Source organism: Strigops habroptila, chromosome 5, assembly GCF_004027225.2.
Source record: "Strigops habroptila isolate Jane chromosome 5, bStrHab1.2.pri, whole genome shotgun sequence".
Classification (NCBI taxonomy): domain Eukaryota; kingdom Metazoa; phylum Chordata; class Aves; order Psittaciformes; family Psittacidae; genus Strigops; species Strigops habroptila.
In genome coordinates, this window is record NC_044281.2 from 72,561,530 (window position 1) to 72,705,708 (window position 144,179).

Genomic DNA, 144,179 nt, shown 5'->3' on the forward strand with positions numbered 1-144,179 from the left:
ATTCTGAGAGAATAAGAGAATGTGGGACAGCAAGAACTTCCCATGACATTCCTGGCACATGTTTTGCACATTAACAGTTTGATTCATTGCCTTTATTAAAAGACATATCCAAGAGAATGTTTTCTTCCAGGAACACTGATGTACCACCCTAACAGGAGGATCTGAAAGACTTAATGCTGGATGGTAATTCACATTGCAAGCTTTACCCAAAACCTATTTCCTACAAAGATGCACTTTGCTGAGGCTCAGAACTACCCCAACGAATCTTGGTATAAAAACTCTTACTGGAATATTTTTATTTTTTTTTTCCCCAGGGGACAGCCTAGGGAACCCTTGAGTCACTGCAGGTTTTAGTCACTATTTTGGAACCATGCAGAGAGTCAGGCAGTAATTTAACAAGAAAATGCTTACATTAAGCAGATGATGACCACCACCTGGAGAAAAACAGATTTTAGTTACAGAATGTCTTCTATATTAAGAAACAAACAACACACACTGCTTGAAAGCTTTGCTACATCTACCTTTAAGCCTTGCCTAGAGCTCTGTTACAGGCAACACCCCCTATGAGGAAGGATTAGCCTCCAGTATGTGCAATCCAGTGCAAGTGCGGCTCCAAAACAGGTACTACAGCCAGTTGGTTAGGACAGCTTCTGTAGAAATGACTGCTTTAATAAAGGAAGAACTATATCTCTTATATTCAGCAGGTTAGAAAGTACACATGCATGTGTGGAGTTCTGCCAATTATTCTTTTAGCACCAGATAAGAGCTCCCAAGCCAACCCTTTAAAGGAATTCCATAGCAAGATCTAGTATCTAATCTTCCTCAGGACTAATTATGAGTTAGCTGTAGTTTGCCTAACCAAGGCATATATTGACATATATGCCATTTGGCAATAGTGAACAGATTATGCATGTCTCCAGAAATTCATAGCTACTAAGAATATTCAAAGTTGCAACATGCTTAAGTACCTAAACTGCAGCCACATACCACTTTTAGTCAACATCATACTTATCCCTCCCCCAGAGGGCCCTGTAAAGCACTTACCATTAACCAGACCGAGCACAATGTACACTTTCTTCCCTCAAAGACCCATAAAAACCAGAAGTAATTCTTTCACAACCCAAAGCTCAGTCTCTTCCTTCAGATTTTATCTTCTTCTATGTGCTGGCTCATTAAGCTAAGAACTCAGCTTCACCTGGAGCAGAAGGCCAGGTCTCATTTTGCAGGTGAGAGCAATGAGGTAATCTGGGAGACCAAGCTGCACAAACAATGGGAAGTACATAATGTAACATTGATGAAATAGGAGTCTTTTTACTGAACTAAGGATAAAGTGCATTGGAAGGTGACCTTAGGAGAAAAGGACTGGGTCAGCCAGTGTTAATACTTGTAGCACTTAAGATGTATGAGTTATAGATATGCCCTTTGTAAGAGGTGTAGTATTGAACTAAAGGGAAAGAAGTTCCCAGACCAGCTGAACTCTCAAAAACTGACACAAAAAAGCTTTGTATTTTTTTTCATTGTAGGAAAGATATTCTTTGGGTGAAGTTAGCAGCTAAATCAGAGCAATATGACAATACTGGCTGATCATCTGGAATTTATGGGCTCGATAAGGATAGCCAGATGGCAGACGTCAGGTTAAGTGATCTGATGATACTTTTGTCCTTAAGGCCCATGTCCCCTTAGGCATGAGAGAGAGGCGACAAAGCAGTGAGTTCACTGTGATTCACCTGTGTAAGTCTTTATTCTCCAGGTTAGCTGCATGCTTTCTTTCTAGGTGCCTTGAATGTGTTTTGTAGAAGAAATATTTTGCGTGTTCTTCCGAGTCTACTACAGACCACACAAACACTTCAATAGACTTCACTGAGCCTTAGTCCTAAATAAATCATGAGGATTTCCAAGCTGTCTTTTACTTTACCTCTCCTGGGAACCAAAACCCCTCTGAAAATGATTCAGAGTTTTTCTAGGACCCTGCAATCTCGATGAGCTCAATGCAACAATAGGACCTGAGATTAAGGTTGAAGTTCTCCACCTGTGAGAGTGACTTTTTCTTAGTATTCACCAAGATGTTTTCTTTCTTACTTATGAGTTTGTCTATAAGGTAAAGAATAACTTAAGCATTTTCATATCAGTCTGAACTTGGTTTTGGTTAAGACTGATCTCCATATGCATGGAAGATCTTACCATAACAATGGAACCCTAAACCTCCCCTAAAACATCACAACAAATCTTTAGGCTCAACCCATCCGACTCTCTTTTTCATTTACATTTCCTTTTAAGTTTTCCTTGTGCTTACAGAGAAACTTTCCCCTATCTCTTTCCCTCAGCTTCATGTGCCTTTCTATTATGATTATCTAATAAAGTAGTTAAATATTTCATCTTTGTCTCTTAGCCAGAATTAACTGTTTTATGTTCCACACAGAGTATTTTCTTTGATTAATTAAAACACATGCACAGGAAGCTATACAGTAATTTTATTGCTGTTTTCTACTAAGTAGCATTTTGCATTCTGGATATTATCTGGCAAATGTGCAGTTCAATTAAGAACTACAGAACAGAATTTAAAATTAATATAAACTAGTTAATGTTGTAGCAAAGCTAATACCAGTGCCATCAGTTACGGGGAAAAGTCATTATACACTATGCATTACTCAAGGAATTTGGCTTTTTTTAGCTGCAGAATTAAAATACTGTACACTGGTTTGATGACATAATAGCAATTCATCAGGTTGACTACATGTTGCCTGAGTTGACTTAGATAATTTAATATTCAATCAATAAATTTAAATTCTGTGTGCATTATTATTCTAGGTACAGCAGGTCAAACCATAAATAACAGACCTCAGTGTACCTAAGTCTTGCAGCATTTGAAATACAGCTGAAGACTAAAATCTTTCAGGCTGACTGCTTCCAGGAAAGAAATTATAGAGCATAGGCTGTCATATTTCACATGCTGGTGATTATGAACACTTTGTTCTACATGGGCAAATAAATATCATTTTCCTGTTGGATGTAGATAGGCCACACACTCATCACCTTTAAACTTGACAACTGCAGTGCCCTCAGCTGTAAATATTACAGCTTACAGGAGGCGTTTTAAACACGCCTAACAAACCTCTGCGCTCCAGTAGCAGCTTATGCTTCCTTTCCCATGCTTCTGTGCCTTGGAAAGGAACTAGTTTCAACAAATGTATGATTAATCCTCTGCCTAGTCTTGATCGCTCCAAGTCTGCATGGAGTCACCTCAGCTTGTGGCTTTACAGACCAGCTTTCTAGAACCAGCTTTCCTCCAGAGCTGTTAGTTCTGATCACTGCCACTCTGCTATGCCTTGAAACTCACCTCTGGAGAAGGAAAATTGAAGAATTTATACAACAAAACCAGTCACAAGAGCCTGATTTTGCCTGTAAGGTCTGTACACCTTTCAAACTCAAAGTCTAGCCCCCAGAATGAAGCAAAAGCAACTCTTAAGACAAGACCAATGTCAGCCAGAGACCCAGATATCAAAAGATGTATGGCTGTGCTAACTCAGACTGCATGCAGAGATACAGAGCTAACTTATTCCAAAAGTACTAAATAAGCATATGTTAAATCATCAAAGTTAAAGGTTTTGAGGTTTTTTTACTCTTTCCGTGGTATTTGCCACTGCTGCTATTAAAACAGCACTAAGATCAATCTGATGCTTTAAATACCATGCACATTTCTCCAGTCACCATTCCTGTCCACACTATTTTCTAAATGGTATGTAAAACAATTTCTTTTTTATTTTCCCAGAAAAGTGTAAAATTGTTTTCAAAAGTAATTAGCACATTATACAGCAAGTAGGAATTAGTATAGCAGTTGTCATCGCAAAACCCCTAGCAGTCCATAAAAGAATGGGTTTTGAAACAAATCATCTAAACCTTGATAAGCTCTTGAGCCTAAAGAGGCATAGAAAATTACCACAGAGATTTAATGTGAGTCCCTATTGAAGTATTAAATCATGTGGGAATATACTGTAATTATATTAAAGAAAGAAAGATTATCTTTCTTTGCTGTGAAATTACAATAAATGGCCTGTAGTGACAAAGATGCAGGGTTTAACTCTCCTGTACCTGTGATCTTCCTCTTCTTGGAAAATAAGAGAAAGCTCAAAGATACTTCCAATAGCTGCAGGCAAACAATAAGCAAATTTGTGTTTCTCCACCCTGCTAATACAGGGGCCATCAGCTGGGTTTGGACCAAAGTGAAGCTCTTCAACATCTCAGGAAAACCATGCATGCAACTGTCTGGTGCTACGCAAACAGACACATTGTTAGATGTGTTTCAGCATTAATTATACCATGGAAGAAAAAGCTGCATTTTTGCTGTGCAGTGTTTCGCTAACAATTAAATGAAGTTTCAGTGTGAAAAAAAAAAAAAACCCTAACAACAACTCACGAACTGTTTCCCTTCCTCTCATTCTTCTTAAAGTTATTTCATTTTGTCCCAGCTTCTAGACACATCACCCTTTTTTTTGTGTGTGTGGAAATGTCACTCTGTAATTAACTTGCTGCTTTTCTGAAGCTCCTGAGTGAAATGCTTATTTGATTATTTGCTTCTCTTTCCTTGAGATATTTTTAACATTTCCTATTCCTTGCAGGTACTACAGGTATCTTCAATAAGGAAGCCTTCCAGTCACTAATTGAGGAGACCTCTGTTGACACAAATTAGCTCCCCAAAGCCTAGCTGAAAGTTCAAGTACTACATAACATTTTGTAAAATCCCAACCAGAAGTGGCTTCATTAAAGCACCCACCATTCACCTCAAAGGGAGAACATGAATAACCTCGTCTGGGCAGTTCCTTGCTGCAGGGTGTCGGGATGTCCCCCAAGGGGTGCAAGAAGCAGCCAGAAGGTCCCCTTCACCCAACAGCTGTGCTTTGCAGACCTCAGCTTCATGGGTCATTCCCATCACCTGAGTCTCTGCTGCAAACTGGCTAGAATTGTTCAGCAACCAATTTATGGCCCCAGAGCTTGGAAACTCTGATAACACTCTTTCTACCCCCTCCTTAAGCCTGGTCTGCACCTGAGCCATTGTTTCCCATCCCAAGTGACCTTATTTTCTGTCTGTAACAAACCTATAGAGAGCTCTGAGTGCTGGATGTGGCATTTCCTTCCAGAGCACTTAGGAGCACCAGCTCCTCAGTATTTTAGCCCAAAAAGGGAAAACCAGACAGAAGCAGATGACCATCCAAGAAAGCACTGGAGGTGGAGTTTAGAGGACTTCTCCTACATCTAGGATATGGCAGCAGTGGCCATTTCAGAAAGACAGGACTGGAGACAAACCTATAGATATTCCAGTGGGGGTCAGTCCAGGAGAGAGGCTGCCTACAGGGCAGGTCCTGGTCCACCCAGGAGGCAGGGCCCCAGTCAGGCACATCTACAGACAGGGACTGATGGGTCCCGGCTGAGCTGAAATGTGTCTCAGCCATGGGCAGGGGTGGCTCCAGAGGAGGCTGGGCAGGGACATCAGTGCCCTCAGGGACCTGACAGTGTGACGCTTCCCCTTCATTTGGAAGATTACATTTGCAAATGTTAATGCCACTGTAAAAGCCAACAACAAATTAATTTCAATTTTATGATCTCAGCAGTTCTCTGAGATCTCTGAGATCCCCTTGAATTGTACCAACACTTTCTGGGATTAAATATTTTCACACTTTTTTCATATATAGGTAGACGATTACCTTCAGTACCAGATTAGATGATCCAGCTAATAGCTTACAAATGTAAGGAGTCTTCCTTGCTCATCAATAGCACTTTGTAGTTTGCTAGGTGACTGAATTATTGCTTGTAAGTACTTTTGGATTGATTAGCTCTTGCAGGGTATTTGGAGCTGTTTGAATCAATGTACATTAATTTCTGGATCTTAAATTGTAAGACATCGGAGAATTGGCTCACAGAAATGCTTTATTCTATCATATTTTATTCTTTTCGCATCTTTTACATGGCTGCTTCTGACCCCTAGCTGGAGTGAAACACATATTCCAAAGTATCAGTGTCCTGGTAAGTAAGGTACAATTAGATCACTGACACCTACAAAGTTTTCTCTTAAAACTGGACTATCAATGTAGATTCTCTTTTCCCTTGTTTCACATCAGTTTTTTTTAACCAAAAACTTATTTCTTTTAGATTTATAAAGCTGGGAGAGGTTCCCTTTGATTTGTACAAGATAATCTATGCTTGAGAATGAAAAGCCTTTAGTGAATTAACATGTAAACATAAAATCTTCATTTGCCAGGTGTAGACTTTGTGAGAAGGGTAATATACACTGCGGTTTCTAGACAATATCAGGCATATAGAAATATCTCCATTTAATCCTGACAGACCTGTATAGGTCTGGGGTTAGAAGCTGCAGTAACTGGTTTCCATTCTCTGCCTCTGACTTTCCAGGCATCCTCAAGCCTCTCTCATGCCTCTGAATTCATTGACTTCATTTACCATTGCCTATCACACAAGAATAAAAATATTTATCAACATTGTGGGATAATTACTGAATCTGATTTGAAAATTAAACTTATATCTAAAAATGTAGCATTGCTCACACATAAAGGAAAAACGGACTTTCAGGGTAAGATGCAGCTGCACGTGGTATGCCAGGAATTCACTCCACAGCGGTTCCCGTGGCAACATTGCTTGACGGAGGATGGAGCAGAGTGGAGATTCTGTGGCCAAACTCTGTCCCAACACCAGCAGAAATGGGAACTAGGTGGTACTTAAAACTGATAAGCTGCATACTTGCTGCCCTGAGCCAACGGCCTGTCATTTTTTGACAAAATGCTGTCCTTTGTGTGAACTTTGCTTCATTATAATGCATTTTAATACGAAAACACACCTCCATCTCCAATGCTACCCGCCTCCAAAGTGAGACCACCCCTCTTTGAGCATGCTCTTTGAACTTTTTGTGGCATATACCTTTAAAAGCGAAGCGAGGAAAATTTACACCAATAACAATAAAGGTATGTATGACTAGAGTCACTCAAGCTCCACCTTGAAAGTGAAAAATACTATAAAAATGACCCAAAAAGTGGGGGGCTTTAGAGAAGACATCATCGTGGACGAGCTGAGGAAAACCCCATCAGCTGACTACTCTTGACTCCTGGGACTGGTCAATGGGCTGGACCTTTCTTCCCCCCCATAGGGACGCCTTTGGGTAAGACTTGCACTGTATCCAGTGCTTCCCCGGGAAAATTAGGAATCTCTATATAGAGTTACTTTTTACTTTTATACTTTAAAGCCAGGCTGTATTATTCATAACTTTATCGCGCGGTTGTATACTTTATTATTTGCATGTGCTTTTGCAGACAGTGTATTTATCACCGGCAATCCACAAGAACCTGTATCTGTTGCTTTAATAAACTGCACTGTTTAAGTAGCTAATCGTAAATCTCTCACTGAACGCGACCAGCTCCCTCAGTGTGGCCGTGCTAGTTCGTGAGCACGATTAGACTGAAGGTGCAGTGCACAATTAGTCCATCCGGAATCGTGATTATTCAATATATTGAATGCGACCGGACTGATAGTGGCAAATTGGGCATCACTCAGAATCTAAGCCTAGCCGCACCCAGCCCCTCTAATATCTGAGGACCAGCTGGAAAGCAAGGGGGTTTATTTTCTACCAAATTATTTTACCCTTTCACACAACAAACATATTACAAGGATGTGGCAATCTTATAGAACATTTTTCAAACCAAGCATAAAAGAAATAACGAATATTATTATTCAAGTCTAATTCTCCTATTCTCCCGCAGAATGCAAAGTTATTAGCTATTGGGCTGATTGTGTACAGTTCATCACAGTGTGCTTGCTTCTTTCAAATTGTTCATCAGTATGTTGATGGAGAAAAATCATGTCTAACATCGTGGGATTAACACTGTAAGATTTCCTGAGAGCTGCACCAAGGAATATGCTCTCTGGTATCAGGAGACAGATTTGCATTGATCAAACAACTCACTGTTTTACAAAGTCCTATTTAGACCACACCATTGGTAGCATGATCCATCCAAGACTGCATTTTTGTGCTCCTGGATTTTCTGGAAGTAGCAAATTTGGATTTTCTAGAAGTATCAAAAAGAAAAAGTTCTAGTTTTAAAACCTCAAATGACAGAAGATCAATACAATCTGCCACAATACAATCTTTCATAGTGATAATACAAGCCTTTTTCAAAAAGGAGTTCAAAGTACACCTCTCAGACCAGCTATTAAAATAAATACATTTCAGCTTGGAGATGAAAGTCCATGACTTTTGTTGAGTGTTTCCAGGACTTTTTCTTCTACAATAAGTGGTTCTGAACATCATCTCTCCTATTGCAGGAGCCTCCAGCAGTGGAAACTGGACAAGACACAGTCTGTTAAGTCACATCATCAAAACAGGCATCACAATGAATATGCCATACTGCCACTTCACCTGGAACAAGCTAGAATGGTCAATATTAACCAGTAGTGTGGGAATTTAGGTATATTTCACAAAACCTAGTAGAAGATTGCCAATTGGCACCTAAATATTCCCAGTCTGAGTTCTCATTCCAAAGTTTACTTGAAATGTGGCATTAATAATTGCCCCATGTTTCTTATTGCAGTAGTGCCCACTGATTCCCCCAGCTGGGACTAGACCTTGCTGGGACTAGACCACAGTTACTACCATGAACACCACTTTATGCTTCTTGTGGGCACTGTCTGCAGTGCAGACAGGGTGGTCTTGGGGTGAAGGTGGTCTCTAAGCCCTGCCAAAATTAAAAATAGAAGCTTTGGTCCTCGAACAAAGTCACACAGCTGACAACCAAAGGGATGCCTGTAACCCAGAGCAGTTGATGGGTGGGAAAAGTGCCATTGAAAGATCATTGCCTAATTAATCAAAGAATTCAGTAGTATATGAACATATGAAATTGAAGGCTTGCAAGTGCCACTGAAGATTTGCAACTGTTGTGCCTTTGCAGCTATGAATGTGAAGCATTCATATACATACGAAGGAGCACATCTTCCTTCTTGCTGGCTGCTGGTATTCTCAACACCCAGGAGGTCCTGCCAGTGCTCACTCCTGGGGGTTTGCAAAGAACTTCAGCAGTTTAAATATTAGTCAAGCAGGATACTCAAAGCTCCATAAGGGATTTACAGGCCCAAATTCCATTAATTTTAGAAGGAATTGAATGCTCCAAAACCATAGGGACATCAAGCATTTTATCCTCATTTCCATGCCTAAGATTTCCTTTCAAGGAAAGCTTTTGGTAAGAAATGCCATGGGGAAAAGCACTGATTTACAGCTATTGCTGTGGAAAGCTGATTACTACAGGCAATGAGTGCACAAGTTTTCTTTGTAGTTTCTTGTTAGTCCTGTGTCCTGTTTGTAGAGGTGATTTGTGTATCACTTCTGAAATATCCGTTCCAGGTGACAGCTGTAAGGTGGAGTGAAGAAGGATGATGTGCAAAATGTGCTGGCAGAAGCTAAGAAATAAAAGTCTTAAATCACTTGCCTATGACAAGCAGAAGGACTCTGTGGCTAAGGTTCACTGACTCACCTGCACAGCAGTTTATCACTTTTGGCCATTCTCTCTCTCGTCTTGCTTCCACCAGGTAAAGTGTTACTAGAAATGAAGCAAATGACAGCATAATATCACAAATATATTTTATTGCCTGTGCACCCAAGGCACTACCATAACCTTCAGATATTTATCCTGATGATTAAAGGAGCATAAGTGTCCAAAGCTCAGGTTTTATTTCAGCTTGTTCTAAAAATGGAGATTAGCCAGGTCAGCGTCATATGAGCTGCCAGATCAGTCAGGAGAGATTTTACAGGAATTTACTAGGACTGTGGTACTTTTGTCAATCCCATTGCAGATGCAGAGATGACTCCTTCATAATGCAGGTCTTTCTGAAGTGCTGTGAAGTCTGGCACACTAAAGAGACTCACCGAGGGGCTCCTGCACTACATACAGCTCTGCACAAACAAGTCCAAAGCCCAACCCTGTGGTCCCTTTCCAGGGTAATCTTACCTCTGCTCTCACCTTACTGGTGCCAGCAATCACAATCACCTTGCTAGAGAACACAGTTTTCACATGGTTCAATTAGGTGGTTTTAATAGTCTACAGAAGTGCAAAGGTGGGATGTGGTTTGAAGCAGCCACTAAACTTAGCAGACAGGTATAAAGTCCTGGTGGCTGGAACCTCACCTCATGCACTCTTACTCACGTGACAAGAAATTTGCTCCCACGTCCCTCTCAGGGTCATTTCACTTGCTGCTTTCATATGCTTCCCTACATGAACAATATTGAAAGAAAAATATTATAATACCACTTTCTTCATAAAACATCTAAACAGGGATTTATTACAAAACAAATAGTAATAAAAAAACTCTGTCTTTCTGCCACACAAACTCTTTTGCAGGAAAAAGGGTTCAAGGTACCTCCAATGTCCTGGATGGTTTACAGAGTTCTCTGCATGGACAATTACAGTCATTGAGCATGTCAGTTCAGTGGCCAAAGCAGGAAGGTAACTGTGCTTAACTCCTGAAAAAGTGGGGAGAAAAAAACCTTTTAGGCATTTAGGACAGTATTACAATCAGCAGGAGAGATGCACTCACAGCATACCATCTGACAGTGCTGTGGCCTGACACCAGGCAGAGACCTGACCCAGTGACCCATGCTCATGGTCTGCTGTTGGAAAGAAGTACAGGGACTGCTGCAGTCTGTTAGAGCAATGAAACACTACTGAGGGGGTTCTGAGGGGAGTAAAATGATGAGAGATCAGCATATTTCAGAATTCAAACTTTGATTTTTGAAACAAGCCCTAATTCCTTCTTAAATCTGGCAGCAAGAAATAATACTGCTTTATGAAGTAAAAGTGTAGCATCACCCAGGTTTATGGGGTCACAGTCTAGCCTGCTGAAGAGGCATTAGGAGGGACCTGCACACACAAAGCTGTCACGTGCAGGGCACATCCACGCTGCCCAAATCTCGTCACTGAGGAAAGCTGATTCCTACGATGCTTCCTTTGACTAAGTCTTACTTCCTATCATTACTTAAATCCTTCTCTATTGCAGAAGTAAAGGATATTACTGGCATTTGCAGAAAAATATTCCTGCAGCAATCCAAGACAGTGTGTGATCCTGTGTCCCCTAAGTCTGCAGCCTGTGAAAAGACTTGACTATCAGAAACAATAAACAATAAACTTCACATCTACATAGACATCAAAAAGCCTATTCCATGTTAAGTATCTCTTTATCCGATAGGCACCCAAGCATCTAATCAAAAGGATCAGCTGCAGAGCAGGAACAGCAGTTAAATGGAAGGGCAGATACAATAGTAAAATAGGTAAAATATCTCCTGCACATATCCTTATGAAAGGAAGGAGATCATCTAGTTAATGTGAATTGAGAATCCCTTGCAAGCTAGTCAAAGGAAATGCATGCCAGTTTGTCCAAGGAGGAGTAATTCATGCAAACACTAACGAGCCTTTGAAACTCATTGCATCATTTGGTGCCACAGCGCTGGGGGATACAGACCACACAATAAAAGCTATCCTGCATTTCAGCCTGTGTTCTCAGCCTTAAACTTGGAGACATGTGAAGAAACTTCCCCTTTGGGTGGGGTATTTAACTGTGGGGTCTCTTGGACTTGTGTCAGCACATGCCCCCAGCAACTGTCAGAGGCAGGATGACACAGACCCGGTTTTCTTCCAGCAGGACAAATCCTCCATTTCTATACATCACTAAAGAGTCATGTTAACAGTTGTGTTTATTAACTCCACAATACCATAGATAACTCGCTTTGTTTCAGCTCTTCTGAGCAGATGAAAATACTGAGTTCTTGCCCTTCTTCTGGAAACCTGATTCCGGAAGAACCACTTCAACGACTTCAGAGAGGTACTCTGCAGAATTAAAATCCCCCCTGGGGAGATTCTATAGGTACACTAACACTGTCTAAAGATCCCTGCCAGCTAGCTCGTGTCATCCAAAAACCTTCCGGAAATATTTGAAACAAGCAGACTAGAGAGGTTTAAGTAAGGGAAATGTGAGAGTTGTGCAAGTATATAAGTATATACAAGTATGCAGTAGCCTTTCTGAAAGTCTTAAGAATCAAGCATTATCCGAGCCAAGAATCAATTTCTGAAGCAGCAGAAACAGCAAGCGTTCTTTTTAATTTGCGATAAGCAGAAACGAAGCTATGAAGAAACTCCAATAACAAAATTATAATATACTCTATAAGAAATTCACTAATAAGAGCATACTAAAACCATATCATAGAATCATAGAATGGTGTAAATTGGAAATGACCTTAAAGCTCATCCAGTTTCAAGCCGCTGCCACAGGCAGGCACACCTTCCACCAGACCAGGTTGCTCTAAGCCCCGTCCAACCTGGCCTTGAACGCTGCCAGGGCTTTTCTGGGCAACCTGTGCCAATGCCTCAGCACCCTCACCGGGAAGAACTTCTGCCGAATATCTAATCTAAGTTTACCCTGTTTCAGTTTAAAACCATTAGATTTAGTCTTTTAGTATATTTAGTAAAGTTTTGTGGTGGAGATTCAACAGGTTGAATCCAAGGGCTGGAGCAGAATCTAACATATTTTTATGAATTCATAAAATGTTTTACAGGATCTCATGACCAAGACCCTAGAAACCAAATTTGAAGCCTGAAGCAAATTTTTTTATAGTTCATCTATAAAAACAGGACCAGAGGGGTTTAATGGCAATGCTGACACATAGTTAACTATAAGGGGAACTGGTAATAATAAAACAAAACGGGGAAAGTAATGAAGAGAAAAATTCACTGGGTACTGTGACTGCATATATGTTTCCTGTTATTTTACCTGGAAGCAAAAGCATTAATTAAAACAAAAACAAATGGTGAAATCACTGCTGAAATCCTCCTTCATGTCACTGGAAACTAATAGTGCCCTTCAAAAACTCCTTTGGGTGAGGACAAAATCACAACCTCACTGAGGTGCTCTCAGCACTGTGTTTTACCGTGAGTGTCATTTGTTTCTTTGCCATGTACTTCCATACACCTTTTTTTCCTGACTGGAAAGGTAAGAGATTGGTGTTCATTTGATGCTAGTTATGTAGTACTGCTAAACACACACAAAAGCAATAAAAAACTTTCCCAAGGTATACAGATCCTACAGAAGATGAAAACAGAGAAATCTACCTAATAATTTCATTTTCACTTACTTAGCCAAGTATCATTATTTTTCCTGTATAAAAAATACTGTGTGTAGGAAAAAAACTGCTGTAAAATGAAATGCATTAAAACAGTGTCAATCGTTTTATTTCACGGAGCCAATCATTGATTGGGTTATCGTGCCAAGAACACAGAGAATTCATTGAACTGGGACCATTTAAATAAAAATAAATTCTCTTTTACCTCCTTTTTCCTTCATCAACCTTCACGTAGTATGCTTTGCATGAGCTAATAACAGATTCATTGCAGCCATGCTGTAACTGATTGCTATAACTTTGCATATTTTACCAGGTATATTAAGAGGTAGTACCGAGACTCTCAGGATTAACAGATCTATGCTTTGAATTACCTTTCATTTCCACTCAAAGTCCATGAATTTCTTTACAAGGGCTCTTCAAAAGAAGTGCTGCGGGAAAGAAAGCCAGAAAATTCACAGCAGATTACAACTCAGCAGGGGTGAATTCATATGTGGTGAAGGAAGGAATTAAAATAAGAAAACCAGTTCCACTTTTTGTTCAAAGAAGCAGAACAATCATGACCTTACAATGATCGTAATTCTTACAGCAACACAAACCTTAGTGTCTCAAAGGGTGTTCATGTCTATTAATTTGTCTAAGTAGGGCCTAGAGCACTGAAAAATAAAGATTCCACAGGTCGGCTCCAGTTCCCAATGGGAACAAAATAATGGACTAATGTAGGTTGGGAAGAACCCCTGGAAGCCAGGGGGTGCAATACCACCCCATCCTGCCTTGAAGAAGGACAGGTTGCTCGGCAGCTTTTCCAGTCTGGTGTTGGACGCGTCCAAGGATAGAGGCTTACCAGCCCCTTTAAGCCCTTGTTGCAGGGTTTCACTGCCCTAGCTGTGAAATTTTCCCTGGTATCTGATAGGAATTTCCTTTGTTGCAGCTTGTGTCTGATGCCTCTTGAGAGCAGGATAGAGCAAGCCTTTATTATGGGGATTGAGGCGGGGAGAAGGATTTGGGACATTATTCCAGATGCAGCCTTTTAAGTGTTCAGTAGAGGGGAAGAAGCACCTAGGTTCTAGCTAACGCAGTTTACAATGAAGTTGACCTTTACAGCCTGGACAAGCATTGTTGGTGCATGAGCAGCTTGATGCCCACCAGGCCAGGCAGGCCCTTTTCCATAACTAATTTCTGTATAAGAGATCAGTTAGTGGCACTGAGAAATAATTAACATCTCTATCATGTCTTCTGTACTCACTGAAATTTTAGAACATTCCAAGAGCGCCTTGGTGTATCTGGTGTACAAAAAAAAAACCAAAACCGAATCCCTGAATTTTCCAACACAATTTCTTTCTCCGCACTTCTGTTTTATCCTGGTCTGTTGTCATCTTACTAGAAATCATTAGAAATCATCCGTCAAAAGTGCGTTAGAAGACACATCTAGAGAAGTCCAGCTGGAGCCTGGAGAAACAATTAATCCAGTGTCTTTCTTGGGCTTTTGAAAGAGAAAATGAGAATATTTTCAGTTGGAGATGAGAAATTTCAGTAAATAACTAATGCCTCCCTGCATTCATTAAATGCCAGTCCCTACTTCAAGTTAAACTTTTTAATGAGCTGGAGACCAAACCCAAATTCTTCAGCTGGGTGTGGTAAGTAATTAATCTAACACCTGATATGTAATTAGCTCATCTCTTTGGGTGAGCCCCTGTGATCCTAATGAATGGGAATAATCATGAAATTCCTTCCCAAACAAGCAGCATCCCTGCATTCCAGTACTTCCCTGACAGCCCTTTAAATGACTCTCTAGTGCTGTCTAATGAGGTTTCTGTCTTGTGCTTAGCTTCACCATCCTCCTCCCAGCTTCATACTTCTCCATGGAGTTCCCTTAACCACTGTGCTCTATGGCACCTCCATCCTTCTGGTCAAGCCCTCTCTTCCAGCAGTTTCCAGTTCACATTTGCCAGCCATCAACAACGGACTGGGAGAGAGGGTGAGGATTTTATGAGCGTTTCCCTTTAGGTTGCCTCCTTTCTGAAACCCTAATCTTAGATCAAGTTTACCCAGGGAGACAAGATTTTCCCATAAAGCAAAAGGAGAGACAGAAGGAGGGTATGGGAAGAGAGGCCGTTACGTAGCCCTTCATGATCCAATGCTACTTTTTTACAAGGGTGAAAAGATATAGTCCAGTTGCTTAGTTTTTTCTTCTGCTCAGAAGTTTCAAGTGGGTGTTGTGTTCTCATTCACTGAGCTGGTGTCATTTAATGCTGCCTCAGATTGCAGCTTCTGGATTCTCTCTTCTGATGGATGAGGCAATTCTGTCCTCACATAATTCAGAGGAGCCACATGAGACTTAATTAATTTGTATAAAGCATTCAGGATGCTCAGTTGAAAAGGGTGGTGATATAAAAGCCCTACAAAAACACTCACAATTTTTCAAATTCTCTGATGTTGCAGGTCAAATTAAAGACTCATTTTTCCCCTTCATTTTCCTACATCAATTCTGTCCCCTATGGGTGGTGTGGAAACAGTCAATGCCCAGAAGCCGGTAATACAAGGAATTTAAAAAGACGATATACTTGCCAAGGGTGGTGTTCCATGAATAGCAAAACCAATTAAAGTTATTTCCTGTGGATTTGTTCCTGTCTCCTCTAACTACCACCTTGTCGTACATCTTCCCGCAGTCCTTACATCTCCCATGGGGCACACAATGGTACAAGCAGTAGCTGATCTGAAATGGCCAAGGAGCCTGTCAGCTGGTGTATGCTGTTCAGCCATGCAACTGCTGCATGTTGAAACAGTGAAGGAGTTGAACAGCATAGTGATGATGATATACCTTGTTATTACATCTGCAGTCACTCTAACTTCTTAGAGTTATTTGTAATTGTCTGGAAAAGCAGACAGACATCCCGGCTGTCTGAAGAACCTCTTTTCTTAAACTGGACAAGCACAGCTCCAAGCAGAGCAGACAGGACTGAGGCTCTCAAGGCCTCTCGATCATATCTAGTTTCTACCTATGCCTTATGCTTGGGAACAGCTGGTGGTGCCAGCAAAGAAATAAAAACTTGCTTAACTGAGGCTGGAGCAGAGTGGAAACCATCCCGCACTGCTGCAGGGCAGTACCAGAGATGCAATAGGGATCACAGTGACAACAGCAAAAGCACCGGACTGGAAGGGATGCGTTACAGCTGGCAAACAAAAGCACCAGTTAGAGGAACATCATAGCCCATAGGGAAACATGTGTGCTCATTTTTCAGGTCTCATCTGCCACGCAGAGGAAAATTATAGAGAAAGAGAGTGTTTGTGTGTGTTTGTATCTCCACTCAACAGTGCTGGGAAAGGGAAATCATCCAGAGCACAGATTTGTCTAATGTGGAATGATTTAATGGCATATAGTGTAATTCTGTGAGTAACCTGAGGCAATCTCCCACAGCAGCCCAGCAGTGCAGTACTGTCATCCCCCCACCCCAGAGGCAGGGCTCCTCAGGGGTGCCACCTCTCCCCAGCCGCCTTTTCCTTGATGTAAATGCTGCTCCCACCCCTCGTGGGAAGCTGAGGGGTGGTGCAGCAGCTGTTCCTAAGACAAAGAGTGGGAAGTTATTTTATTTCTTCGCATGCAATGCCTGCAGCTGCTTCCCGGAGACGTTCAGCTGATCATGTCCTTGCTCTGTATCAAATCAAGGGATCGTTGGGACCGAGCTTCTGAACTGTGGTGCTGAAGCACCATGCTCCAATCGAACTGCTAGCACTCACGGGCCCATCTTGCCTTCCCTTTCCTGCCCTAGTGCCAACTCCATCACACTTCTAGTTCAATGCTGGGCTATTTCAGCACTGGGAGTTGGCAGAGAAGTCTCCTGTTTTGTTTTGCTGAGCTTGTTTTCGCATGCCATCAAGCCCATTCTCTTGTCCTCTTCTGTGTGCCTCCCAGAACACTCCTTCTCTGAAGTGCCTGGAAAGCAGGCTGTCCATCAGCTGAGACCCCTGCTTGCCCCACCACCAGTATCACCCCACTGTTGGTTATTGGTCTCATCAGCCAGCCCTCTCTGTTGACAGTGGCTCTGCCACAGTTCAACATCCCCTGCTAGGCTCGATCATGCCTCACTGATCTTCACCACAGCATGCATGATGTCTGTGTCCCTCTTTTCACTGCCGGGACACATTCAGGCCCCTGAGAAGAAGTTTTGGAGCTGTAAAAGGCATTTCATCCTGAATACCCAAATTGCCTGTCATGCTTAATGCCCTGTCAATTTACAGAACAAGTACCTCTAGCAAGGGCAGCAGGGAGACTCAGTGCACAGACTAACCAGGCAGGTGCTTAAGGATGCCAGAAGAGTTGTTTGTACAAGCTGGTGTTACCAGTAGCATCAGTAGATGAGGGCCTCAGTGGTATGGTTTAGTGGTGGTCTTGGCAATCCTGAGGTAATGGTAATGGTTGGACTTGATGATCTTAAAGGTCTTTTTCAACCTAGTTGATTCTATGATTCCATGACTGGCAAGTGAGCAGAGGGAGCTGCCACCCTGGATGCTTGAAGAGGTGCTGGATTTGAGAATAATGAAGTGAGAAGAAAAGGAATGTAGTAAAGTAAAAGGGAAATGTTTGCTGCAACAAGATAAGCCTGAAGTGAATCTTTTAGGGACAAATTATCTGATATGAGAGCAGATGTGAGTTTCATATCTGCCCTCCAGTGGCTGCATTAGTATCCATAAATCTCCTCCAGGATTGATTAGTTAATATTTCAGATGTGGAAGAAATCCCTTTAGATTTTTACTTGAGCCAGAGTGACCACTTCTCTCGCAAGCAGTTTAAGACAGAGGAATTGATTCCTTGTCATTTTGACTAAGAGAACCAAATTCTGATCCCAAACAGTTTAGTGACTGAATAATAACAATAGCATTGCTACTAAAACCGCCAGCAGGCCAGCCCGCAGAGGATGGGCACAGGGAGTTACATGCAGCCCCTTCCAGCTCGAAGCACACCTTTGGATTTATGATTTCTGGGTTGGCAGTCAGAACCATGCTCCTTCTCACTTTTAAACCACCCCTAAGGCAATTGCTTTCTTCTCTCAGATCCAGGCCTAGGTGTGAGCTCTGCCCTGCACATCATCCGGGAGGACTGAACGGACCAAAGGATAGTGTCATTGCTTCATTCTCCACACCTTGCTTTTGGGGCTGGCTGGAAATTGCTTGAACTGCCACAGAAACTTAGAGCCTTAAGGGTAAGAGACTCAGAAATACTCATGTAAGGTATTCCTGCCCTCTTTTCAACCTTTCTCCATCATTTGTTCATGTCACCAGCTTGGCTCCCTCCGCTGTGCTGACAGTGGCCAGTGGTGCTTTGCAAGAAGCTGGACTGGGACTTCGATCAGCCTGAAAAATAATTCAGAAGAGGGGATGGAAGGGGAGGAAGCTGCAGAATTTCATTCACCAAAGCCTCAAAGCAGCTGCCTGGGAACAGGGGACACAGACAACGGGGAGGAACTGAGCAGGGAAGGGAAAGGACAGGATTTGTCACCATCAATACTGGTGTCAAGGAATGCACATCTCCCGGGCTTCACAAAGGCATCTGGTTACAGGGACAGAGGTGTTTAGCAGGGCACTGACTATCTCCTTTTCCAGACCCCACATTTACGTCCTGTACAGCAGAGTGAACTGTGCTGCCCTCCCTACCCTGAAGAATTTGTTAAAGTCAGGGGACTCCTCAGATTTTATTTCAGGCAGATTCAAATCTGCTTTGCACTGGTGGGTGCATGAGGAGGTTTTTGAGTAAAAAAACGCTCTGTGTTGATGAATTAGGCTGTTCACTGGTGTTTTAATGACTCTTCTTCCTAGGGCATTTGAGTTCAAGAAGGTTATCTTCACAAGGAAAAGCCTGCAGAATATTTTAAAACTAAATTAATGCTTCACCTTGTAGCCATATTCAGCCAAAGTCTTGGAGTTGCTCTCTAGCGTCAGAGGAAGGTTTACATCTAAAGAGGGATAAGCTCAGCTGGCAGCGCTGCCAGGCTCTCCAAAGTACCCCAATGGCACAGCCTCTTCTTTCCCCCTACCTTGCAGAAGATCCAGTTCTCTGCCTTCCACAGCTGTGGAGGGGAATCAGATTGCATGGGGTGGGAGAGTGGGGCGGATCTGATATGGGTCTGCAACCCTGAAGACTATTCTTGCATCTGGGCCAATTCCAAACTTGAGGCATGCTCAGGTCTGGACTTGGATTGGCTTCGTCTCTTTAAAATGCTCATCAGGACTAGAGGCTGCAGAAGGAAGAGGAGGTGGAGAGCCTCTCTCCTAATGCAAATTTTCTCTTGAACATGGTAAGCACCACTCCACGGCCACAGGCTTTAAAGATGGTCTTTGTGTTTGTTTGAGGTGCCAAACACAGCCTGGCTCCTGCAACTATAAAAATCAATCACAGCAACAGATGAAAATCAGCTCCAAATGAAGTGCTTTCCATGTTAAGCACATATTGCATCTGACTGCCAAGGAAATGATGTTTTGTTTCTAAGGGACAGCCTGAGGGCTGAGGTATGGGAATAGTGGTGTATAGGCCCCCAGCCGGAATCACAGCTGTAGATGAAACTCCACCACCATCTACTGGACACACTGGAGATGGAGCTGGGCTCATCCGTATTTGTCTATTACCAAAATTACAAAAATCCTCTAAGGAAAAAAAGTTAAAAACGCCAGGACCAAAGCCCTTACCCCCCTGTTTTCCAGCCATCCAGAATTTTCTACCCACAGACTTAAGTCACAACTACGTATCTCCTTTGGAAAGTCTGTTTTCGTTTCATTTTATTGTAGCTGTGATAGATCTGAGATGTAATTCTTACTTCACGAAGCGCAGTCGGAATGCAAAAGCAGAAGAACAGTGGGGAAAGAGTGTTTTCTTAGGCAATTTAAACAGAAAACCCTTATGTGGTTTACACAGCAGGGAGCAGACTCAAGGTTAACTCCCTGTATGAGAATAAGTTAGGAGAAAGAAAACACTGTACCAGAGCCCACGCAGACAGTGGAAATCGCTGTACTCACATAGCAATAACAGGGGGAATTGAATTTTTTGTATTACAGAAGAGAATCACCCTGAGCCAGTTGGACCAAGAGTCTCACTGTGCCTCCCCCCGTCATTTATTCTTACCTGCTGCACTGCTGCTGGGTGGCCAGGACCTGTGCAGGTTATCAGCCCTCCGTGCATGCCACATGCTCCATCCCTGCTGTGCAGTGGCTGAACACGTGCCGCCTGTCCTGCTCAGGGGCAGGGATGGGGAAGAGATGCCCAGTGCCAAGACAATTCGGATTGCTGGTACACTAGTGCATAGCACTGTGCGTGTTAATAGCAATAGAACTAGAGAGGCATCAGTCCGTCCTCCAGCCACGCTCCATGGGTACCACAGGGCATCACGCCATTACCTCCTGGGCACTGCAGCATTTTCTAACAAACTGCTGTGGTTTAAGATCTCCAGCTCCTCTCTTCTTCACATGGCTGACAGTAATCATAGAATAGTTAGGGTTGGAAAGAACCTTAAGATCACCTAGTTCCAACCCCCAAGGAAGTGACCATGCTTATCCCACATACCTAAACCTCCCTGCACCAAACCCACCTTCCAGCTTATGCTCAGCCTGCAGCAGGGCACGACACACTAGGCTATTGCAACAGCAATGTCTTTAGCCTGCTGCATCATTTAGATCTGATTCTTTATTAAACGAAGAAGTGAGGCTTTAATAAGAGATCAGGGAGCCTCAGACTGCCTTGCTCAGACTAATCTTCTAATGGTGGAAAATGATAGACAAGCTGCTTCAAATTTTTATCTAGCATTTTGTCTTGAATTATTAATAACCAATTTGTACTTAATTTACTTAGTTTAGAAAATTAACTACATGTGTCACTGGTTTCAACACTTTTCATTTTTACTGCCTTCTGCATCAGCAAAGGGATAACTTCATATAAACCAATTAAAAGACAAAAACACACACACATGACCTCCTGCCCTGATTTGCTCTCCTAACTCTCTGGAGTACATCCAAAGCATCAGCTTCTAATATTCCTACACTTCTTTACTTCAGACTTCCTTAAACTACAACTTGGGTTAATGATTACAGCTGGAAAATGGATGGGATTCTCCTAGTATCTGAACCAGTTTTCCAAGACTCCTGGACAAAAAGAAACATTTTGGAGTAAAAAGGACAGAACCTGCAGTTTTGAAGGAAGAACAGAGTTCTAAAACCTAGCACTAGAATCAATTCACATTATATCTAAGTACTATGAAAATGTAAACTCAAGACATGTCTAAACTTCCTCATCTCCTAGAGACAGGGAACATCCACTTTATTACATGTCATGATTTCTTTTCAGGATATAGGAAAGTATTTTTCAAGGAATGTGCCCCGTGGTATGGTTTCCTTGAAACATCATTTCTTTGCAATGGAATCTATTATCCTGCAGTATAGCATTAATCTCATTGAGTCAGGCTGATCATTATAAAAAATGACAAATAACATTTATTCAGGAAAACAAGTATTACTGGATTAATCAAGCTAGCCTCCAAGAACACGAGGAGACATTTCAATGACAGCTGAATGAAACATCACAAACATTGCAAATCCAATTGTTTTGGTGAAAGTTTTTATGGAAAACTTTTGAGGCAAATGTTTGTTCTACCTTCACTTTCAAACCCCCAAAACTGACCAAAGCCACTACTTCAATGCAAAGTCCTTCTTCACAAACACCTTGCCAAAAGAAGGAAGCACAGGGAGAAACATACCTGCTTTTTAACACATTAATTATAAGGAAATAGGATTTTCTGAGAGAAAACAATAATAATTCATTTTAATTACCATGTCTGGGTTTTAAAGAAGCTTATTTTTGTATTTTGGGGTCTCTGAATGAGAAAGCTGAGTCACCCAACCAAAGAGCTGCTGTTAAGAAGGACAATCGGAAGCACCTGGGAACAGGAGCAGTTACAAGGACGATGAGTCTCTAAACCTGTAGCGCACAGAAAGAAGAAACTGGGGAGACTGGAGGCTATAAGTGGCCAGAGACACAAAGGGAGAGATTTGAAGGTGCTGATTTATTATAATTAAGTTTAATGGAAGGGACATATCAACACTGAAAATGGGCTTTTACAGCTTTCTGATAATTAGTAGTTTAATTGGCCTTCTCCATCCTGCAGAGACAAAAGGAAGGCTGATTCAAACAGATGTCTAGCACCACTGCTAAAATTAGGCTTCATCTAGATTTAGAGAACATCTATATTAACATAGCCACAAGGTGAGCCTGTAAAACTTTCCACAGATGTGCAAAATGTTTAACAGGGGAACAAACCCGATCCATCAGCCCTTCCTTAGCCTCATAGGAAGGAGGACAACAAATCAAAGGTGAGATATTGGTTTTATAGTCATACTCCTGCTAGCTGTTAACAAGCCATCTTGGGTACCAATTACACAGCAGCCATCACACAGTACGGAGCTCACTTAAAGAGGTTGGCTAAATATTTTTGGGGGGATCCTGAGAAGTCTTCAAAAGAAATTCTGTAGCATCTATAAATGTTGTTTTCTTTGAGTAGATACAATTGCTGGAGCCTGAACTCCTGAGATAAGGCAATAGCCAAGGCAGACGTAAACCCAAAACTCAGGAAATATCCCTTGGCTTTCAGCATTTCCAACAGAGGGCCAGAGTTAAAATGTAATCTGCTAACAGATTACAGGGTTAATTTGTAATTTGTTAATGTAATCTGACAGGAACAGTCTGGAAGATGATAATGCCAGGGGCAGGATTCCTCACCCATTTTCCAGTCAGCAGGGATTTTACTACTGGCAGAGGTAGAAGGCTCGTACACACCTCTTCAGACACAGTGCAGAGCCATGGTGATGCTACCCAGTTTCTTTTCTACTCCTTTCCTGGCCACTGCTGGCATTCCATGTGCTTTTTCACCATCAGAGACACTAAGCAAACATTTCTACAGAACCAGTTTAATAAAGCCCCCATATTTTATTCCTGAACAGTTATAGGAATAAGAAGTATAATCTATATTAGAACTGCTCCCGATCTTGGAACTGAGGGATAAAAAGCCAGCCAGACCACCAAGCAGTCTGGCCAAGCTGTCTCTGCATAAACCCATTTCTATTTTCATAGAGTCCTAGAATGGTTTGGGTTAGAAGGGACCTTAAAATCACACAGTTCCAACCCCCTGCCACGGGCAGGGACACCTTCCACTAGACCAGGTTGCTCAAAGCCCCATCCGACCTGGCCTTAAAAAGATGCCTAAACCTACAAAGCAGAGATTCACCTCACATCCGTTCCGTTCAACATGGCACAACCAGCTGGGACAGGGACGCAATACCCAGAACAAGGGAAATATCAACACCCCCACCCCACGTGATCTATCTCAGTGCTTCTCTTCGCTTTCCAAAAAAGATTTTACATTATCTAACCTGATTCTTTTCGCTGCAACTGAAGACTAAATTCACTACTGTTATCCAACTGGGTTGTCCCGGGAATAATCCAGATTCTTCTCTTCTCCACAAGGTGAGAGAAAAAGCTTTTTTTCCCTTCCATATTGTCCATACCATCCTTCAAACAGAGCTCTTCAAACAGAACGTGGTATGCCAGCTGACACCTTATCAATCTGAATGGACTGTTAAATTTTGCCATGTTTGTCATTATGTGCAGGCACAAGGCGTCACTTTGTATGACGTCTGTCCTTTTCATAACAGAATGCCACTTCTGACTCATGTCCTGCTTGTGATATGCCAGTAAATTGGAGTTTTCTCCAAAGAATTGCTACACAGCCAGTTTATTTCCTCTTCTGCGCCTGCGCATTTAGTTTTAATTCTCTCAGCTGCAGTACCTGCTGCTTCCCTGGTTGAACTGCATTCTTCTTTTTGCCTTCTTTCTAAAATGTATCATTACCCCTGGGATCACAACAACCTGGCTCTTCCAGATCTTGTTATCTACAAATGTAAAGAGCAAACTCTCTTCTATTCCCCAGGTCACTAATAAAGATACTGAATAGATGAGACTCAGAACAGATGCTACTGGAATTGTGTTCACTACTAATAGTAATTATTCCACTCTGTAATTCTTCCATTCTGACTGTGAATGGTGTTTTAAGGAGAAAAAAAAAAAAAAAATCCACTTAGTACTTGTACACATTCAGCTTTCCTCAAATTACCAACACTTGCCAATGAAAATACAAGACAGCATCAGAAGTGACATGTAAATTAGGAGCAAAAGAATAGACTCGTAGGTGTCACTGAATCCATGCATAGCATTAGACACATTATCTGCTCTCCATGTCTCAGTCTCCTCATCTGTCAGAGACTGTCACTCTGTCACTTACATTTGAGACCAAGAGACTGCAAATACTATCAGTTTAAGAACCAACAGTGCTACTATGCTGGAGAACACCCTTTTAATGCAGATTACCCATAGCAATCGGGTATGGGTAATCTGCAAATGGGTACCCAAAAGATATCATGCATCTTTTATTGAAATTTTGCATTGCATAACTACATACACATGTATTTGTATAACTAATAGCTATACAACAATCAAATAGCTTTTGTTTCTGTAACTGTCAGTGCTTTATAACACATGAATTCTAAAAGTCTCTTTGGGGTTTATGGTCTCTCAGATCTGAACTCCAGTGCAACACACAGCAATGAACACTTCCTACATGTTTCTTCCCCAAAGCCAGAAAGTTCCTTATTCTAATGACAGCATCAGCGATGATACTTCTTTGATAACTAATTAACAGGTGCACCAACTTACAGACGAATTAACAAGGATGATACTTCTCACCCAGCAAATGCGAAGTGCAATGAACATCTATAAAAGACTAAAATGTTTCAAGCAGCAATTCAGATCAATGTGGAACTTACCTTGAAAATACAGGCCTGCTGAAAACTTGGGTGTACCATAAGTGAGAACAAAGGAGAGAGCTCAAATCAAGTGGCCCTTCTAAACAAGCCTGACAAGCTTTTATTACAAGATAACTGAATTAAGCAAAAACTGGGATACGTGCTTTATCTGACATTTGGGATTTTAGAAGACTGAGGAATAGGAAGACATTTACAGAAAGAATAACATGTAAGGTCATCACCAATAAGAATTGGGTTTTATTCAAGCTATTGACAATAATTGAATTTCATCTTCCTGCCTCAGCCTAGAGTTGTCAATTAATCGAGCCTTGCTTGCATGTGAACATTGCTAGAGGCCTCTTAAAGAATCAGTTGATTACAATTTCTTGGGGTTTTTTTCCTGAAGAGTGAAACAGCATCCCTCCTTCTCAATTTAAGTGATGATCATCTATGCAGGTTTTATTGTATTAAAGCCTCACTTCAATTGATTCACATTTGCCAGATGCTGCCAGAATTGCTGACAGGTGCTTATTGCACTCCAGGTCAGCTTGAAATCTCCATGAGAAGGGATAGTCTGTAGCACCAGAGTCATCCCAGACTCCTGAATGACACCACCACCCCCCCACAAGGTGAAAGGAAGTTTAAAAGAGGAAGCCACATACAAGAGCCTTGCAGGGATGGGAAAAGAGAGAAGCAAAATGGCACCTCTGCTTCACAATAAAACAGACAGTGACATGGGAGTCAGGATGTCACCTCAATCTGCTTTTCAAATGGTTCTGCTCCAGCACATACACTGCTAGAGATTTATTTACAATGAAAGCTTTTAATTGTTTAATTTAAGAAACTACCTGGAAAGGGACAAAGTTGCTGAATGAATTATCTCAGCAGGGTATTTAAAAAAAAAAACAACCAAACCCAAAAACCCCTCAAACCAGCCACACACACAAAAAAAAAACAAAAACAAAAACAAAAAACCACCAAACCCAAAAAAACACTAGAAAAACTTGTTAAATGTCATATTAGCAAACAGTTTAATTTATTAAAATGACTCCAGTACACCTCTGTGCTTCTACAACAGACACGGCATTACACATAACGGGTAAAACATGGTAATGTTCTCAAGGAAGCAGTATCAGGCTCATTAGCACAGAAACATAAGAGCAACAGTATCTTACATCACCTCCCAGCTCAACTTTCTTCTACATGGTGGTTCTGATATTTCTCTGTGGAGCAAGCAGTCAGCTGAACGCAAGTGTGTGGATATGCTTCCAAATCAAAGCTAGGCGAATAAAGCCCTATACTGTCCAAGAGAAAGCAGGTATGCCTCCAGTGTCAGTGTGAGTTGGAAGTAAATGTATTAACAAATTTATGATCCCGGGGGCCTGGGTAGCTGTGGCAGCACAGGCAGGGGAATTCTACATTTTCATCACTCTACAAATGTGATACTTACAGGATGCATGTGGGAAGATTAAGTTTCTCGTATCTTGAAAGATCCTGGCCCCAAAAGACTTGCACACCTGAGTAATATGCTCATAAGAATGACAAGACTTGTACAAGTCTTTGTAAGAGGAGAGTCTTAAAATACATCAGTGGTAATTCAGGGCCAGTCCTTTCTTCTTTACTGGTTATCAAAATTAAATCAACATGGCATTCTATCAACAAAAGAAACATGAGAGATTAATAAGAATCAGAAGACACTGAAGGTGTAAATACAGTGCAAAAGTGTTGGTTTCAGTTTTTAACTGTTACAGCCTGATAATTTTACATTCTGTGCTTTATTTTGAGGGAAAAGCATAGTTCTTGTGTGTCATAATATACACACTTGCATATATATGAGTACATACAATCTTGCTGCAGAATGCAAAGGCTTCCAGTGGCATATGATTTATAGTACTGACTTCTCACATGCAGGGGTTTTTTTTCCCCACACAAAACAAACCAGTTTTAGAGGTGCCCCTTCCCTCTGCATACTGAATGTACGCATTAATGTGTATTCACATGCATTATTGCCCTACCCACTCACTGATTTGTATTAACCAGATTTATTTATTTGTGAGTCATAATTTATCTTTAACACCTAGCCAGAACACTCCAGTGACCACAGTACTCCTGGGTTTTACAGTAACTAATACATCAGTTGGCAGAACATTCTTCATAAAATGACTCAAGTTTTGTTTATTTCATATTGCTTCACTTTTAAAAATCTGTTTAACATACAATTTTCACTGTTAGTACACTTCAGATTTACTGAAATGCAGTAAACTATGAAAGCTCATTATTCAGAAGCACCTAGTCTTTTTTTTTTTGACAATAAATGGAAGCCATCAGCAACAACTGTTGTATGGAGCACTCATCAGGTTAACAGTGCACAGCAGCTAGTATGAGATGAAACTGTTTTCTAAATAGCTAGAAAGACTTCACAAAACAAATTATGTGCGATGTAGTCACTATCCTGCTAAGACAGCGGAGGGATGTATGAACAAAAGCGACACTAGGGTCAGTTCTATCTGTATTATATGTAGCTTTGGTTCAGAAATTCTTTAAGTGTTGTAGAGCACCTGGTTTAGTGACAGAACACATGCGTTTCACAGTGCTAACAGTAGAATGCTAATAAACTATAAACTGCCCATTTAAAATATTAATAGCATTTAATAAAAAAATTTACAGAAACATTCCTGTTGATATATGTGCAGTATAAATGCAAGATCCTTGGCCACAAACTCAAATTGTCTGCATCAGTTTTGTGCTGGCATAACAGCGAAAGTGCTGGGATTCAAGTATGCTTTTCCATATTTATGTTAAGCAACAGAGACTATGTGATGAAGTTTGGGGGATTTTCTGTTCACAAGGCCAGGACGTGAGAATGAAGTGAAACACTGCAGTAACCAAAATGTTTGATTTCCCTCAAATAGAAGGCAATCTAAATGAGGAAAATCACATTTAACAAGCAAAGCAAACCAGCTTCACATACCATCAAGTTATTGCTTCAGCTAGATCAGCTGTACTAAAATACAGGACTACAGGTTGCAATCTGATCTCCACTCACATGAAAAGAAGACGAAATCTACAGTGCAAGTCCTCCACGCGAAAAGATCAAATCGCAAGACCAGAGTCCTGTTTCAGAGGACAGAATTTATTCATCACAAATTGGTCTACGATTTCTTTTGTCTGTAAGTCAGTTTTGACTCTGCAGGTCAGAGTCAAAAGTACATTGTTTCTGATATTTCTGTTCCTAGAGGTTACTACTTCATGCCAATTTAGACCTGCTCAACAACAGAGTACAATATGAACACTTGTTTCTGAAGAACTGCGAAAGTTATTGCTGAAATTTTTAGGGCCAGAATTATTTCACCAAATCAAGTCTTCACTTTTAAAAAACAAATCTGACATCCTATTAATTAAAAACAAAACAAAACCAAACTTAATAGCTTTTTTTCAATTAAATAATCTAAGATTTTACAAGATATTCACATTCAGGCAACTGTCTCCTGACTTTCATCTGGCTGAATGACAGAGGCCATAATAAAAACAAGAACACTACTCTCACATTCTTCATGACAGCAGTGATTAGTGCAGTTTACCACTGCTCTAACAGTGCAAGGTCTGCCTGCTGACAATGTTTCTCACAATCATCTGCTACATGATCATTATTCTCAGATGTCTGTAACTGTTATTCTCATTAGATTTTGGCATTTATGTTAACATTTATGAAAAACTATGGCTTTATCCATGAAGTATTTATCCTGCCTAAGCAATTTTTTTAACCATTTATTTAAAACAGTAGAACTGAATTAGAATTAATTTGTTTATGCCATAAGCTGTGTTGCCACTAAACTCGAGATCTCAGGGTTAGCTACAGATCATCAACATGTGCATTTGTGCATCTGTTACAGTCTTTAAAAGTATAATTAAAACATAACACTGATAAAACTTTATTCTTCATTTTAAGTCTAATTCTAATAATTTATCTTATTTTTTGCAATGTGTTTAATTACCTGTATCCAAAGTGTCATGTGAGTATCACTGTATTACAACAGGTTTGGGACTGTAAGAAACCCATAAATGCATACATAAGAAGGCACTTGTCTTCTAGTAGTTCAAGTCAGAGAAGGCCTTACCCAGACAGTGGCACCTTACGCTTTGAAGGATTAGCAAATGTCCCCAGGCTTTAACAGGGTCTCAAACCCTGTCTTCATGTCCCTGGACAAAGGTGCTATAGGTGGTCTATAATACCATGAAGCTCATGATGAATTCCAGTAGCTTTTGCCTGTTGCGCTGAGGTAGGAACGTAGTGCTTAGTTCCAAAATGGTGTCTCTTCTTTGTGTAGTCTGACTGAAAACCTAAAGCACAGCATGAATACATGTAAGTATCACCATGTTCAAGGGATCTCCTTTCTTTTGTGATGAAAATTTTATGGTCTATAATAAATTTGCCCTCGTTTACAAGACTTTTTTTTTCTTTCTTGAAGGCTTAGATGGCAATGCCTTTAGATATTCATAGAATCATAGAATGGTTTGGGTTGGAAAGGACCTTAAGATCATCTAGTTCCAACCCCTGTACCATGGGGGGGTTATTATACTATTAGAATTCACTCAATGTTGAAGTCCTTCAAGGGGTATGGAAGAAAAGAATCTGAGAAATAAATATAATAAACAGCCAACTATTAACAGCAGGGGATAAAACAAGCATTTAAAAGGCATCTGAATTCAAGATGTAAGCACTTTGATAACAAGAATTCAGATGCTATGCCCTTAATAGATGCTCAGCAGATGCTATCTAGTTCCCCTTTTCCAACAGCAGAATGAATTAAAATATGATCAATTTGATATGTGCTTTCTTTACAGCTCTTACAGGAAGACAACTTTACTATAGGCTTTACTATAGTCTAACTATTGTTAGATTACTTACTACATTAGAATTAAAGACAAATACTTCGAAACCCTTCTCTAGAAATACTCTGTCTAAATGCTGATGCTTCCAAAATTAAAATGCTAAATCCCATCTGGCATTCAGGAAGCTGTATTATTTAGTTGAAAGAAAACTCCTTCATTTGCAAAGTCTAGTTAGGGGATTTAAAATTCAAAATGCTAGTAGTAAAGTGCAAAACTGATCCTTTATTTTAAAGAACACCTGTATCCTCATGGTGGACACTGTGGGCCTATTAGGATGGTTCCCCTGGAGTACCAATCACTGCTAAGTCAAAATTCAGCAATTAATACTTTTTGAAGATATAAGTAGTCCTCCAAAATTAAATGTAGGTGTTACTAAGCACAGAGCATGCTCGCAGCCTTCCAACGTAGTCACTAATGTCCAGTAAGGACATGGAGCAGAGCACAGGAATTTCATTTGCTGTGAACAAAAATGTCTAGTCACTCATCTCTCATCTAGACAGGTTTTCTCAGGGCCAAGAAGTGCCCTGTTCTGCAATGTGTGCTCTTCTCCTACAGCCCTAAGCTTTAAGGAAAGTAAAATGCTCAAACCCCACAATACATTTGCACAGATACATTCACAGATTTTGAACTGACATTAAACAGGTTCCTCGAATTGTCAAAATTGTTCTCACTATTAAAATGAAACTTAGTCTCCAGCTTTGATCACCGCACACTTACCCCAATTTCCTTAAAGACTTTCAATGCGTTTTTCACATGACTGTAGGTAGCACTCTCAGCTGCAAGAAAGAAAACTCAGATATAAACAAACTGCAGTTGGATCTGGGCTACGTTGTGCTAGGAAGAACAGTATAAATCAAATCCAGTTCCAAAACAGTTTAACATACCATATACAGCAACATTCTTCTCCGTCCTGCTTATTAAGTGCCTGTGTAACTTTTGAAGGTATTCAGACTCTGAAACAGGACCACTAAAATTGTGCACAAAGATGACAGCAGAGCTATATGCCTCCAGTAACGGACCCAACAACCTCTGCAGGAAAGTAATGTACTGCTGATGCTCCTGAGACTGGCTCACCTAAGAAAGGGCAACAAGAGCTTAAGTGAGAGAGACCAGTGGAAACAAGTAACGACCTGCAACACAGTACAGAGCAAAGCAGCAGACAAAATAATTCTTAATACAAAAAAAGAGGCACAATACAGAACATTATGAAAGCACAGCAGAAAAGCAGTTTACCACAAGGGACAAAACAGGCACTACACATCACAGATCAATGCTACTTTTTTTCTTCATCAGGGTATTGATAACAAGCTTCCTAAGATAAAATTAAAGACATCGCGCTGTTCTGCAGCCAGCAGAAGGGTTGCCATACATTCACAGAGATGGACGTAAGTTTCTAAATATTAACAAGATATCCTCAAGATATCCTCAATATTACCAAGATATCCTCAGCTCTGTGAGAAAACTTGTATTATGACTAAAATCAACACAATCAATCTATGAAGTGAAATTTAGACTGAAAATAAATACCAGCCAGATGTGCCCCTTTTAGAGCACATGGTGTCAATAAGGAATAAAACATTCAGACACTAAGATACTTAAGCCTTTTTCAGTTTTCATGATAGTAACCATTGTCCTTCCACCTCCTATAAGATTATTTGATGTTTCTTCAGCTGTTTTCCTCATGGGGAGGAGCAAAAGGTGTTTTATTGACTGTAGCAAAATACAACAGACCAACACTGCAACCAATAATAAAAAATAAAAAATTATCATTGCCTCTCCTGCACTAGTGAAGTAGTTTGTATCTCTTGCAACAGGCTTCAATGTTATTAGCCTTAGGATCATATTACCTTCAGGTAGCAATCTCTCTGCTCTTCTCCAAAATCACTGTCTTCATCTTCCTCATCACTTCTCCAAGATAATGGCTCAGGGAGTTTTTTATTCCATTGGTGTTCTGTAAGACTGGGGCTAACGTCCTCCTGATCATCCTGCTTAAATTTGAAAGGCAAAGTGGTAAATAAATAAAGAACTCAAACCCAGGCAAACAATCAATTTTATAATCTCATCTGACTTTACCCATTCGTTAACCAGAATTTAATGAAAGCAGGTGAGACCCAATTATAGGCAGGGTTGAGACAAGCAGGAAGAAATGAAACGTTTGGTGAGAAAGACTGTTGTTCTTTAGTTTGCCCATCACATAAAAATGAAAAAGTGTAGCTGAATCTTCCCACCAGAGGCCATATAGTAGCACTTGCCAAGAAAGTGTTTTCAGTTGCATTAGGGAAGCATTAATATCAATCATTCACCATTACTTGTTCTGCTCAAAGTAGTAGAACAGAAAGATTTTTCCAAAGGTCACCAATGCTAAGTCACTGAAGAAAGACCCCACACAGTTATTGAATTTAGAAATGTGAATCAGGCAAGATTAAAACCAAATGGATAACAGACACCTCATACATGTGATTAGTCAAAATACTCATGACAACAAAAAAAGGCCTCTGCAGCAAAGGAAGAATAACGTCCTTCCAATCTTACATTTTGAATGAAGCAAAGGGCACAAAATCAGTTTAAAAAAAATACCAGAGATGACTAGGTGTTAGGAATATCTCTTAGTTTTTGAAGCAGACACTACAATCACAGGAAAAGAGTTAAAAAAAATAGCAAGGCTCAATGAAGCTCAATTTAATGGGAAATTTATCTATGTGTTAATGTCAGCAGTAAACTGCAATCATTGGAAGGGGCAGAAGCTAGTGACCTTTCCTAGAGAACAGGTTGTAAAACCCCCACAAACATTTCCAGCCTGTTTGAACTCATGAAACAACCACTGCTTACAGTGTTTGCACTGATTATGCAAATTCTTAACATTTTAAAGAGTAAGCAGGTACGGAGATTTTCCAAGTATAAGAAATGTACTGATGGAATATATGTCCTTTTTAAGCATTCAAATGTTGCACTGATGTATATTAGACAACACAGACAAATACTTATATGCTGCCTGATAGCTATCTATATCCCAGCTATAAACAGCAAAGCACCAGACTCCGCAACCAAAACTTACAGAAGAACCCTCAAGACAGGTTTCATGCTTGAGTAGACAGAGGTGCATATCTACTGCAGTCCACACCTATTTTTCTCATCTGGCCCTAGGCATGGAACATACAGGTTTCTTTCTAATTCTCTGATTAGCATTTATTTTTGGATTTATCTTATAATGATTACAATCTAGTGCCTCACAACATGCCAGTAGTTCAGATAAAAAGCAAGCACTAGTAACTCCAAAGGAGAATGTTTAATATCCAGTTGTATTAAGTAAATAGTACCTATGGTTACATACATTAAAAACGGAAGCATGTATCAAAAGGTAAGCAGTAAGATTAGAGTGAAGCAGTGGCCACTGACGAACACACCAGAAGCAGCTCTAGCTTCTGAAACTGGAGAGCTGCAAGAGGAAAGCAGCCAAATGCGTAACTTCTTTTCTACATGCTCTGTAAATTTTGTTACTTCCTCCTGGACATCAAGGTTTGTTTACTGTGCACAAAAAAAGCTGGGGAAGCAAAGGTATGACAAGTCAGCTGCCCCCTGGTCCCCAGGTTTTCTTTACACTGTACACCTATGGCAGATTGTACCATACAGCAACTCCAGTACAACCCTGCAACTGCAAACTGTCCTAGTAGAAGAGGTGTACAATAATTTTGACATTAATGCAAAAGAATCGAAGAAGGACAAAAGATCTGGACTACTGACTGCTGTAGAGTAGAAAGTAAATGTCCATGTAACTATGCTACAGCTTGAAAAGGCTCCAATAATAAAATAAATCCCCATTTTACAAGACCGTATAAAACATGTGTCTTCCTTGGTAGGTTTAATGGTACAATGAAATTACAGAGTCATTAATAGCATCACATGATGACTATACCCAATGATGCTTATAGTGTAGGAACAAACAGTATCAGTCCTGAACTGTTAAGTTAGTACAAGCTTTCAGTAGCAGCACGTACTTAGAACAAGACTCAGAATTAAGAAACACAACTATAGCTAAAGTCAAGTACATAAAACAAAGCTCGGTTAATATCTCTATCACTTTACCTCGGCCACCAGAAGAATGCCGTATTGTATCAGCCTTTCCACGGATTCATGGCAAACTTGATATATCAACTGGCAAGGCTGTACAACATAAAAGAAATACACTGAAAAAATCAGATTCATTATAACCATTATAGCAACACCAGCTCCCTGGTCTGTATGAATGTTTTAGATACAGCACTTATTATTCCTTTTAAACCAGTTATTGAACATTTACCAGCATAATCCCAATGCACCACTCTTATGTTTATCCTGGCAGACATTAAAAAAATTACAGTGAAATAGGATATCTGAAATTTGTCCAATGTTTTCTTAAGAAATGCATTACTACGCTAGTAAAAAAAGGTATCAAATATTCTCCCCTTTTAATCACCTCTAGCCAAATTTTAGTCAAACAATTCCGGAATAAAATCATCGTAAAACTAAAATCATTGAGGCTCATACCAGTGATTTATTTAGAAAAGGAAAGTACACATTTAAGAAATTCCCTTACGTATTTTGAAACTTTGAATAAAAACAAAAAAACCAACCAACCAAACAGAACAACAAAATGCACAACCTCTTTTACATTGTTCACAATCATGTAGGAAATACTTTTTAGGTTAAAATTACTAACTGAAAGCAGAAGGATAAGATCGCCGAAGAGGCCCACCATATGAGCTACATTATTGCAGAGACAAAAATACTAAATTTGGCTTATGCTTCCTTTATAAAGGCAAAAGTCAGAAATATGTGTACAAGTTTAAGAACTAATACAAGAATCCCCAGAATTGTAAGTAATTCTACACATAAAAAAAAAAAAAAAACCACCAACTAGCTTTTAAAATTGCAAGTCTACAGAGTGTAAGTATACTGAGTGTCTTGAGAACTGAGACAGAATCAGCTTTCTTCAGTGTTTTGTAACAAACCAAAAACCAAATTCAGGCCATGTTTAAAGCTGCCACTAAGTACTAGGCGCGGCACACTGACTATTGCGTTCTTATGCAAATTAAGAGTATCTTCAGAATCTGAAGCCTTAGTTCCCAGCATTACTTCAATCATCTATGCAAACCCGTATGAGTTGGCTACTCTTAGAGACTTGTTTTTGTTTAAGTAAAATATTCAAATAGTTTAGACAGAATGCAGATATAGTTATGATGGTCTAATGACACAAGCAACACAAAATCGATTAGAAGGCATTAAGAAGCCCAACATCAAGTTGTGGGAAGCTGACAGAGAGTGAGCAGCTTTTCTTTCTCAGGAAAGTCCTAAAACCAGCACAGCAGAAATGCCACAGGCTCACCCCAGCATCACCCACTTCAGCACTTGCATGGGCAGCAGGCGTGCACTCAGTATGTATCCCTGAAACAGGATCAAACGATGTTGTCACACCTTACCAAGGAAACTAGGTAGTGACAGGAGTTTGGCAAGTTAATTCATGTGTTATCTCAGGCCAGACATCTTTTAGATGAACTCTTCTGACGAACCACATTCATTCAAAAGTTCAGTGATTTCCTTAAAGCAAATGGAACAACGCTATCTTACTTTGTCAAATTATATTCAGCCTCTCGATACCCACTACCATCAGACTGTCCTTACAGTGAACATATCAGAACTGTGACACTTGAAAAAAGCATCAATCAATTTTAAAGTAACATATGCTGTTACAAGCAGAACAAAAATTTAAAACGTAGGCAATTAATGCAATTACTTACCAAAGATACAGTAAATTCATTAGAAAGCAAGTAACACAAGCTGGCAGCTTTTCGGACCAGGTGTTCTTGACTAATCAAACTGGGAGAAGCACCATTAGTACCATTTCTGTACCTCCTACTCTGAACCGCATGAAGACTGCAGGCTACAGCAGAAACAAACATACGCAAAGTTTATTTTTCCAAAGAGCTTTATAGCAAAGGAAACTTAAAACTTATGGTTTGTCTATTTCTAGGCCTAAAAGCAGTCAAACATTACACATGCAACTGAAGAATGAAGGCAGAATTCACCGCTACATTGTTTGTGTCACCAAAGCACAGGTTTTGTTGTGTTCACTCAAACTCTGATAGTGCCTTGCCTATGGTGGTGAGCAATGCACAAATACTTCCAAGGAAGATCAAGGATGATAGCAAAAATGAGTGGAAACATTCCACAAACCAAACACATGGGTTGAAGGGGAGAGGGAAGAAATAAATAAAAGTAAATAACATGCAAAACCGATGAGGTTTTTTTGTGCAGATACTTTGACTTCATGGGTTACAAGAAAACCTTTCCTTGGTAAACCCCAAAACATACCAATAATGGCCTCTTTAATGAATACATGAAGTACTCCATTGCTGTAGAAGTTGAGTTCAAAGACAGCAGGTATTGTTGTGCTGGGAGTGATGAAGAACTCATTGTTTCGGCTTGTGTTCGTGATATTTACACAGTTCCCCAGCAACTGGATGGCATGCATGACAACATCATCTGAGTTCCCTGAAAATCCCAAGTCAAAGTCACGGGCTAAGACCTCCTCCTTCATGGAGAAGAAATCTTCTACCAACCTGGAAAGATCTGTTCCCTAGAAAGAAAAACAGAATCACACAGTGAAACAATTTTTCTGCACAGGAGTTTATCTGTAAACCACAGAACCACATATATAGCAAACACAAACAATACACTAACTATCAATAATCCAAAGCACAACAGTCATATGAGCAAAAATTTTCATGGAGATTTTACACATAGTCCACAGGTTTTGAATTACATACAATTATTTTAAACCCATGCAGCTATATAGGAATGCAAGGGTTTTTTGTTTGCATCTTGGTTTATTTCACAACCTCCAGAGACCTGAGTTGTTGTTCAAGAACTTGTTACAGATAACATATTTACATTACCTATGATAAAAAAATGCACGATCAATTATCTAGCAATATTGTAATTAAAAGAACTGTTCAACTGGCTGGGGACACAAGGAAAAGCTTTTTGTCAAGATGGCTTCAGATCACATTGTAAAATGCTCCATTATTTCAGGAAACTGGAAAGACTAGACTACGGGAATGGTGACACTGTCCTCGACAAGCAAGATTACACATCTGACCACTATTTTTCAATTCGTTCTCAATTTCGGTGCATTAAAAGGTTGAGATTAGAGGGAGAAGGAATTTCAGAAAAAAATGCAAAACAATTGTAGGAGACAAAAATATTTATCCAAGCCCCATGCACAAGGCTTGAGTTAAACACTAGTATCCTTCTGCCACTGTGATATAATATTCTAGTACTGAGGAACAGTAAAACTAACTTCAAAATTAACAGAAGAGGTTCTACCATATTCAATGGTGAATGTGTTTGAGATGTAAAATACGATCTTAATACAATGAACTAAACCCATGAATTCTTCAAAAAAAAGCATAAATACACTTTGAATTATGAAATCTATTTCCACATGAGTGTTTGCACTCTGTCAATAATGGCTTATCTTCACGCATCCACTACTAACTAAAATATTAGCACTCAGACTACCTGAAATCCACTTTAATTTAAATGCATCTTTCTTCTTAGTATTATGCAATAGTAAAATACATGCTGTTTTTTTAATTAACAAGGCCAAAGTAATGTCTGGCTATTTAAGCATGGTAGCCTTACCTGCCTGTGTCTGTACAGCAGCAAACAGGCAACAATGTGGGTAGACATCACAGCACAAGACTTGTTAGCAGCTAGAGGCAAGCAAGATAATTTGTTAAGCACCTATGAAGCTTAGAATATCGTAACAAGAGCACTCATTTAAAAATAAATAAAAATAATAGCAATATTGGCACAGAACTGTACTTTCTGAATTAAATATAAAGTGTATGACGTCTATATGTTAACAATAGTAATCAAATTAATTTGAACTAAGAAGGCTGAGTAAAGCTTAAAGGTTTACTAAGCTAAGTACTGCTTTATGTATGCATGTCTCATACCACAAATCACAGATCTGACTGAAAAACACACCACATAACCTATAAAATCTGGCAACATTGGTCCATGCAGCTAGATGAGTTCATCTTAAATAATGCCATTAAGACACCACAATAACTTCTTAAATGAAGTGATAAGAAATCACATTGTCAATATGACAATGAAACACTTCAGAGTACAGCGAGTTCAGTATACTAGTCCAAGGAATATAAAAGTTAACAAAACAGAATAAAAACGTTGTACTTAATCAGAGAGCTTATTAAATTGTGAAGAGGGAAGGAGGCAGAGAAAGGATAGAAAATTGTCAAGAGAGCATTTGAAGGCATGAAATGATCACCTGAATGGAGAGACTTGGGAAGTACAACATTACAAAACAGCAAGTTAGTTCATGCAATCAGCAAAACAAAACAGGTAGCTGATAGTGATACTATCACACTTACTGAACAAAATATGCTCAGCCAAGTTGGATATCAGTTCTCTTCTGAAGGGTTCACTGGTAATATCCCTGGAGTTGGGCAGTGAGGCCTCTGTACCTTCATCCACAGTATCATTAGGTCTGAATACAGAATAAAAATTCACATTATGACACTTAGACAACAGTACATGAAGCAAACCTGCCTAAAAGGCAGCTTCCACCGTAGCCTCTCTACAAACTAGAAATGGTCTTTTATATGGACCTACAACTTCATAAAGATAAATGACTGATTTTGTCTCTATGAGGACCACACAGGTTTGTGCAAGTCCAGCAAAGACCTCAACCTAAATGTTTATCCATGTAACAAATGCAGATCTAGCCTTTGTGCACAGTTCTGCAGTTCTGAGTGACAGTCACCTCCCTGAGCAAGGGGTACTCAGTCCCAAGTTCTATTTGCTTTGAAATTATATCAAAACCCACCTGAAATGATTTTGAGGTTTAGAAACTAATCCTTAGTTTTTCATTTAGTGTGTCATTTTTTCCCTAAATTATTCAATAAAATTGAAAATTAAACCAACAGAGCTCACTAAAATTAAAAAAGAAAAAAGCCTCCTTGAGCTTATTTAAACAGAGCTCTCCAGAAAGAATGCAACTCTCATAATAAATTGCAGTTACAATTATCAAAGTTTTTAGTTTTCCTATACACAATGGGGAGTTGGGGAATTAAAGCACTGCTTGGAATGTAACATAAAAAACTAAAAAACCAAGCAAACTCCAACCTGCCTTCTCTCTCTCCAACACCCAAAAAATCTGTACCTTGATGGAAGTATAGCTGGTAACAAAGCTTGTTCCAAAGAAAGAGGAGCAGGCACAGGTTTTTGGCTTTGGCTGTTTACATATTCCTGTGAAGAGAAGACTTATTATTTTTTTTTTTTAGTACTTTTCCCACTTTATTCTTGCATTCCACTGATAATATTATTATATGAAAAAGCCAATTACTAAAAAAAAAAATGCAACTGCAATTAAAAATAGCTTACATTACAAGCAGTAATTAGGTCACAGAAATGAAAAGTTTTCAACAGTTTATTTGCTTTTGATTTTATTCTATGAAAAGGCAGACTTTTCACAGCAAGAAATCTGTACTTCATAAAAATCACTGCAAAAAAAGAATACATAAACCCTGTCAGTACCGTGCTGGGAACAACTCCTTTGAGACTAGCTTCGCCATGATTAAATTAATGAGAACTGCCTTCATTAACATGAGTGAGAGCAAAGTAATATCCATTCAGAACCAACATGGAGACTGTAATTATTGCTTGCTGCTGCTTTCCTCAAACATCAGGATAGGGAACTTCTCCATAGGTAAACACTAGCATAGATACTCCAGTTGTAAGACCCCTTACAGTGCCACAAACTAAAGCACCCAGGAAGCAGGGAGGGTACCACATGCTTGGAATTCTTGAATCCCTAACTTCTCAAAAGCCAAACACCTCTCCTTACAGGTTAGCATTTACATTATTCTGTTTTCAGGACACTGTGTTCTTGCAGTTTCTATAAAGACTGGAAAACTAAAGAGCCACTTAACCTGCTGGTCAGGAAAACAGTTCCCTCCCAGGAAAGCCGCTTAAAAGACTTTCACAGCCAGCTCACACTCCCCTGCTTCTAAGCCTGTGCCCACAGAACTACAGATGCCCAAAATTAACCCCCAAAGCTCATCTCCTTTAGAAAAACCTGCAGTAACATAACTTCAAATTAAAAATAAAGTTACACTTCTGCAAATCTTGGTTAAGGCATACTTTAAAAAAAAAGTATGTGATTTATTACCTTTTTGGAGTACAAAACTGAATACAGAGACAAATGAAACCTGAAGGAGGTTGCTGGGAAGGTACAGAGTGATTAGCATTTCACTAGATTAAGCAGGCAGATAACCTTCTTTTCCTTACACTGATCCAAGAACAACTGTTAACTCCCCACCAAGAATAGCCCAAGCCTTCTCCTTTGGAAGTGAATTAATATCTTTCCCTACTACGCTAATTATAATGCAGTGCAGACGGTCACAGTAGTTTCATGCTGTGGTAATTGAACTCTCCAAAGCTCTCCAACCTACTGCTTTGCTGAGAGAAGTAGGGCAGAAAGAAGAACACCTAATTAATTTGAATAATGTTCTAGTAGGCTGTCGTTACAGTAGCTAATCTTATTAAAGTCACACTAAAAATAAGGTATACTGTAGCAGAACACAAGATTAATGAAATGCAGATAAGTACAGTACTGGCAGATTCTGCAAAGAGATCAGAGAAAATTTAAGTGAAGGCAGATACTTCTGCACCACCCCATTCCCTGAGAAACTACACAACAGTATTTGGTGAGCTAGTGTAGGTAATAGTTGTAAACTAATAACAAACTATGACTCAAAGAACGTGCAAATTTTTATGACATATTATCCATGATATTTTTATAGCTACTGATTTACTTAGCAATTTTAAAAGTCCAGTGAGATAAATGCCCTTCCTCAACAATAGCGTAAGCCAATTAATTACTTGAACTGGAGAACAGTATTCAGTTTCCTTCAACTCCAAATGTCTCTTCAAAGTAAAGGATTACTACATGTTGCAAGGATCATTTTAAAGATTCTCACCCCAGTGAGAATACTTACACCAGTTCAAAACTAAATAACACTTTATACCAGCTCCGACGCTATTTCAACTTAACACAAATGTGTCCAAAGACTCACACATTCGGCAAAACAGGGATACTTTTGTCCCACCAGAATGGACTTCAGCAGATAATGCTTGTGATGATAACCCACAAAGAGAAAATGCAAAATAAATGTGTCCCACTATTGAAACACTGAAAATGTCAAGCCTGAAGAAGGATCTTCAAAATATTAAACTTACTTTTAAGGAAAATGGTTGTGCAAAATCTACTCTGACACACCCATAATTCTTCCGCAGCATTCTGAAGACTCCTCTAGCTATACTCCAAATACTTTCATTCTTCTTAGGCTTGCCCTGGAAAACAGAGCTGGTTGATTTGGCTTTTATGTTTCCAATTTGCAATTAAAAGGTTATGACTAAAATTAAAATGCATGTGACAGCAGACAAAACAGGCTGAATCTTCTGACACACCTTATAACTTCAATTAAATCTAGAGAACTATTTTTTTCCATAGATAACAAGTAACATGTTCGAGTGGGTATGTCATTAATTTGCATTTAGAAATATGTCATCCATACCTCAGCACTCCCCATTAGAGAAGTTTTGTGATTCATGACTCTACATCCTACAACACTAACACCAAGGACATGAGACAGAAGACTACTAGCACATCATTTAACTATGTAACACATTTTCCTGCACATAAACAGAAAATCCCCTAGGCAAAACAAGTTGTTAAATTGCTCTTACCAGCTGTTCACTGTTATAGTGACCTTCAATTATGCGATCATAGGAGATTCCCACAGGTATAATTAGGACATCAGGAGTAGCATTTGAGAAGAGAGCATCCACTACCACAGATAAAAGACCTGCTCTAGCACCAGATGTCTTTCCACTTCGAGACCGTGTGCCTTCCAAGAATATTTCTAAAAACTGCTGCTGTCTCAACAATTCTTCTATGTGCTAAATACAAAAAGATTGGAAAAGAAGAAAAAATAAATATCTAATTATACTGTCAAATTCACATTTGAAATACATTGTCTGCAACCATTTCCTTTTACAAACACTGGAAGATCATGAGTTGGCATGAATACTTGTAAAAAAAACAAAAGCAATGATTAATCCTTGACATAAACCCAGACCAAACTGCAACTGAACTTGCTTAAATATACAAGCAGTGTAATGCCATTTGTTCAGGAACAGCATCTCTAGCAACAGCTGATCTAGTCAATTTGCATACATCAATCCTTCTGTTTCCTCAGTACATCCTATTTTCCAAGATGCAAATACAGCTATTATACTGAATGGTACAAAGGATTACAACAACCCATCATAAACAGAGACTTCCATTAAGTTATAGAATCAGTGTACTGAATTTGCCCCAGTACAAAAGAAATCAGAGAAAAGAGCTTAAGTTTAGCATTAATTCAGAGGGCATTAATTCCACTGTCTTTAATAAGGATTATACAAGGTGAAAACCTGTTCATCCTTGAAGATGCTGGGCATTCAATTATTGTTTATTCTATACAGTCAAGATTACATACAGAAATATATCCTTTTTCTGCAGCATGAAATCTAAGACAAATTCAAAGCAGTAAAAAACATACTGACAGAACCCACTTTCCCACTTGCCAATGGACTGAAATGCTACCTAGAGAAACAAAGACAAGAAATACGTACCACGTAGAGCAAAGCTCTGTAGAGGAAGTCCTTACGACCATCAGGACTCTGATCTAATTTTCGACGTATGAAAAATCCTCCTAGCTTGCGGATCAATGTGCTACATGATAAAGAAGAATTATACTCTTTGATTTTAGTTTGTAGGAAACTACTACACATCCAGTACAGAATTCCTAGCACACAACAGGAACTGAAATCACTGAAATTTTCAGAGACTAAGATGTATTACACTATTTGCACATGATGGGACCACACAAATATTACTCTATTTAACTTAAGAAACGGGCTTCTCTATGCTGTCTTGCCTCACTTGCCAGACCCCTTGCCCTCTGCATCGACCCTGACTGGGAGACCCTTCTACATTGAGATGTTGGTGACTCACATAACAGTTAAGCTGAGTTGGCCCAAGTCTGTGCTGTGCTGCGCATAGAGCATGGCCCTTGTGCCTATGTTGTACTGCACATACCCCTTGGCTGCAGGATCAGCTCAGCCAACTAATTTTAACAGAATGGCCTGCAGGCAGCGTCCAGTTGGCACCAGCAGTTACACCACCTGCGTGTCTTTGCCTTTGTCCAACAGTGCAGCAAGAAGTTCTCATGAGAACATTCTTTCCACTTGACAGAAGAAATTATGAATAGAGTTCCTTTCCTATAAGAAAATCCTATACTAACTCAAGCCACCAAAATGAGCAACCCTTTCTGCAGACAGGGTCTGCACAATGTGCTGTGTGTGGATCGGAGGCCCACTGGATGCTGCACAACTTGGGGTTCCCAGTGACCAAAGGGACGTTAGACTACCTACGTTAGTCTCTCTTTCTTTATACTGGTAGCCCTAACAGATATAATTTTAATTGATATTTCATAGACTCTGAATGCCTTTCTTACTGGGATCATCACGACCAGCACCTACTGGTGCAAAACACCCTCTAAGCCAAGGTATCCCCCTTCTTTCCTCATAATTTCCTGCAATATCCAGTGGATTTTTCAGAAATCAGTTATCTCCAAATTCTGTCTTACTAGCAAAATACTACCTAAAAGACTGTAGGTTCTTCAGCCACCAGAAATATAATTTAAAGAGAGACCAAACTGGAGTACTTTTGCACAAAGTATTACACACTAGGTACTGCTGCTGCCCAGCAGATCATTGAACTTCACAAAGAAGAGATGTCCATTCACAACACTTTCACATACTCATCTTTCCTAATCCCCTACCCACTTTGAGACTCCTAGAAGAAAGGAATATCCTTCCTTATGCTACTTAGGTTATGACAGAATTTCTCAGAAGGATTTTGTTATGCTCTCTGAGGATGTAATAGGAACCAAAAGAGTTCTAAACGATAGCCCAATAATACTCAGATTATCTGACACTTGGACAATATGATATATGGAGTAATAGGTCTCCTGAAGTTCCCCCCCTCAGTCTTTTTTCACAGAATCACAAAATCGTTAGGGTTGGAAGGGACAAATAAAGGAGAGGTTATTACCTGAAGATGGGGATGTTGAGATTGTTCCCTGCAGCAATGTAGGGTGCTTTGATGTTATGGCAGAAAAGAATGAATGTAAGGAGCAGGTAGTCAATGTGAGATTTGTGAACAGGCAAGAAGATAAGAGGTAAATTCATCTATGGTGGGGAGAGAAGGAGAAAGAAAGAGAAGACAATTGGTAAGATATGTAGAATGTTACTCCTTTTCTGAAATCAATCACTGAGATTGCTAGCATCGTGTTATCAGAACTGATGGTATTTTCTGGTTACCATCACTTTTAGTTCTGGTTTTCATTCAGCTGTGGCACAAGAACATTTTAGTCAACTGTACTTCCTAATTTTCACGGCTGTAGTTTTTAGTTGTATGCATTACATTCACAATGATCAATATTCCCAATTTCTTCAGACAACAATCAAACAATTAAAGGGATGTGACTAGATCATCAGTGTCACCAAAGCACTTCTATTTCTTTCTATTAGATATTAACAAGGATCTATGAATAGTGGGGTTCCCAAACACCGTAATCAAAAGATAAGAGAAAATAATAGGAACCTTTTTTTGTTTCATTTATCTAATCCATCTTTCTAAAGAAAACCCTGCAAAAAGAATCAATTAATTTGAGTGTAAAGAAAATAGCAGAATTTAGGAGTTATTTTGATCAATTTCAATAAATATTGAAGGACTGGGAACAAATTTCTAGTAAGAAATGGAAGTTTATTTCTTAAAGATTTTTATTCCAAATTAAGGCAAGAGTGAAAAATCCCAAATAGACTACTCCTAATTTATTACTGAATGCCTCAGCACAAAAAACAAAATTATGCTGGCTGAAGGTTATCCGCAATAATCATTCAGCCTGATAGTTCAAATTTGATCCTAAATCAAAGGTAAAACCAGAGTTCACATAGCATTTTAGCTTACACAACTCAAAGAGCATTATATTTAATTAAAAACTCTATTTCATGCATATGAGACAGGTTTCTCTACAATCTGGTATCATACAGACTTAACAGAACTCTTCTCAAAAGAGAAAAGTGCTCTAAGCATTATTAGAAACTACATCAGAAATTTATGTTATTAGATTTTTCCCAGCCTCCCTTACCTCTGTTGCTGCTTTGACCATTTCTATTTGACCTCTGTGGATCTGAATATTCCAGAAAAAGCTGTTAAACAACTTCAGTAACACCCAGCCAGTCAACCTGAAGTAAGAACAAACACAATTCAAAAAGCTCCGTTCCTTTCTGCCTCCCTCTCATATTGCTTCTATATGCCAAAAGGCAAAGCCGTAAAATCTCACGACTTCATATTCGAACAAAATTACTATAAAATCCAACTGCTTAACAAGTTTTTGCCTATCAGCTAAGCCATGGTTAGTAACCACATTTCAGCCTCCTGCAGTTATGACACAAATCTTGTTAGTGTCAACCTCAGTGAAGGCTGTTCAAAGGGCAAAGACCACTTACCATATAGGACAAATTAATGGTGGTTGTATAATCAACTATAATAACTAAGTCAGTTAGGGGACACATTAGGTGACAGTGTGTATCTGGTCTTGTGGGGGAACTTAATATAGTTAGAAAAATATGGGGTTTGCATCATGAAAGTTGGTGAAGGGGACTAGGAACATGACAGAGACAAATTCATCCTTAATAGTAAGGGGTAGACACCAGAGTAGAAGATTTTATCTAAGGCACTCTCTGGGTTCTGATATTCAGTGGGCTAGTGAAAAAAAGATCTTTCACAGTCTAAGATGCTGCAGCTAGCTGCTCTCACCCATATGAGCCTGAAACAACGAAGGATACTAATATTGGTCGAAGCACTAGCACCAAACTTAGCTTCAGAAGAAAAAAACCAAACATGCCTGTATTTAACCTTATCCCTTGAAAAGCCAGATCATTTCTGCTGCATCTGAAAATGAAGACTAACTACTCTGTCATTAGTTAACATTAGAACAGGGATTTTTTATGAATAATGCATTATTTTTTAGAATAGTTAATATTTATGAATGTGTTACAGGCTCTGCTGGTATAACACAGAGAGCGCTTTCTACCCATTGACAATACTGATGAGCCATTTTTCTTACCTGATTAAAGCAGGTGACACATTTGCTACCATTTCCTGGAGAATTTTCCTCGCTTTTTTCTTCACTTTGTTGATAGCTTTAGGATCTGTTTGAGCAAAACTACCTGGAGTACTTGGTTCAGAAGCTTCATCTACAATGGCCTTCTGGACTCTAACATTCAAAAGTAAAACATACGAGACAATCACACAACAGAAGTGTTCAAGACACAAACAGCTGGGAATGAGCTACGTATCACTACAGGAGCAACTTGCAGGCATAAAAGAATACGCACACTGAAATATCGTGCACTCCAAATGCATTAAATTTAATTCAGTAGTTTTCTAAGCTCTGATTAAATAGGTGGACAATTGGTAAATGCACTCAAAGTTGACCATATAGAACAGTATGTACACTGTTCACAGGTAATGATATTAAAAGATCACTGATTTCAGAAACTGTTAATAAAGTTAAAATGCAGAAGGAATAGCTGAAATATCTTTGTTAGTATTTTTTCTGTCACAGCAATTTCACTTACCTTATTAGACACATTTATGCAGTTGCTATTTTGCACTTCTATAGTATCCTCGCCCCCGAATTCTCACTTTTACAAAGTGTAACTGAATTTTATAAGGGCTCTTTTCCCCACTTAAAACATATCTAAGAGAGATTAACACACCACAACAATCTGCTTTGCTTTACAAAAGCAACACTATGATCTTCAGATGGGACTTGAACATTAAAAATTCAGGACAGTTAGGAATGTTAATGTAGGCAGTGTGTGCCCTCTGACAAAAGTAGACTCAAGGAGTGGGCAGCTGAATTGCTTTGTGTCCAGGGAAAAGTGATACCTTAATAGCTTATCAGGGGCTCAGCATGCCATTTAAAATGCAGTACATGAAACAGAAAAAAAAGCCCCACAAAGTAAAGGGTGGGTATTTCATTCTATAGCCTTTTTCCAGTTTTGCCTCATGCTCTTGGTGTATACTCAGGGTACTCTAAAATGAAATGCTGCTTTCCTATTACTTCTGAAACACCGGCAATTTCTGATGACTGTGGTATGACTTTAATGGTAATGATTTACATGAATTACATAAACAAACATTTGAAGAGTTCCCATGTAGCAATTTATTTTTCCATGTACTCTCTGCTGTCCACCCACTATGCATCATTCATTTGCAGCATTATAGCTCTTAATCTCCCCTTATACTATTCAAATGGAAATTGCAAGCTACAGACCTGAAAAGCTGTGCTGAAGATACTGCACCCTCTACTATTTTCAAAGTCTGATTTTCAAAACCTGCCATTTCCAAATTCTTAAATCATATTATAATGTATCAGTCATTCAGGGGAAAAAAAAAAAAAAATTAGTTTGTTTTACATTATCTTACCTGCTGTTATTCAGCACATTTTCTGTAATATTCTTGGCAAACATACCCTTATGAACATCCCTCTCTTGCACAAAAAGGACATAACAAAAGCGTCTCGCAAGCCAGCCTCTGTACCTACAAAAATATGAAGGGTATTTGAGTGTGACCCTCAAAATATTTCACCACAAAAAAAAAAGAAATAATATTACAAACACCTAAAATGCAATTAGGAAGCAAAAGTAAGTAAAGATTTATGAAAGGCTGCCTAAAAGCTTCTCTATCTTCTAGTAAATAGCCAATATGTTAATATTATGGATCATATAATTGATGCATAGCATTAAGTATCCAACACAGCTGGGATCTGCATTACTTCAACTCAGGGTGGTACTGCGCTTAAAACATCTATAGTATCACATGAAAGTAGCTACAAACCAGCATATACATTTTGTCTGTCCGCTGGAATCAACTCCCCAGCTCAGCAAAGACATAAGAAGAGGCAGTGCCGATTCCCAATTCAGTGATTTTCCAACAAGGAATGAAAATGCCCAGCTAACAGGTTTGTCAACTTCTTCATGAAATACTGAGTTCTCTTGAGAAAGCCGTCCACATACACACAGCGAAAACTCTCACAGACACTTCTGAAAGTATGTTTGCTTTAGCTACCAACACTAAAAACACTTTTTTGGTAACCTTTTCTTCTTTTCCAGTGTTTTTAAACACCCAGTCATATGTACCTCCTACGTACTTCCTCCTTGCAAAGTTATAAAAGTAGTAGAACCACTAAATGATCAGTAAATCTCCCTACACATTCAAGTGTTTAAGTAAGGCTACTTAGCTTTTGCGGCCAGTCTCTTTTCTTTTAACCCTGTTCTCTCCTCTCTGGATCATATCAACAGTAATTACCTGAGAAAATGTCATTTTGAACAGTTTTACTAACATCACAGACGATGCACGTGATACACAAAGGGCTAAAATCCAGTCCCCAGCAGTGAATATTCATTACTATTTTCCCTCCTCACCATCCTTACTTACCAGGCCAGGACTGGACAAGCCCGCACTCATGCAGGTCACTCCCCAGACAAAACAGACCTGGGACCCCCGAACAGCAGAGCTGATGTGATGGGGCATAACTAACAGCTGGAAGAAGAAATTTAGTTCTGGCCATTCATAAGACTAGAGCACTCTGTATTACGCAAAACCCTGTCCTGAGGGCTGCTGCTGCAATGCTGATGCTACAGTGAGTGCCCCAAACCGAACCATGGATGGCAATGCTCATGTTGGTTTCCATGCTGGAGTGCTGCCAAGATCTCACTCCTTGTTGTCACCCACGTTACTGATCTTGGCTGTTAAACCTCCCTACCACATTTCAGTAAATTTATACATGGGTTAAAACCAGCTAGGAAAGATGAGAAGGAATGTTTACACTGCGAAAGGGCAAACCACCTGAGTGCACAGGCCACTTGCACTATAATCAACATGAGTGCACATACACAAGCCATCAGCACAGTCTGACATGTAACGGTTATACAAATACTCAGACCATCTCGAAGGACAAAGAATTTTGCTATTCGTGTTGCCAAGGAAGTAGACTGGTGACTCTGCTTTAAGTGCCTTTCCATTTTCCTGTTTTCATCAGAGTTTGAGCACCTTATTGATCTTTCCAGAAAGCAAAGTTAGGTATATGTTTCTTTCTGACAACAATTTTATAACTATGAACATATCACAATAGCATACAGCTACTGCAGGGATCTGTCAAGGTATAAAGGCTTCTACATCATTTTACAGCTTAGGCACTACATAGCACAATTAGAAAAATCTGTTTTCTAATAATTTAGCAATGATAGAAGACAAAAAACATGCAGAGTAGACCCAATCAAGATGTATTATAAAACTGACATATTCACACCTCAGAAAAAGGCTGTGCTAATGCCTCAATGCAGATACACTACACTAGGAGTTAAAGAGAATCCCTCTTGCTTTCTAAGGCCAAGAAACTGTGACTAGGTAACCCCATGGGACCTCAGAACTTCATTAAAACTGCCAATTTTCATACTATAATGACATCCTGAGCTAAAGGCATTTTATTTCAGAGTAATTCATTAACCCGTATTTTGTTGCCTTTATATTCCTAATTTAGGTAACACTGACCATTCAAAACCATTCAAGCATTAGACCTTTGAAACTAATTAAAAAAAGTTAACATTATACACTATTTCTGTTAATTTTCTGTATTCTAAACCACAAGCTCCACTCTAAAAGACATCATTAATTCAAATTGAAGAAAGAACAGCCTCTAACATTAGCTTCCTCCCTCTCAAGCATGGCACAATGCTGCCTTTCTTCCACTCAGAGACTTTGGCTCATTTCGTTTGGGCTGCTGGCCTCTCTTTGTTTGCTCTGACTCTACAACAAACTCTGCAGGATCTGCTTATGCTAATGATTACTGCAAAAACCTTAGCAAGCATTATTAACTTTCCAAAGAACAGCATAGATTTTTGTGTACTTTCAGTATCTTCATCCAAGAACACAAGATATATTTCCAATAGCGCAAAGATACATCATCATTTTTAGGTCATCTACACCATCCTTCAGCAGCTGCACTTTGCCACAGAGGCAGAGGAGAGACAGTCTCTCAAGACATGTTCAGATTTAATTGTCACTAGTGACAACAGTCAATGCCTAAATTGTGCGCCAGATCTGCTCAGTAAATTTAAATGCAGCCTGAAGTCATTTTGAAGCATGCGAATAAAGCAGTATGTCTTAGCATTATGCTATGGATGCTGCATTTGTACTAAGGAGAATGGATTTAAACATGCTGGTTTTTGTGAAACAGGTTTGACCCTTACATTCCTTGTCTATAACCCCAAAGGACTTTGCCCAGCTCCCAAATACACACAGCCAGATATAACAAGTACATTACTTTCCTGAAGTCAGCACCAGTTCCTGCATTTTAGGACAGCAATATACACTCACTCAGTCCGGACTATCCTAGAGATTTCCCTGTCATAAAATCAGAACACATTGAATTTTGAAAGCAAAAGAAAGACTTGTTACATTACCTTGTATGTGTTTCGTTGATATATATGACATTACGCAGACCCAATGAAGGAATACTAGCATTGAAGAAGTTATCCTGTAAAACCGAGGAGAAAAACAAAAAAGACTAGTGGACTATTTCATTACATAAGAATAGTTGTGTCTTTACATTCATCATAACATTTAAGATAATGCAAAGTTTTTCAGCTCTATTACAAACCAAAGCCAAAGCAGAGAAGTGCTGAACTTGCTTATTAAGTACACACAAGCTGTTCTGAAATGAAAATGAAATTCAGAAGGTCACTATTCCCACTCCAATACTTTCAAAGCATTCTCTAGGCTTTACCATACATACAGAATCATTGCATACAGAAATGGTTGTTTTGATTGCATTCTTCAAGTCAGAATATTTTATCATGTTCTGATGTAATATAAACCAGGACTCGTCATAATACAGAACCCATCTTTGAGACAGAACTTCATTAAGCCATATTCAGTATTAGTATAATCACAAGCCTTTTGATGCTCAGCCTGTTACATCCAGTTTGCCAGCAGATCAGGCATCACATAATGGCAACTAAGGGTCAGGATATTAATCCACGGTTAAGTGGCAAATCTCCACATTCCTGCTCTACCTAAACAACAAACTCAATCCAGCCTTCTTCATCCATGGTACAGACACTACATGCCAGGCTATTAACTGTTCTGGGACTAGTTTGGGAGCAGTTCCACTTTGGATAAACAAAATATTCCCTGGCAGGAAGACCTAAACTTTAAACTTCCATATTCCAAGTAAGTACCTTGACCAAGAGGCTAGCTTCTTTCTGCCTGTTTAATATTTAATTATAAAACTGGTACCACGCCAAAAGTGAATTACAGGGACTAAACCACTGGGACTGTGCATGTCAAGGAAGACAAAAACAAGGCAGTGAAGGACATAGGTGGTTAACAGCTACAGCAGAGCTGCAGAACAGCCTCACGACTAATTCTGCAGTGGGAGTCAGGGAAGAGTCTCATTTATTTATTTTGTTTAGGACACACCATTTGCCATAACCTCAAGGTAATACTAATTTCCTTGACTATTTGCTGGTAATGTTTTGTGGATCTTGAAGCCGATGAAATGTTCTGGCAAAAAGAAGTGAAATGACTTGTTCTTGGTCTCACAGAAAATCAGCAGCAAAGTTAATTACCACTCAATGCCCAAGTCCAGACCAGTGCTCTATTAGGCTACAACCTTGCTCTGTGAAATTCATCCTCTAGCTGTAGTGTCACACTTTAGCTTTTCCTTATTTAACTCTTCCCCGACCCTGTGTCAGGCAGAGAATGTGGTCCTGGGAGACCAAGTGAGCTGATAAAGCATCTCCATGCTCCTGTGAGGAAGAAGCCCAGCTCCTAACACTACATCCTACCTTTTCCCACTGAACACTGTCCCTCACCTCTTAAATTATACCACCTCTAGCATTCACCATACCCCCAAACGAGCCAGCTTCATACAGGCAAGGCAGAAAACTAAGACAGACAGACTAAATGAATAAATAAAGCAGGTAATTTTCTGCTTGGATAGTGAACTTGCTCAACCCCCAGGACAGCAGGAAAGAAAACAAGAAGGAGAAGCTAGGCTTCCCACTCCCAGCACCAGCAAGCTGTTAGTTTGGCCAACACACTTCGGTAAATTTGTCTCACTCATCTAACCCTTTTTCTTAAGAGAATTAATGAAACAGGCAGCTCAAAAAAAAAGTGAAATATATGGAGGCTAATGAGGATCTGGTTTGTTATTGTCTGCTGCATTGTGGCATAAGGCAATAAAGGGCTTAATCAGGTCATGCCCCTTTCTTAAGTGGGATCTCAGGGTAGTTAATTAGTTTCTTACTAAATGTACAAAATACAGAACAAGATTTTTATTTTTAAAGCACAATTCCCAAATTCAGAGGAACAGCCTAATTACTAACACACTAATTACTAAATGTATAAAGCCCTAAGTTGAGGATTCTTACACATCTTTTTACAAGTCAAAACATTCAGGTGTCTGTTAGAAGTAGTCTCAGTTTATATAACTGCTTGTCTTGTTGCTTTTATCGTACCTAGCCTTCACAGCACATTTGGATTTCTAGCTCACATTTGTATGTCATTGCTGCAATTTTCTATTCTGGCATAGGAATAGAGCAAAATAACAACTTTTCCTTGGTCAAAGAAACAAAGGAAATTTTCACTCTATTCCAGCCCAGGCAATCAGGTTGCTCAGGGCTGGTACAACTAAGTGCAATTTAAAGCCCAGGGAGTACGCGTAAGTCAAGTTACATGATGAACTGATTGCAAATTGCATTATGCCATTTATCAGCATTTTGCATCTTCAGCTTATGGAAAGCTGACCATCGCAGTTCAATAAAGTCCACATTTTAAATCAGGTTGTGCAACCTCTCTGGAGCCACCATCTTGACACTGTTCCCAGCAAACATCCCCACTATCATAACTGGCACTCCTTGTTTACAGGCTGGGCAGAGAAGCCAGGAATCAGCCAGGTGTAGAAAAGCAATCCATCTTCTCAAGTACAGGATTGATCTCTTCGAGTTTGAATGGAAGCATATTTCTCACTTTCAAAACTGTACTTATTCTGACAACAGGGAATTAAGTGTCCTAAAAGTAAGTCTTAACACTCTCATACGCACCAAATTTCCATTATTAATCTAGCAGAGCAGATGATTTTTTATGTACAATTTCCTAGTCCTAAATCTGAAGACCTGGAGAGTTTTGTGCACGGAGTAAGTCCACACTGGAAAGCGGGAGACAAATCACCACAACGGATCTGTGACACCCATTATTTCCATGACAAAGAAATATAATCACAAAGGTGAAAAGCTATATTCCTTTATGAAGTAAAAACATTGTGGCCTTAATTCTGAAATTAAGAAAACTACTGAAACTTCATCATGCTGCAGTTATGCGTTGTCAAACATAATCCATTCCATAATCTTCTTACCCGGCTCTGGGGAGTGCATACGTAGCAACATCGTCCCACAAATGGCCTTTTTCTGCCCAATAGAGTCTCTTTCCATTTTAAAGTAGCGGATCGGAAGAGAGTGGGCCTAGAGTTACACTCTCCCTGCAGAACAAAAGAGTGCTGTGTAAATAGCCAGAAATACATGTTTTACTGTGTTTGTGAAAACCTTGAATAAGACACACAAATAATTACCCCCGGAACTACATAAAACTAAGACAAATTTTCCCAAGATTTTTCTAAAATAAATACTATCTCCAGATGATGTAATTTTATAATATAAAAGCAAAATCAGTATTGTACTTATGTAACTTAAGCACTGCAGTATTTGCTGACACACAAAGTTTTAAAATAAATAACAACTCTAATAAGAAACAGCAAGGAAATTGACAGCTGAGAAAAGTGGAAGAAGTTAACAGCAAATTACACTTCCAATAACGTAAGGCTGCTTACAATATGAACAATGTATTTTAAGCTTTACTGGACATCACCCTGTAGAATTGCGAGAAGAGACTGAATGTATGAAAAACATTAACTCCATTGACTCTGGCTCTTTTTCAACCAGTTGTATGCAAAGTGATATAAAAAAGGAACTACTGTGCCTTCTCCACTGTCTTTCTAAAGATTATAGAACCAAAAACTCCAAGTAACTGCATTCACAGAACACATTCTCTATGCTAGGACACAAAGAAAATACACTTGACTACAATTTTTATAAACACGTTGATTGTTCCCATTGAAGACTACTCAATTACTGCTTGCCTGAGAATAAGCCCTGGATTGCCATTTTCTGAACCATCTACCTTTCTAATAAAAGGAAAATTACAGAAACAAACCAAATCAAAATGTTGTTTAAAACAGCACATTTAAGTGGAAGAAAAGCAGGGTAGAATCAATACCTTAAGCCAGCATAAGGGCTGGAAAGCACAAATACAGATCATCACATACTCAGTTAGAAAGCCAGCCCGGTGAGAAACAACCAAAAAGTTAAAAGCAACACTGATGATGCCTAAAAACTAAAATGCGCATATATCACATTTGGCCAATATGAACTGGTCATTATTCCAAGGCTAGGTTTTCCATCTGAAATAAACAAGCATAAAGATGCTAAGCCTGGCCCAATTCCTTCTGTAATACTAACTCTAAAGTTAATCAACTTTCCAACAATACTGTCTTCCTTCTACTTGCCCCCAACCCCTGACTGAACTCATCACAACTGTCTTACAAAACCTCCTTTCTACTTCTTTTGTCTTGCCTGCCTTTATCCCACTCTTTCACAGATCCCTTGGTCAGTGCAGCTTGCTGTCCAATGTAACTTCATGTAGCTAGACAGAAAACCCAGCTGCCAGGACATCTGTCCTTTCCCTCAACTCTGACCATGTCTCCAACTCTTCTGTATCAAGTTGAAACCCCTCCTCTCCAGAACACGTCTAATGCTTCCAGACCTCTGCTTTTAAACCACCCAGGACCAGCACAGTCCCCATGGGCTCCTTCTGCTCCACCCAGCCCTCTCTGCTCACTGACCCCTTTGCCTCCTCCAAATCCCAAAACTCACTCCACAGAGGACACAGACTTTTAATAGACTCCTTATTTATAGCCACTAAATTTTCTCTGCCTCTTGTATTGCACAAAAAGCTCCAGCTACAATGGCTACACAACCATGCATCTTTAGTTTCACACTCCTTTTCACTTGTGCATTTCAAACTACATGCTTCGGAACAGCAACGAGCTTTCTGTTTGACCTCAGTCTACTCCACAATGGGATTCTGCACATTTACTTCTATATAAAATGATTAGTAATATCACACCATAAGACTGTAAGACTATCAAAAGGGTTTGATGAGGTTTTTCTTTTCTAGCAACATTTTTCTTTGGCACACCACTCAACTGTTGGTTCCTCCTTATATTTCAAGTTAAATTAAAACCAAACTGTCTCACGCATGAGAGAGGCGATGCCTCATCTTCATTCCTCATAAAAGTCCAGCTTTGACTTTAAGAAAAATAAGATAAATACTGCCAGTAATATTCACAATTTTCACTTACCCATTCTTCATTGGAATGCTTACATCTACTGATACTGCATTCTGCTGAGGTGGATAAATAGGAAACATCTATTGTTCCAAGGGACAAAGCGCTTTCATCCATGACACAGGAGTTCAACTGAAGATCAGAGCTGCAAAATAACAACATACATACATATGTATACACACACATACAGAGAAACACATATGCTCACGTACAATTTTAGTGATGGGTATCTAGCAATAGATTAGCAAGTTGATATTTTTGCACCCTTCAGTAGAAGTTAGGTTCTGAAGAAGTCTCACTGCAGAAATCAGCATGATTTTGATAAAAAAAAAAAACACAAAAAAACCACCACAGCACATTCAATTTCCATAAACAGAGTACACCAATCAACTATCTACATGTTCTTCTCTCCCTGCTTTTCTTCCCATTATTCAAAAGCTCAGTGTTGTCCTTTTGTGCTTTTCCACTGTTCCTCACTGCCTGGTTTAAACCATTCTGCCACAAGGATACACATTTCAGCCAGTTTCCAAAGTTTACTATTCTCTTGCACCACAACCTCACTCTTTCATCATCTGCTTCCCAAGGACACCCATTATCTACAAAAAAAATTTCATTAAGGCTCTCTCCCAATCCTATCACACAGTATATTTTATGTGTCTGACCCAGCTGTAGTCAAACCAGTTTGCAAACTCCTGGGAAAAAGGAGTGCTGTGTACAAAAGCACAGCCTTAAATCCAAATGTGCTGCTGACACAGGTGACATGACAGGCTTATGGGATTAAAAAGCAGCAGAGAAGTCTAAACTTGCACTATTATTTTAAAGTGGAAGTTTTATTGTTTATGTAATAAGCATGGTAAAATAATTCTCCCTTGTACAAAATAAAGTAGGCCAAACACACCAAAACAACTTATTGTTGTTTGAGAGATCTGCAAAAGACTGCAAATCAAACTGCTTTAAGCAGGAATCCCAGCATTTTCATCTAGAGAAACTGTGAAGTGGCAACACAGCCTCTTCCATCTGCCACCGCAAAGAAACTTAGAGCACCACCAAGCTACGAGACGCCAGGAGCGAGACTGCTCCCAGCCTGCACACGAACACTCTCAAGAGCAAGGCCTAAAACTTCAGTGCAACGCTTTGTCTTTCTCACCACCTTCTCCGAGCAGACACAAACCCCTCTTGTGATACCTCTCTGCGCAGAGCTCCCCATACAAACCGCATCTAGCGTACCCACACACAGTTATCTTTGCACAGCCCGAGTACTTAAGTCATCTTTTTGCTGGCTCTTATACTCAATTTGCTCAATACTCCATACTTTATTAGTGCTCGAGCAAATCGGTATCTAAACCACCCAATAAATACATAAAAGGCGGCTCGCGAACGCTGAAAAAGAAATGTGTCCTCCTTGTGCTCAAGGTGACCTTGGCTGCACCGGCAATACACAAAAGATGAACTTCAAAACCCACGCCATCAGAAGCCTGTTTGAGCAAGCGCAGCCCCATACCTACCTCAAGCAAAATCCTCCCTCCCTCGCTCACACAGCCGCCCCGCAGCGGCACGCCATCCTGCGGGCCGGGAGCCGCGCTCCGCGACCGCGCACGCTCACGGGAGCTGATACAAAAGAACACCACGGCGGCTGAGCGCGGGTACGGAGCTGCCAAAGGACGGGCCCCGTAAGCCCCCGGCGGCGATACCCCGCACACTTCCCCCCCGGCTGGCCTCCCTCCGCGCTCGCCTCCACACTCCTGCCGGCGGCTGCTGGCCGCGGCCCGCCCCGTCCCGCCCCGCGGCTGCCCCTCGCCCCGCCCCGCTGCCGGAGGCGGCACCTCCGCACCCGGTTCCGGCGCTCGCTCGAACGGCGGCTCCCACCCGCACCGCGGCCGCTGCCCCCTCTGCGTGTCCGCCGGGCCGCGCGGCGGCGCCGGGCCTGACGCGACTTCCTGAGCGCCCGTCGCCATGGTGCGGAGCCCGCTGCTTCCCCCGGGGCCCGGCCGCTGCTCCTCGGCTGCGGGCCCCGCTGCGAACCGCCGTCCCCCTCGGCGCCGGGTGTGACCGGCCGCGGCCCCCACAGGTGCACGGGCGGCGTTCGGCCGCCAAACCGCATCCCCACCCGCTCCTCCTGGCGACAGACGCTGTTCTGCTCTCAAATCAGAGCTGCCAACAGGGGAAAACTGCTGGGAAAGCGATGTAACATAGAGTTTTAACGGGCTTGCAGCGACCGTGGGCTGCAACTGCTGTTGAAATGAGAGCAGTTGCGGAACGTTCGGGACAGGCATCGATCTGCCCACCTGGCCTTGCAGCCGGTGCCAGTTTGCCTTTTGCTGAGTGCAAGAGTAAATGTTGATTGAGATTGCTGCATATAAACAAACATGGGCTGAGAGGGGGTTTTGGCTTTGGCAAACTTGGGCTATTTAAAGATAGCTTTTCCGTGGCTTGAGTTACAGAGCCGTGGCAAAGGGAGTACCCACGTTTCTTCGTTGAATGTCTTCACAATTACTCTAAACAATGCAACACAGTAATAAAGTGACAGAATACAATACATCATTTTATGCTAATGCAAATACAAATTTTAGTAACCCAAGGAGGTATTCTCTTAGAGGCCTCACTTCTTGGTGTTACTTTGAATTTATTACGAACAAGAATTGTTCAGTAAGAACTGCAAACACTTTTCACGCAGAAAATGTGTAAGATGTGATAGAGAAACCCCACACTGTTGCATGCCTGTGTGAGTTGCCCTGCTTCCCACAAAGGAGTGCCTCCCAGGGAATATCACACAAATACTAGACCTGATACTTCACAAGCAGCATTCTGCAGTTCACGGGTTAGAAGAGATTTTGAATCTGAATTTTCCTCCTTTAGCAAGACAAGATACTCTATTGTGTTGCAAGGTAGACTATGGAATATAAGACTTTTGAAATAAAAAAAATACAGTAAGGTGATTAAGTGAAATGTGCAACTCAAAAAGTTTGTATTTCTGCATAATACAGAGTGCAGCATTTGTGCATAGCAAAGCACCATTTTTTAAGGCATCACATTTTGTATAAAGGACAATCTCTAACTGTATTTCTTACAGCACACACTGTAAGTTTTCTCCCAGTTTTCTTATAATCTGGTCCAAGAATTTCAAATTTGACCAGCAGTTCTATGTGTCAGTTCTAGTGAAGGAGATGGTTGAAATAGTGCCAAACATCCACTTTCATGACGTGGGCTTGAAAAGCAACCTAGCCAGAATCTCTGGCCTCTTCTGAAGTACAAGCCCATAACTGTCCAGCTTTATAACAAAGCTTTTGACTTTATATCAATTTTTTTGTTGAATTGATTTCCTGAAGGTCAGCTGGGAAAGAGGGAGCAGATTCTGCTTTTAACTGGGTCTGCTGCAGCTAGGTGGGTTTGTAACTGCTTCACTCATTAGAGTCCAGCCAAGGAGGCCATCAGTATGGAAAGAAAACAGACTGAGAAGCACAGTGCTACTGTCACGTTTGTGTGATCTAAGTTATTGCATCCTCCTCTCTGCTCCACTCACATAATGAGCATCTCATTGACTTGGTGGAGTAGTTCGGGCCAGAGGAGATGTCTGATCTCCAGTTCTGTGGTCCAGCCAGTCAGCAGGGCCATGTCCCACACTCAGGATTGCATGGAGTTTGTTGTAGGTGCATTGGAAGCATCAGAAGGGGAAACCCTGAACTCCATTCAGAAAAGTGAAATCCAGTGTTACATCATGTATTTTCGTAACTCTTTGCATAAAGAGCAGATCACAGTAGTCAAAGTCCCAGTATAATGCTGCAGCCCACATCCTGATCATTGCTCTGATGCTGCAAACATCAGAAGGATGTGGACCTGTTGGAGCATGTCCAGAGGAGGGCTACAAAGATGATCAAAGGGCCGGAGCAGCTTTCCTATGGAGATAGATAGGCTGAGAGAAGAGAAGGTTCCAGGGAGACCTTAGAGCAGCTTCCAGTGCCTAAAGGGGCCTACAAGAAAACTGGAGAGGGACTTTTTATAAGGCCATGTAGAGATAGGTCAAGGGGTAATGGCTTTAAACTGAAAAAGGGGAGATTTAGATTAGACATTAGGAAGAAATTCTTCCCTGTGAGGGTGCTGAGGCGCTGGCACAGGGTGCCCAGAGAAGCTGTGGCTGCCCCATCCCTGGCAGTGTTCAGGGCCAGGTTGGACACAGGGGCTTGGAGCAACCTGCTCTAGTGGAAGGTGTCCCTGCCCATGGCAGGGGGTTGGAACTGGATGAGCTTTACGGTCCCTTCCAACCCAAACCAGTCTGTGATTCTATGATTACTTCCAGGATGGGTCTGTCTGTGTAAAACTGTGTGCAATGGGGGAAGCCAGAGCTGTGACTAAAGTGGCAGGATTATCTCAGAAATCACATTGGAGGAAATTATTCAGCAATTGGATTACATGAAAACTGAATATAACAGAGAAGGCAATGAATGGTTACATCTAGTGTCTAAGAAAATGCATGAAACACAAGGCAGTTAAAATTCTTGTTAGTGTTGTCTAATAATTTTATTTGATCCACAGAATTTGTATTCTTAATTGGGAACTTCTTAGTAGCTACTTTACATTATATAAAGGACAACTCATATTGCTTACATACAACTTTACCTTCTCGAGGTATGGAATCATTTTGATTTTTTTTTACCCCCTTCCAGACATAAAAGTAGGGGATCAAACAGTGCATTCAATTTCAGCATGCTATAATGTAACTCAGAGCAAACTCTCAGCCAGTGAGTGTAAAGCAAGTTTGTCTGCTTTGCTTCCCCCTATAAAAGATGAACTGTAGCACATTCAGAATCTAGTATAGATCTTTGACCATGTTGTTTTCCTCACACACTTTAATACTCTTATCTTTTTCATGTTAACAAAATAAATAACAAAACTGTTATTTATTTATTATGATAAAGGCTCAAAGGCTTTATCATAATTTTAAGCAGTCTCCAGTCTGATTTTAGTATAATTTATGAGAAAACTGCTTAGGCTATTCTCTAGACTGTTTTGAAAAGAATAGTAAATAGATACAGTGTTTTACTCAAATATAGTGATTCTGTGCAATAAAAAGTTGTTTCAGGTATGATTGTGGAGCAGTTTTTTCCTAACCTTAGAAAATTCTTGGCTTATTGTAAAGTAAATCCACAGATAATTTTGGAACTCACTTTAAAAGGACGCAGAGTTACTCCAATGGAAATTGCAGCTCAGATCTTTTTACAGGACACACGGGTGTAAATCCTCAGGCTTAGGAGTAAAATCTCATTTCAGTACTGAGAGCTTGGTGGTGATGTTGTGTTGCCATGGAATCAAGCAAATGAGAAAAAGTTTGGAATGCCCTACGGAAACAGCCTTTCAGAGCTGCATGTGCTCCAAAAAGCTCGAATACCGCTGGGTCTCACTTCTAGTAAAGAGAGATCTCTGTCCGGCTTCCATTGAAGCCCATGGGAGGCTTGCCACTGACCCCAGTAGGAGCAGGAGCATGCCTAAATCTTGCAATCCAGCTTTTAAACTTCTTCAACTGAGGTGTTTACTGTGCCAATGAGTCCAGGGAGGTAATTTGCATGTGATGGCAAATCAGCAGAACCCTGGCTTTGTGTGAATAAGCTGCTGACCACATCGTGCATAGCAGCCTGCAGATGAGAAAGAGCTGGCAGGACTCTTCTTTTAAATAATGATTAGTCCTTCCTATGTTTAAATTCCTCATGAAGCTTCCAACGGAGTTCAACAAAGTACCTGTTTGCTAGACAATGCTGTGGGGAGGAGGAGGGAGAAGGGACGAGGGGGACTTCTTTTTATATTGCTTGTACCCTGGGTCTGTGCTCCCAGCTCATTCCCAGCGATTCCCATGATGTCACTTTTAGTAATGGAGACATGTTTACAAAAGAGTACACAGCATCCTCTTGAAAAAGAAACTTTCAGCCCTGGGAGTGCTACAAAAGTTAGAAACCAAAAACGGCGTGAGGAGGGAGTAGAGATTCCAGACAGAGGTTCTTTGTTTCCCATGACCGAACTTGACCTCACATGACTATTAACGATAATGAATATGCAATTTGGCTGTTGCAGAACTCAATGTCAGCAGCATTGCCTTTGGTATACAATATATTAAGAGCATCTCAGAATGGCAAGTGGCCATGAAATGGACTGATAAGATTGTACGTAGAAATGGTTTGGGTATACTTTATATCTCCTTTCAAGAGAAATGATTTCTTCTATTTCATCTCCTTTATCTTGAGAACAAATGCAAAACTCATTAAAAGTACATTCACTCCCTCCTGTGTAATATAGTACATCATGTTTTTGTAATTTCTTCTCATTCAAATATCACATTTATTACTGTAATTTTGGAGAGATAAAGGCATTTCAGCTCAGGCTGCTTCTAGCTTTTCTCTTGAACTTGTTACATTAGTACAAAAAAGGCTTTTGTTCTAACAGAACAAAAGTGGGATAAAACCAGTACAACTAACTTTTACACTTGCACACTTAGCCTCATTTATCTATCAAGCAATTACACACATACCTATGTTATGTACAAATCAGGAGATCTTCACTATCCACAGGAATTTCCCAACATTTTTAATTTAGGGATAATGAATGACAGAATTTGGAACAAGATTCTCCCATACTCAGACCTTGAGCAATTATCTGCCATAACAATGCAAGCTTCCCCATGCCTGCTATGAATAGAGAGTACATTTTGTAAGGGTGGTTATTTCTAGTCTCTCCTTTTGTTTGCTGAGGATATTTGCAAAGCTGACATTCTATCTGAGAGTTGATTTTATCTGAAAAATAGCACAAATGAAACAGCTAATTTATTGTATATAGGTCCTAAATACTCTTGAATACCCCAAAGATACTAGCCATTTGTCAATTGTTAAAAATCAGTGTGTGTGGGGTACTCTGCTTATACAAAGGATAAATCTAGGTTTCTATTTGCAGGTATTTCAAGTTTTACTAATGACTATGTCAAGCCCAATGGACCACTACTTGTTGCCAATTTGCCTGCAGAAGACAGACGGAAGATTTTCTTCTCATCTGGTCCCCTCTCCAGGAATGCAAAGCTGTTTTCCATCCCTCCAAACAAACAGCTAAGAAATAAAGGGCTAAAGGTGAGGGCAGTATGGACCATTCGGGGGAAAAAAAAAAAACCAAAAACCAAAAACCCCCCAAAAAACCCCAAAAAACCAGCATCTCTTTAAAAAAATCTGATTCATCCTTGAGAGACTGCAAATTGTTCTAGAATAACTCGCCCCTAATTATTATGAGATGCTAGGCAAGTCTTTCATCAGGATCTCAAAAGGAGGCGGTTTTCACTGCTTGTGTTTGTTCTATTGTGCAGTTGTTGGCTTTAGAAGGACTTGTCATATCTTATAATTTAAAGCACTGTAGATAATGGAAGTTGGAATCACAGGCAGCTCTTTCAACCACCAGTGCACAAGAGTCTTTGCAATAGATTATGTGACCCAGGTGTTGGATCGCATGATATCCCACTTTTCCCCTCATTTTCAGGTATTTGAGAACTTAATCAAGGTGCTGCTGTATGGGCCACTGGAAGAGTCTAAATGCCTCCGACATGGAACACCTAAGACTTGGTGGTGGGAAATTTTCTCAGACTTCTGGGGACATATTTCCAAATACCTTGGGAGGGTTAGGAGAGTGTCATAACTGTTCTGACCTGATACAATGATCCTGATGCAGGCTGCCATATATTGCAATGAAGGCTTTACAACATCAATATTTTCCAATCTCCCTTTTGATTCTCTCTTCTGCAGATTAACAGAGAGCCATGTGCAAAGGGCAACACACCCTGCCCCCCCAATTCACCCAGGCAAACAAAATGGATTCACTGATTTGGGCTTTGCAAAAAACAAGCAGGAACTAAAATTTCCCATAAATGTCTATGGAATGTCTATTTTTTTCTGTTTTGATAAGTCAGTCTCCCTAAAAATTACAAGGTCTCCAGGCTTTAGTTTATCATACATATATACAATTAATTTTAAGTAACTGAAATTTTATCTCTGAGCACAATCAACAGAAAGTAAACTATAAATTTTGTTTCAGCACTACAAAATTAACTGAGAACCCTGACAAAAGCAATTCTTTTTTGCCTTTGTCCTTCTCTTTACACTAATCTGGCTACACCAGTTGTTACATTTCAATTCTGACATTCAAGTCATGTTGAGCAATTTTCCCACAATGTTTCCCAAACAAAAGCATTTTTTCCCACTCCCACTTGTGTGTCTCCTGGATCTGGAAACTGCAGAAAAATATCTCCTTGTTTAGGTCCTAAGACCCAGTCAATTATTGTATTGCAGTGTAGATTTCACCATCAATGATAATTTGACCAAAATGATACGAATTGACCCAGCAAAAGCATGCTTTTTCAGTTACTAAATAACAGATATTCATCTCACAACATGATAAAACCCTCCTTAAGGCTCGTGCTTTTTGCTGCTTGAAGAATAACTTAATACTTTCCCAAGCACCTTATACCTTTGTGAGAGCAGAAATCTTATTATGTGTATATCCAAAACTATTGAATTGCTTAGTTATTCCAAGATAGTCACCTGGAATGGCAGGGATCTTGAAAAGGGTATCATCTCTTGCTAAGAGATGATGTTTTTGCAGCTCTGGCCTTTCCCCTCTATAAAAGAACAGTGCATATTACTAGCTTGGTATTTCACGCATGACAAACCATTGCTTCAGGAAAATTACATGGGTCATAGCATGACAGGCTGGTTTCATAAAGCTGTTTGTGGGTTAGGACTGAGTCACTCCACAGCCTTTTCAGATTTAGGATAACGCAGGATTATATATGCCTTGTTTATTCTTGCTGCACTTTCACCTTTCTTTCTCTCCATAAGAGTGGTAAAGCAACAATGGTTTCTGGAGGGTTCTTGCTTGTTTTATGTTTGCCTGAAGGGAGAGATTAGTTTACACATTCCCTTGCAGCAAAGTACCCTTGGCTGTAGGACAGAGGTGTTTTGAGCCAGGTCTTTTGTGGAAGAGAAATGATTGGTGCCTTTCATTAGGACCTAATCAACTTACCCTGAGGTACAAGAGAAGGTTCTATCAGCTTTTGCCTTTAAAATGCCAGTCTTGCAGAGACACAAAGTTACAAAAAAAGCCCATTTCATCCAGCATAAAAAATTGGGCACATTTGAACACCTATCGATCAGCATGATTTACTGAAAGTGCCACAGTAGTTCAGGTAAAAGAAAATTGGTATAATGTATCGTAGAATTCAGATTGAAAGGCAAGATGAGGAGCCTCTTGAAGCAACAGTGTCTTATTTCTTCTGAGAAACTGGAAAAAAACCCCAGTAAACTGTAGATACCAGTTCTGCATTTTGTGATTGACTTTTTAATTTTTAATGTTATGGACTGACTACAGTGGTCTGATTCTATGAAATATAAAAGGTAATGAGTAGGCCAGTCCACTTTGAATGTGTATTCAGAGATCTGTTTTAGTGGTCAGAATATATCAGGCATGCATTGCCTTGGGATCTTCCTTGCAAAAGGTTTTCTTCTCATTTTCTGTCTGTGCTACTGCAGTGCCTCCAAGATCAAACTGAGCTCCACCACTCAAGCTAAGAGGTGTTTCCCCACCAGATTTTTTCATAAAAGAACTTTCTGTATATTTTCACTTGTGACGTTTCTCAGATATGTTTTTGTGGATATTTAGTATTTCTTATGAAACAAGTTTAGAATGTGCTGATTAAGTTAATGAATAAAAAAAATACCTGAGAAGTGCTGGCCAGTCTGGAAACTGGAGAAGGCTTCTGTGCGGTTAAGAAGTAATTTCTGGAACAGCCTTTCAAGAAGAGTATTATATCAGCCTGAAATCCAACTACATCACAGGATCATCCTTACATTTTTGGCCATTCATTATTCAATTTCAGCATCTCTGTAGATCATTAGTACATGTAGGCCAAGAGGTACCACTAGTAATCCTAGTATGATGAAACATGGAGCAAAATTTCATAGTTTGTTTACACGAGGAGCACTTGTTGCTAAAAATGTCTTAGTTACTATATTTTAACTAATATTCCAGCACTAGCATAGATATGTTCTTTTTCTGACCAGCCCTCAAAGTGAGACCCAGTACATTTCGAAACATGATTTATTTTCTAATTAGGTGTTGTTAAGTCTCGTAAAACCTGGGTCAGGCATATCTGGAGAAAAAGTCATCCATATCTCTGTACTTGCAAAACTTGGAAGCAGAACAGTGCATGATCAAAGAGTCCAAATGCCATTTTGCAACTTCGTGTCAGTAGCATGATCCAGTCTCCCTGCTCCCTGTTCTATCTATTCCTTTGGTAAATCTATGTAGGATGTTTCCTGACCACAGATGTGCCATGTCTCATCTTCCTGTAGTCAGGTGATATTCAGAATTGAAAAAGGCTCCATACAAAGCAAGGTATGCATTTTCAGAGGACCACAGGAGAATATATATGCTGATGGAGCACTCCAGTGAAGAAATGCCTTAAATCTACCTTTTGGGGCTTGAAATTGAAGCCCCAATGGGAATTGAAATTAATAATTTAGAAAGGTATTATATTAATGTTAGAGAAGGAAAGAAAGTTTTATTATAGCTAACAACATTTCAAATTGCAACTCTGTCCACAATCCTGCGGATTTAGATTTAAAATTAGATTCAAATACATTTTTGCTGAACTAAAATTCCTTTCGCCATTCAATTCTCTTCAATTTCTTCTTTTCCAGGCTAAACTCTGCATTTAGCGCAACATTTGAGACAACCTTAGATTCTCTTTCATCAGTACACATCATGACTTAGCCTAACTAAAACTAGATTAAATACAAGAAGGGCAAACACAATAAAAGTAGTATAAAATTAAAAAAACCCCACAAGAACAAGAAATAACAACAAAACACAACAAAACCAAACCTAGTGAATGTTGACTATGTCATCTTCTGATGCCTTCTCTATCTACATGTTATTGTGTTTTAGCTGATATAGCCTAACATCCTTGGGGTAAAATCATAGCATGGCAAAAGCCAATGACAGAACTCCCACCCATGCTCACAGTGATATGTTCGATGAATATCACAAAACTTATACACTACATGACAGAATAACTGCAGATACCTACTTTCTGAGCCCTATTTGAACTTACAGTCTACACTTCTGTATTAAGCATTTGACATGTAGGGAGGATTTTAATTAATGTAAAATTAATTCAACCAATAGTAATCTTTGAAACCATGCTTACATTATCACTTTATCAGTTGTGTTGTGTGCAGGATGCCTCATGGAGCTGCAATCTATGCATCCTTATGTAACAGGCATTAAGAAGCAGTTACACAACTTAATGCAAACACCGACAAATGGAAATCCATGGCACAGGCAGGATCTTGAGTAATCATCAAAGCAGTGCCAGAAAGTAAATTCTACCTACAGACAACATTTGGGTTTTTTTTCATGTTGAGTGCATTTCAGGGGATGCTCTGCATTTCAGTTGCTGGTAGCCATAATGCAGAGTCTGCTACAGAGTGGCTTTTTACTGTAAACTGTTTATCCTTCAAAACCTGTTAATACAAACTTTGACCAAGGCTGCCACAAACTGTGTGTGCAATTCAACTCATATCTTTACTGACTGCAATAATAAACTTTTGGTCTAAAACAAACAGGTCATTAGCCAACAGATACTTTTGTGCACAGTGGTTGCTGGGGCCTCTCTCCTCCTGCCATCTCATTTTTCACTCAGTTTTCACATGCTTAGAGTGTGATGTCTGAGCACAACTTCACAATGCCAGGGCCTCGCAGCTTCCTCAGATTTATTAGAATTTGAAGAACTCCATTTCTCTGTGCACAAAGTTTATTAGTGTCCCTTACTTATGACTGCTAATTCAGGCAACACTTTTATCTCAGGTGTTAACTTAGGTCACAGGGTATGTCTAAATTCAAGCAGCCATGCCCATATATTCTAAATTCAAGAAACAATATCCAATTATCATTGTACTACCTTCAGAATATTCTTTAAAGTTGATGCAATTTCTTGATAAATAAATTCTATTTTGTACAAAAGGAGCATTCCAAGACCCTTTTCAGGTACTTTATAATGCAGCAGCTGAAGTGCTATACAAACTGTTTTATGTGACACCTTATGGTCACTTTTACATCAGTAGAAATTGGGATGACTACAAATTTCTACTAGTATAACAAACCAGCCTGGTTTTCCTCAGCCATAATAAAAGGCTGACATGCATGGCAAGGCATAACTTTGTGGTGAGAAATACTCTTTGAAAGATGCGTAGTTTATCACAATTTAACTACATTAAATCTTTAGAAATCACTCAAGTATTTTAAACACCATCAGGGCTGGAAGAAGACACTAACAGAGCTCATCTTTTAACCCATGGCATTGCCTGCTTCCTTGACTGAGGTGTTCACAATGGTTTAAGAGGTAAAGTGTTTGAATCAGGTACATTCAAACAGCAGTAAAATAGTAGTACTGGGTGACTGCGACACACAGAATTGGGCTGTGTTCAGGGGGAAAATTTGTTTTTTACCTTTTTCACAGCCTGATAAGAATCCACCCATCGAACTTTACTTCTAACCCAGTAGTCTAAGGAGGCATTTTATTTCCCCTGTTGAGACTCTGTTTTTAGGCTTCCATCTCTCCAAACATAATCACCAGGAAATACTTAAATACACACATTCAGTCACTGAAAGGCCTACCCAACAAAGCCCAAGGACCAGGCTTAAGATTCACCTGAAAACCTGACCCATCCTAATTTACCTTTCCTAATGTTTTTCCCTCCTCTCTCAACAGAAAGAAAATACACCATTCTCCTTTGGGTTTTTCTCTGGTCGAAACTCACTAGTAACAAAATATAGCCCTCAGCTGGGAGGTCTGCAGTGAGCTAGATGGGGAAACAATATCAATCAACCTGGAAAATAAGTCATCATCAAAACCATCATGTTGGTCCAGCCATAGAGGCAGCGGAAGGGTGGGAGGAATAACTGAGGGAGGGGCACAAAGTGGCAGAGCCATTAGAAGACATGTATGTGGAGTTGTGCTCAGAGTCATATCCTACTGCTTGTGAGGAATAGCTTTGTTTCCTGTTGTTGAATGAGAACACAAACATGGGGGAGGGAGAGCCCCAGTAGAAAAACAGACTTCATAAAGAATGGGGTCAAATCACAGCTTTAAAAAGTACATTCTTTACATGATTATCCAGATGAAGACTTAGTTTTGTTTTCTGGGGAAGAAAAAAGGGAAAATAACTTACTCATAACAGGCCTTTTCCCTCATTTAAATTCCCAGTTAAAAATAAAAAGTAATCAGTTTTGCATGTAGTCTGACACTTACATTTACCAGAATATAATTGTATTCATTCTCTAATTTAGCTAAATTCCATTTGTCAAAGCCCTTTAGAGCACAGTGGTGTCAATGGGAATAATCACCGAAGTATGTTTTTCTTGAACAAGGTGTTTTCCTCAATGTGATGTTTTGCTACAAGTTAAATCCAATTCAGGCATGCTTGTAAACTCTATAATTAGGCTGGTAAGGAATGTAATCTTTTTCTTAATGATATAGGTTTCCAGAGTGGTTTCTACCACCTATGGTTTGGAAACCAGTATACTGTCATATAGGCTACTTCCTTTCATTTGCGTGCTATTGGCAAACTGCCGTTTTATGCGTGGTTAAAAACTCTGCATACTAACTGAGGATCTATGAGTACAGAAGAATCTGGGAAATGTGATGAAGCATTTATTTACTATATTCTGCATTACTTTTACCTTCATCTCTTAATTTTTTTAATCCTTCTTTGTATTGGTTATTCCAGAATTGTCTGTCATCTGTGACATCCTAACTGTTTTGCTTTAACACAGATAAATATAAAACATCATTCCACAGACTTATTTTTAATCACAGATTTCTCTTCCTCGATTAAAAAATATTAATAAAGTAACAGATAAAAAGATAACTGCAAACCAAGCAGTGATTCTGAAAAAAATTAAGCTGCTCTGCCCCAAATAATTCAGTTCATTTTGCCCATTGCAAGACACCTGAGAACCATCTATTTCCCACCCTTCCCTCTGCCTGCAAGCATCCTGAACACTGTATGGCCACCTCTAACTGTATTTTCTTTTCCTTTTATGCAAGAAAATAATGACAAAATAACCAGCGTCTTACCACATCCAGCCGATGTGTGGTCATGAACAAGGACATAAATACAATCTATCTGGGTGAAGCACGCTTCATATTTAGAGGCGAGGTACCCAGGAGACATGCCAGGGATGATCTCTGTCCCCTGCTATTTTATCTGTCTTGCTAAGGCATTTACACGTCTCCCATTACTGCAATGCCAGAATATATATGAACATGCGGCTATTCTTACCACACTCAGATAGGATAGACAGATTACATGGGTTATCCTAGGTCAGAAGTTTGAAGCAGAACAGATCGTTGCACAAGCTTTACAAGCTCTTTTTTGGTAGAAGGTGTTTACTGACCATTTCTATATAAATCAAAACCTAACCCTATTCCCAAAGTATCCAAGTGTTTCTCAAGCATTTATGCTAAAATAGTAAAGAAGCCCCATTTTGAAGGTTTTATTGGACATGAATGAATGGCTGAGATGAAGTGGTGTTTGACTTTTAGTAGTTTCTTTTGGTGCTGTCTTGACAGCTATGGCTGTCAAGATAAATATATTTCATAACAAGACTTTAATATTTCTATTTTAGTCAATGATTTTAATCACAGAGTGCTCAGGAAGACTATATTTCCCCCATTGCCCACGTGGTCATAAAATTGAGTTAATTTCTGTTAGACGAAGATGTCACTAACCTACTCATGCCTTCAGGTTTTCAAAGTTAGACTATCTGAACATGCTTTAAAGCAGCATTATACCTGAAATTGATTTGGAAGCAAAGCATAGCTGTTTACATGCATCTGTAAATTATACTCAAAGTATATGAGTATAATCTTGTTAATTTACTGAAGCCAACAGTGAGATTTCTGGGTGGGACACAGTCATGTTAACATCTACTGTGAGTGATGTAAGTTGAGGCTGATGTTTGGATGTCACCTGGTAGCTTCTCCTGTAGAGGTACCCATTGCTGGCCAGCTGAGTAACCCATTGTATGCCCCTTAGTCCATAAACTGTATACATCTGCTTTGCCACAATGGGAGGAATAATGCTCTTTACACAGTCCTTTATGATTCCCATATTATACCATACAGTCAGAAAGTATTGACATGTTTATAATTATCTGTAGAATGGCAAAATACTTACCACCCTGGTAGGATGTTGGCAAAGATACTGAACTATTATTTGGAGAAGCTCTTAAGAATGCTGAATGCTAAGTCCTGCAAGAGAGAGAAATACATGATCCACTGACATTTGGTTAACACACACCCATGTCATCACCTGTGCAGCCTTTACAGCCTCATGGACCTTGGTAGCCAAAGGAAATCCAGCAAAGGCTGGATTGCTCAAAATTAATAATAGGCTTAGCCAACACTTGGCAATGAAAAGTAATGTGTTCACTATGTTGGCATCTGTTCCATTAAAATACCTAATATTCTCAGTTTAATCTAAAAATTTTTCATCTAGTACCATCCTTCTAACATGATGCATTATTGTTTCTCCCATCATTTGGAAGTTGGATTACATGATGTTTAAAGGTCCCTTCAACCCGAACTATTCTATGATTCTATGATTTTACTGATGCCAGTATGTGTTCATGTTCAATAAGTTTAGTCAGCAGTAATTACTTCAGATTTCATTATGAAAATGCTTTTATTTTGTAAACCAATTTCTATTTAAATCATTATAACAGGAAACTTATGACCAATAAACGTACTGAAGGAAAAGCATACAAGAGGAAAATGTCATGAAATTCCAGATTCCATAGACAATTTCTGCAGCAATATCATTGCAGCAATGTAATGAAGGATGTTTTCAGCATGTATTTGATAAATTTCAACTTCTAGTGGTGGCAATTTGAGCTTAATAAAAATCGGAGGTGTTGGACTGGAATTGATGGCAACAATGCTAGACAGTTTCACAGGAAGCACCCAGATGACTTTGGGAAGTTATGGACTTCACCTTTCATATCTTCATGCTGAAATATCTTGGCTATTTCAGCTGTAATGAATGTGAGCTTTAAGATTAATGTAATACATTAACCTTAATGTGGTGTAGTCAGACGTAAGAGCCAACCAATTCTAAAATGTTCTGAACAGGTTTTAATAATGTCTTGCACTAGAGCTGGTAGGATACTTTTTGCATGAAACAATCAATGGCGAGTATTATATAAAGTTAGTCTTTATGGGAATTTTTGTTGTTGTTCAGCTCTCATTCCATCCAGAGATATGAGTAATTTTGGCCCAATCACTTGTTGAAAAATGTAGATGTTAGCTCAGGAATACTGCAATACTACTTTATGGAGATGGAGGATGAGCTCACAGTTTAATAGTGTGTTATCAATAACATCATTATGTTTCAGGACAGATGCAGTTCAGATGCTTCCTGCCTTCATTCTCCTCTCTGTGCCACGATCCTTGGCTAGGTTATATGTTGTGCAACATCTTCCTGGCATAATGCATCTTGAGAGATTTTGTCTGAGGTAGAAGTTCACGCACTGACATCCATCTCTCCAGGTCTCTGCAGCGATGTTTCTGAATAGACAAGCATTTCAGTTTTCTGTCTCAGAAATCTTTGGACAGATCTGTGAACACAGACTAACTTCTCTCTTTTATCTTTACAGAGGCAGCATTGCACATATACATGACAATATTTCCAATAAGCTCAGCCATTCAGGGCAGTCTGCAGCAGAGAAGCATTAACAAATATTATAGATATAAATTCAAGTCCTGATCCTAGAAGATTTGTTCAGCTGAAGAGTGTCCTCTCAGGACAGGAATCTCAGTGATGCTGAAGGGGCCTGTGACATACTTATTACGCATAGGAGCCATGGTGCAAGACTGGAAATTCACTTCCAACTCATTATGCATGTATGGTTTCAGTTCTCCTAATGGCAGGCTTACACAGATAAATGCATTTTAACTACACAGCAGTGGGAGTAACAAAAATCTACAAGCATTCAATGTAAGTGTAACAGCAATATGTGCACACCTCTCCACAGCAACTGGGATGAGCTGGTAGCTGCAGCTGTGCCATACTTAAACCAGAGTTTTCCGTGGAGAGGAAATAGGGCAGAGTGAAGGCTATGAGGAGTTCTCAAATTTTTATACCAGCACATCTAAATGTTCATAACAGGCCTTCAAAATTTCCATTTCAACCCCTGGGTATGCATATTGGAAAGAATAAGAGTCAAGATGCAAGGCCCATAAAAGGCAATAAGAAACAAATCTGTGCGTGAATAAGAGGAAGGAAAAAGTTAAGTTCACTATTCAGTGGAGATGGGAATTTACTGATGAACGATGCTGAGGAAGCTGAAATGTGTTGTGTCTTAATTTTCCACTACCCAGACAATTCAGTGAATACTTTTGCTAATTCCTCAACTATCCTAGAGCAGGGTTTTTTTATATTCTGGGTTTTTTTCTATATGCATGCTTTAAAATATTCTTTAGCATGTTCTTTCTATTTTCTGACTTAAGCTGCTACCACATAATTAGAATTAATTTTGCTAAACTTCAGGACACAAATAACTTTCAGATTGAAAACCTTGAATAATTTCACTTTATCATCTCCTATTTGATCTCCTTTCATATTAAGTAGTAAACTTCTAACTTTCCTTTGTTTCTCTTTTATATTTTCATTATAGAATCTTTTCTTCTTGCCTTTTTTATACCTTGCAAATATGAATCAGTTCTGCCTTCCTGATTTTATTTCTATATTCTTGACCTTTATTCTCATCCTCAGATATGTCTCCTTGCTTCTATTTTTTATACACATTTCATTGAGATTTTCAAGTCACAAAAGTGATCCTGATGCAGCTTTTTCACTTTGGGGTGGAAGGGGCATAGACACAGCTCACTCCAAATCAGAAGATTCAGGTTTTAGTCTTCTTAAATATATCCTTACAAGAAATTAGATTCTTAGATACCAACACCTAGAAAAATCCAGTTGCTGATATGATATGACTAGTAGATATTTAGATGAGTGACAGCAGATTTGATGCTTATCAGGTGGGAAAGTTTGAAATGGCAACACAGGAAACCATTGTGGGTTCTTAACCTAGAGGAGTTAAACATCTGGAACAATATTGCATGTATCATAACCACATATTTTAACCCTAGCTCTGGCCCAAGGAGAGCTGTGATTCTGTCTCCCTGGCCATGTGCTAGACCCACAAGGTCTATGAGGTACCAGGTGTTGCTCTAGCACACTCAGAAGGGATGATAATTTGGAGTTTTTTGAAAAAGCATTAATAACAAAACTGGAGTGGACTTACAGGTCCAAACAAGTTATACAAATTATTTGTCACACCCTGCTCTTCTGTCTTCTTTCTCTGTGCCTTCTACAACATAGAAAAACCATCCTATATCCTACTTAGTCCTGCTAATACTGAGAGCTTACTGAGAGGCTAAGGAAAAGCTGAACTGGACTGAAGGGCGAATGTACGGGGTGAGTTTCATCCAGCTAAGATTCGATATCTGTATCTCTATCTCACTCTGGAAGGAAAAATTCTTTTCTAGGACACAGTTCATCTGATCCCAAAGTAGATGCCTCAAACACTCAGATGCATTGCTCGTAACAGGCTCTTAAGGACCCTGTTTCTCTGCACCGAATACATTAGTTTAAGGTGACTATTCCAAATACAAACCACTGACTTCTAGTGATGGACAGGGTAAACTCCAGCCCAGCTGACAAGCCTTGATGGTATGGTACAAAGCAAATAAATGCAGAGTTTATCTAGATGCCTAGGACTGATATGGAGTCCAGAGATATTTGTAGTTACCCACTGGAACAGCTCAAGGAATCCATAGTCTGGGCTTTGAAGTATAAAACTATAAACAACTTTGGACTCATCATCAAAGGCTTTAACCAGCTCAAATCTACTCCGGCAGTACTTTGCAGCTCGGCTCCCATCTTCCCTGCAGGGTTGCTTCAGTCCTTGGAGTAGACATTATCCTCCCACTGAAGATCTCCAAGGATCTAGCTGTGATAGAGCTAATTATAGGTAATCTGCCAATGTATGATTAAATATGCTCACCTGCATAATTTGCGGTTTGCATGGTATGCTCTGCTATGCTAGGCAAAAGGAGCTGACATTGAACAGGAATAAATATCAGCTTGGACTGCAGGAGATTAGTGATCTGAAGCACCTGTTGTGTGACAAAGACAACCCAAGCTGGGATGTCAGTTAAAACAAATTCCCTTAAATAAGGATGCCTCGACATGTATGTGTTGGGAAATACAAGCCTTCTTTAATTACAATTAGGGAATCAGGTTTTAATATTTACTTTTTACTACAGACCAGAGGAGGCATGGGAAGAACTGCTAATCAACTCACTGTGCTACATATATAGTCAGAAGAGACAGTTTTTCCACTAAGGAGACTGGAAGCTAAAAATACAAGGCAGAGGCTGAAGGGCAGCCAAAGGCATGGGGTGGTACTCTGTGTCAGTGATCAAACGGCTGGTGTGTGCCCAAGGACTGTTCTCTGTCCCTCAACACTGGTTAAATACAGACCAGAGACCGACAGTGGAGATGAGAAAAGCTTCCAGAGATTGTAGAAAAAAAGGTTGCATAGAATGATATCTTTCACACTGTCCTTAATTTAACATGAAGCCAAAGATCTCAGTCAGTGCAAGACTGCATGAGTTGCTGGCTACTTTTCTGTAAAACAAACAGCAGAATCTGCTTCTAAATGACTGACTCTACCAGCACTGTCCGAGATCTCATGAAACCAGTAGTGGGATTTGGTTATGAGTGGTCTCAAATTGGATCAGAAAGTTGTTTCACAGAAACCATTGTGCAAATCACAAGGTGAGCCTTAGGAGTGGTCCAAGGCACTGCAGAAATCCCTACTGGACTGGACACACAGGCCTGGAAAGGGGATTTGTACTACAACAAAGTCCCAAGGTACCTCCAGTCTTAACACAAGGAGCTGCAAGAAACAGGAATATGTTCTACACAATAATACAGAGCGATTCTGTCTTCTACACCTAACAAAAGTTAACCAATACAAAAATAAACATACCTTAACTGCTGAATCCTGGTTGGAAAGTCGAGGGGAAATTATGTCCTCCCAAAATCTTATGCAACTGTCAAAGACACCCAGAGCTCAAAAATACACAGGAGACCCCCAGTGAGCATGATGAGCTTCAGAACAAAGTCCAAAATGTTCTGTTCAAGCCATTTCTTTGAAGCTACCATCAAAAATGGAGCAGCCAAAGGAAAAAAACAAACCAAACCAAAAGTCAAACAATAAAAACTGCATGAAAGTACTAGTAACAGAGTATGAAAAATCCGAAGAAACTACATGAGACTTCTGATTCCCTGTGCCAGGGCTAGCATGTAGCATGTACGTACTTGAACATAACAGGATTTGTTCCTAGCTGTGGACTACTCAATGCATTTATGTTTGGAATTGATCTATTGCACAATGTAATGAATAATACAGTAATAACAGAGAATAAATCAGTTTCCTTGGCACCAGGTTCTGGATAGGAATAATCTGCAAATAACACATGACTCATTAGCAATTCCCTTTCATATGCTAGTTAAAAGGCAGCAATATTAAAGTTCATGAAATTATGCCCCTCCAGTCAGCCATATCCTGTTCAGGTAACCAGTTTATATAGGTGTGGCCGTGAGGTATGTTGTCCACTAACCAGGGTCCTGTGCTAAACATTAATAACCAAAAGCAGTTACAAGAGAATAATGAACATGACATGAGTAAAGCAGTAACTTTTAGGCCATTACATCCACAACAAAACACTGATATCACATAAAAGCAGAGCATTATCTATAAGTGAATTAACAGCTACCTATTTTACATGTGGGAGAGAATTAGGGGTTTTTTGTTCTCAAAAGAAGGTGCAGGCAATTTGTTTTGGAAACAATCAATGTCTTCAATGTTAAGATCATAAAATTTAAGCTACCACTGTGAGTCATTTCAACAAGAACAGCAGAAGACATGCCACCACATCACAGGAGAATTCCTGGCCTCCTTGACATTCAGTCAAGAAATGTCTCAGTTCTGAACACTGCTTTTCACTCCTGACTGGGTAAGATCAACACAGGGAGTAGAAATTCAGAACAGGGGAGGCAGGCGGTGGACACAACACACTTCCAAACACTGCGTAGTTAATTACAGCTGTGGGATCACACTCAATTGATAGTGTGGGCCAAATAGATTCTGGGTTTTTTTAATTACTTGTTGCTATATTAAAGTTACTTTTTATAGTGATTAGAAAAGACATGACTCATAAATGAGCCACCACAAGCATTACAAGTATTTCAAACTGGAAAGAAATGCACTGGTCTTTCCTGATGCAAATCCACCAGCTGGTAGGGCAGTGAAAATTAAAGGGAATCATATAGCAGATAAAATATTTTAGTTAGGCCACACATGTTATTAAATACCTATTAGACATGAGTAGCATAGAGTCTTGTGGGGAACAAAATTGATGAAGTCAGGTCTACCATGCAAACAGTTCAGAAAGACCAGACCCTTCTGGAGCTGAGAACCTGAGAGACCAAATCCTCACTGTCGCTGCATGGTTGATTCACATATCCGCAGGTGGGTGCTTAGCTAATGGGTGTACTTACACCCACAGCAGAACACGCACGCCGGCAGGCATGCACCTCTGTCCTGATTCAGGATAACATTACCACACATTGAAGAAGAGCCCACGCCTCTCCATGGTAATTTTCTGGTTTGTGCTAAGAGCATGTCCCCACATTGTTTTGTGCTAATTCAGTCTCCCATCTTATTTCTTTTTTCTCATTCACTCACCTGCTTGCATTTCTTTTGCTTTTCAATGTTTTTCAAAAACAAATGAATGCTATGCAAAAGCTGTGACAGTGCAATGTTTACCCAGCAAGGCCAGGAAGACGGCAAAAGCTATCTGACATACAAAGATGGGGGAGAAGTGCAAACAAGAGCAGTCATGCCAGACACTTTCGGAAGTATAGCCAAAGGCAGGGTCAGAGAGAGCAGAACAGTCAGAATCACTCAAAATGTCCTACCCTGAGCACTGCTGTAAGACTCAAGGGGTACTCATGTAAATTATCACCAACCTCAAGACAGTAAAAGTATGTTCCAATTTCTCTTACATTGTGCAAGAAAAAAGTTTTCACATCAGAAGCAGCTATTTCCTAGTGGAAGATTTTTGACCTCGAGACATTGTCTCGATCTCTGGAAGGTATCTCTCACTTTAGGGCTGAACTAAAAGCAGGATGCAGAGGCTGACTATTGTTCCGCTCCCTACCAGCTGCTAGTTGGCTATTTAGAAACTCATTAACTTCCTTAAGAGACCTTGGCCCTAATTAGTGCCTGGACTGGTCAGCTTGCCCCTTTCTTCTTCACCTCTGCCTCTCAGAGCCTTCCACAATCATTAAAGGAAACCATACCCCTTTTTTCCATTTTTAAAAACAGAATTTATTGAGCTTGAGGATCTGCAAACAGCTGTTGAATTCTGTTCTGCCTCGGAGCTTACTAGACCACTCCAGAATTCTCCAGTTTGCTTTGACACCCTAATTCTCCATGCATATCACTCTTAAATCCTTCTTAAACCAAGCTCTATGTTTCCTTTCCTTTGCCATTTGTACAACAGAATCTGTTTTAACTGCGATTGAAGTGCCACCAGGGCCATTCAGCAAACTATACTGTTGATGCCAATCCTGCAGTCTTTTTAACGCAATCAGTGAGAGGGAAATGAACAAAAAATTGGCTCATTCCATCTTCCAAAATTATAATGTATTTTGTATGTAGGTAGGTACCCATATAGTGGGTATACTGTACCCACTACCATATAGCTCCATAATAGTGACAAAAAGAACTTATCAATATAATAGAAAGGACTGCTCACTTTAGTTTCTGTCTAAATTGATTCAGTTAATGATATTAAGTTCAATAACTAAGTGAACTGAAAGAAAAACTGTAGAAAGTAAAATGAGAAAAGCTATAATTGCAAAGCACAAGCACAGCCTTACTCAGGCTCTTACACAGTTTAATGCAAATGGCCAGCTTATGCAACATGTTTTTTATTTCCTGAATTTCTCAGAAATACATTTTCAACATGTCTGTACAGGAAACTAAAGGCTGCCATGCCCTGAAACTGGTGATTTTAGATGGCTGGACCTGGTTTCCACTGCTGCACAGCCACAGGTGCACTCATAGTCCAGCTAAAGCCATCCTCTTCCCAGATAACTGTGATAGTCTTTATTCACCAAAATAAGATGATGTATTGTCCTTGCACATGGTCTATCAAAATAGTCAGTCCAAGGGCTACACAGTAGTAATACTACCCTAACACCTCTCTAATTAATCTAATTACTGTAAATGCCACCTAAAGACTCTTATCTTATTGTGGATATGCGCACAGATCTCCCATTGGCATTACAGGAAGGCATACTGCAACCATCATAGTTCATTATCATAATTATATATTAATGTTGACTAGAGATTTTTTTCCAAAACAATGAAAAACATCATCACTACAACAACAGCAATCACAGCAGGAGTGAGGATAGTAATCTCCTCAAGGGTATCCTACCTGTAGCAATTAAATGACCTTTTAATCAACAGATTTCTCAGCTGAAAGACAGCCTGAAGAAAATAATAAAGTATTTTAATAAAACAAGATTCCTTAACACCCAAGGAGTTTCTTAACATTATATCTAAGAGAGGCATGAGGTTAAAAGGCCCATTTAAAGTAAAAGGCAGTAGTCTGTTAAAAATATTCCTGTTCTGGCACCCTTACCTTGAATAGTCACTTATTTACCAACCTTGAGCTGCATTTATGGTCAAACCACTGATTAAGTATTTCCTGAATTGTGTTGCTGTTTCCCTGAGGATTCCATATGTGCATACCCAAATCAGACATGCCTGCTTTCTGCTTTCTCGCATTCTCATACACAAATTTCCAGTTCTGTGTTAACTGTCCTTTGTATTCAAACACAATTTCACTTACACACTCAGGCCTTTTCAATTTCTTAAAGAACAGTCTGTAAAAGGAAACATGCTGAATAAGTAGACATTTTCCTCCACCCTTCCTAAGTAAAAATTCCAGTCTATATAATTCCTGGGAGAAAAGATTTCTGCTTCAGAGAATTCTGGGGGACAGAAAACTTTGCCAAACAAGAAGCACTTCCAGCTTTGTAAACACAGCTGATCAAATTTCAGAATTCCCATCCTGAATAACACTGCAGTATTTTCACATTCATTCTCTGCAGAATTTGGATCAAAAGTTGAAATAATAAACTCTACAGAAATATTGATATATCCTATAAATATACTCTCCTGTCAGAATCAAGCATTATGCCCTTACCAGTTTTCATTTTTAACTAACTTAGGGGCAACAGATCATCTTCAGGGTCAACACTGCTTTTCTGAATGACCCTCTCTGCAGCATTCTCAGGGCAATGAATCCAAATTGCCCTCAGAAATTATGGAGGCTCCCTGTATTTGTAGAATGAAGACCAATTTGAAGAATATGTGGTGGACTCAATAGCCTCATCATAAAGTAGTCCCACTACAGGCAAAGTAGCTTCATAGGAAAAGGTACTTTGTGATTGATAGGAGTTATTTTTAAAAAAGCTTTTTTGTGTGAAACTCAAAGGGCAATAGATTTGTTTGGCAAACATGGATGCAGAAGTTTCCAATGCTGAATAACAGTGGAAAGAGGACCATTAGTTTAGCAATCCTGAAAAATTACTAGATTTAGACTCCTAAAGAACTCATTTTGAAACTATGAATTAGCCATCTAAATCACTTAAATCCATTTTTAAAGTTATTTAGATGCCAAGTCCCCCTAGAGTTAAGATATTTGACAATGAACAGGAAGCTTTGATTAGAATAGCTATGTAATTTTTAAAAATGTCTTCAAATTTAGAGCCTACTGGCCAAGCAGAAAAAGCTATTACCATCACCGTAGTCGACCACATAAATAAATCATCAGCATGATTGATCTCAGTGGCCTTTAATCCTGATGGCTTTTTTCCCAGGCCATCTAGGACACTTTGTCCAGTATGTTAAATCTAAAAGATAATAACTATTGTAGATAACACGGCCATTTAGATACAAATGTCAGGGCATATCCTTGCATGAGAACTATATTGCCCACTAGTCAGCATGCCCCCAACTTTAGCATGGACAGACAGATAAGAGGACAAGAGGAGCTGCCCCTTCTTGTGCGACCTGTGCAAAATGAGAGGCAAGGACAGTCCATACACTGGGGAAGGCTGGGACAGGTCCCCTTGCGCACCGAGCTGTGGAAACCTCCCTGAAGACGGCAGAGCAATGAGATATCAAGGAACAGTTTTCCCTGTTTCTCCTTTGAGTTTCTGGGGACCCTGAACTGCAAACTCAGGCTGTACCTGGCCTCCTCACTTCAAGAGAGCATAGTTAGGCTGAGACTGAAGGGTCCACGCTGGCTATGACTGCACAGTAACACAGGAAGCACAAGAGCCTTTATTTCCTTCTCTTTGGATGGTAATGATTAAAATAGCTGATAAAGTGCAAAACAGTGCATGAATAACCTGGGATCATAGCAACAGCCTGGTGCCAAGGAACCATGTTAGCTGACCACCATTGACTGCCCAACACCAACTACTGTCTCCCTGCTCGCAGAGCCTTTCCTGGCTGATGGCATACTCCTGGTGAGAGGAGCAGAGGTGGAAAAGCAACCAGGAAACCACATCTGAAACCCTGCACAAAGTGAGGGAGTGTCGGAAGGAAAGATTGACAAAGAAAATCTCACAAGCTTATTTATGTGGCATAGGCAAAGTCATGAAGTGAAGGAGACTGTATGAGCATCAGTGTTTACTCAACTGAATTTTTTTCAATTTCAATTGAGTTTACTCAGTTGAGCTCATCAGTGAGCTCAATGAAACTGATAACTGAACAAGAGGGTGGTGAGAGAAGAAACATTAGAGGAGGTGTGAGGATGAGAAGCCAGTCCACCGCACCAGAAGGTGGCATTACATAGTAACTGCAGACATTGCGGTTTTAGTGGCATGTTGGGCAGACTGTAAGGATTGCAACTACAGGAGGAAAATGAAGACTAGAAAGTGAAGAAATGAGCTGGCATAGGGATTAATGATGCTGATAGAAAAGGAGACTGAAAGGTTTGGTATCACTGCAACTGGGGGTCTCAGCTGAGTTGGCTCCTGACAGGAGTTGGAGGAGGAAGGGAACATAGAATCATAGAATACTTTGGGTTGGAAGGGACCTTCAGAGGTCATCTAGTCCAACCACCTTGCAATGATCAGGGACATCTTCAACTAGATGTTGCCCAGAACCACATATGGCATTTTTTGTCCTGTAGAGAAACATCTTTCCAAACTACTTGTTACTAGCCACAGATTAAGGCTTAGAAGAGAAGACAAAAACATCTGAATGACTGAATTTATTTCACTCACATCTTCTATTCCTGAATGATGTAAGCTTTGGTCTATTCTATTTTAAATTACTTGATAATAAATTATTAGGTAATGAATTAGGTATGTATCCCAATAATTCAAGGAAATTAGGTTTGCTTTCATATCATTGCTTGCTCGCAATATTGAAACAGCAACACTAACTAATAGTTATTATTGATAATGCAAATAATCAGAACAGGCCAATGAAAGGTCCAAGAGATGGAGCAGCACTTAGAGGAGGGTGAGATGTCTTCACCAGATTTCATATGAGTGTGTGAGTAACTTTGCTTTCCTGTCATGCGCTATCTGTTTATAAGTACACCACTGACACCATCTCCTGGCCAGTTGGTGTCTGGAGTAAAATCTTTTAAAGATCTCTGAAAGCCTGGAATTAAAGGTATTACAAACATAGAAAATATAATCTTTGCTATATCTTATGTACATTCATATTCATTTATTTACCTATACTAAAATAATACCATGCCACCCTGCCCCAGAATTAGATGTAGGGGGCGTGGATTTCAGCTACTGTATTTTCTATCCCACAAGGTTTCCAGCAAGGTGTTTCTGAATACTCTAATATCCCTAACTATTGTATGATTCTATAATATCAGCTTACATTTTCAGAACTGGATATTGATTTGAGTATATCTTGTTTTGAAGCCCACTGAGAAAAAACAAAACTGATATGAAGGAAAGCCTGTGAAAACAGACCCTTTCTCAGTGTTTCAAGTTCAGCACTTTAAACCTTACACGCTTTCTGAAATATCACTAGTGTATCTTGACCAGCTATTGCTGTCAAAGATTCAATACTCCCTGTTCTTTTTACTTATTTTTTTTAGATATCAAGACCATTCAGAGATGCAAAGAATAACTCTTCAACTTCATATGCTTTTGGTACAGCCAAGCAGTCAATAGACCAAGGTCTGTACAGTTAGTGCTTATTGAATTTATCCAGCTGTTTTCAAGCATTTAAAACAAGGCTTTGACATCTTCTTGATCTTAAATATTTGTAGAGGTCCAACACAGTAAGAAGTTAAGAAGTTATCTTAGAAATTGGTCAGGGTTATTTTTCATATATATATATATCAGGTGGCCCAGACACCTTTCATTTCAAAATGGTTGAAGAACTGATTCATAGCTCAAGGAAGATACCTTTTGAGCTTTGGCTTTAGAGACTGTAATTCTGTAAAAATCATCAGAATCAGTAACTTGTATTTTTGCCTTTAAATTAATTCAGGAACACAGGGTCAACTTCTAATTTTAGCTCAACAAACAGCAGCAGAGCCTGCTGCGTCATTAACAGCATCATCAATCTAGAGTCTTCAGCACAATTTGTCTTAGAGAATTGAGTATTTGGAGCTATAGTGGGTTTCTGAGGAGAGCAATTCTATGAATCCTTGAAGGTAATCAGCTTATTGTACTCCTGAGGGATTTTCATAGGAAGGAACTGCAGTGTCATGCTTTTGGAATAGCTTACAGGACATATTATATGAATGCCATTGTATAATTGCAAGTATTTCGCAGATGACCACAATGTTCTGTTCAGCTAGTTTAGATTGAAATGATCGCTTTCCGCAGAGTGCATATTTGGTCACATACTTGAGCCACAATAGGAGACAGAAACTGTCATTTTAAGAGCTAGCAAATAGTACTTATGATCAACATACAAGATGGTCAAATTGATTTTGACCAAATCAATGCAACACCAGCTACAGCACAGCAGAAGAAAAAGCAAAGGCATCAACTTTCTCAAACTTGTTTATCAGAGGAAGCCTGTGATAATCTCTGAAGAGCTTATATGGGCAGTAACACAGCCATCTCTTGCGTTTGGTGTTTCACTGATTCTCTAATAATCTATCTTCCAACAGCCTATTAAAATAGGAAGATCTGGGTCTTATTTGCAGCTGATTGAGTCATAAAGCAACAAGTATATGAACACCTGTGTTCCTGAAGCCTCTAGACTCAATTGCTCTGCTTCATCCCACTACATGGAGCCTGTAAGATCTCTCTATTGCTACAAAACATGTTGAATAGAAAGAATCATCTCAATGTATATCATCATTAGTGTGTTGGTGCAGTTTGAAGAAAACCGTATCCTTTAACTGATCTGAAAATTCACTTCTTATTTATGGGAAGTCTTAGAAAGTGACCTTTTCGGAGGTTGGATGAATTAAAGGCTATGTCTTGACAAAGTGAGAAGAAAAACTTGGTTTATGGCATGAGAAAAGGAAAATCCACTGAGAAAAAAAACTGATGAGGGATTGGGAGTCATCAAATCAAGCAGGAGAGTTTACTACTTTGGGTGGTAAAATGGGAAGCTTCTGTTCCAGAAGACATGGCCTGACAGTCCAAGCAATCATCCTGCAGCTTCCCAGAAAGCTTTCCTTACACACAGGACAAACCCATCCAAAGTTTGTGTGGACAGCTTCTCCTCCAAGCTGCTTACTGTTTCAGTGACACAGTGAAATAAGAGCAGCATGGCCAGCTCAAGAGCCCTACTCTGGGCTTTGCCTTTCTGTGGCTCAGTTCCACTATCTGCACAACAGAGATAGAAGTACTAAAACTATGATAAGCATTATTATGATCACTTTACGAGCACAGCACAAGGTAATTAATACAGTTAAGTTTGATACATGTAGCTCTCAAAGCCACGTAATTCTTTATAACAAACAGATCCTTTTCACGGCAAGAGAGACTGTCTCCAAGCAGAATGCTATCAGACTGCTGAAAAATCACAAACTTTTAAAAACGGGGGCAACACTAGTATAATGGATACAGTGTGCTAGGAAAAGTAGGTCTAAGAATGAACTAACAGGATTAAGTAGCTTGGGAAACCAGAACTGATTTTAATCAGTAGCTGCTATTGACAGAAGTGTAGAGATTTGTGTTTGATTTGAGAGGGCAGTGCTACAGATACATGAAAGATTATTTCATAGGGAAAATGAATGGATCTTAACTCTTCAAAGGATGGGAATTATGATGAGAATTTCTAGAACCTGATTTTTACCAGTCCTCCATGTATGCAATCCTATCCAGATCCCACAAAGCAGGTTTATAATTCAGCTGCCTCAGACCATCAGGCAATCAGGGAGTTGGAGACATGCTCTGCAGCTCAGTTAAGAGCTGTTAAGACTAGAGGTGTTAGGGAGCAGGAGTATTCCAGATTCCCAGTGCAATACAGATTGTGAATCTGAGGAAAGATTTCAAGGCTTGGGAATGTGAATAGGTGGAGGCACTTCCAAGTTAGGTAGCAATCAAGTTCTTTATTGTAATTCTACATTCCTTCTGCTTCTGAAATTTCTTTAGTGCTTTGCCTCTGCATTTTTCTTTGTTTTGTTTTTTCTTATTTAACCATATTTTTAAAATAAGCAGCATACATTCGGGGTCAGTTCCTCATTAGTCAATGTTACTGCCACAGAGGGAGACCAGAGGAGAAATTTGCTTTTAATATATTTTTAAAGCCTCACTGCACTGCAGTCCTTTTTCTTGTCAGCTTTTCTGTAGCAAAGCATGCCGGCTGGGCAAGCAGCATTATTTACGGCCAGCACATCATGGCCAGGAATCAGGCAGCTGCTACACACAGTTTCAAAGTTGTAGTGACATACTGCAACCTAAGCTGAGAAACATCAGATTGCTGCAACCTTCCCAGCACTAGTGGGATAGCGTCCAGAAAAGTGAGCATTGCTGGAGCAAGAAGAGCAATGGTTACTGTGTCAGAGAGCCAGATGCCAGCCTGAGAAGATTAAACTAATGAATGACGCAAAGAGTCCATTCTATCTTCTTTCTCTTGAAATCCTCCACTGCACCCTCCCGCCCCACACTGCCAAGAGATCAAGACCTGTTGTTGAGATAACAAGAACTAAAAAGCTTACAAGGTGTTATACAGGGCAGCATGGTTGAGATCCAAAAAAGCACTTAAGCACCTCAGAAGCCATTTAGGCCACATTCAGGTGATTCCAGCAGCATCATTCCACTACAAAACACTTAATCCACGTATTCTTAACAGAAGATACCTGCCGTTCTGCTATGGCACATACCCCATGAGGCAACAGCTCTGATTGCAGCTGAGCCCAGCAGCCACAGACACATTCTAGTCAAAGGACAGCTGGAGAAGACAGGCGTGGTGGTCAGAGCCCTTGCCCAGGGATACAGGAGACCCCAGATTTGATTCTCCTTGCCTGTAGAGTTCAAAGCTATCTTTCCCCAGAAGTGCTCTAACTCCTATCTAGAAGCAAGCCTTGGGTACTCAGTGAATAATTTGAGGGTGCTGTGCCAACTGGAGCAGGCTCAGGCATGTGTACTGCAGAGAATGCAGGGGTGCTTAGACTCCCAAGGCAAATAAAAAATGAATGTCAAGCCAACCAGAGCAGTGTGCGTGGCTGGTCTCCATTCAGATGCCCATACACAGACATCTAGTGCCATTTAAGATGTCCTTAAGTATCCTGCCTGGCCCCAGATCCCACTCCAAAAGTGCATGAGTCTCCTAGAGGTCCTGTGTCTCAGATGCTGATATCTTGGACACCTTACAGCACCCGTTAATGCAATACATACCTTGTCTAGGCAAATGAATCAAGTGCCTGGCAAGTTTAAGCATTTCCAAATGGCAGCAGCCCAAGGCAGGCTATGGTCTCACCTGGCCTGTGTAGAGTCATCGGTTTCAGTCTCGCGTGACCTGTTTTACGTGCCTCATGCCTTTATTATATCAAGCCCCAAATCCTTACCCTGCATAACTAGGTAGCTCCGAGACAGCCCATAAAACAATACGCCAAATAAAACACTTACCCACACAAAGCCTTCAAGGAAACTCAGCTGGAAGTTGATGTTTTCTTCCAGTAGTAGTTCAACTCCAGACAAAAAACTTTGCTGAAAAAGCTTCCAAAGAATATTACTCTGAGTATGCTGGCAAAGGTAAAAAACAACAGGATCAGGCATTCAAACGAACATGAAATATGATTATTTACTTCAGCCACAATTCTGTGCTCAGTAAGATCTACTGCTGTAAATGTTTGAATGCCTTGGACTGCAGAAATACCAGAAACAGAATGCTGCTTCAGCTGAGAGTGTGCTTCTTCACCAGGGAGGGCATGTATCAGCAACAGCACTGTCTCACCAAGCATATGGCTGCAGGTGATTGCTGAAAATGATTCAGTGCCTTGTAGTTACACAGACAGACAGGTGATGCGTGAGCAAGTTTAGAGCAGAAGATTATCTCTTCCGGTGGCCTGAACCCTCACCTCTGATTTTTATGTGACTCCTTCTCCCACAAACGTGATTTACCCTTATTTCTCCTGCTCCTGGTTAGTTTTCTGCACTGAAGTCAGCCACCTGAGGATTTAGGGTGCAGGGTATCTGTGGGTCCCAGGTGCTCTGTTATGCACAGTTCTATCATCTGCTCACATCTGCTCACAAGGCCGAAACATCACAGAATAGAATCATTAAGTCATTTAGGTTGGAAAAGACCTTTAAGACTGCGCCCAGCCATAAACCTAACACAAGTCCACCACTAAACCATGTGCTGAAGTGCCACATCCAGATGTCTTTTAAATACCTTCAGGGGTGGTGACTCAATCCTGTGCTGAAGTGAGTGACCAACCACGTGCCATGTGTAACTGACTACTGGAAAGGTATTTATTTTATAAAAGGCAAAATTATGCTGAAATCCATAAGATGTTTATGACTTGAGGCAAAGAATCTACACAGCACAGCTCACTGTAGACTTCAGATCCAGGACAAGTTTAACTATACCAACATAATGCTGCATTTCCAAGAAGACCCATTAACTCAGATGAGGCTCAATACAAATGCAGTTACCATGCTTCCAGAGCCAGCGTGGATGTCTCCATGCCTGTGGGATAAAGGCACTCCTTATGTCAGACAAAACTGAGTATGCCAGGTTTTGGCGCGTGGTTGGAAACACGATCATCAATATATTGCAGCCTTTAGGTGAGTGTCACCAGGTCTCACTCTGTCTGGAATCAGCCAGCTGCTCCATTGATCCTCATTACCCCATAAAGTCCTTCCATACAGCTAAGGGGCTCTTTAGGTTTACTGTTTTATTCAAAACAATGAAAATTGGATGTCACAATATCCCTTGCAGATTCAAACAGCAGAACCTCGTTTTCTTCGTGTAAGAACCAGACAGTAGATACTCACATAGCTTTCCATCACAATGTGAGGAACAAAGCTGGAGAGACAAGCTGCCCTTGTAGGTGAAATTCACAATTAGGCCTTCATTTGCTCTTTATCAAAATCTTTACAGATACTTAGATTGCTGAGATTATTCAGCAGGCTTGGAAAGAGTCAGGAAAATGCAACAATCCTCAATGGTCTGCTTTGCAGCTTAATGGCTTTCCTTTTTCTCTGTGTGCAATTACTGAGAGAAACCTAACCCTTCCACAAGCCTTCACCTTTGATCAGAGCAGATATCAAATGCTGGTTGGCTTAGGTACATTTTGTGCTTGTTTATTATGCAAATGAAAACTACTATACACCAGCTAGTACTTCTGCCAAATTTGTTCCATGTATTTCATTCTGTTTTCTACCTTTCACCTAAAAGGGGTATTATGTACAGGGAGATTACTTTCCTGTGAGAAGATAGTGAGAGATCTATTTTCTTTCACAAATTATGGGATTAGATCCAACATGAAGTAACTCCACTGAAACCTGTAGCATTACACCAGTGATAATTTAATTACATTAATCGCTAAAAAATCATCAGAACAAAGCTAATCTGTGTTTCAAGTGCTGTGTTAATGTTACGGTAAGCTTGAGCACTTACATCATTTTTAGCAAGGCATCTACACTATGCGCAATAAAGTCTAGCCATATATCTTATGCTCTAAATCAGCCCTGTGTGGGCAGACCTGAGAGACCAAGTCCAACCCCAGGGCTGAATCTGATCCCTTGAGCTTGAGGAATCAGTTTGTACAAGGTCATGAGGCCTTTCTCATGCCCAAAGTCTCAAACTTTCTCCTGCAAGCCTCCCTTTGTTTCTGACCTATATATATGTTTGATAACAGGGTGGGTCATAATGTCTCACAAAACCCTGGGTTCTGGTTCCAGACCAAATGCACACACAAAGACAAAAATAAGTGAATATACATACAGTGTATATTCAGTGTATACACACAGTATATATTCAGAGTTGGTCTTAGGAAATCAAATTTGGGCCTCAATGCCTGCAGGATTTGGGATGAGGCTATAAAAGAGACACCTGGAGTTACATCTTCCTTATTTTAGTATTTCTAATGAGGTTAATCCCTAATTCAGTCACACCAAATCATTTATGAGCTTTGGTTCTTGTTTAGTGGATTATTCCTTAATTTAATTAAAATAACAAACCCTGGCTGAAGGATTTTATCCTTGCATATATCTTTAAGTAATCTCATTTAAATCAGAATGTGATGGCTTACAGGACTTGGCTTACAAGAATAGTGAGAGTAGCCTATCATACAGTGCTCTATATTGCAAATTATGAAACTTCAGGTCTAGAATGAGGCTTATTATTTGAAACTAAACACAGAAATTCATAGGCTTTTTGACCTTTCCTTATGGCTTTTGATCAGTTTGCAAGAAGCAGAAGTCACTCTAATTGCTTATAAACATTTTCATTGTAGATTCACCTGCACATCATCATCACTGAGTGACAGCTAGCATTCCTTACTACCACCAGTGCATGATGTAGTTATAGCCATGCTTTGCTAATGCCAATTGGCTTGAGACACTCCTTGTAGCTAGTGCTGTCCTGAAAGTACATCCATAAATCTCACCCACAGGAGAGCTGGCAACTCATTGTCCAGCATTTCAGGTTAAGGTCAAGGCCACTGTGTTCTTCCACCCCATGCCGTCCTTCTTCAAAAACTCCAAATTAATGACAACTGCTTTACTACTGCATAACACCTATATGCTTAAGAGAAGGCAGACCCAAACCAAACTCCTGCCATGGATGGAGCATAATGAGTCTCTCCACAGAAGGAGACACCAAAACCATCTCCGAGGAGCCCCACGGGACTGGGTCCTGCAGGCAAGGTCAGTGAGATCCTCTGTGTTTTGTGACTCCAGACAGATATCAGAGCATCAATAGCTCACAAGCACCTGGATCTGGGTGGATACACGCATGCCCAAAGTCGAGGCTGAGCCAGTTTATGCGTCAAGGTTGTTCCTAACCCGCGTTTTTTATGCAGGCATGTAAAATAGCAGCAGCGTACCCAAGTCCTTTTTCTGGGCCTATCACTAAAAGCTAACACAAACAGGATGTAGTAGGTCACCAGAAAATCTTACCAGCTGGCCAAGACTGTCATGCAGCAACCACATGACTGATGGTCATGTCAAGAGCATATTTGTTTCAGTTTTCTGTGCAATGGTGAATTTTACATCCTGTATTGTAATATTGAAAGTATATTACATAGTCTTATATGCAGATAGTATTGGGTAATATAGTTATGTAGTATGATACTTAGGCTTATGGAATATCCTACCTAAACTCTGATGCCTGTGAACCCTTAGAAAAAGTGAGAAAAATATAATGAAACAAACCCAAAGGCAGCATATGATCTGCTGAAATTACTTCCATCCACTTACATGGCACAAAAGGTTGGCATTGTCAATAAACTATTCAAGACAAGCACCTAATTCCTATGAATACCTTTTCATTGAATTCTAGCAGGCAGCTGTGGCTTCACCTCTGCAGAAATTCTACATTTTCCTAATTAACTTGTAAAAGAAAAATTTTGTGCAAGTTAGAAACCTTCAGCAGGTTTCTGTTCAATTACTTTCAAGACCTAAAAAAACCCACCATAGAAACTTGAAAATCAAATAGCAGCAATACAGTCCCATCTAGGGGAAGAGAACGGGTTTTCTATAACTTTTTTTTCCTCCCACACTGGACAATACTGGCGTGTTGAGATTTAACCAGAGATGGGCTCCTTTTACAAGATTGCTTATATAAGGAGAAGATAACACCAGCTGGGTTCATTTGAAAGGGGACATCTTGGGAAGAGCCGACAGCACAGCTACTGGAATAAGACCGGGATGAAAATCTGAAATACTTAGCCCCTTCCTGCCTCGTAGGTATAATATTTAATTTCTTATAGAATGCATAGAATTATCAGTAGAAGGAATTTTCACTGAAATGTACGGTATGAGCTTTTTCATAAATACATATTTTTAAATAGAGGCTGAGTGAAAATGTTGAAACTGATTTTTTTTTTGTTGGAAATAATACTTAATCAGGAAGATTTTTTTCTTTACCTAAATGACATTTGCTGCTTCTGACAGTCTGCTTAGTGATGTGTATATAAGGGCAGACACTGAAGAGTGTCTACAAAGGGAAGATATGAGAGCTCACGTCCCAGTCCCACGGGCTGTATGTGCTTCTTTCTGCCTGTGGGAACAGCTTGCGGGTTTGAGGCCTGAAGTGGAAATGTAAATTACTGGTGTGTATGTTTTCCTAAAACTTCAATATTTAGCAGTCAAGGAGAAAATGCATAATTTACCAAAACTGAGCTAGATGAATTTAAGATTATATACATCAGGATAGCCATCACCAAAGAGAACAGGTTCAGAATTTAATTTGTAAGCACAATATGTGTGTTATTGCATCATATTTCTTCTAGTAATTTCTATTCTCTCTTTGTCAGCTCCCATTGTTTCAGTTTCATTTGGTTATATTAACACTTTGGGTTTAGACTCTTCACAAGAACAAATAAAAGCCAGAATAATCAAAAGCCACCACTAAACTGAAATAGTAAAATTGTCACAATAGTGACCCAGAAATAAAAACAGTCTTGGAAATATTTATCCTGTAGAGGCAATTACGTTGGGCAACAGACTATCAGTAATGTTTTTTGTTTCTCTCTGCAAGAACATGTTAAACGGTAGCTGCAGTTTCAGGTCTGCAGTCAAAGCACCATTTATATTTCCAATTTTGAAAACAATTTCAGCTGTTATTCCCTGTGTCCTCAGATCATTGCAAGAAATGTTGACTCTTACTATTTATCTGCTGGTCATCTTGGCTCAAGCTCTTGCGGGGCCTTGCAGTCCAAATAAAGCAGGTAAAATAACTTAAGTCTCCTATGATCTTCTCTTGTAATTAAGGTGCCAAAGGGTTGGGGGGATTTTCCTGTTTAAAAGTGGAAAGGTTTTTCTTCAGAAAGTTAAACTGTTGATTCTGGAGAGCTAATCCTTACATTTCTTTTATTGATCTGCTTTCAGCTAACACAGTAAAGCACGTACCACTAAAGTCCTAGCCCCACATAGAATGCTTAACTCTGTGCAATAATCATATTGTAAAGAAGTTAAGTAGAAGAAGAATTCAGGCATAAAATGGTAAAGAAAACAACAACAATTAGAAATTATCTGCAGTAGCACAGGCTAGATGCAGCAGATCTTTTCTGCACAAGCTGGGCTTTAGTCCCACTGGCTGTAATCAGATGGCTTGCGGTGAATGAATGTGCTGGGCTGAGCTCCTGAACCACACCGCTGTATAAAATGAGAAAAACCAAAAATAATTGAAGGCAAGGCTCTAATTGCACACTGCCTAGAAACCCAAATGATCTGGTGCCAGACCTGTAGTGTAGAATTCACTAAATTTAAGAAATGTGCTTTAAAAATGTGTTGGAATATAGAGCGCATATTTGCTTTGTATGTGTGTGACTGGTATCAGACTACTGTCAGCAATTTCATGGTATATCTGAAATATTTGGCCCTCTAGCCATTTATTTAGGTACCTTCATTTGCACAAGCAATTTCTCTGAACTAAAGGAATTTTCATAGCTGTAAAGTCACCAGAGTTGCAGATGCAACCATCAACACAAGCAGAATCAGCCTGCGTGTGCTGAAGGTTTGTTGACCTAAAAGAGCAAGTTGTTAAGGTCCCTAGTTGTCTTTCCCTGAGCATTCCCTAACAGACATGGAAAGGCTGCAAAATGAGGCTTTTATGATAAAAATGAGACTTTGAAGGGCTTTAAAATAAATAATTGGATAATTCCAGGCAGGTTGTCTTTTTTCTGACTGTAGTAATTGGAATTCTTTCTCAATTTTCAGGTCACTAATGGTTAGCCAGTATTTGCCCTTTTAATTCCCATCGGACATTCAAATTCACACTGCATGATTCTCTTTGAAAAATGTCCAATTCTGCTATTGTGAAGCAATCAGTCTGAAAGTTACAATGTTCAATATTCATGATTCTATTAGCAGTCACCATGTTTGGAAACATGTTGCACTGCTATTAACCATCAGTGTTAGCAGGGCTAGGATTTCAGTTCATTTACTATTGCTATTAACAAGGCTAGGCTTTTCAATTCATTTATTATTGCCACTAACAGGACTAGGCTTTTTGGTTCATTTTTAGGTCTCAGCTTTTAACTTGAGAATTGTAATAATTCAGTTTGTGCTGGCGCTGCAATGCCAGTGCAAAGAGAGAAAGAGCAGAATATCTATCATGGCCTAGATCTAGCACTACTACAGAAATGTGCAGATCTACCTAACAAACAACTTCAACAATATTATTTTTACAGTCAGTGGCATTACAGAAGCCAGCTCTGCAGCATAAACTAATCTGACAGTGCAGCCATTTTTCATGTTAGGTTTCTCAGCAGTGTCTCTGCTCCTCAATTGACTATTCCAGAAAGATAAAAAATTTACAGAAGGTTCTGCATTGATTAGAAGGCAAAGGCCAAACTCGTCCAAAGAGGACAGAATTTAACAATCCAAAGTTCGATTTTGTATAACAACAGCTACTCACGTTAGGGGACCTTCCAGCACACACCCCTGCTCATAGAAGTTTAATCCTAACGGAAAGCAGGTGTGCAGACCCATCTGTTTGAAAGAAAACACCACTGAATATCAGTCTAGGTGTATTATTTTCTTTCAGATGTAATTCTGGTATACTGCTATCCTAAAACCATCATTACCAAAATTCCGGAGTGTCCTTATGGATGGGAGGTTAATCAGCTGGCACTTGGAGGCATTTGCTACAATGGGATCCACGATTCAGGGTATTACCAATTCACAATCCCAGACCTGTCACCTAAAAACAAATCGTACTGTGGGACACAGTCAGAGGTAAGACTACCAAGATCCACATTTCTGAGCTGGACTCGAGAATCAGCTGGCTCACTTGAGAGTCCTGTTTGCTTCAGCTTGGAGTAGGCTTTAAGTACTGATGGAAGGAGGAGGAAAACTGCAGTATCAGGGAGAAGGAAGAATGAAACAGTTGTGCTTTGCATCTACAGGCAAAATACTTGCAGGCTTATTAGTCTGTGTGTAAGTAACCCACTTACACCTGTATTACACAGAACATACATATATTAAGGCATATGTATAGGCAGCACAGCATATAAAGAGCTACAAAATCGTGTTTCCTTGGGGGTCTAACCAGATAGTCTTCATGTTTCAAAGTACAAAGTTGTTCCTGATGTCTTAAGGACTCAGTACTGCCTACATTTCTCTGTCTCACCATCCACAGTTCAAGAATCCTGTCTATCACTTCTACAACTCCATCGTCTCCAATGACTCCTCAGTAATTGTGAAGAGCCAGCCTGTGAATTACTCATTCACCTGCACATACAATGCCAACTACCTGGTGAACCAGGCTGCCTTTGACCAAAGGTACGTCCTCTTCTAGGAGTGTGCCTTGCCCTGTCTTGAGCACCACACCTCACTCATACTTTATGTCCGCAGGGTGGCCACCATCCATGTGAAGAATGGGAGCTCCGGCTCGTTTGAGAGTCAGTTGTCCCTCAACTTCTATTCTGTAAGTGCTCTTTGCCACCCAGCTTTTCACCTTCACCTTCCACAGGCTTCAGCCTAAGAGCTGGAAAAAGAGGCTGCTGCTCCTGACTTTTGTGTGTCGTGAAGCACGTTACTAGCCTGGAACAAATACATACGGGAGTCTTTGTTTCTGCTGATCTACAGGGATGTACTTAAACTGAACAGAGCAGACACATGCCAACTGTTCTTTTAATACTTCCAAATCAGGCAGATTTTTCTGCTGAGGAGAGCTACATTTCTAACATGCCAAAAGGTTTTATAAGGAAAAGCAAAACTTGTTTGCAGTCCCACTCAGAGCAGCATGCATCTGCAGGCACTGCTGCTACCGCATAGTCTCTCTCCATACAGCAAAACCCCATGCATTTCTCTTGCAGTTTGTTTCCTGGTCCTCTCTCACCTGGCAGATATTTTGTGTTCCCCAGAGATCTTAAATTCATGCTGGAATTCTGTTTCCAACAAAATTTTGTTCCTGGATATCAGGCTGATCTTTGGAAACATTCTTCTCTTCCCCACAACTCTGCTATGCTGCTGCAACAGTCAGCTCCTGATCCTGGAGCTGGCTTTTTTCCACCAAAGCACAGTCAAAAGCACCAGAACAGCCTCTCTATTTCAGCATAGCTAGAAGCAGCACAACTAACATACTATGTTAAATTTATAGGCCAGGAAGAGGGACTATTTACCACAGATAGATTGAAATCTCTCCCCCTTACTCCCTACGTTTTGCTCACCAATTGATCACTAAACATTTTTTAGGGTTGGGTGCCACATAAAAGCCCATGCGGTCTTTACTTCTGATACGTGGCACGCTGGTAGTGCATACTGGCAGGGTCCCAGGAAGTACCACACTGCTCCTGTCAACGCCTGACAGAATGGCTGCAAAAACAAATGACAGGCAGTGAGCAATAGATCTCTGGTACTTTAATATTTTCCCAATGACTGTTTTGTTCTAATGGCCATGGGGCTCCCTGGAGTCAAGGAAGGAGTGACTGAAGTGTACTAGCACATTTTTCCACTGAGCACAAGAACAGAACAAGCTCAGAAAGCTAATAGACTATTCCTTTGTTATTTTGTTCACATTTTCGCTGGGGAGAAAAGATTCATTTCAATGAAATATTCTTTTTTTTTCTTTTTGGCAAAATGGAAATAAAAGATTCATTTTGCTTTGCTATTCATCTCTGCTGCTGCCTGACACTGCCCTCTGCCTCCAGTGGGCTATACTTCAGGTGCTTCAGGTGCCCATTTCCACATCCAGAAGCAGCACCCAAACTACAGCGCAACCCAGTGGAAACACTTCCACCTCACCTGCCCTTTAGCCTGTGACACACCATTAACAGCACGAGGGGCCAGAGCCTGAACAGAAGTCAGACCTTCAAGACTGAAACCTGTTGTGAAGAGCAAGATAGTACCTTAAAACAGTGTAGAGCAACAGTTTGATAAAAGAAGCACTATACCAGGTTCAACTCCTTTTAGAGGAAGGACTAAGAGTTTTGTGACAGTATTTCTGCAAGTTCTCTCCTTTGGGAGAAATCTTTGGTTAAATGAGAATTTCTCAGGGCACTTTACAGCCATGGAACACTGATCTAAACACATTTAGCCTTGACTTCAGTGCATCCAATCTATCAGATGCTGCAGTGGGAATAATGTAGTGCCTCAGAGCACCTTGGTGTGTAGACAGGAAAGGTACATAAGAAAATCAGTACCAAGTAAGTGAGCAAGCACAGCAGGGAATAATAGTCCGACAGCTCCAGAACTATATATTCCTGAACCCTGCTGTGTAGATTTAACTAAGTAAACCAATGCTATGACTAAACATATTACTCTTTATATAGTTTTGGTACTAGCTTCGTTATGATCTTATGCAATAAAAAGCAGTGGGATTTAAGGTAGGTACTTCAGTGTATTTGTAACCAAACTTTTTCACCTGAGCACCACACACTGCACTACTTTGTGCAGGCTGGCTTTTTAGTGAATGAATGACTATAGCTGGCAAAGCTCTTTCTGCACACTTGTGCCCCCTCAGCTCCCACCATGCTGGCCACCACAAGTATAAATCACAGAGTGCTGAACTTTTGCATACAGGCAGGTATTTTCTATTTGCCTTCATTCCTTTTCCCTGATACATGGCCATCTCCCAACCCTATTCCTATTTTATATAGCCATCTCCAGTCTTTCTCCTACTAGCTTCCCCCAACACCTCTGGTGTACCAGGAGCAGCAGCAAGCTTGCTTCCTACCCATGCTTTGATATAACACATACCACAACCCAAATAGCATCAAATTCTGTCACTTATCATTATAAGCCAAACATTAGCAAAAAGATTTTAAACACCATCTTGGGCTTGCAGTAGTCCTACTATTAGGTGTAGAGTTTGGAGTTTGCAGGTAGTAAGAACTCAAACTTCTGGAGACCATCTCTCCAGAGCTATCAGAAGTTTCCATATACCTTTGCTTTTCATGTTGCTAGTAACGTATGACGCCTTTCTCTTTGTTATTCAAAGAATGCCAAGTTTTCAAGTATAAAAGAAGCCCCTTTCATCGTTGAAACATCAGAAATTGGTTCTGACATATTTTCTGGAGTGGAAGCTAAGGGATTAAGTGACAGGTAAGGGAAGGAGTAGTAATTAATACGTTGGCAACCAGGACATTCCTTGTTCATCTGGAGTTTGTATCTCCCCAGGTTTAAAGTGGTTCTCAACAACTGCTGGGCAACTCCCTCCTCAGAGTATTTCTACCAGATTCACTGGCCTCTGATCACCAAGGGGTAGGTGCAAGTGGGGCCCGGGGAAGCCTCACCCTGCCTTGAGGATGACATAAAGCTGAGGAATGAGGGGCAAAAGAGAAGCTTGCCCACAGCAGGGCAAATGTATTAATCAGACTGCAACCTCAGATGTTTCCTTGAAGCCATGGAGGCTCTGACACTGCTTCTCCATATACAACACAGGTGTGCCACAGACAGCTCCATACTTGTGCATGAGAATGGGAAAACGAGCCGGGCAACATTCCAGTTCAATGCTTTCCGCTTCCGTAACATCCCCAAGCTGTCCAAGGTCTGGCTGCACTGTGAGACGCACATCTGTGACAGCGAGAAGTTCTCCTGCCCGGTGGTAAGAAACACGCAGTGCTAAATTTAGACAGAGGATATCGAGGGCACATACCTTCGTGAGGGCACATCAGGTGCAGGGCCAGCACCAGGGCTTCAGATGGAGCCACCGCAATGCGTGAAACTGAGTGGCCAGCTGTGCACCCCAACCCCTGTCATGCCACAGGGATCAACAACACTGGGCAACTTGTTTAAACACATTGAGAAATACGATAGCCATTGAAAAACTCAGTTCTTGTCAATATCCCAGATTATAGTCCAGTCTGACAAACAGCTGCAGTTAAACACAAACCTGAAAAAAGGGAGAAAGTAGAACTTTTTCCATTTTACCAAATATCTTGGTGCTGAGGGCACCCTGGGGGCAGCGGCTGAACCCGGCTCAAAGCTCTCTGCTAGTCAAACAAAACCTCCCAATCCGCCATCCCAAAGAAAGTCCTCTCTGCTGTCCTGCAGTAAGTTACTGCTCTTGCAGCTGTCCTATTCTGCATGAAATACGTAAATTGTCACTGGAGCAGGAACTGAAGTTGAAGAGCAGGTTCTTGTGTGCTTAGGTGGGAATGAGGCGGAGATGCTATACGGGCATGTTATTTAGCATGGGCAGGTGTGCACTGATGCAAGGGTTCCTGAAGTGTCTTTCTTTAAAGACTTCTCTCTCCCTCCTTCACTAAGTCAGAGCTCCACTGTTGAATTTTATTTAACCTGAAATGAAAGCCCAAAATAGTCCTTGGCCAACATACAGTCATTTCAGCAACAAGTATTTCTTGCTGGAGAAGAGAAAGCATCACTCCTCACGAAACTAACTTTTCTTTTGAAACCCTTTGTCACTCCAGGAGCCGAATTAAGATAGCAGTTTATTACCCACTCTCAGTGCTAAACAGGGGGCACTGATTTGTGAAAAACTTGCAGGGTTGACAAAAATGCATTGTTGGAAACTCTAAGTTTCAAAGGCAAAACCCCAAAACCTCTGTGCTTAGATTTTTCTGTTTGTTTTTAAAGATTCCTTTAATTTTTTATCCAGCCACAGACCAGCCACAGTTAAAAGAAAACATAAAACCAGTATCCTATATCTGCTTTTCTGACAGTACTGCCAAACATCTACATCATCCTTTTAGGCACGGGGTGGAATTCCCTCCTCATCCTCTATCACAGGATAATTGCTCAATCAGACTAACATCCCTCGAGTCCACTTCCAACCCAAAAATACAGCTGGTGGTCTGCTGCAATTAAGGTTGAACCAAGCTGAGGGTTATGCTTACAAGCAACTCATAACAAGAATTACCACACGCTGAGTTTGTAAAAAGAAAATGCCCACAGCTGGGGATCTGCAAAGGTCAGGGGACAGACAAGGACCTTTAATCTGTAGAGCACTACCTCCGATACAGATCTTGTCAGCTGTGACAGGCATCATTAATGCTGGACATGGGATGATCTATATGGAAAGCTTTGGTGCTTCTTGTTTCTACCCAATGGGAAACAATTAGCAATAAAAAACAACAGAAGCTTTCACAGAGATCACGGGTTAAACAGATGGAGCTCAGCTTCCCCCTTCCTTCTTAACATGAGTTTTTTTTAAGGCAGGGTAGAAAGGGTAGTCCAGGAGGACCTGTGGTTAGCAAGTGGACACTCATCTGGGCTCCTTCCTACCATCTCACAATTGACAATCGCTCTAATGGATGCAGCACACCAAAATCCTGAGAAAATGCACTGTAAAGACTCTCCTCAAATCTCTACTTCATCAAAAAACAACAATTACAACAAAAAAACCCAAACAACCTAGAAATATGCAGCAATATTGACACAGATTTCATGTCCTTGGTTGGGAACATGAGAATTGGGGTTGGATTTTTAAATTATTTTTAATATTTTTTGGTATACATGGCTTTCTCTCTGATTTCTTGAGACGTGTGACAAACGAAAGCAGCGTATGGAACAGACCGGAGGTGTTCTAGTGGCAGAGATCACTGTACGCAGTAAGTGACTGGGTTCCCGGGGTGTTTCTCCCTTTGGGAAGCAATGAAGTTGAGAGCCACCCATGGCTGCAGCACAGGAGGAAGCAGAGGGAGGAGAAGCCCTCTGCCAGAGCCCTTACCCCTATGGCAGCAGGTGTCTTGAACAGAAGTTGGTCCCCTCCAGGCTCCAGCAGAAAAGCTCAAAGTGAGTAAAGACACCCGTTTGGCATTAATGATCGATTGCCAAAGAACTTAAACACTAAGTTAGCAATGTAAACTCTGCTCACCTGGATTTGACCTCAGCAACAGCTCAGACAAGCTCTGATAGCTTGTACGTGAGTGGGAGAGAGGTCAGGCTTAGGAGCAGCAGGAAAGAGATTTTTTACATAGTGAGTTAGTACTACAGCATGTCCATGGCTCTGGTAGGTTAACCCTTCATTTCTATCCCTCCTGATAGACAAATTGAACTGCCATTAGGTTTCCCCATCATAAAACAATGCCAGTTCCCTCTAACTGTTGCCTCCCGGATGCACCAGGATTTTCTCCCTGAGCTGGTTTAATTTGTAGAACCATGACGTCTTTTGAAACAGGTCCTTGGAACAAGGAATGCCTACATCGTGTTCTCACTAGAGCTCTTTGTGCTAGTTTATCAACTACATCCACATCAACCTGAAAGACAATTTAAAATAACAAATACACATAGAGTAACGTTATTACAGTTAATTATATTGCACCAATAAAACCTCTTCAATTTTAGAAGATAAAAGAACTGAGGATCCTTTTATAACTTTAGACAGTAAAGCCAAGAGGATGAAATACCCAGAATTTCAAAATCTGGCAAATGTTACCTGTTCTGCTTTTACAAAGCACACTGATGCACTTTGCCCTTTTTAAAATATGCTATCCCAATGTTATCTTTTATTTTATACAGGCAAAGCTTTATCCAGATTTTACACACTCTCAGGTAAGTAGCAAAGTATGACAATGAAAATAGCAGTCCCAAATACGGATTATGAGTGAATCTGTCAACATAAACCTCATAGCTCAATGAAAAAGATGAAAAATGTAGTAAATTTGACCAAGAGGGAAATATTTCAAAAGCAAATTGAATTTCTCAACATTACATGATTTGTTTTCCTCATTTTGGCACATCCTTCACTCTGGCAATAGAATCATAGCAATGGCTTCCAATACTGAACATTACTTTCTCTTATTTTCGCACCCTCTTTCCCAAAAGGAACAAGCATGTTTCACTGGGTTAACAGAGATGTCTGATAGCATTTCTATTTGCAGAGGGTTTGAAAAAAGCTTTTCAAAGCCTATTTGTTCGAACTTATTATGGTTGCAGAGCCACATTAGGGACATGCAGTTGCATTGATGGGAGTTGGAGGAGAATAATGAAAGACAGCTGATAGGGAACTACTCACATTTAGTCTGTGTTTCTCTTGCAGATATCATCTTCCACCTACTCTTTGCGATTGGATTTTGTGCTGTTTTATTATAAAAGGCAGCCCAGCTGTGTTTAACTTTTCCCACTCCTGTTTGGACCTGAACTTCTTTACTAAAGATGTTTATTTTACAGAGGAAAAATTAAAGTCACAAAAATTCCTCACGCACCATTTTACCAGATAAATAAAACATTCCATGAGCTTTGTGCGTCATATATACTGAAAAATCCCAAAGCAGATTTGCCTCTCCCCAGTCTCTGCAGGCATTTTAAACTAGTGAAAACTCAAGGGTTGTGTATTCTACCTTTGCCCACTTTTAAAGAGTTGTGATACCAACAGTACTTGTTTCTACAAGGAACATAGAAATACGCAAAATCAGCATTTCACATTTACCTTCAGGTTCCCCTTTCCCTGTCAGCCTCAGCGTGGTACCAAACTGCTCCAAGCCCTGGTCTTGCAAGGTCCTAGCTTGATCTGTGAAGCCTTTGAACAAGATGAAAATTAACCTGACATGTCAGGCAGAAAAGGATGGGGTTTACGTAGCAGTAGTTAGAAGGTCCTCAAAATTACTTACCGGACATTTCTTTCCTGGTTCTCAGCATTGTCGGTATTGATTGGCTAGGTTAAGTAACATACAACACTGTTAGGAGTAGGATGTCTTGCTGACTGGACAGACTCAGTGCATGCGGGATAGCTACACGGTATGGATGCCAATTAAAGACATCTGATGTTGGAAAGCAAGCTAATGAGCTTTACGCTTCCTTAAAAACATAGCTGGTGTCAGATACAACAAGGATCCAGGTGTTAGCTCTGTACCTGAGTAACAACAACTCTTAAAAAGCAAAAAGAAATCACTAGAAATGATTTCTAAAGAGCAGGAAATATCAGGACATGAAACAATTTCCCAACAAGAGTGATAGCAGGTTCCTTACTTCCAGTAATTACTAAACCAATATTGAACAAAACTCTTGAAAGTGTAAGAAACATTCCCAAGCCATTTCCATGAAACTTCCAGGACTCTAAATGTGAAAGAGAAGAGCTACAGCTGTTACACTTCCTATTAATGAACACAGTGGGTGTACCTGTCTCTGTACATACTGCAGCATAAACACATTATAGAGGTTTTGCTATTGTTTGTAGAGAGGAAAATTCCTGAATAATTCTATTAAATTAAGGATTTTAAGCTCCCTGTTCTTTTTAAAACCACATTGTTATAAATGCAATGCATAGCTAGAACATGGATAGATTACAGCCACAGTTTTCAAACACGCACAAATGCCCCTTACCAAGGACTCTGCTCCCCTAGGTGTAAACTTATCTATTTATAAGTAACTGAGAAAAATAAAGCTGTTTAGAAGCTGAAATTATAGCAGACAGCACCCGCCCTGACAGCCTGCAGAAAAGCAGCCTGTTTGATGGCATGCATTTGGCCATTACATACGACAGAGGGCACTCTCTTGACAGGATTGTCTGATCTAGACAGACCACAGCTAGATCTGTCACTTCGAAGTATTTCTTAGTGGCACAAGTTTCTAAAGCAGAGCTGCTCTATGGAATGTTTTGTGCACCCCAGGATATTTGATCAGAGATAAAATGCAGGTTTTTCTCCCCCATTTTCTGCTTTGCCCCCCTTTCCCCTTCCCTCCTCCTGCTAACACCCCAAGTTTCAACACCTGCTTTATCTCTCCAAATTCTTGTCCTTGCCAAGTGAGATTAACACACCAGCTTCTTCTCCAGAGCCTATTGATTTCTTTCACCTTTCTTCTGCTAACAGTCACCACTCTCCTATCACAGCTATTTGTGCAGAAAGCCTTGAACTGGGTTTCCTTGGTAGGTTGATCAGTTGTCTTCCTGATTATGCAATAAGTGTTGCTTTGGAACAAACCCTGCAGGATTGCAGCAGCTGTGAAGTGTGCCTGGGAATTCCCAGGCCACCTCCCTGCCCACCGTGGGATGGAGCCTCTGGGCATATATATCTCCTGGCTGTGTTACTGTGCTGAGTGAGGCTCAGAGAGTGAGCTGTGGTTGCAGGATGGGCAAAGCCCTATCACCAATCCAAGTCTGGATAACTATCTCCCTACAGTCCAGAAATGATTTATTGCTAAAAACAAACAAATGAAACACAACTGAAAAATAGCTCCCAAAGGCAGCTGTGGAAAGGTCTATCTGCCAAAGAAGACAGCGACATATGAAAAGATTTCAGCTCCAGAAGTACTGTTTCTTAAGAAAGCACAAGTTGTCCATTCTAAATAGCTTGCATAAAAAATTCACCTTCATTTTTCCTAACCTGCATAAGGTTCATTGCTATTTATTCTACTAAATACTATTTACCAGTATCAGAAAAAACAGTGATTGCAAAAGATTTTAGCACAAACTGAAGCTTGATAGACTTCATTTCAGAGGCACTATACTGAGAGATCTTTTTCAGCTGGCAGGGCATGAAGATGCTTGCCTTGATCTCTTTATCTGAAAGTCCAACTCAGGGCTGGTCATGGAAGCATAGGGAAATGAAGGTTGGTTACAGGGGATGCAGATAATCTCTTTAGAACCCAGTATTTGTTTTCCCATAGATTACAGTTTGATTTTGTCCCAGTTCTTCCTCCTATTTAGATGAACTCTAATGAGGCATGAGTTTTTTACACGCTTTCCTTCTCGCAGTTTGGCATTGCGATGCTATAGCACAAGGCCACTGAGTTCTTGGCAAGAAGTAGGACAGAAGTGAACCCACAGAAGTGTCAAGATGATAACAACACAGGTTGCGGCACAATATTACTAGTAGAGTGACACACATTTACACAATATTTTGTTCGTTAAATATAGGTCACTTCGCACTTGCAAATGGTAAACACCATTAACCTGGGTGGCCTTTGTTTGACAGCCACTGCAGATGCAAATAAGGATTAAGAAGGTCCAACAAAAATTGCCAATGAAAGAGTGAGTCAAATCCAACACAAAATCTCAGAAGTACCACCCAGCAAGCAAGCTGGTACTTTCCATCCTTGACACTCTATATGCAGTGTCCCCAAACAAGCAGTGCAGTGGCACTGTGATTCCTGGTCACTCCAGGTCAATAGTGAAAAAGAAGGAGCAGATTCTGGGACTGTCAAGTCAGAATTAATTACAGTCAAGCATTATGCCTTATATCCTGTGCTGGGATTCCACAATTTCAAATCTGAACTTGAGAATGAATCTTCAGTAGCTGGTTATCAGAGGACCCACAACTGATTCATCTGTAGAGATGCAAAACTAGGTCTGACCTGATACGCCCACCTCATGCATCTCCTGATAGCTCAGCCCTGAAAGGAGTGAAGCCACACCAGAGGTGTAAGCCTTTCTGCAGCGGGATCTCGACTTGGTAGCACAAGCAGGTAAACATTGCATACACTGCCAGAACTGGCAATGTATTACACAATATAAACACAGGCAACATCTCAGAGAGAGACAGCATGTATAGAAACTCATCATCTTAATCCTAATTTAAATACCAACTTCATCTCTTTATTCTGTAAAACCATGACATTTAAATGTCCCAGTCAGGAACAAGGTAAAACCCTACTTAAAATAGTATCATAAGAGCAGTGGCTCAGTACATACAAAACACATCCTAGAAGCCTGCATTAGGAGTGAACCTCCTCACCCTCTTCTGAATATCAAATCTTTCTAAGTTGCTTCCATCCAAAGGGCAGCTGTCACTCACATGTGCAGAGGAAAAAATAGCTATTGATGGCTTAGACCCCATAGCCCTTTCAAGTAGCATATCACCGTGGCCCTGAAAAGGTCAGGTCCAGTGGCTTCAGAGAAATAAATAATAATTCTTGCAGCCAGACAGCCAGGCACTCAAGGGGGAGACTAGTGTCCTGAGCTCTGCCAGAAGCTGCATTGCACCCTGAAGCAGAGAGGTCAGCCTGTTTTCCAATACACTCTTCTTCACTTTGTTGTTACAAAGAAAACATAGTACCCACCTAATGTTTTAGCCTGCTCTTTAAAAGCAATTACATTGGACACATTCCAGTTCTAAATTCTAAGAGAAAGGCTATTAAATTCCCCTATACAAAGCCCACCTGCAATGCAAACAGGTGCCCCGTGCTGCAACCCATCTCTAGCCTTCTCAGACTGCTTCCCACATTGAGCAGCCTCTGCATCCTCTCGTGCTAAATTTTCTTTGCATGTGATTTCATCCACATTAACACCCTCTTCTCACAGACTGGCTCTCTCTGAACACTTAGACACTGTGACAGAAAACATCACTGAAAGGGATCCCATCCTGTTGCAAGACAGTCTGCTTGTCTTCTTACACTCACATGCTCTAACTGGAAAATAACATCAGCATTTTTCTTCTGGGAGCAAAAGCAGCAACATACATCAATATATCTAAGACACAGACATTCATGATGTGTATCATACTGACCCTATTTTAAAAAGACAATTAAGCCACAACAGGTAGCACAGACTTGTCAGTAACATGGCCCTGAAATATGTTTTGAGAAGATCTTGCATGTTTAAACTGCATTCAGCTTTTCCATAAGCAGATTCAGCAGAGTCCTAATGATGCAGTACTGTATGACGGGAAGTGAGGCATGTAGTTCCTATTCCTCAGTGAGCACTAAAGCAGAGATCTGTCACTAAAGTAGAGGTCTTATCACCATGAAATGTTTGCACAACACTATAAATTTACATGGTGATTAATAAGCCCTGATAAGAGCATACTGAGCACTTCTCATGCAAGAAAACTTGCATTTATTTTAGCTGTATTGGAAAGAGAAATTCCATATGCATAGAAAATCAAAACAACAAATTTAAGGTTTCTGATACACAATTTAGTATGTACCTGGTGACCCACAATAACAAACCACAAGCACCCCCAACAAATGTTAATACTCAAAGGTTAATCACCTGGAGATATGTGTGCCACCATGCCTCAGTGGGTGGCAATCCTTACTCTCTGATGTACCCAGACCTCCACCCCCAGCTCACAACCAGCCAAACTCAGGCTGTTTACCTGGGTGAAGGCCAATAATGCAGTTTCAGCTTCTCTCTGGGTATATGGCCTATCTATCTCAAAGGTAATCACAGCACTCAGGAATTTCACACACGTAACCGCTGTTTCTTCAGCGTGGTTGATCCCACTGTGGACAGGTAAGCTGCTAGCCACCATAGAAGCATCACCAGTGGTTTCTATCTTTAGCAAACATAAAGAGCGCAACTGTTTTATTGCATATCCTAGATGTGGGATGCAGAGTGCAAATAAACCTGAACCTTCAAACCTGCAATGACTGTTTTCCAAAAGGTAAAGAAAAGTGGGGGGAATAAACCCAAAAATAATTTGCGGTTACTCTATCAATAATCCTTCACTGGACTAAACTGAAATTTTATTCAGGCTTTTATCCTAAGAGAGATCTTCAACCACTTCACAACTTCCTTTGGCAGTTGGGGAAACAAGTTTCCTCCTCATACCCGTTAACAGATGTGAAAACGCTTTTGCTACTAACTTGCCTACTGAGTTATTCTAGCAGAGGTCCCTCTCCAAAGCCAGCAGAAGAGTCACATCAAAAAAGCTTGCAATTCCATGGCTGTTTGCTCAATAGGTTCCTGATTGGCTTTTATTTCTTAATTTCAAGCATGTTAGAGGGACACTTTGGTTAGCAATACGCTTGCACAGTGTCAGTCAAAAAACCCAGCCAACACCGACGACAAAAGCTCATCTATCTTCCTTTTCTCTGCCACCAACTGCACCAGTCTCTCCAAACGATCAACATATTTTTCCAGTTTGCTCACCATGTTGTCCAAGATCCAAATGTGCCTACTGGGGCATATACAACCAGGTCACATTTGTTTATCATCTGGTGCCAAGTGAAACAGCATATAGTGAATAGTTTCGGATTCCACTAATTTTCTCCTGGCAGCTGGATTTCATGGCAAGGGAGGGAATGACTTGTCTGTTCCATATTCCAGGTCTTTTCATGAAGTGCCATAGTCTGATCTTGCCTGGGTCGTTCTGCCTCCTCTCTGAAAAATCTACATGCACTGCTAATTACTTAGTCAATTTTCATACTAGTTTAAAGGGGTGTTTTGCTGAGGGAAGAAATAATTTTGAAATAATACTAATTTTGAAAGAAAATAATTTTCCCACCTGGCATAATTTAACACTGGCCTCACTGGAGCAGAATAAAGGTTCATGTCATTCAAAAGCCTGCCTCTGACAGTAACCACCACCAGCAGCTGCTTACAGTGCAAAAGCAACAGAACAGATACACTGTGAATCTCAGGGTTCTCTGTAGGTCCTCTATTGTAACCTACAGCTGTCTTGCAAGACACAAAGCTGTAGGCTTGCATCCTGGCCAAATCCTATCGTAGATTATTATATAACAAAATACTGAGATATTGAAAGGAATAAAATGCAATTACCTGAGAGAAGTTGTAGATATGGGAGATCAGGGGTATCTACTGTTTAGTTAGCACAATAGCAAAGGATAATGCACTTTTATATATTTTATCTTTCTAGCTTTTTTTGAGGCTTTTTATATGTAGCAAGATTAACGCGACCTATTTTGCTTCAAGAAGAGACTAGACAAACATTTGAAACGAGTAGGGAGAATACTGACCACAGATATAGAAAATAAGCTGGAAACACTCCATCACCCATGACACCCGAAGCAACCACAGTCTGCAGTAAAAATAAAGGGCACTATCTTACTAATTTCTTAATTTTTTACTATTTTTGTAATTACCATGACATCTGGTTTCAACTGGATATTACTCATCTTCATTTCCTGCTCTAAACCACCAAACATTGTCACTGTGGGCTGTTTAGCAGCTACTATTTCCCTTCTCTACAGCAGCTGCATTTGAGCGATGAACAAACAACTGCACATTTCACACAGTCTACAAAACACTTTGTATACCTGTCAGATGAAAGGTGCAAAATATTTGTGGTAATAAGCCTTTCACAAGTGAGCAAAACTCACCCTTCATGGTTTGCTTCCCTTGACCACATTTTCACAGAGAAGAAAATTAATCTCTGCTCTGTATTTTCACCCCAACAAGCTCTTGACATGGTGATGGTCCTTGTATTGCGCTTGTCCACACACACACTAGGATGGCTGTAGGGATGAGTCCTTGATTTTGTTCATAATCTCTGAACACAGCAAGCATGATTCATCATGAGCCCAGGTCCCCATATGACTATTCTCGTTTGATTGAAAATGTGTATAACAATAAAAGGGTTGAGTCCTTCCTATGAAGTGTTCCAGCTCCCCACTTGGGAAAGCTTCTGGGCTGCGGATTGCACGCCACTGGGAAATCAGTGCCAGAACTTACGCAGATAAGAATATCAAATAGGGAGAAATTGTCTTTCAAATACGCAGTGGACAAGAAAGTACCATGTGAGTGCTTTAATACACTGGAGAGAAAGAGTGGCCATGGTTGATGAAACAGATGATAAAAAACTGTTAAGGAATTTTGCTGAGATGCTTGAAAATTTGGGCATGGCAGGAGTTGTGGGGGACTTTAGAGGGGTGCATGTGTCTAGGTTTTTGGTAATAGGGTTTACAATCAGTGACAGGATCTCCATCTAGCATTAGAAATGAAATAAAGGAATTACTAGTAAGCTTAAGCAAATTCTGTTATCTTGTAGAATATTTATCAAAAGGTCAAAATCCATACGAGCCTTCAAAGATGAAAGGGGACATCTTTAGTAAGCAGACAGATACATTACTCTCTACTCACCTCAGGTGTTCTATGTTTCAATGCAAATACAGTAAATATAGCTCCTTCAAGATATAAAATCCGAAAAGGATTGTATGAAAAGGCAGTTGAAAACAAGCAAAACAATCTGGCAACACTGGCTTCAGAAATCCTTGATAACTCTCTTCTCCATCCAGCAAACTTTCCCTCCTGGAGGGGATCCTGTTTCCCACCAGCCTACACAGCAGTGTGGTTCTGCTATAGCTACATGGCACTGTCCCATCTACCTTCAGACACCTGCCAGTGACTCAAGCCACAGGCTGATCTCAGTGCTGATGCCTAAATCCATCCAAGTGATACTTAAGAGCAGACCCAGCTCATAGAACCAGACCTGATTTGGCTGTACAAACCCAGTACAGAGAACAAGTAGGAAACTTGAATGCTAGGAAGGATATAGCAGTGCTAACAGGCTGATGTAAAAGTTTGTCTGAGAAATAGGAATTTAAATTTACCATCCTTTAGCCTAAGACAGATCAAGAAAAGACAGGAGGAAGAAAAATGGAACAGTTGTGAGGAAAGGCTCTAGAAAAAGTGAACTTTACACCCCGATAACTAGAACTGACCACAAACAAAGAGTAAACTGGTTCAGGTAACCACAGGGGAACAACCAGGTTAGACATGTCTGTTCAACAACCAAATGACAATTCTCTTGCTATAGTTCTGCCATTGCAGGTCTCTTATTTATACACAGACATTAAAAGCAACACTATGCCCCAGGGCATTGTAACTCAGACACTGAGCATATAATATCCATGCCCAGGTCTCCATCCCAAGAGTGAAATAAGTTCCTAATTCCTTTGTAATTGTCACCTGAAGGTTGAGCATAATTTTCCAAGAGGTTGCCCAAGAGTTATTGGCTTTTCTTAACAATACGTCAAGATTGAGAGTTTCTTCTATCAATTATTCCTAGGTACAAGGAAGTGGAACAACACAACACAAATAGTGCAGCAGCACGCTGTCAGCGAAAGAGCAACCATGAAACTTCTTTGATCAGTGCCCGGGCAGCCTGCGAGGTGTGGTGTTACCTGGGATCTGCTGCTGCCGCCATCCTCACTCTGGCTTTTGCAGAGAGGTTTTCAGTGGAGAGGCTTAAAACCTCTGAAAATCAGCCTGAAGGATTGCCTGGCGATGATTGTGAAGCTGGAATAGAGGACATCTTTGACAAGATTGACTAATTTTAATCTTGCTCACAAATCTACATGCCCTGAATTTCAGGGCTCATTATTAATCAAGCAGAGTTCAACTGTTTTGGTGACCAACCCTGGAAGACACTAACTTTAACTAAAGGCTTCATCCTTTGAAGCCCTAGTTCCCACCTCATGCACACACTCTCTCCTTGCCTCCCTCTTTTTAATGTGACTGTGCACACATTAAACTGCAATTTTAAAGAAAAAAGAACTGAAGTTTGGCAATATTCATCTCAAAGTCCACAAAGTGGTCTGTTTTTAGGAGGAAAGCCATCTAGCCAGGTGATGGAAGCAATGTATTTTGTTGGGCTGCAGGCAGATGTAGACAGCTATTTAAGAATCCATTTCTACTACGCTTTTTCTTTCATTTTTACTTTATGGATTGCAGGGGGGACATGCCAAACTGCTCTGTCCTCTAAAGCTGACCACAAGTTGTTGAAAATGGAATGTTTTCTTCCCCAGAGAAATTTCAGAAAGTGAGAGACAATCTACAAATAAAAGGAATTTTTTTCTTTTTTTTTTGGGGGGGGTGGGGCTGGAATATCAGAAACTGTTAAAATACACTTCTTTCATGGAAAATCATCTTTATTTGAGTGAAGAATACTGATATGGAAATTTTCCAGCCACCTATGAAGTATGTTTTTCTGAAGCATGCTCCTCTCTCCCAATATATCAATGTACACCAACCTAGGAATCCCTAGGAAGAGAAGGTATTTAACACATTATAGTTGTGGATGAGAGGAATGCAGTCAGTCTCAGCTGCTTTCCACTTTTGCTGCATGTTGAGCTGGATGCTCCCCCATTAATTTCTCTCATTTTCCTTCTAGAAATTAATCAAATCTTCAGAGCAAGAGGATTCCAAAATGCATATTTTACCCTTTTCAGATTTTTCAGGTGCAATAAGAGTAACCTGTTAGTTACAGACACCCAAAGGACTGATATTTTACTTTAAGAGGGTTTTTATATATAAATATGTGATGGTAACAGCAGGATCCAAGGCTGCCTAGGGAAGAACTGCTGCCGAATGAGTTCAGGCTCCGGTTACACCAAAGCTCTTCCACAGGCTGTTCATAGACCACAGAGCTACTTTCCTGACTTTGTATCTCAAACATGGCACTTTCCAGGCTGGTGAAGAAGTGACCATACTTCTTTCTCCATCAACTGCCACCCTCTTGTGAGAAAGGCCTTGTGATATCTACTGGGGGTGATGTGGCTGAGGCCCGAAGACACTTCAGCTCCCAGCAAAGGCCAGAGAAGGCATTAAAGCAGCTTTCAGGACAAGACTTACTTTTCTGACCCTTATACTGGCTTTTGTCTTAGTCCTTAGGAACCAAAAAGGATTTTAGTGGGACACGGGACAGATGGTGGAGTAACTGCATCACTTTTCAAGGGTGCATTGTGCTTGTGCATGTCCAAAAGAACAGAAAGCATATTCCAAGGGAGGCAAGCACCAGAAGCAGATTGCCTAGGATGTACAGCTCCTGTTCTCATGCCACATCTCTCCCCTCTGCTCGGCAGCCTAAGTAGGTTTTTTTTCTTTTTCTCTAGAGCAACTGTGATAACGAGCTTAGTCAAGTCTTGGCATGCATGCTCCTATTCCCAGTGTGGGACTAAATCAGGGCACTCTTCATCAACTACTGTAGATCTGTTGAGTCTTCAAGCAAGCTTTGTAATTCAACTGAAAAGACCCAGGACAGATAGATTTCTGTTGAATTTCCTCTGCTTTTCAGTGGAGGGAAGGATAACAGACATTCAAAACTCGTTTTCCTAGACTGCCAGGTAGGGGAGAGCCCGCATGTTGGCTGATGAACTGTCTGAACCACACAGGACTGGCACCAAGCCGGTAATCAGTAATGCTGCTGCAGCTGGTCAGATTGTAAAATCATCGTGCCTTACTCAGCTTCCGCTGCTTGCCTACCCTTAAGCAGTACCTCTCCCTAACTCAGCAACCTCACAATGACCTGGAGTTTAAAGGCAAAACTAAAGGTTATTCTGAGAAGTGTTTAAGGTAACCAGGTCATTTTGTCAGAACTGGATCTGATTTGGAGGTACTGATCTCACCCTCTTTTAGGGACAGTTGAAACAGGACATTTTGCTACCACCTCAAAACACAGTTATAGCTGGTATGCGCTCACATGTCCTGCAACCATGCCTTCAGCTGCAATGTATGATGGGAAGCAGCCTGTTGGTTCATTCCAAATGTATGCAACCAGGAAAATCACCTCACTGCAAAAATACAAAAGGATTTTATTGCAGTTTCAGATTCACAGTAAAAGCTCTTTGACCTCAGACATCCTTCTCACCATTTAACTTCTTTCTTTTTTACACATATAGCCCCATGATTTATTATTTCCTCTACAGATACGTTATACAGCAAGACTGTATCATCCAGGTAGGCCAAGTAAGAACACACCTTAACTAACAAACCTAAACCAAAGTGCAACAAAAATGCAGCAGTCTTGAGATGCTGCCTGGGTTTGGTATTTGCAAAAGCATTTTCAGTTAAAAGTACATTTCATTTTCAATAAATACATTCCAACTTTGTCCCAAATGCAGCTGTGATTCCAGACCATTATAATTAATTGACAATCCATATCTAGAACTAGCTAATATCATTCTTCAAGTAGGAAGGAACAAAAACATGCCTAGAAATTTCTCTCTTACATGGAGATTGGAATTCCTTAGTCCCTGGGGACTGAAAACCACACACAGGTGCCTCAAATGCACTTTAGTTGGAGACAAACTTATTCAGCTATACAAATCTGGGGAAATCACAAACTGGGAAAAGGAAAAGGTTGAAAGAATATCATATTAGGCAAATGCTGTAAGCATGGAGCATGATATCAAACCTTTTCCTCTGAAGAAAGGGAGCTGTGAAAGCGCTGTCCATTCAAGTCTTTCCTAGCCTTCTTCCAAAAAATCTAAATACTTAGTAGATTCCCCAGGAGAGGTGAGGATGACCAGGAACACATGTTCATAGGCTTGTAGAACACTGCTGGTTTCAATGCATCTTCCAGGAACATGTCCTGAAAACAAGAAAAAATGCTCCTCCTCTGGCATGCAATTAGTAACTCCAGCACTTATCCAATCAATCCCCTGAAAAAGGCTAGAAATTAAGGTCAGCTCACTGCTGGCTTGGGAGAATTTTAATTCATTAGTTTATTTGCTGATTGTCTCCCATTGACCAATAAGAATGTAACACAAAAAGTTACTTTAGACTTACTGCATTGCTGCTGACCTTAAACTGCTACGCAACAAAGACAAGTTTCCCATTCAGCAGATCTGTTTAACTTCTAGCATAACTGACTGACGTTTGAAGAGCTGCAGATAAAAACAGTGATTGCAAGGGTGAGGGGGAAGTAAAGGACCACATACAGTCATTACCCTTTGTCACAGAACAAATAGAGCTGCTGGTCAGTACTAATATTCCATGAATTGAATTTGTCACCACACAGCAAACACCGATGTACAGAATTTAATTGGAGACGTGTTCCTGGAAAGCCCACTGGGCTGTAATTGAGTAGTTAAAATTGTATTGCTTGCTGAATATCGGTTGGCTAATGATTGGTTAAAGATCTTGTGTTGATGGAAAATTAAGTGCTTTGTAGCAGCTGGAAACTGCCACCAGTATTTTACCCATTAATAGTCCTGAAATTAAACTGCCTGGAGGTAATACAAGAAAGGACTGCTTTCTAGGCAAGAGGATTGCTAGCCGCAGGCTTCTCTTTGCTGTATAGAAACAATAAAATTCATCCAGAATATCAAACCAAATCTACCAAGTGATAGAAAAATCCCAGTGAAAAGCATTTCCTTGAGAAATGGTGGGTAGCAATCTAAACCAGCACAGAAACATCTGCAAACAAGACGTCAGTGACAACTAAAGACAAGAAACAACTTCATTCATACTCTCATCTTCCAAAAATGTGTTACTGAAAAGCTGTAAAATATTTATTAAAACAGATTTTTTGTTTGTTTGTTTTCTGAATATGTTGTGTTAAAAGCCCAGAACTCCATCAATGTCTTGAAATGTGGCAGCTTCCAGTTACGCAAGACAGCATTTTCCGATTTCCTAAAAATGAAAGAGGGTATTTTCCTCTTTTTCAGAACTGTGGGACTTTCCAAGAAAACAAAAAGTGAGTTCCCCATTTTTTTCCAAATTTCTGAAAAAGTTGGAAATTTCCAGAGATGAAAAGCAAAATTAACAAGTTCAAAGTTCCCCTCCCCGCCACTACTCCCAGTTTTTATGCCCAGATTTAGTGTCAATATCTAGCAAAGTCCAGCACCTGAGAGCCCAGGAGCAGCTGCTGCCTCCAGAGCTTTCCCAAGGAAGAGACACATTTTTCTATTACTTTGGTGTCTGGAGAATGCAGGGAGACCACCTCACTGCACTGAGCACTGACTAATGCCGGTAAGCAGGGATGGTTTGAGCCCTGCACAAAGAGGTGAGTCACAGTTGGCAGCAGAACAGTGTATCCTGGAAAAGCCCAGGATCAGTGCAGACTCTGTTCCATAGGTTAACACTTTTCTCTTCCCTTCCCCCCAGGGAAGAGCAAAATGCTTAATCTACTGTGAGTAGAGCAAAGTCCTCCTTCTGCACAGCCAGGATGCACCAAGCAAAGGGGAAAGCAGCACATGTTATCAGCATGGTCCTGGGGCCAAGTACAATGCCAGCAAGAAGTCTGTCAAAAGATCACTTATTTGTGTGTAATTTACCTAGCTAGATTCAATGGCCTGTGCTCGGGCTGTCTATTGCTGCAATATGCCTTTCTAAGGTAACATGACAGAAGATAATATACATGTATTTTTAAAATGACATAACAATGAATTTGGAAGCTACATAAGAGGCAGACCTTCAGTGATCACAGCTTTCATAAATCATGCACTTGCAAGGTGCACATAGCAGATTCCTAAAGAGTTCAGATACAGACTGAAGTGGCCTGAGTACAGACATCCTAATTAGAGATATTCCAACAACTGGATCAGATATCCATTTAGATCCAGAGTTTTGCTCTGTTTGAATGAATCACATTTTTAACCTGCTGGTCTCTGTGTCAGTGTTAGACACACAGTAATCCTTGCTGAGTGTTTTGGCTTGTGCTACGCTAGTGAAGTGTGTAGCGTAATAAAGCCCATAAAATAAATTGCAAAGAGGATGGTTGCAGTTTTAGTCACAATAGCAGTTTTCAATATTTTTCAATATTCAAATTCAATATTCAATTTCAACACTAGCAGCATGGCACCCGAGCTGCATTCTAGCATGGAGAGTAACATTCCCTATTTATAACAGGCCTCACACACTTTCTGCAAGAGCTACAAAGAAATATAAATCATTCTTTAAATAGCTAATTGTAAGGATGGAGTCCATGCAGTTTTGGATACGCTATAGTCATTGGGAACCACATATATCCTCAAAAAATGACAGCCTTTGACCAAGTGTTTATTACAGAATTGAATATTAACCATAAAAAACTAGGAAGCATTTATTTACTGTTAAAACCCAAATTTGCACTAAGGAAATCATCACCACTTGCAACACTATCCCATTTCAATATCCCATAGCGTAAAAGACAAGTGCTGTGCAGTACATTCCTTCGTTACCTCAGCACAGCACTTCCTTACCGTCATAGGTAAGAAAAGCTAAGAGTAAAATTCTGATAAAGCCAAGCTGATTCGTACTTAATTTTGCTCCCTTAATGCACTCCTGCTGACCTGTTCACTGATACAACTACTTTCTCATTTTGAAATCAAGAACAAATAGATGCTTTCCTTACCGTGATGGTTTCAGGTGGTTTTTCACACCGTACCTGTAAAGCTCTAGAAAAAGTTATAGTTATGCTGTTTTCCCAGATCTTTAACCCACATCCAGTTCTTTATATTACTGGAATACCTAGATCAAAGACCAAATTTCAACATTTTTGGCCTAATATTCACAGTGGAAGAGACCATATTGAAACTGAAGAGCTTGCAGGATAGAGGATGCAGCAGTTGACAATGACTAAAAACAGGACAAACAGAAGTAACTATATGGGATCATGGGTTACCTAAGTAACTCTTATGCAATCAGCATCGCTTTTTTTTCTTATGATGTGCCTCTGAATCAAGAGTTAAATCCAGTAATTCAAAGGGAATTAACAAGTTTTGCACCTAGGAAGTCTTTGATTAATAATAATAATAAAAAAATCATTTGAGAAAAGAATGTCGGTAAGAAATTAAAAAAAAGTAATCAAGCAAACAAAATTTTGCAAGATGAAAGCTAACCACTCTTCCATAGAAACATGTCAATGTTGTTTGCACAAACCCTGTGACAACCCAGAGAACTGCATATTATTCCCTGCAACCTCAGCAGGAGCTCAGCAAGGCAGACATGAGCGGGAATAGCTGCATTAGATGCTCTTGGACATTCTCTACCCGGGCTTAATAGACAGGCTCATTAACAGACTGCAGCAAGATCCCTGGGAACATAGAGCCACAGCCCACAATTTGATAAAGAATTACAATCTGTAGCATCAAACTGCTCAAGCTTCAAGCCATGCAAACTGGGGAGGAATAGAGAGGGACTTCCCCCAGCCTCCAGTAGAAATCCACGTAACCAGCAGTCACTGTCTTAAGATGACTGGAACTGACAATCACAAGGGATGAAAAGTTTATTTACTTCTTCAATATTAAACTCTATTTTAACTCTGGGCACTGAATGTCCGTCAGGAAAGTTTCAATGTCTGAAAAGCATACAGAAACTCTCTACTGTAAAAGTGGCTTTGTTGAGAAAATCCTTTTCCAAATCATTGCAATTTAATGGGAAAAATCCATCTCAGACTGAAATTCTTCTTCACCATATAGATCTATAGCAAATAGTATAGATTTGCTATAGATCTTGGAAGCCACTAACAGACTAGAAAACCCGTTGGTAGGCAGTGTCCCATTAAAGCAGTGTTTTCAGGTTTGTAAGCTTGTGAGTAGGCTGGCTAAATCACAGAGGTGAATGCACTGTATAAAAACAAGTTATTATGTGAGGGTGTAGCTGTCAGTATAAAAGATGGTTGAGTAAGCAGATGGAATGGCAAAGAGCAAGAAGTTGGCAACAGTGCTAAGGAGATCACAGAAGCAACAACTGATATTCTACTGAAAGAGGTGAGTCACTTAAGAAAAAACCCTAAACTAAATAAATGTTGCTTGCTTTGTCCATTTCTTGGGCAAAGGTGCTTCACTGGTGTTAACAACTCCCTGTTGCCAGAGAGTTAAGACTTCAGTGATACTGCTGATCTCTTCTTCTCTCCCTTGTGACATGATGCGTGTTTTGGTCTTTCACAGTAAGCTCCTTAAAAGATGCTAGGAGAGTTTAGATATGAGGAGCATCTTCTTTAGAATATCTAGTTCCATGTACCAGTCTTTAACAGCTACTATATATTCACTTGTTTTGTGCATTTGCACTTTGGGGCTGGAGATGGGAAAAGGAAAGGGGATGGAGAAGCAAAAAAGAAGAAATTCTAAGTTCTTAACTGTTATGACAACTATTTTATGCATGGCAACCTGTGAGATAATGAATCAATGTATACTGGTATGTATTTTTGAAGAGCATGTGGACTTACTGCAAGACTGGAAGTAAATAACACTGAAACCCACAAGGAAAAAAGGAACAGCAACAGCATGGATGCTAATGTTTTCTGAATAATGAAGTAGTACTGAGGAATATAAACTACAGCAGTGACTCCATGGAACTAAGTGAAGCCTTGATACACCTCCCCAGATAAACATCACAGGTTTGGAGTTTGTTTTTATTTTTTCCTTTTTTTGTTGTTGTTCTCATTTTTAAATATTTTTTAAATATTTGGATTGCAAAATTTGGAATAAAGAGAATGCAAATGAGATGGAATCCAGCTGGGTGTTACAGAAGTGTTTCCTAATTTATCTTCTTGCAAAAACTTCATCCAAAAAATACAATTTAAAAGCACCACTTTAGAATGAAACAGAAGAGAAGGAATGTAAAGGAAGACTCATTGTTTCCAGCACTCGGAATCTCCAGAGCCGCTGGGTTATGCTCCGGCTTTGTTGGGAGGCTGAAGTCAAACACCTTCTACGTTAGTTCCTGCTCTACCTCTGAATATAGGACCCTCTCCTTACATTTGGTCAACAAGCTGGATCTGGATATATTACTCTAATACTAAATAATTAATGATATTACTTACACCAAAGGTATTACAACAATACGTGGGTGTGTAAAATGAAGAATGGTATGTGACTACGTATCAGGAGGAAGTCTTGCAATGACCTGCACTCCACACCATGGGTTGAAACATGAGTAAGCTTCGGATCTCAGCACCCAGAAGAGAACAACAAAGGGTGTTACCATAGAACAAGTCTTTTCTGTGGAGTATGCACAGCATGTGGAGTAGATACTTCTTAGTATGTTCAAGCAGCTTTTAGTCTTTACAAAGTGACTGAACAGATTAACACTGTCCACATGTTCCTCTGTTACTCAGAATTATCTGCCAAATACTCATATAATTAATGACCGATTTCTCACTGATTATGCTGATTTGACATTTATAGAATTTATAGCATTCATTGCGTGCTCCTGCACTCAGAGGGACAGATTACATTACATGATACAGACATGGGCCCTGTTTGGATGCCATAATTGCCTCAAGGAAAGTTTTGCGTTGGCAGTTGCCAGTTACAAACAGAGATGTAATGTGGGAATATTTTCTAGCATTTGCCTTCCTATTACATACTTCTACCAGGAAGCATCTTTGGATTGCTACAGAGTGACTCAAAATGCTGTGATTGCAGTCATAGAGAATTCATTTAAAGCCTGTCAGAGAAGCTCAAAGCAGAGTGCTGGGACAAACCATACTACGGCAGGTGTTCTGCTTGAAAGTTTAAGAAAGGAGGAGGCTGTGTGCCGAAGAGGCAACACTCAGGAGCTCCAAGTGGCCTCAAAGGCATTGTTGTCCGATGGTACAGAGATTAATCTTGGCAGTGCACACATAGCTGCCTCAGGCTTAAAAGGCACCATGAGCTAGTGCCTGAAGTGCCATCCCAAGATGTACAAGACTGGGGCTGAAGACACAATTTGCTTCTGACTAGTTAAAGTATTTCTTGGATTGGTATAATCTGTGGCAAATCATATTGCAAAACACCCAAGCTAAGCTGGAAAGTGCCAAGACATTGTGATTCAGCATTTCAGAAAAAATAATGCAATTCTCTTCAGCTAAAACTGGCCTTTTGCTTTTTAAGGTTTGAAAGATCCTCAGAGCAAACCAGAATTCAGTCAGCTTTCTGAAACTGCTAGAGAAAAAACCCAAACAACCCTTCCCAACCAGCTCTAACACTGGTATCTTCTAGAAAGTAATTTGTAGGGCATACCCTGAACCAAAATCAGCTCCTTGTAAGAGAAAATGATAGGGCTGACAGCAAAAAGCCTTTGGCAGCAACCACACAGGGCTCAAGAGCTCAGTGTAGCCGAAGAGCACTACTTGCCTGGGTTTAGCCATGAAGTGCTTTCCCTTCTGCCATTTGTTATAATTAACAGACAAATGAGCCCCCTTCTCTCCCACTTCCTAACAGAAAATACCAACTTCATAGCACAAGCAATATGCTTCAAGATCTGGCACAGGTACAAAGCAACCCACATCAAAGGCAGGTCTCACCACAAGCAGGTAAGTTAAAGGAGCACCATGGTAACGCTATGTTAACTAACACAGAAAGCTTACACAGAGGCAGTGATCTTCAACTTCCTCCCTACCCCAAATTTCCCATCTTCTGTCACAAGGTTTCATGAAATGTCAGTAACTACCAACAGGAGCATGGGAGCATCACCAGAATTTCAGTGTTTTTTACCAAGGGAGAAAGTATTTCAGTATCATGCTCCAAGATGCATGAACTGCAACCACCTGTGAGCTCAGAGGCAGAAGAAACATGTCAGATGGGACAGAGCTCCCTGAGAAAATCCTCCTGGCTTCTCACAGTAATAGTCTTCCCCTAATGCATTCCTCCAGAAAAGCCTGGAAAAAGAATACAGTATTTTTGCATCTACTGGAAAGCTGCAACCAAACTGGGTCTTACCAAGGATGACAGATGCAAGTCTGAGTCAAGTATTAAGCAAAACCTTCCCCCGTGACAGCACTTCCCACTGAAATTGGGAAGACATTAGTCCAAGCACTATTGTCAAATGAAAGAACCCCAGAATCACAGGATTAGAGGGGAAAAAAAAAATTAAAAAAAAAAAACAAAAAAGCCATCACAGAAACACATAATCCACCTCAGCTGCTTTTGAACAATCTGGTCCAGAAGGGCTGAAAAATTCTCCTGCTGAACCTGAGAAGTGAAGGAATTAAGAAACTTCTTGGCACCACAAAAACAATCAGCATAAAGAAAAGCCAGGATAAAGTTACCTAAGGACGACTGGTCTGAAGTGGCTGCTGACTCAATTTGGATAGTGGAGCAAAGCTGCTGGCTGCCATGTGGATAGGAAGTGTTCCAAGGTGCTTGAAATGCCACAACAAGCCTGAAGGTGTCTAGTACATTAACCAAGGCATTGGCAAGGTTCACCAAAGCAAGAGCTGTTGCAGCACTTGCAACAGACAGGAGTCTTCCTTGGTACTGAAGGGCACACTCAGACCATGCTGTCACCAAGTGGCAGTACATCTGAACCTCACACACTACAGTTCCCTCTTATTTCTCTTTTTATTCAGCTGGCTCCAACTTCTTTGCCTGTCACCAGATTTTAATTAAATAATCCTAATTAATCACACCATCTTTAATTGTGCCAGTGGCATCCTGAGTTTGGATTCAATATGTATTGCAACTCAGGGCAGGTCAGATTTTACCGCTTGTCATGTATTGTTTATCACATTTCAGTTGGAAAGAAACAAATGGGTATACGCGATGCAGTATAACACTAATTGAGAGATGAAGCAAGTACCGCTAGCAGTGAAGTGCGAGCTTGCCTCAGTGTTATGGTTGTTCATCTCTCTCCATCTAAGCCAGAAGTTGGATCATGTATAACATAGGCAGGGTAGAAGTTCTTTTCCTGGACAGAAAAGCATAGCAGGTGATGGGGAAGAAGGCAGGTAGTACAAGGTTTTGTTTATTTCCTTGGGGTGTTTTTGTTTATTTGCTGTTCAAATATTTCCCTTGGTTCTCCAGTGAGAACTGAATGAACACATGCAGCCATGTGAAGCAATAGACATGCTCCTCTGCTCAGTGCACCACCAGGTACAATATGCATTTAATGCAGGATGGGTGGTTTAATTTGCTTTGAAACTGAGTGGAACCACAACAGCTGAAGAAGTTCCAAATCCTCCAGCAACCTAGGTGAAGAAACACCAGCAAAAGATCAGAAGTTGCAGATGGCACTTAGTACCCTCCATGTTGCTCGGAGTACCAGCAGTGCCCTGCAGAAAGGGGCTATCAATGGCTGCACCAAACATCTACTGGCATTTTTTTCTGCTCATATCATTTTCTTTGACCTTCAAACTTTTACACAATCAAGACCTCACAGGTAGTCCAATATGACTGGTGACAAAGGTCATAAAACTACCCAGGCAGAATACGCTGCTTGTCTGTTTACAGCCAACATGAATGTTTTCTGTTCTCTTGCATTCTGTTTATTCTCTAAATTTTTTCTTCTTTTTAACAAAGTTTTCAGCACTGCATATTCTTCATTGGCTATTGGGAACAGATCAAGCATGGTTTACTGCTACAGTGCCCGAGTCTCATTGTATCTTGTTCACATGAAATACCCCACATGCTCTGAAACAGGTGTAACCCAAATAATCTATGCCTGAGTTTGCCCTGAATATGCAGCTCACAGGATACGGTCATCCACCCCAGCCATGGCCTGAAATCTTCTAAGGAAAGTTTGCAACACAAGAAGTAGGTCCTTTCCAAATCATCTGGGGCTGGGACACAGGTCTTGAGCAGTATATGTTAGTGGGTTGCTGCATAAGATCTAATAGTGATATCAATCAAAGGTACTAGGTGATAGCAATTCAAAGCACAAGGTCACAAAAGATGTAGAATTTCATGTGATGCATTTTGTCTTGAATTCATTCTCCATTAGAATCACTGCTAGGTGAGCTGCAAGTTCAGGTCTTCTAATCCACCCTCTACCCAAACCAGGATCAATTATGCCTTACATCAGCACGTTCCTCTACTGCCAACCTTACTCAAGAAAAATCCTTGATCTTGTAATATATTTATTGCAGAGTCCTCTCTATCTGTAGCAAATTAAATCTGGGAAACATGCTAGCTTAAACCCCACTGAACACAATGGAAATCCAAGTGAAACATCTGTGCTTAAGTACTCACCACGTAAAGTCTGTTTAGTGATTTTTCAGGACTTCTCACAGGCTAAAGTACTTTTTGAGAATTATATTTGATGTAGCTAAACAAAAAAGCACCAAATTAATCCCTTTTGCGAGTCTATTGCAGTGACTGTAGAGTAAATGCCATTAAATGTACCTGTTACACACCTGTATATCATACACTGATTAATTTGGTACACAAAGTCATTTACTCACTTCATTCCAAACCCTTACTAAACATGGTGCAGGGGTTATAACTTAGCTACAGGAAGTACCGATTGCCTGAGTTTGAATATCACTATCTTTTTTCCTCGATGTATTTCCCTGAACTGCAACATACCCCTACATATTATTAGTCAAGCAAATGGCTTTTTTCAAAGTCAGTAGCTTCAGCTGGCACAAAATTGAAATTGACAATCCCTTATCTGCACAACCCTGAAAAGCCATATGGGCTATTGAAACAACCTCAATCACAGTCCCTAAATATCTGAACCCATTTTTAGGCACCAAACCACAAGTGCCTTCATCAGTAATAACCAACTTCAACAAGAAAGGCTTAATTACAGTCTAAATCCACAGTTTAAAGCAATGTGTCTTTTTGTGATCTTGAACTATGGTGATCTCTAAAGCCTTCTAAAACTTAGCTCTAGTGGTCTTTTTCAACTGATTTCTAAAGAAATATGTACAATTACTTTGGAAATTAAAGACTCTGCCAGTACTCACCAGACAGCATATTTCTTTGGCCTTTTAAATCTATGCATCTAATGAAGTCCCTGGAATTAAATCACAAAAGCATCGGAAACCTTACCTCACAACAAGCTACAGCCTGATCTTTAGTTGAGACAAAACTGACCCAGTCCAGGCTTGGGCTGAAGCACAAATAGAAAGAAAAGACTTCAGAACATTATAGGCATTCTGCTTTGCTCCTGTAACAATGTATAAGCAGAAGATCTACAGGCAAGCTCTGTGTGGCATCATCTCTAGTCTGAAAGGAAAAAAATATCCCCTATATTATAATGTTTCTATATTAGAGATGGACCCCAAATCAGATCAGAGCTCTTCAGAATATCAGAACAGAATATCAGAGCTGAACTCCAAAGATTATCCTTTAGGTTAAGCACAGGTGAACAGATGAGGTCCAGGACACAACACATGAAGGACTATAACAGACAGCTTAGCAAACCAATGTATTTATTACTCCAGCATCAAAAGCATGGTGTTTTAAATTAAAAAAATATCATTTCTGTCTCTCTTGTTCAGCAAAATTACTCAGGATTGACATTGACAAATCAAAACTTCATGGCTATCTATACTGTAAATAGAATTTTGTTGTTTCAACAAAAGTGTAACCACCTAAACAAATTACAGTACTGTGATAACACCTAGAAGCAATCCCAGTGGTCTTTAAACTTTCCTCATCTAAATATTACACGTCAGATATTGCTTACGTTGAGCATTAGCTTTTTTCTCTTTTATTAGTCTGTAGATCCAAAGTTTAAAGTCACCAAGACAGATTTGCTCAGTTTTTACTTCCAGTTTGAATGGTCAATAGTCAAAGTCTGTTCATAAATTGTCATGTCTGCTTCTCTTGGCCACATTTTAACCTGGCGGTAGAGAAGGTTAAGTATAGCAAAATGTTCAGGTAAATGTGTAGGCATAAAAACAGAACCCAACTATGAAAACTACTGAACGAACAAATTGGAAGATTCGGTTCTTAGTCATGTTTCAGGATTGGATTTGAAAGCCTGGATTTGATGCAGAAGCCAAGCTCTGCATGGAAAAAAAACAACAAAATTGTGTTGAGCTTCAAAATGTCAGCAGACCCTCAACTTTGGTAGGCAGTTCTCATTTTCATCAGGAGTTAAAAACCATGAAATCTTCATGAACTGCTGCAAGCTGAACCTGTGATCATGTGTATCCACTGTGTCTGCCCACTTCATGTTTGAGCAGCCCCCATTGTCATTAACCTTTAGAGAAAGAAAAGACCTGATAATTTAATCTGTTCACAGACTTTCTGCAGAGCCTTGCTGTCAAATCAATGCAGCCAGGCAGCATATGTGCTGGATGGCCTCCAGAGCTGATGCGCAACGTATGTCATTCAGTGCTTTTGAGATAGGAATGGCTCTACTTTGTTTGAGATTACACAGAGACAGCTTCATTAACTTTTCATCTATGATTCTTATCAGATGGAACAGAAGTGATCAATGCCAAATATTTTTTGTGTAAGAGTTTAGAAGAACAAATGTTTTGGGGACAAATTCTGATCCCAAATACAACAGTGCAAATCCGCAGGCTTACATATTTTTCAGTCAAAATCAGTAGAAATATCTGTCAGTTTTTATGATCAGAGTCAGCAAGTCAAGATATAAACCAGACACTTTTAGTTCCTTCAAAGTAACTGGTGACAGTTCATACTTGCGTCTACATAATATCTACAGTTATCTTAAAAGTCTGTTTCATCTAGTTTTAAAACCATAGACACTGGGACACACCACTTGAGCTCTGATTTAAGAGAGAATGCAAGATCATCAGTGGTAACATGGAAGCAGCAAATTCAGTCAGATCCTTCAATTTTATGCAATAGCTGTACCGTTCAACAAATTAAGTGTACAGCTGCTCTTGGGCACCACAAACCAACTGCAAATATTCAAACATGTGCAGTCTCGTTATTTGATCAGCAGTTTTACACACATCCATCTCTTTTACCTAAGTGCTTTAACGTAGTAAGAATGATTTATAATATCCTGGCGCCAAACTTACCACTGTCAGGGCAATTATTTAGGCTGAAGGTTAGTTCTTTTCATGTTTATCACTCAACAGCCTATTGCATTTCAGTAGATTTCACAAGACCAATAAAAAAAGGCTTCTTATATGTTACCAAGAAGTGATTAAACTCCAGCTTTATGTGGTAATGACCTTTAGCTCCACTCTGTACAGCTCACACTGGTTGCACAACCTCATCAAGAATCACTTTTAATCAGCATTCAGGGATACCCCACAGCTGTATATTCGCTGGCAAGTATCTAAATATGCCTGTGAATCCTGCTGTCAGTAATGGAGATGGAAGAAAGATGGAAAACCACTCCTTTCAAATTTTTTTGCTCCCTTCTGGTGCATATCCTTTATCTTTTGAGTGTCAAGTGAATTGAACACAAGGCAAATGATTAAACTGCTAGTGTGATATTTGAAAGTGTTAATGTGACTAGTGATGCTCTAGTTAAGAACAGAAAATGGATCTAAACAGGGAAGGCAAACTACTGAGCTTTCTATCACCTATGAAAACTAACAAGAGAAAATTTGAATTATCACATGCTTAAAAACCACATGCATGCATGTCAAATTAATACTTTGACAATATTTTGAGCCATAACCTTTTCAGAAATTTCAAAAATTACTATCTTGATACAATCCATACAGAGACTTCTGCGTCATTTGTCATCTCTTTTCTTCATAATTTAGTCTTGAGGGGAAAAAAAAAATAAATCATCATTTTCATTAACTGAAAGCATTTTTTTCCAATCTTATGATTGACTCACGACCTATGTGAGTAGGTCTGCCTTGAGTTCCTCTATTTCAGAACTGGGTCATAGGTGATGTCCACAGCTGATCTAGGCTATCATGTCATTGTTCATGTGGTTTCATCACTGAGATCACAAACTACAGCATCAATCATTCAGAAACAATAAAGAACACATGTAACATACACAGACAAGCCTGCAGTGTCTTCTAGGGCTTATGAACATGTTTTCTCACACCTGCTTTCAAAACAAGCTGAAAAAGGTCACCCACCATTAGCAAGCCAGCAAGACTTTTGATCAAGAGCCCAACCTACCAGACTCAGAGATGACACACTCACTACTCAGAATTGCTTAGGATTCCCAGAATGTTTTTTAATGGTGAACTAATCAATAGTCTTCATTCATCAGGAAACAACTATATAGTTGAAAGGTGACAAACCACCACAACTTGGGTAAACTTGCTGTTCAAAGGAGGTAAAAAGCCATGTGCTTTGTGTACCAGGGAGAAAGGGTGAAGAAGGAAAAGCAGTTATAGCTTTACATGTACAGTTAGCTCAAGTAATTGGCTTTGTTTCCACCTCCAGTGACTCTGCTGTCCTTTCCCCCCCATATCGGTATACAAGATGCACCTAGGAGCCTAAACCATAGATAGTGTTAGTCCCTCTAACTCTTTTGAGGTGGTGAGGCAATGTCCACTTACGTGGAACAGGGACCTGATGAACTACTAATTATTAGTATGTATTGCATACCTTGTAACAGCATTGACTGCTTTGTTTCCTATATGCAAGATGCACACAGACTGGAGACAAGAGACTCGCACACCAGTATCATCTCTTTACTCCAAGTTTGGATCTGTCTCACTCTTTTTCTTTCATCCTCCTCAAACTGATATTTACTAAAACTTTAGATAAGATGGCAATCAGAAGGTCTAGGATGACAGTGAGTGTTGCTGCAGGTGCCGCCACTTTTATTCATGTCCACTGATACAGGCAGGTTCTCCCACCCCAATCAAGAATACTTAAGATCATAAGTGAAAAGTATTAATATTGGTTTACTCTTCAAATATCATACAGGAGTCAAATTCCAGCATCAGTCAAACCAGGCCTGGATCAACAAAAGCTTTGTGATCTTGACCAGTCCTGACAGTATTAAGCGAGTGCTGAAAGGACTTTGGTATTGAGTCTTATCTCTTGGATCATGAGGAGCAAACTTCTTCCAAAGATCACATCCACAGCCTTTGGAAGTGGAGCCAAGAACCTCCACCTGCCAGCCCAGCTTACATACCTCACCGCACAGCTGAGTCTTTCTCAAGCAGCATTAGGCACAAGAGCCCTGTTACTCTCATTTCATAGATGGAGGAAGACAAAAAACCAACCAACCCTCACTTAAATCAACACAAGAAGTCCCTGATGAAGCAGGCTTAGCCTACTTGCCAATCCAGCAAGTAAAACACCACCCTTTGCACACCTTCAGAAGGAAAGGTGCATCACAGTAAGATAACGAGCCATCCCGACTGCACTGAGAGCCCCTACCATAAAGGAGCAGGCTACTTCATGGGCCACTTGAGCTGCAAGGGAAACCCAAGCCACAGTGGTTGGATGTGATTAAGGAGAGCCCCCTACACAAAGTAGTAGAGAAAAATATCAGAACATGTTTGCTTCCTCAAAGCATAAATTAAAAGGCACCTTTTCTCAGTGGAACAAGACTTACTCAGTGCCCCATGCATAGTCTGAGTAAATGAGAGCTCAAGTGTGCAGCTTTTGCAGGGCTGGGGTTAGCTTTCAAAATGCACTGCTCTCTTCTAAAGCTATTGCGCAAGAGTTGTGTGTTTAAATACACATTTCTAACCTGCCAAAATTGCTCTTTATATTTGATCAGGAATAATTTAATTTTTTTTTTTTTTAACCTTTGAACCTGTTGCAATGCAGGTTCAAAGGTTACCTGGGTGCAGTGTTGCCTGTTTATTAAAGCCACACACTGATGATTCAGGGCTTAGTCCTGCCACAGGAGCTGTGGAAGCACCAACCCTTGAACACCCACTTGGAGTTGTAAAGCAGTGAAGGAAGCGAGCTGTACCAGCCCCTCCACCACCCTCCTCCAGCGCTGAAGGAAGGTAAGCAAATCTTTCCTGAAGAGCCCATGTTTCCCAAGTACTAGACCTCCTGCTCCTGCAAAGAAGTACTGCAAGTGGGATAATAGGTTTAATCTGCTGCAATGCCTGGAACCAATGCTGTCTACTAGTCAGACTGTGTGCTGCTAAGGGCAACAACTGTGTAATTGGCTGCATGTTACTAAAGAAGCAAGTCTGGGCTCAGGGGTGGCCTACAGAGAAATCACAGCCTGAATCAGAGCAGCCACCTGAACACTCCCTGTTGCTACAGAATGGCTGGAACTGGAAACCTGACTATGTCCGGGCTGAATCTGTTTTCTTATCAGTCTGTTAGTTATGTCTATTTAAAGATACAGCACACACAGTGTCAGTGCCAGGCTCCCATTCAGACTCATATCTAAAAGAGGTCCAGAAACAGTAGAATCATTTGGTTCCACAGCGTCGTGGGTAGGCTTTGAAATCTTGTCAGTAAAAATTTGTTATATGTTACAGAAGCTTATTGGCAACATTTACTACTTCCAATAGGACCTTAATCCCTAACTATGAACACAGAAGCTGGCTATAATGCCTTTTTTAAAATTGTAAAAGCATGGATCTTAGAGCATGGCACGCCAGGTTGCTGCCACGGCCTTGGTACAACTGCTTGGTGCAGCTATAGAGGTGGAGTTTCCTCCAAGCTCTTGCTTGTGTACAGAGCTGCAGCTGTAACAAAGGAGAGGAGACAAACATTAACCAGAAGTCAAGCTGCAAGTAAGAGAACTGGCACAAAGGAGACTGCTCTTCCAAGTCCTGAGCCCATTGTCCTGTTCATACTACCTTCTCTGAGAAGATTATTTATGTCCCTGTGTAGTTACTCTGCTTTACAAAAGCCAGAAGGCTGCCCTTGAAAAGTGTAGCAGAGCAATAAAGAAGAATTATTTTCATAGCATTAAGAAAACAAACTGGAATTCAAAAATCCTTCAAATAAAGTGAGCCAACACTTCCCACATGCACAAAATTTAGATCCAAGTCTTGAAGTGACAACAGAAAAAACTGTTCACTGAGCTAATGCTTTCCATTTATTTACATCCTCTGCTATTTGCTATAGGTGGATGAACTATTTTGGCATCTTCGGATAGCAAAAGCTCATGCTGTGGCATAACCTTAAGATTTATTATAAAAGCTCACCTATCCTCTATGCAAATCTTTTGTAACAGTGACAAGAGAAAGAAAACAAGTTGAACTCTGTATACATACTCTACCTACTGCTCATCTTAATTCGCTAATGGGCAGGAAGATGCAGGTATACTTTTTATATACATGTACAAAAAGAAGCAAAGGTTGAATTATTCATAACTCTGCTTTATTTTTTGGCAGAGAATTACTAACAGCAAATGGATTTGTGCCTTTCAAAAATCTGGAGTTTATTCAGATCAGTTAAGGCAGTATCAAAAATGAAAAGTCTAAAAATTTGCATGTCACTTCTTGTGCATATCAGGCAAAGAGCACCAGCTGTATTGTAATTTACGAGCATTAAACAGAACCCATCATTAAGGAGAAGCTATCCTCCCAAAGGCTTTTTATTTTGCATCCTTTAATCCCATTTATGTTGGAGCTGTGAGACTCACAGACTCCAGGCTATGCAGTGTAACTTTACCAGCTCAGGGACCTCTGCTTTACATGCTGGGCTTCTGACAGGCCAGGTAGGACAGTGCTACAGGCATGTTCTCACACTCGCAGCCAAGGTCAATGCATGAGGTACACAGCATTGCTACCTAACAGCTCATCAGAGACAGGGCAAATTCACTGCTATTTTTCTTCCTCCTGGAAAAATAACAGCCTGAGGCCAGATATCTGAAGGGGGAAAATGCTCAGAGAGACACTCAAAGAAGGTGACAATGGAGCTGGCTGGGCTGGGAGCCTGGCCTTCTTACCCCTCTCTGTAAGGGATATTGCCTTTCTCTAAGCAGTAGTGCACTCTGACTGGCACGATTAAAGCTGAATCTCACAACTTCATTTAAATGTGCCACAGGAACAGGTCTAGGTAGGCAAAGCCAAAGGCAAAGGAGTTTCACACAGAGCAAGCTATTTCTTTTTCATCTTCATGTAAAGCTTACAGCAAAAATCAGTGAATTTAGTCTCAGCTTTCCTAAAAGTGTATCTGCATTGCTAAATAATATCACAGTTACAGTGTAAGTTAAGTTAACTTTACATGAATAGCAGAAAAGCTACAGCAGCAATAAAAACATAGTTGTGATTAGTAGATGCTGTGTGTTTTAGCAAGCCAAGGTCCAGGACAGGTTGTATTCTGGATGCAAGTACATGCCATGTTATTCCATCACAGATATACTTAGTCTAGCTAAGCAGATTATACTGAAATCATGCAGCATAGAAACACTTTCATATGGGCAAATTGTTAAAGTGGGAAAACAATTCCAAGACCTGAGGTCAAGGTACTAAAGAAGAGAGATAGAAGAAGCTGCTGTTTTCTCACCCTTGCAAACTTGCTGCAAAATTCCAATTATATTAGACAAGGATCAGAGAGAAAAATGCAACTGCAGCAGCTATAAACTGTCAAAATTTTAAGTGAAGAAATGTATCTGCAAACCACAAAGAAAAACCTTGTCATAGCAGGAAACAAAACCGAAGTCTGAAACATGATTCACTGTTATGTTGTGCAAATAATTACACACATGAAAGTCTATACCACAGCAGAAAGAACTAGGTAGCTTTGGCAACAAAAAAAAAAAAAAAAACCCCAAACCCAAACCAAAACAACCAAACACCAACACAAACCAAGAAAAGCACCAAAACCCAATAAACCAAAGCCAGCAGCAGAAACGGGGATCCAGCCCACCAGCAAATACATTACAGCAGTATATGAGAAATACTGTACTCAAAGCATTTTTTTGGTCTCACAGGTTAGAGAGCTCTGTTCAGCTTAATGTACCTGCAGCTATAGAAGGAAAATTGCTGTTATTGAGAGTACAGTTTTATACACACAGAAAATAACAGAAAATAGATTATAAGCAATAGATAATAAATATTATTTCAAAAGGGTTTGTTCTACTTTTTACCTAGCTCTTCAGAAACATACAAACCTCAACCTCCTTTCATCAACAAAGAAAAAACTCAGCAACTTCCTCTGTATTGTTTTTTTCTCTTACCACTCCAGTTCCCACATGCAAGTTCCTCCCATTTATAAGCTCCCTTCCCAGCATGCTTTTCTGCTTGCTGGTTTATTTAAACCAGGGAGATGGAGCTAGCTGTAGTTTTTAATGAGTGCTACCTAATTTGTGTTGGTTTGCTACTGTGCTGGTAAGGTTCCCTTTTACTTAAGGAAAAGACATTGGCTTCCCACCTCATCTTCAAAATGGTAGGTATTCTTGCTCACTGGTTCTCTGTATTTGCTCTGAAATGTTTTCTGCATAAGTAATGAAGTTCTACTGTTATTTGTTTTGTTGTTGATGGGATTACTTGTCATTACCTACATGGGCTTTCCTATAACTTATGTACAGGTGTGGTGATTAGCTGTGGGGTCCAAGATAATGAGCTCTTTCAGGAGCCTGTTAGGAAATCTCTGGTAGTGTGTTATCAGGAACAAATGTGAATCTTAGGCTAAGTTAAGTTCAGATACACCATAAAAAGCAAAGAGTAAGCACAGTAAGTGTTGTAATAATATGTACTCATAAAATACATTAGTATCTGAGAATTTTTAGTGCTACCTTTTCTCTGTATGGCTATGTATAAGCTATGTAAGGTGCTTAATACTGATATTCTAGCTTTCTTAGGAGTTCTGTGTGAGTTTTGAAGTTCCAGCTCTTTAAGCTTGCTGAACATCTAGAGATAATTTCCTATTAGTATAATGTTGATGCATGCATGTTTTGCAGGAAGGTGATCCTCTATTATCTAATAGATAAGCAGTAATGAAACCTCTTATTGATTTTTTTTTTTTTTTTTTTCCTCCCCAAAGCCTTGGGGGGCTAGTTGAATGCTTTCTGTTTCTGAGTAGGTCACTTTCAAGGAGAAAACCTGATATAGAAAAATATTTGAAAGTTTGGCTTTTCAGTTTATCTGACAAAACTACTTCTAGTACTAAGCAGTGTCATGGTGTTGTTGCTCTCCTGATAGAGGGATAATAATACCAAACACAGTAAAATTATTTCTAAAACATAGCCTTTCTATTTAAGTATAATGAAATTCTGAGGTCAGTAGGTTTCATGAGCGAGGCCCAGAAACAGCCTGTAACATACAGTCTGAAACCACGGAGCACTCTCCTTCCTGCAAGTAAGTTATTGAGGCCTCATTCTTTCCCACCCCCTTGCACAGAGTCCTTCTCAGTCAAGATCAAAGGGTACTTGAACTGTTTAGCTCTGACTTTCACAAGAGGTACTCTGAAAGCAAAGCCTAACTAAAGCATATCTTAGGCTTATTGCAAGTTACTATGGATTTTGCTTTGTGGCTTTTACATATTTCTGTTCAGCAGTCACTGCTGAGTTTTGCACTTTAACTTCTTTCAGGATGCTAAAAGTTAGGTGTTCCTAAACCCTACAGGACACAAGCTTGTTCTTGCTGTTGCTAGAGGAAGGTGGGATATAATGCTTCCAAGGAGCAAGAACTGACACAGTGGCTCACATCTGCAGGACACCAAGCAAAAGCTGCACCGTGTAAGCAAATGTAAAAAGTAGGATACTGGTGGCTAACTAATTAGTGACCCCAGTGTAGTCACCTGTGCTCTTCTCTCCTTGCTTGGAAAGAGTCAATACTCCTCTTACTTGTTACCTTAGTAATGCAAATCAGCAAGTTCTCATGATCACCTCAAAAGCACATGCAAACTCTTTCTTAGGCAAAATTCTAGAAGGCATTTTCCTAGGCAGTGCGTGACCATTGCTTCTGAAATTGTGCAAGTATTGACCATTGCTTTGCTGTCCGTAAAGATCTACTATGATTGAGATTTCTTTCTTCGTACTTATGTGTTTGGAGGCACAAGCTCCGTCACTTTGCAGTGGAGAGAATCTCCTGACTTGGAGAGAATAGAGAATAACTGTTTCCTTCCTTTTAGTTAGTGAAGGAATTGCTGTAGAGACTAAGGAGCTGGGGGGTACAGTAGAAATGAAAACATGTACTCCTGAACCCAAGGGTGTAAATGGTATCATTGTAATCTCTCTTGATAAAAACTAAGCCTTTGCACTCTGGAGCCTAGTGTATCTTATCCCTGACCGTTGATCAAGGCAGACAACCTAAGTATACTTCAACTGTCTAGCATCGTATTGCACAAGAGGCCTACAGGTGGTTTGAGACACCCTGTGCATTTTATATCTTTCTGTTCACTGGGAGCTGAGTCCTTTGGAACTTGGGGGTTTTGAGCACTTCATCCCTTCATGCTCAAGAAAGCAGCTGGTCCTCAGACCTACCCTGCAGTGCAAGCTGGTGTCTGTCAAAAATGCCCTGGCTTTGTCTCATGCTGCACTGAGTTGAGTTTTCACCCAGCTGATACAGATCAAGTATTACAAATGCATAGGGCATTTGGATTTTTGGGGTAAGCTCTGGTTGTAATTGCTCCTTAGGACAGATCTAGGGTAGAGCTGTTCTCTTCCCATGGACAGAAACTCCTATCCTCTCTGCTGGCTCTTCTGCTTTGAGGGCAACAGAATTGAGTAGCTTTTGAAGGACACCAGAGATGATTAACTAGCAGTGACTTGGATTTGACAAGTTGCAGTAGAAGCTCTTAGTGTAGGAAACAACCTTCCTAATACTGGGAATTGAGATGAATTTGCTGGCAAGTGTCTTGTCACATCTTGAATAACACACCCTGTGTACTTTGATAGGAGTGACTAAAGCCCATCTGAGGAAATATGGCTGGAAAGTAAAAGCAAAACACTCTATTAATAAAGCAGAGGAATTGAAAATAGCCTATCAGATATGAAAAGCTTTTTTGGTTTTTTGTGTGTGTGTGTATTGCAAACAAGATTTAGGTATTTGTGCTTTTCTTTTGACATGACACTGACATCTGTAGCTTTAAAGGACGTTGGGTTTTGGCTCTCCTGTGTAGTCTGTAAGCAGGCTAATGAAGACAGTTACTAGAACAACCCAAAGCAAACAAAAAGAAACCCCTAGAAACAAATGAGCATACGATACTTCTGAGGCTTTAGAGATAAAATCATCAACAGGTCTTTCTTTAAATTAAAAATCCATTTGGCTTATAACTGAAACCCATCCTTGACTAGCTATAGGGATGCTGGTTAGATTACACTGGGATTAGGCCACATGAAGAGAAAGAGAAAACATTGACTTGTAGAATCAGTTTAGAACCTGAAGGCAAAAGCTTTGCTGCATTTAATTGTCTTCGGGCTTTTCACAACTTGATCAGGTGTTCTCTGTGGACTGAGTTCTCTGCTCCAAGCATCATTTCCTTTCAGATCCTGATGCTCTGTCTTCCTAGTTGTCTTGGTACAAACTGCCTTGCATGTGAGTCAGTGAGTAGATGAGAATACCCTGATGGAAGGATTTTCAGTGTCTTATCTACTGCTGCTTGGGGCATTTGGGGTTAGTGGGTTCTCTGATCCTTACCCCGAAAAGGTCAGATGAGACCTCTGTTAATTTTCTGTCAAATAAGGCCATGTAACAGACAGTAGCTACTTGAGACAACTGTGCTGGTCAGTCTGATTAGGCAGTGTTAATAAGTTATAGGAGAGGACTTGGTGCTACAGACATGATCCCCAGTTCTGTTTATTCCTCCAGCGTGATACTCTAAAGCCAACCAATCCTTCCTGGTTTCTAGGAAATTATCTTAAAATTACTATTAAAATGAGCACGTGAGAACACACTTCAGCCATTAAAAGAGGTGAATGTGCACAGGCATGTGGTCTCTTCCGTTGCCTGCATATAGCTTTGTTCTCTTACTACTGTTTGAAAAATTTCATGTCTAGGGATACTCATGAGTGCAAACTCCTTTCGGCCTATGTGGGGAAACAAAAACATGGAAAATAGCCCAAGCTTTGAGCAACCTGGTCTAGTGGAAGGTGTCCCTGCCAATGGCAGGGGGGTTGGAACTGGATGAGCTTTAAGGTCTCTTCCAACTCGAACCATTCTATGAAAATTCAGGTGAGTTGAACACGAGTACTCTGGCATCCCTCTGAAAAGATGTGAGAATAGATGTGCCAAGGTCTAGTTTTGACAACTTTTAACAAGCTAAGCTTCCAACATACAGATGGTGCAAATGTGATTTGCTCAGTCATTTGGATCTAGTACTGGCCTCTGAGTTAAACAAATAAAGTTTATATATCAAACTCCTGTTCATGTTGGAGAGTGGAGATGCCCTTACCAAGCTGCCTCAGTGCTCATGCTATAAGAAAAAGTGACTTGTTCCTGTCATCGAAAGAGGAAGTGGCTGACTCACACCATAAACCTGATATCTTTTAAGCGCCTACAGAAAGCTGTTTGCTAACTGCTTCAGTAACAGGTTACAAGGCCAAATGTGTAAGTCATGAAGAGCAGCTGATTGCCAAATTACTTCGTTAATAATCTTCAGTCTTCCAAACAAAGCAGTGCTAGAACCTATACTGTTAAATATCTTTGCCCTGAATGTAAACTTAATCAGCAGACCTGGTTTTAGGGGACTTTTTTAATCTAGGCTCAGCTGATCAAGGCCCAAAGGAAAGGTGTGGAGATGTGCAATTTCTGGTGCTGTAGAAAGAGCAGGTTTGTGCTTCCTAGGTTTGATATGCCTGGGGATTGGAACTGTCAGGCAATGCAGAATGCTGGGGCCGTTCCTGCCTTTCTTGCTGTAGCACAATTTTGTGACTTTCAATACGTGAAACCAAGGTCAGGAGTTTGAAGTGCACATTGTAACTAAGGCTTAGAGTAGAAAAGTTCCAGCTCTAGGGAGGTTGTACTTTTCAGATATGTAGGTGGCATGGTTTTGGCAGCTTGGACTTGATAACAAATCTGAGATACCCTTTCTTATACAAATGCTGAGCAGGCAAAGCATGCCTTGTCTCACCAGAGAACATGTGAGGACTGCTGATTAATACAGCCACTGGAAACTGAAAACCGTAAATCAGATATGGGTGATCTAATTCTGGTCAATCTGGGCTCAGAGACCCAAATTCTGACTTAGGGGCCTGGCTGAATTTATTAACTTTGGAAAATTCCTTCAACTTTCTTGGAATTATAGTTAAAGGGTAACTGGAGCACATTGCTCCAGAATGCCTGATTTCTTGGATAGGGATTCAGTTAGTTGCTAGCTAACATACTATGTTCTGACCGGGTTCCCTTGACTCTGTATGAAGGAATTTTGGAAGGGTGTGGTTATACATCTGCAAAGTGTGATGTGTCATGTCTTGCATAGCTATTTAGATACTAGTGAAGATAAGTTCGTGAAATCTGAGTTGATTCAGACAAAAAGCTGTCACCTATGTTAGATTTTCTTGGCTGTTCGATCTTAAACAGACCAGAACACTTTAGATATTTAAGTCATTGTTTCTAAGGGAGGAGGCTGAGGTAGATGTGTCTGTCTCTTCTAAGAAATCCTGCATTCTTGGGTTTTGCTTCCCTGTCCTTGAAGGAAGATACTCTGGAGGATGCAAGCAGCAGAACTGCTTCTATTTCCCAGATAGATTTCCATTGCAGACATTGACTTCTAGGTCACAACTTCCTAGTAACTTTAACAGTTTTGACTTCTGCTGTGTCTCATGCTGAATGCATTTTCCCTATCTGAAATACTTGTCCAGCGTATACCCTGCTTTCCAGGAAGAGCAGCTGATCACAGAGATACTTCTTGTCCTACAGACTTGTATGTGTATGAGTAACAAACACTTAGCAATTTCCCTGTTATTTTAGCAATACTCCCTCTTATTGGAGAACACTTTCTTACTTCTGCTGCTCGCATCACTGAACTGTAGGCATTTTTTGGTCATGATTAATTTGGGAAATTATATACTGTTTTTTCCCCAGACAGATTTTTTTTTTTTTTTTTTCCCTCTTGAATACAATGAATGACATCTGTTCCTTGTCTGACTTCATCAGACTTCAGCTTTTTGTGAAGGTGGATGCGGCATGGATTAAGATTAATGGGGACAGGTGACTTGTGATCTCTTAAGAGGCTTAAAGTATTGCATAAGCATGCTTCGTTATTGTACCAGGACTCTTTAGCAGCAAACTGTTGAAATGATTTGTAGTATTGTTTAACAAACTGCTGAAGTAACCATAGCTTATGGGTAGTGAGTGCCTCTAGCTCACATCTACTAAACTTCCTGCTTGTTTCAGGTTCAACTCTGGTTCCTCTGATCCAGCACAATGATCTGGATACTTCAAGTCTTGTTCTCACCGCTCCCAACACCAGCATTGATTAGTCTTATAGTATTTGGAGCCGGCGTCTTCCTGTGGGTGATAAGCAGGCCAAAACCTGTTTTGTCTCCTGTTGACTTGAACAAGCAGTCAATAGGAATTGAGGTAATACTCTACTTGTGGGCATACATTATTTTTGAGCTTAATCTAAATACTGATCCATTCTGACTCTGAGTATCAGTGGAAACTGGTATACACAGCCTTCTCTCGCAGGTGCACAACTCAAGAATATGGTGAGGAGAAGGGAAGTCTTAAGAGACTAAGAGTAGGAAGCAGCTGCTCTTGGCAACAGGATTAGGTGGGCTTTTTACCAGGTGGCCTTGGCTGTCACTGGCTTTCTTCTGTATTTTAAATCCTCTGCATCAGTTTTGAGGCTAGTGCTAGGCTTCATGTAAGTAGGCAAGTGGTAACGCTCAATCTTAGTCAAGGTCTCTCTAATAACTTGTAATGGAAGATTAATCTAGGCCATTTAGAAAATTCCTTTTCATATGACTGAGCAGATCAAAATCAGGAAGGAAAATGAGACCTCCTTAAACAAAGCAAAGCTATTGAAATGCTTCAAAGGGAATTGCTGGGAGAATGGCTAAGGAACAAATGGCATTGCACCTGTTCTGCACTGTTTCATAACTGTGCTCTTTTCCCAGGCAGGAGCCAGAAGAGGTGCACTCTTGACAGACAATAAGATGCCTTCTTATTACTATGAAGATAGTAAAACTTTGTATGAAGCTTTCCAGAGAGGACTGCATGCTTCTGGTAAGCTTTGCATCTGCTAGTTAGTATTTGCCCATCACAGGTAAATAAAATTATTCCAAGCTCTTTTGTCTTGCTTCTTGTCTGTAGTAATTATTGAGGGTAGCAAAAGCTTTCCTAGCGTTTTGTGGGGTAGAGTGACAAGTGACCATATTCCCCACATGCACACTGATTTAGGAGCAGTCTTAGTTGGCAGACTGGGCAGGAACAAACATCAGAAGCTTAAGATGGTAGAGTTCAGTGAAGAGGCAGAAGACACTAAGCATCAGAGGAAGTTTCAGGGAAACCCCTCAGCTTTGTCTCATGATGTGGTTTTTAGTGTAAAATTACTGCCTGTTTACAACAGGTATGAATTTGTGCACGTGTGACTTCAGGGGTCCCATGCATGGAAATAAGCGATAGCTTGCAAGCTAATTCAATCTCATGTGGGTTGTGAAATGGGAAAATATCACCAGATCTTGGAACTATTGCCTTTAAGGATAAGCCAAGCAGTCCTATGATGTTGGCTTGGGCAGAATGGTTAACTATGGACACTGTGTGCATTTCCATGGTCTGTGCAGTTAGCTGGATGTCTGACTGAAAATATTTCCCACTTAGTGTTGCATTGAAGTGCTGTGCAACTTCGGTACTGAGCTTTACAATTGCTTTTCTGAACTCCTCCCTTAGGAAATGGCAACTGTTTAGGCTACAGAAAACCCAACCAACCTTATCAGTGGCTGACATATAAACAGGTGAGTATTGTACATGACAGATGATTTCACATGGGATCCTGTCTTGTAGCACTAAAGTGTGGGCAAACTGTCTTACAGGTTTTGGACAGAGCTCAACACCTGGGATCAGGGCTTCTGCAGAAAGGGTGCAAGCCACAACCAGACCAGTTTATTGGCATTTTTGCTCAGAATAGGCCAGAGGTAAGAAACAAACTGAATATTCTTTCCCAGAATATTCTGACACCTTGGGGAGAGGGGAGGGTCTGTATTTAAATAGTTTGAGGCCACATGAGGAACAATCACAACTGGCTTTTCTTTCCCAGTTACTTTATTATTGACTAAGCACATACCATGCCAGACACATCATACAATGATCTTGAACCCTCACTACTCTTAATCTCATGTACACATGCTCCGTACACAACCCCCACTACTAATGTGTGCATGGGCTAGTTGAGCTGTAGGAAATCTGCAGATAATCCTGTCTTGAGCTGCTAGTTTTCCTTAGCTGTACTGTTTTCTCTCTTCAGTGGGTCATTTCAGAGTATGCCTGCTACACTTACTCAATGGTTGCTGTTCCACTCTATGACACTCTGGGGCCAGAGGCCATTGTATATATTGTTAAGAAAGGTAAATATTGACTCCCACTATTTCATAATGACTCCTCTAAGAAGCTTTGTTTTGAGAAGGCTGAAGTTCAAGGGAATTTGATGCAAAAATCAGAGTAGCTTTAACCTTACTGCTCATATACTTTTATAGATTTCTGTAAATGAAGCTGCTTTGCAGGGGGCATGGTCAATGCCTAGAAGAAGTCAGTGGGTTTTCTACTTCTCATAATGTATTGACTGCAAGTTCACTGAAGACCCGCTAGATCATGCGGATCATCCTGCAATCAAAGCGCTCAACTATTTGCTATTTGAGGTTTTGCAATCCTGAACTCTCACATTGCCAAACAAACAGACAATGCTGACGGGCTTGCATGCAAATTAAGTCTAGATGTGTGTCTCTGATTTAAAGTTGTAAGATGTAAAGAGTGGAGGAGAGAAGGGTAAAGATATGCCTAAATCTGTTTAATCTATCTGGTTAGGGCCTGTTATTCTATAGAAGCAACAACTAGCATGCTGTCATGGAAGAAACTGGTGAGGAAGCTTGAAGAAATCTTCAAATTTTCTTCCTCCAGTCAGGGGAGATGGGGGAAGGGAGGGAAGAGGGGAAACATCCACTGCTGCCACAATGATCTGGGATCCAACCCATAAGCAGGATTTCCAAGGAAAATTGCTTCAACAGTTGTGCTGGTGAGCCTTGTAAACAGGTCTTGCCTTGGGACTACAGAGCTGTTACTTACTAGGCTAATGGGGAACTGGCATGTTTAGGCAAACCCAGTTCCTCAGCTCACTTAATGGGAAATGCTTTTGTAGTTGCATAAAACTCTTCTACAGGTAGGGAAGGTGAGGCATAAACTCAAGAATTTTAGCTACTTCTTTCAAGCAGGTCTAAATTTCTTTAGATTTAAAGATGCCTAAACCTGAACAATCACAGAGGCCAATTATGAGCTTTTATGACAATATCAGGAGTTTAAATCCTCTCTTGACTGTGACTGAAGATATTTGTCTTCAGTTCCTCAGCATCTGTCCTTGCTTTGTATAGCCAAAATCTCCAGTTTGACCAATCAAGTGGCCACGGTAGGAGGAATGTTCTTACCACTGCAAGCCAGCCACTGAATCCATATGAACAAATGCAAATGGCTTTAGAAACAACGCTATGTTCTAAATGTATGTTCCACTGAGCTGTCGTGCCTTATGTCTTCTAAACAGACTTCTGAAATGTAGTTTCTTTTCTGTAGCTGACATAAGCATTGTGATCTGCGACAAGCCTGAGAAGGCACAGGTCTTGCTTGAGAACTGTGAGCAAGAAAAGACCCCATGTCTGAAGACTGTCATTCTCATGGATCTCTTTGATAAAGAGCTCAAGGACAGAGGAGCTAAAGTGGGAGTTGAAATTCTATCACTGCAGGAGGTTGAGGTAGGTGACTAAAGGCTTCTGCTTGATCTTACAGAGGAATACCTTGCCAGCTAGACATCTGGACCTTCTCTGGCAACAATGACACTTTGATGTAAGCATTATCCAGTTGTCATACACGTACCTGAGATCTTGATGAGCAGTCATCTTGGAACTTGATATATTTGGCCAAATGAACTTGCAAAGTTCAAACCATTGGCTGAAGTTGTGTCTGTGTGTAGTGGACAGTCAGTATGCATGAAACTGAAGACTTCCTTAGCTTAATTCATGGTGTAGTTGTAACAGGATTTATCAGGTTTTTAAGCTGACAGCTGAGTTTAATTGAACTCTAAGTGCAAACTACTGTCTGCTTTGACATCTCAATACTAGGCTTAGTCTTCGAGATGTGATGCACAAGTGCAAAGTGTAAGAGATGTGGCCTCCATTAAATAAAATGAAATCTCTCCACCGAGGACTTCCAAATTCCTTAAGTAGTTTTGGCTGCTTTCTACCATTCAAATTCATGCTTTCCACAACCCCAGGAGACAGCTTTCCCAAGTTGTGTGTATCTAAATTCAGGAAGACCAACAGCTTTCTCTGAGACAGAGTATCAAGAGGCAAAGTAAAAACAAGTGTTGCATTTGAAATGCAATTACCTATTCATCTGTTGTTGTTGCACACCTCTTTCTGTTGCAATTGTTAAGCTGTGTTTTCTCTCTAACACAGGAGCTTGGAAGAAACAACATCAGAGAACCAGTTGTAAGTATCTCTGTGGAGCAGTTACAAACTTGCAAATGTAGTCTCTGAAAAGACGTCTTGCTATGCTGCTAGTAGAGAAGGCTGGCATGATTCACTTTGTTTTTTATCTGTCTTGCTGTTTATAAAAGGAATTCCAGGTTCATCTCATTTTAGGAAGTGTATGTAAATATGATAATTTAAATATGATACATAAATAATAAACATAATCCTTACTCTGTTAACTTTCTGTGTCTTTTTCCCTCTAGCCTCCTAAGCCTGAAGATCTTTGCATTGTGTGTTTTACCAGTGGAACCACAGGTAAGAGAATAAATATATATATATATATAGTGATGCTTCCCCACCACAACAATCTCCCTGTGATGAAAAAAACCAGTTTTGCAGCACACACACACAAAAAAAAAAAAAAGGGGGGGGGAAGGGAAATGATAACATAGAAGAAAAACAGTAAATGAGAACAGTGTCAACCAACTACTTCAGTTTTGCTTGGGATATTGCTGCTACAAGCCAAGTATACTAAGACAGCTTCTTAGAGCTGGGGAGACTAGCCAAATGTATGTTGTCTTACCCTATGAAAAATACAGAGTCTTGATGTTAGAGATTGACTGTTTAACTGTGTATGTATTCTGATCCACAGGGGCTAGCGAAATATCTTGTTGCAGCATTCTTTATGCTACTCCTAATTACTCTGCTGGTTCAGTGGATCTTTCCTTTGTATAATATCCCTAGCTGAAAGTGCTCAACATGAGGCGTATTCGTGATCTCTTAAAGCATGCTATGATTGAACCTAATACCAACATAGCTCAAACTGAGCCAAACAAGATGCGGGAAACTGCCAGCATAAGCAGTCAGAGCCACAGCTGACCTTTGCTTGATCTCTCCCAAGGTAACCCTAAAGGAGCCATGCTGACACATGAAAATATTGTTTCAGTTGTTGCTGCTTTCCTTAGAGGCACAGAGGTAAGCTACTGCTAATGGTGATCTTTAGGCTGTGTCACTTAGTCATGAAACTAGCTTTAATCTGGCCATTTCTGCAAACCACTCACTTGCAGAAAACTCACATTTTCCTAAATGTCCATATATCAATGGGACAATAGTATAGCAAGAAACTTGGTTTAACCTTGAACAAGAAGTTCCATACAGAAGTTATTCTAGAATGAGTCAGTCCTAAATGCCAAGAGTATTAAACTACCCTATTACAAGTCTTGCCAAAACAAAAACTATGTTGATCTAGTATGGCAGAGTTACAGCTGCAAATGTTGAAGAGGTGGTAGATGATCTGAGTTGCTTCAGTCATTGAAGTGTCTATTTGAAAGTACTCAAATTGATCCAAACTTTACTTGCTTTCTACTTAACAGTAACTCAAGCAGGCATAGGAAGTGCTAACCTACTTCTGTTTCTTTCCTCTCTAGAACTCAGTTGAGTGTACAAGTTCAGATATCATCATATCCTACCTTCCCTTGGCTCACATGTTTGAGAGAGTTGTACAGGTATGTAAAGATGTATAGTAAAAGGTACAATAGCCTGTATTTCCCCAAAACCCAGTTATACCAGAACTTTCCTCCCACTGGGCACTGGAAATCATGCTGCTTTCCATAGACAATAATTATGGCTAATGAAGCTAGGAATTACCTTTGACTAGTTTGGTCACTTTTCAGGCTACAGTCTACAGCTGTGGAGCAAAAGTGGGCTTCTTTCAAGGGGACATCAAGTTCCTGACAGATGACATGAAAACCTTGAAGCCAACAATATTTCCGGTTGTACCAAGACTACTCAATAGAATATATGACAGGGTATGTGAGCAATTTTAGCTAAATTATCTTCATGTTCATGTATCTAAGCAAGCGTACCAGTTTAAATGAATATTGAATGCATCATAACATCACCACTAGTCAATTAGCAGGAAGAATTCTTTAAAATCCTTTCTGAGGAGATGGAGAGAGTCCTGTGATCTGGAGCATAAGAATGGTGTATCCAGTCATGACTAGGCTAAGCCTGTTGCTGTTCAAAGATGAGAAGTTCGTTTACTTTTGGAATGCAAATGAAGCAAGTTCAAAGCTAGGAAGATCTCTGCCCTCAAAGCTATGGGCTGAATATGTCAGCAGTAACACAAATTAATACTGTCCCTTGGTTCATATTCCAGACCATGGCAGTAGTGAAGACAGACCCAAGAATATCAAAGTAAGATATGGTGCCTCCTAACAAAACAAGAACTGGAGGTACAGATGTGAGTTAAACCCCAGAGTCACCAACACTTTTCCTTGCAGATACAAAGTGGTGCAAAGAGCCCAGTGAAACGCTGCCTGTTAAACTTTGCTGTGTTTATGAAGATGGCTGAAATAAAACAGGGCATAATTCGAAATGACAGCATATGGGAT

The 144,179-nt window shown here is 40.2% G+C and overlaps 3 protein-coding genes and 1 long non-coding RNA gene across 14 annotated transcripts in view; 3 read left to right on the forward strand and 1 right to left on the reverse strand.

The window, feature by feature from the left end:
- Positions 1-26,001: 26,001 nt before the first annotated feature.
- Positions 26,002-70,909, reverse strand: GPAM (glycerol-3-phosphate acyltransferase, mitochondrial). 11 transcript variants are annotated; one of them, XM_030487276.1, is made up of 21 exons: positions 70,860-70,909; positions 55,638-55,744; positions 53,554-53,676; positions 50,600-50,673; positions 47,562-47,675; positions 46,195-46,344; positions 45,214-45,310; positions 44,115-44,251; positions 42,632-42,731; positions 41,702-41,914; positions 41,192-41,305; positions 39,114-39,199; positions 38,323-38,438; positions 37,568-37,638; positions 36,236-36,500; positions 35,662-35,804; positions 33,971-34,048; positions 31,735-31,875; positions 30,772-30,961; positions 30,605-30,663; positions 26,002-29,335 (listed from the first exon to the last, which is right to left on the reverse strand). In XM_030487276.1, exons 2-21 carry the CDS (start codon positions 55,680-55,682, stop codon positions 29,219-29,221), a joined length of 2,433 nt encoding a protein of 810 aa, XP_030343136.1. In that variant the 5' UTR covers positions 55,683-55,744; positions 70,860-70,909; the 3' UTR covers positions 26,002-29,218. The 11 variants fall into 11 exon arrangements, with proteins under 11 accessions (XP_030343136.1, XP_030343132.1, XP_030343134.1 ...); XM_030487272.1 differs by having other exon boundaries at positions 55,615-55,744; positions 70,860-70,908; XM_030487274.1 differs by lacking the exon at positions 70,860-70,909 and adding an exon at positions 57,707-57,790.
- LOC115608453 lies at positions 62,556-63,492 on the forward strand. The gene is made up of 2 exons (XR_003991545.1): positions 62,556-62,702; positions 63,103-63,492. It is a non-coding gene; the product is annotated as an uncharacterized LOC115608453 (long non-coding RNA).
- A 20,116-nt stretch (positions 70,910-91,025) lies between the features above and the next one.
- TECTB (tectorin beta) lies at positions 91,026-101,599 on the forward strand. Its single transcript, XM_030487278.1, has 11 exons — positions 91,026-91,199; positions 92,094-92,182; positions 94,003-94,193; positions 94,597-94,739; positions 94,812-94,884; positions 97,399-97,502; positions 97,578-97,661; positions 97,842-98,004; positions 99,901-99,970; positions 100,881-100,913; positions 101,401-101,599. The coding sequence occupies exons 2-11, from the start codon at positions 92,107-92,109 to the stop codon at positions 101,451-101,453; spliced, it is 990 nt and encodes a 329-aa protein (XP_030343138.1). The 5' UTR covers positions 91,026-91,199; positions 92,094-92,106; the 3' UTR covers positions 101,454-101,599.
- Positions 101,600-128,127: 26,528 nt separating this feature from the next.
- The window catches only part of ACSL5 (acyl-CoA synthetase long chain family member 5), a 21,432-nt gene continuing 5,380 nt past the window's right edge, over positions 128,128-144,179 (forward strand). Inside the window, exons 1-13 of the mRNA XM_030488672.1 lie at positions 128,128-128,263; positions 137,507-137,692; positions 138,232-138,340; positions 139,004-139,068; positions 139,147-139,248; positions 139,578-139,677; positions 140,891-141,069; positions 141,772-141,804; positions 142,050-142,101; positions 142,688-142,761; positions 143,214-143,291; positions 143,460-143,594; positions 144,069-144,179. The exon at positions 144,069-144,179 is cut by the window's right edge and continues 24 nt beyond it. Coding sequence (XP_030344532.1) covers positions 137,537-137,692; positions 138,232-138,340; positions 139,004-139,068; positions 139,147-139,248; positions 139,578-139,677; positions 140,891-141,069; positions 141,772-141,804; positions 142,050-142,101; positions 142,688-142,761; positions 143,214-143,291; positions 143,460-143,594; positions 144,069-144,179 — 1,194 coding nt within the window. The 5' untranslated portion in view covers positions 128,128-128,263; positions 137,507-137,536. The remainder of the gene's footprint in view (positions 128,264-137,506; positions 137,693-138,231; positions 138,341-139,003; positions 139,069-139,146; positions 139,249-139,577; positions 139,678-140,890; positions 141,070-141,771; positions 141,805-142,049; positions 142,102-142,687; positions 142,762-143,213; positions 143,292-143,459; positions 143,595-144,068) is intronic.

Coding starts and splice junctions, on each gene's coding strand:
- GPAM (XM_030487267.1), bottom strand. CDS start 57,160: ATGGCGTGCCGCTGCGGGGCGGCTGT. Junction 53,677..55,614: donor AGCATTCCAATGAAGAATGG/GTAAGTGAAAAT, acceptor TTTGTTCTGCAG/GGAGAGTGTAACTCTAGGCC. Junction 29,336..30,604: donor AAGTCTTTAAGGAAATTGGG/GTAAGTGTGCGG, acceptor GCTGTGCTTTAG/GTTTTCAGTCAGACTACACA.
- TECTB (XM_030487278.1), top strand. CDS start 92,107: ATGTTGACTCTTACTATTTATCTGCTGGTCATCTTGGCTCAAGCTCTT. Junction 92,183..94,002: donor TTGCAGTCCAAATAAAGCAG/GTAAAATAACTT, acceptor ATTTTCTTTCAG/ATGTAATTCTGGTATACTGC. Junction 94,194..94,596: donor ACTGTGGGACACAGTCAGAG/GTAAGACTACCA, acceptor CACCATCCACAG/TTCAAGAATCCTGTCTATCA.